The sequence below is a fragment of the Sciurus carolinensis genome, unplaced genomic scaffold (assembly GCF_902686445.1).
Source record: "Sciurus carolinensis unplaced genomic scaffold, mSciCar1.2, whole genome shotgun sequence".
In the NCBI taxonomy this organism is placed as follows: Eukaryota; Metazoa; Chordata; class Mammalia; order Rodentia; family Sciuridae; genus Sciurus; species Sciurus carolinensis.
In genome coordinates this window covers 76,547-208,408 of record NW_025920326.1, presented here as the reverse complement: position 1 = coordinate 208,408, position 131,862 = coordinate 76,547, and the positions used below count along the sequence as shown (strand labels likewise).

General features: G+C 48.4%; 1 pseudogene; it reads right to left on the bottom strand.

Annotated features, from left to right (window-relative positions):
* Positions 1–15,162: 15,162 nt before the first annotated feature.
* LOC124975603 (phosphatidylinositol 3,4,5-trisphosphate-dependent Rac exchanger 1 protein-like) lies at positions 15,163–120,807 on the bottom strand (annotated as a pseudogene).
* Positions 120,808–131,862: the final 11,055 nt, after the last annotated feature.

Genomic DNA, 131,862 nt, shown 5'->3' with positions numbered 1-131,862 from the left:
TAAAAGAACCATTTCAGCATTGTGAGAGATAGCACACGGTTAGTGAACAGTTAAGAGGTATTATTAGAAATGTTAGTTGGTAGAAACATAAAAGGGAGGAAATACACAAGCTGACGTAGGAGGAAAAGCAATATCACAGCTAGGGTCAGCAGAACGAGTTGTTCTACTCTGGGTCTGATTTGTAGTATGATTCCAACGGCAAAGTGCAGAAATTCCTTCTGTTAAAGCAAAGAAAGGCTAGCGATATCCTTGTCACCAAAAACAGCACGACCTGAAAAATCATCAGTAGAATTGACAGGCTTGTAGAGGAATTGGTGAAAAACAAGAAAAGAAAGGATAAAAAATGTGTTAGTTAGAAATGAAAAATATGGCCAGGCTAACAATGGCCCATAGGTTCCGGGTTTGCCTTTCCGTCTAAGTTTTTGTTATTGGAGGAAGGCTCAGACTCGCCATTGCGAGGAGGAGCAGCATCACTTGCATGCTGTAAAACTCTGATTAGCCTTTCTGGAATCCAGACTGGAGTCTGTTGATCCTGTGGGAAAATACAAACAGATCCCTCGGACCCAACGAAGGACTGGATCCGGTCCTTTCCAACAACCTGTCAGGATATCTTTCCATTTTGCCCATACTTGAGGAGTATTATGGGGATTATAATGTCGATCAGCTGCAGAATGGCCGTCCCTATCCAGAGTTAAGAAATTTAGAATGAAAAGAACTAAATTAAGTTTATCTTTAGGAGACTTGTAGGAGGCTCCTATTCCCCCTTTTTGTTTATTTAGAAAATTTTTTAAAGTAAGATGTGCTCTTTCCACAATGCCCTGTCCCTGAGGATTATAGGGGATGCCAGTGACTGATTGGATGTTAAATGTTTGTAAAAACAACCGGAAGCTTTTGGAAGTATAAGCAGGACCATTATCTGTTTTAATAACTTTAGGTATGCCCCAGCCAGCAAATGCTTGTAGGCAGTGTTGAATGACATCTTTTACCTTTTCTCCAGAATGAGCGGAAGCCATAATGACCCCTGAAGCAGTGTCTACTGACACATGTACATACTTAACAGTACCAAATTCAGAAATATGGGTTACATCCATCTGCCAAATATGACCAGGCAGCAGTCCCCTGGGGTTAACTCCAAAGGATTGTACTGGGATTAAAGGAGCACAATGTTGACAATTTTTTACTATTTGTCAAGCCATACATTTAGATATAGGAAATTTTCTGCTCAAAGTAGTGGAATTTACATGAAATTTTTCATGAAAGAGTTTTGCTTGTTCCTCTATGGAAAAAACAAAAATTGATTTGCTGGCCATATCTACCAAGTCATTAGCATTGGCCAAAGGTCCTGGTAAATTAGAATGAGCTCTAATATGTCCTACATAGAATAGATGTTTACGCTGTAGGATAAGGTTTTGTAGCGTAGTAAAATAAGAAGCTACCGTGGACATGGAAGAAATATGGGGTACCGTTTCAAGAACCTGTAAAGCGTTAACGATATATAAGCTATCGGATAGAAGATTGAATAGCTGATTATCTGCTAATTTAAAGGCTACTATTACAGCTGCAAGTTCAGTAACCTGTGCGGAGTTGGGTGGAACTATTATGGTGTGAAGTTGTTTACTGATAAGTACTGCACCTACTCCATTTTTGGAGCCATCAGTAAAAATGGTTACACAGTCTTTAAGAGGCTGGACACTAGTCACTTTTGGAAAAACTATGGGAGTATTTTTACAGAATTGAATCCAGGGATGTTGGGGATAATGGTTATCGAACTGAGCTGAAGTGGAACAATATAATACTGACCAATCATCATCATTATTAATTAGCCATTTAATTTGCTGAGTGGAATAAGGAGTTATAATAATAGACGGATGGATTCCAAAAACAGTAATGCAAGATTCTATTCCCTTGAATATTACCTGAGCAATAGCTTGGGGATATGATTGCAATGTTTTAGCCGGAGAGCTAGGGAGATTTATACTTTGCAGAGGTCCTCCTTGCCAAACTATGCCAAAAGGGGTGTGCTTCTCTGAGATTATGATTAAACTTAATGGTTGAGTAGGATCACAACGATCAACGTAACACTGCTGAAGTCTATTCTCTACTAGTTGTAAGGATATCCTTGCTTCGGGAGTAAGTTTCCTAGGGGAATTCAAGTCAGGATTACCTTTTAATATATCGAATAAAGGTTTTAATTCCCCTGTGGATAATTTTAAATAGGATCTGATCCAGTTAATGTCACCTAAGAGTTTCTGAAAATCAGTTCAAGGTATTCAATTGATCTGTCCTGATGGTCAACCTTGTTGGTCTGACTGTAGTAGCAGTGAGCCTTGTACCCAGATATTCTTGGATCTCCTCTAATTGTAATTTTTCAGGGGCTATCGTTAGTCCTCTCTTTTCTAATGCTTGAGTTATAAATTGTAATGCTTCTAACAAAACTTCTTTTTCTGGATGGCAAATAAGTATGTCATCCATATAATGATAAATCAACAATCTCTTAAACTTTTGTCTAGTAGTTGTTAACGCTTTATCTACTGTATATTTGACATATAGTAGGACTGTTAGCCATACCTTGAGGCAACACGGTCCATTCGAATCTCTGGTCAGGCTGAGTGTGATTAAGAGAGGGCAAAGTAAAAGCAAATCTCCAACAATCATTTTTGTGTAAGGGTATAGAGAAAAAGCAATCTTTTAAATGCAGAATAATAGTAGGCCAATTTTTTGGTAGTGCAGTGACAAGAGGGAGTCCACATTGGATGGGTCCCATAGGGTACATTTGTTCGTTTATGGCTCTTAAATCATGTAATAACCTCCATTTTCCTGATTTTTTTCTTTGTTAAGAATATTGGAGTATTCCAAGGCAGAGGTAGAGTGTTGTAAGTGACCTGCTTGTACCTGCTCTTGTACTAACTTATGAGCTGCCTCTAGCTTCTCTTTTGTTAGGGGCCTACTGTGGAATCCAGCGAGGCTTATCATCTTTCCATATTATAGGGATTGATGGTTTATCAGTGGCCCCTAGGAAAAACCCAATCCATGAGAATCATTTTTTGGTGGAAGTAAAGGCAGTGGTTGGGTAGATCCTTGACTATGTCTTCCTAATCCTTTTTTATCATCATAGTTCATATTTTGTAACATATTTCTTACAGGAGTCCCTTGGTAAGTCTGATCAGTGGTGAGTTTCATATCCATTTGCTGCAGGACGTCTTGTCCCCATAGGCTAATAGGAACATTACAGACATATGGCTGAAATATTCCTGTGTGTCCCTCTGTATCTTTCCACGATAATGAGGAAGCACTTTGGGGCTCTCTGCTACTCCTAAGCCTCTCAAGCTCTGAGCTGCTGTGATCAATGGCCAGTGCTTTGGCCAGACCATTGCGCTAATAATACTTTTGTCTGCTCCCGTATCTAATAAACCTGTAAATTCCATATTTCCCACTTTTAATTTTAGGAGGGGCCTCTGTCCCATATCCATAGTAAGGTTTATTAAAGTGGTTCCTGTTGATCCAAAACCTCCTTGTCTTTTATTTGTATTTTTTACTGGGCCACAAAGAATGTCGACTGGGCAATATAAGCATTTGTGCAATGCGATCCCCTGGAGAGATGACTGTAATTCCTCTTGGTGAAGAGACCAAGGCTTTTATTTGTCCAGTGAAATCAGGATCAATAACCCCTGGGTGTACTATAAGTCCTTTTAGTGTTGAGGAACCTCTACCTAGTAATAGTCCTACACTGTTCTGTGGGATTTTTTCATGCCAATCAGTATCAATCATCTGCACCCCCATATCTGGGGTTAGTATGAGTCTGGAGGTGGCACAGATGTCCAATCCGGCACTTCCTGAGGTGGCTCTGCGCTCCCCTTCTCTGTGGGAGGATACCACCGTCGGGGAACTTGTTGAATTACCCCGTATATTTGTTGCGGGCCCCGGGGAGGGCCCTGTCTCCCATTTTTTTGAAGTTTAGGATTTAACCCTAGGAAATTATCCTCCCTATCTCTAATAGGCTGACAGGCACTATTCCAATGACTTCCTCTTCTGCATCTTGGACATAGCCTAGGTCCGGTTCCCAGGTTATTCTTTGTATAGATGTTCCCACCCCGGGCAAAGGGTGGCCTTTTGTTTGGACAAGTGGCTTTTAGATGTCCCTTCTGTCCGCACACAAAACATGATCCTAAAGTCTCTTTATTAGTTCTTGAAGGGAACCTCCCCTGGGCTTGTGCAAGTGCGCAGACAACAAGGTGGTTTGTCTGTCTATGGCTGCTACAAAAGCACTGCTCTGCACCGAAGTATCATTTACATCTCTACACACTTTTAAGTAGGCGGACAAGTCTTTGTTTCTCTATGGTCTTATGGCCTCCCTACACCACCTGTTAGCTTTTTCGTAAGCCAACTGTTTTACTAGGGGCATGGCTTGCTCTGCATCTCCGAAGATGCGTGATGCTGTTTGAATTAGCCTATCGACAAAATCCGCATAGGGCTCACTATTCCCTTGAGTTACCTTTGACAACTGGCCCTGCAAATCTCCTGCTCCTTGTAATGTTTTCCAGGCCTTGGTTGCAGCCACGGCAATTTGCGCATAGACTGCTGGATGATAATTAAGCTGTGCCTGAAGAGTTTCATAAGGTCCTATGCCCATAAGCATGTCCCTATCGACTTGGGGATTCCCCGCTGCTGCATTTCGGCGGGCGGTATCCGTAGATATTTCTTGCCATGATGTTTTCCATATAAGGTACTGTCCCCCAGACAGAGCGGCCCTAGCAAGATTAGTCCAGTCCTGGGGCACTAAGTTTAATGATGTCAAGGTATCTACTAAGGCTATAGTAAAAGCTGACTGAGGACCATATGTGCTAACTGCTTCTTTTAACTGTTTCACTATTTTAAAGTCTAAGGGTTGGTGGAATCTTTGATTTTGAGCATCCTCAAAAACAGGATATGCTACAGATCCAAGATGACTCCATTCTGAGCGTGATCCAAAACCGGACGCTTCATGAAGGGGTTCCCTATTTATGGGAGGTGCACTAGGCAACACGGGCACCAGAGGGGGCTTTTTATCTAGTCTTAATCTTTGTACTCTTTTTTCCAGTTCCTCTCCTGATAATTTCCCCTTCGATAGTTCCTCATCTGAATTAGTTCCTTTTTCTGAATTTTGAGAAAGATATGAACGTTCCTCTTTTATTTCTTCCAAAACCTGTCTTCCTTCAGCTAAAGGCTCGGTGAGTGAAGGTTTTTTGTTTTTATCTTGCAGACAGGATTTAATAAGAGACCAAATAGCCATAGTGCCTACTGGCAAAGGGTTTTGCCTATCCGCTATACGAAGGTCCTTCCGCAGCTGTTCCCACTGTAGGGTATTCAAAAGGCCCTCATCCAAAAACCAAGGGGAAATCCTTTCCACAGTATCAAGAAGTACTTTAGCTGTTTTTTCCTTTAATGGCGTTCCATGGTTTTTTAATAGCTCCCTGAGGGGTTGCTGCATTCTGAATTTAGACGTTTCAGACCCCATTGTTACTAATTTGAATAGCTTTAATTATGGCAGTTACAAAATCAAACAGTGGCCTAGCTGCCAGGAGCAATGAGATTACTGAAAGGAAAACTATCAAGTGTGCATTAGAATTTTTATAGCGGCTTTTCACTTACTACCTAATTGGACCGCTTCAAACGTGTTTCTACTTTCACTTTAATTAGACCGCGTTCCACGCGTCAGGACCGCCGACGGCGCATCCCGATACCTTTTAACCCACGTTCCACGCGTCAGGACCGCTAATGGCGTATCCCGATACCTTTTGACCCGCGTTCTACGCGTCAGGATCCCGATACCTTTTAACCCACTTTCTACGCGTCAGGACCGCTGATGGCGCGTCCCGATACCTTTCAACAGGACCGCACTCCGTGTGTCCCCAGGACCGCTGATAGCGTATCCTGATACCCTTTAACTTTTTTATAACCGGTTTAACTTGTATACAAAAAAATTTTTTTCAAATATCTTACCTTGTTTTCTTTTATAAGGCCTTCATCTTCCCTTCATGTCCTGGGTTTCGGCACCAGTTATCGCGTTCCCTCTGGCCACAAAGAGAGACACGACAAATGTCTGAAGCTTTGGAAGTTTATTATGCACAGTCCCTCTCCTACACTTCTCTTACTCCCAGCTTCTGCGCACTTCCAGCTTCTCTTCTCTCGGCTTCTTCTTACTCCCAGCTTCCGCGCACTCCCAGCTTCCAGCTCAGCTTCAGCCTTCGCCCCCCTACTCTCCCACCCACCAGGCTTATATACACTTCAACCAATCAGGGGAGAGTACACGAGGTAAACGCAGACAGCTGCAAGCATAGGATAGGTACACACGAGGGGGGCATGCTCTAATCACCTCATTAACTAGCCAATCATTGGAATTCGCTGGTTGTTTACTGTATAGCTGGCCGCTTTTGGCTCAGCGTCAGGCGCCATCTTGACCATGCCCAAGGCTGGGGGTCCCGGAAACCCCGACAATGAATCTTCAGAAAGAGAAATTAAGAAAACTATCACATTCACAATAGCTTCGAAAAAAAATAAAATACTTGGGAACCAATCTCACAAAAGACGTGAAAGACCTGGACAATGAGAACTTACAGAACACTAAAGAAAGAAATTAAAGAAAACCTTAGAAAATGGAAAGATCTCCCATGTTCTTGGATAGGAAGAATTAATATTGTCAAAATGGCTATACTACCTAAAGTGCTATACAGATTCAATGCAATTCCAATTAAAATCACAATGATGTATCTTACAGAAATAGAGCAAGCAATTTTGAAATTCATCTGGAAGAATAAAAAACCCAGAATAGCTAAAGCAATCCTTGGCAGAAAGAGTGAAGCAGGGGGTATCGCAATACCAGATCTTCAATTCTACTACAAAGCAATATTAACAAAAACGGCATGGTATTGGTACCAAAATAGAAAGGTGGATCAATGATCCAGAATAGAGGACATGGACACAAACACAAATAAATACAATTTTCTCATACTAGACAAAGGGGCCAAAAATATGCAATGGAGAAAAGATAGCCTCTTCAACAAATGGTGCTGGGAGAATTGGAAATCCATATGCAACAGAATGAAACTAAACCCATATCTCTCACCATGCACGAAACTAAACTCAAAATGGATTAAGGACCTCAGAATCAGACCAGAGACCTTGCATCTTATAGAAGAAAAAGTAGGTCCAGAGCTTCAACATTTCGGCTTAGGACCAGACTTCCTCAACAGGACACCCATAGCACAAGAAATAAAAGCAAGAATCAATAACTGGGATAGATTCAAACTAAAAAGTTTTCTCTCAGCAAAGGGAACTATCAGCAATGCGAAGAAAGAGCCTACAGAGTGGGAGAAAAGCTTTGCCAATCATACTTCAGATAGAGCACTAATCTCCAGAATCTATAAAGAACTCAAAAACTCTACACCAAGAATGCAAATAATCCAATCGACAAATGGGCTAAGGAAATGAACAGACACTTCACAGAAGAAGATCTACAAGCAATCAACAAACATATGGAAAAATGTTCAACATCTCTAGTAATAAGAGAAATGCAAATCAAAAGCACCCTAAGATTCCATCTCACCCCAATTAGAATAGCGATTATCAAGAATACAAGCAACAACAGGTGTTGGCGAGGATGTGGGGAGAAAGGTACACTCATACATTGCTGGTGGGGCTGCAAATTAGTGCAGCCACTCTGGAAAGCAGTGTGGAGATTCCTCAGAAAGCTTGGAATGGAACCACCATTTGACCCAGCTATCCCACTCCTTGGCCTATACCCAAAGTACTTAAAATCAGCATATTTCAGAGATACAGCCACATCAATGTTCATAGCTGCTCAGTTCACAATAGCCAGATTGTGGAACCAACCTAGGTATCCTTCAATTGATGAATGGATAAAGAAAATGTGGTTTATATATACAATGGAATATTACTCAGCCATAAAGAATAATAAAATGATGGCACTTGCAGGCAAATGGATGAAACTGGAGAATATCATGCTAAGTGAAATAAGCCAATCTCAAAAAACCCAAATAAGAATGATATCGCTAATAAGTGGATGATGACACTTAATGGGGGCTGGGAGGGGTTAGTGTTGTGGTTGGAGTTGGGTTTAGGAAGGGGGGCAGGAATGGAGGAAGGAAGGACTGTATAGAGGGAGGGGAGGCGTGGGAGGGGTGGGGGAGAAGGGAAAAAAATGGCAGAATGAATCAAACAACATTACCCTATGTAAATTTATGATTGCACAAATGGTATGCCTTTACGCCATGTACAGGCAGAGAAACAACATGTATCCCATTTGTTTACAATTAAAAAAAAAAAGTTCTCAGGATATAGCAATTACCTGGTTAATTTGATATGTAAGCAGGATACAGTTTCCCAAAACACAATCCTGTTTCTTTGACTTTCAAGCAAACTGATTTTCTTAAGCATTCATTAGTAGGTTAAAATTTCTTTCATAGGTTGTTTGGAAACCACATCGTTGAGCAAGATTCAAAGATCACGTTAATGTGGTTTGATTCTACACTGTTGTTACCCTACTAAACCCATCTTTTGGCTTATTCTTGATCTAATGTCTAGTTGGGAAAACATTTAACTAAATTTCATATAAAGGACGACTAGTAAAATTGTTGTCCATGAATCCAGAAAAAAAAAAAAAAAACGTTCAGAGTTATTATTGAGATATGATTTGTATTCCCAGTCATTTGACTCATTTTATTTATTTGTTTGTTTATTTTTGACACGACTTGGTTCCTCTTTATTTGATAGTTCCTTTAGGATAATTCCTCCCTTTGCTGATTTGCTTCTTTGTTTTTCATCTCTTCCTCATGAAATATTTTGCTGAGAATGTTCTGTAATGCTGGCTTTCTTTTTGTAAATTCTTTTAGCTTTTGTTTATCATGGAAGGATTTTATTTCATCGTCAAATATGAAGGTAAGTTTTGCTGGGTATAAGATTCTTGGTTGGCATCCATTTTCTTTCAGAGCTTGAAAAATGTTGTTCCAGGTCCTTCTAGCTTTTAAGGTCTGGATTGAAAAATCTGCTGATATCCCTGTTGGTTTCCCCTGAATGTAATTTGGTTCTTTTCTCTCACAGTCTTTAAAATTATGACTTTATTTTGTATGTTAGGTATTTTCATTATAATATGTCTTGGTGTGGGTCTGTTGTAATTTTTTGTATTTGGAGTCCTATAAGCCTCTTGAACTTGATTTTTCATTTCTTTCTTCAGATTTGGGAAATTTTCTGATATTATTTCATTGAATAGATTGTTCATTCCTTTGGTTTGTTTCTCTAAGTCTTCCTCAATTCCAATAATTCTTAAATTTGGCCTTTTCATGATATCCCATAGTTCTTGCAGATTCTCTTCATGATTTCTTAACATCTCTATTTTTTCAACTTTGTTTTCAAGGTTAAATACTTTGTCTTCAATATTTGAGGTTCTGTTTTCCAGGTGTTCTATCCTATTGGTTGTGCTTTCTCTGGAGTTCTTAATTTGGTTTATTGTTTCCTTAATTTCAAGGATTTTTGTTTGTTTTACTTTCAATATCTCTAACTCTTTGTTGATATGATCTTTTGCTTCCTGTATTTGCTCTTTTAACTGTCAATTGTTGTGATCATTCAATGCCTGCATTTGCTCTTTCATTTCATCGTTTGCTTCCCTTATCATGTTAATTATGTACATTCTGAACTCCCATTCTGTCATTTCTTCTGCCATCCTGTCATTGGATTTTATTGATGTAACATCCTGTTTTGTTTGAGGCATTTTCTTCCTTTGTTTTCCCATGTCGTTCAGGTATCTGTGGAATGCTGAGATGTTGCAGATTTACTCTATTGACTTATAATGTCCCTGAAGATTGCTAGTATATCCCCTCTTATTCTTCAGTAAGCTGAAGTGTTGGAGGAAGTTGGTAATGCGGTGCTCCCCTCAGAAGCTGCCTCTCTTGGGGTGGTGGCCTTCAGGTGGGTTATATTCCCTGCTAGTGGGCAGAGGTGCCTCCACTTCTTGACCAATGTTCAAACAAAGGGGAACTAGGCTGCAGGCTGAGGCAAGGCCTGTTTGTGCCTGTGTCTCTGGTTTTACCGTCCTTGTCGGAAAATCTCACCTGGCGGGGAAGACTCACCTGGTGGGTAGGTCTCACTGGTCAGTTCCCTTCCTGGAGGTTCCCCTTGGTCCTCAACTACTGCCTGGGCAAGGCAGCCTTCCCAGGTAACGTTCCCAGGGGCCCAGACCTACCTCCTAGGCCTGGGAGCCCTGCCCTTCGCAGATGAGTCTCCTTAGGCTGCCCCTCCTCAGAGAAGCTGCCCGCAGTCCTGGAACCTTCGCTCCTCCCCTCAGCTTGTCTCTGTGTAGCTCTTCCACCAAGAAACCGCCTAGGTCCCCGGAACGTGCTTTGCACCCAATCACCTGGCTATGCGACCCTTCCTCTGAGCCTCGTACAGATGTTCCGAGCCCCAGCTACCCGCCGCACACCTCTTCCTCCAGGCAGCCACCCCGTGTTCTGTGTGGTTTCTTGGAGACTAAGCAACTCAATGCGCCCCTCCTCCTCCTCAGGGCAGCTCCCCCCTGTTTTTCAGGAAGTTGCTCTGAGTCCAAACAGCTCGCCACCCAGCTCTTCCTCTGGTAGCCACCGGAGCCCCGGTGGGTTGCTCCGAAATCAAGCGTTGTGCTCAGCGGCCTCCTCTGCAAAATTCCCAGCTGTCCATGTTCACTGCTCCAGCAGGGGGGAGGGGTATCTTGCCGCCTGGGCAGGTCAGCCTTCCCAGGCAATGTTCCCAGTGGCCCGGACCTACCTCCTTGGTCTGTAGGCCTCATCCTTCACAGATGAGTGTCCTTAGACTGCCTCTCCTCAGAGAGTCTGCCCGCAGTCCTGGAACCTTCACTCCGCCCCTCAGTTTGTCTCTGCAGCTCTTCCACCAAAAAGCCACCTAGGTCCTGGGACCCTGCTCTGCACCTAATCGCCTGCCTATACGGCCCCTCCTCTGGGCAGCCACTGAAGCCCGGCGGGTTACTCTGAAACCAAGCGCTGTGCTGAGTTGCTTCCTCTGCAAAGTTCCCAGTTATCCATGCTCACTGCTCCAGCTGGGGGAGGGGTGTCTCGCCGGACAACTCTACTTCACAAAGTTCCCTGCGTTCTGGGACTACAGCCCCATCTGGGACACCTCCCCAAAGGGAGAGACCCAGCGGCTTTTAGTTGGTCCCAAGTCTCTCAATATCTCCTCTTTTGAATCCTGAGTCCTGGAGCAACATGAAATGCAGCCGCCCTCTAGTCCACCATCTTGAAATCCCGTGTCCCAGAGATTTTGATACATTGTATCATCATTTTCATTGACCTCTAAGAATTTTTCAATCTCCTACCTGATGTTTTTTGTTATCCATGTTTCATTCAATAGCATATTATTTAGTCTCCAAGTGTTGGAGTAATTTCCTTTTTTTATTTTGTCATTGATTTCTACTCTCAGTCCATTATGATCTGATAGAATACAAGGTAGTATCTCTACTTTTTGCATTTTCTAAGGGCTGCTTTGTGGCATAACACATGGTCTATTTTTAAAAAGGTTCCATGTGCTGCTGAGAAGAAATTGTATCTGCTCATTGATGGATGGAATATTATATATATGTCTATTAAGTCTAGGTTATTGATTGTGTTATTGAGTTCTATGGTTTCTTTGGTTGGATTTTGTTTGGAAGATCTATCTAGTGGTGACAGCAGTGCGTTAAAATCACCCAGAATTATTATGTTATGGTTTATGTGATTCTTGAAATTGAGAAGGATTTGTTTGATGTACAGTGATGCACCATTGTTTGGGGCATAAATATTTACTATCGTTATGTCTTCCTGATTTTGGTTTCCTTAAGCAGTATGAAATGTCCTTCTTTATCCCTTCTGACTAACTTTGGCTTGAAGTCCACTTTATCTTATATAAGGATGGAAACCCCTGCTTTTTTACTGAGTCCATGTGCATGGTAGGTTTTTTCCCATTCTTTCACCTTTAGTCTGTGAATGTCTTTTTCGATGAGATGAGTGTCTTGCAAGCAACATATTGTTGGGTCTTTCTTTTGAATCCATTCTGCCAGTCTATGTTTTTTTATTGATGAGTTTAGGCCATTAACATTCAGGGCTATTATTGAGAATGACTTGTATTCCCAGTCATTTGGCTTATTTTTGGTTTTTAAGTTGGCTTGGTTTCTCCTTTGAGTGGTTTTTCTCTAAGGTAGTTCCTCCCTTTGCTGACCTACATTGTTGTTTTTCATTTCTTCCTCATGGAATATTTTGTTGAGAACATTCTGTAGTGTAGGCTTTCTATTTGTAAATTCTTTTAACTTTTGTTTCTCATGAAAGGATTTTATTTCATCTTCAAATCTGAAGGTTAGTTTTGCTGGGTATAGAATTCTTGTTTGGCAACCATGTTCTTTCAGAGCTTGAAATATGTTGGTCCAGGTTCTTCTAGCTTTTAGAGTCTGGGTTGAGAAATTGGCTGCTATCCATATTGGTCTCCCCCTGTATGTAATCTGATGCTTTTCTCTCACGGCCTTCAAAATCCCATCTTAATTTTGAATGTTAGGCATTTTCATTATAATGTGCCTTGTTGTGGATCTGTTGTGATTCTGTGCATTTGGTGTTGGGTAAGCCTCTTGTATTTGATTTTCCATTTCATTCTTCAGGTTGGGAAATTTTCCGATATTATTTCATTGAATAGGTTGTTCATTACTTTGGTTTGTTTCTCTGTGCCTTCCTCAATCCCAATAATTCTTAAATTTGGTCTTTTCATGATGTCCCATAATTCTTGGAGATTCTGTTCATGATTTCTTACCATCTTCTCTGTTTGGGCAACTTAATTTTCAAGATTAAATATTTTGTGTTCATTGCCTGAGGTTCTGTCTTCCAAGTGGTCTAGTCTTTTGGTGATGCTTTCCATTTAGTTTTTTAGTTGGTTTATTGTCTCCTTCATTTCAAGGATTTCCGTTTTTTTTTTTTGTTTTTTTTTTTTTTTTGTTTTGCTTTGTTTTGAGAATCTCTATCTCTTTGTTGAAATGATCTTTTCCTTCCTGCAGGTGTTCTTTCAGCTTATTGGTATTATCATTCATTGCCTGCATTTGCTCTCTTATCTCATCTTTTGCTTCAAGAATCATCTTAATCATGTATAATCTGAAGTCCTTCTCTGACATTTCTTCTAACATACTGTCATTGGATTCTATTACTATAGAATCTATAGTATTTTCTTCCCTTGTTTTTTCATGTTGTTCATGTATCTTCCCCTCTAGCATTGCAGATCTGGGTTATTGCAGATTTCCCCCTATGGGCTTATAGTGGCCCTATTGGTTTCCAAAACCCTTTCTTGAAGGGGAGATCAATATTAGCTGTGCCCAAATCAGACACTATGAAATCCTAGACCAAATAGCCCCTATGGAGACAATAACAAAATTGTCATAATAAACAAAATGAGTTCAAATATTATCTTCAGTAAAACAAACAGGTTTGCAATAAGGTCTGCAGTTTCTAATGGAGGACAAAGAGGATGCAGAGGGATGTAGAATGTGGCTGTTAATGGGATAAGAAATGAATATACAGAAGTTCTAGAAAATAGAAAGTGTGAGTGTGTAATCAAAAGAAATAGGATGTTAGCATTAAAAAATGGAGAAAGAGACTCTGAGGGAACAGGTAAATAAAGGAAAAGAGAGCAAGAAATGTAAAGAAATAAAAAGTTAATTTTTTTTTAAAAAGGAGGAAAAAGAAAATCTACTGTATAACAGTCATATTCTAATGAAAGCTCCCAGTGTTCAGTAGCCTGATGCATGAGAGGTACCTGACAATGAGCTTCCAGCCTCCAGCAGGCATCGCAGGATGGGATTTCCCCCACCTAATGATCGGAGCTACGGCTTCCAGGATTATCCAAGATGGCCACTCTGGCTTCGAAATGTGTTGGCAAATGGGGAGCTGCAGCTCAGGGGTGGATGTGGTCAGCTGGAGATCCTGGACACGGGATGCAGTTGGTCCAGCAGGGGCCCTGGCAGTGGTGTGTTTGGTGTTGTCGTGGGATCCTGGAGGCCAGGTGCAATCAGTAGGTCTGGGGTCCCGGTGATAGGGTGCAGTCATTTGATCTGGGGGTCCTGGCAGCAGGGAGCAGTCAGTCGATATCAGGGCTCCAGAGGCAGGGAGTGATCAGTCGGGCTGAGGGATCCTGGAGATGGGGTTCAGTCAGTCTGGCCAGGGATCCTACAGGGTCTGGTTGTTGTCTCAAAATGGCGGCAGCCACGTGTAATCAAACCTGCAGGTAATGTAACAGTGAACTTCCAGGCAGCAGCAGGCAGCTGGTTGGCGATCAGTTTGCTGACTGTTGTCGGACGATCGGGAGGTGAACCTTGAGCATTGGGTGATGGATAGGAGTAAGGCAGGCGATGGACAGGTGAGAGGCAGGCAAATGGTGGATGATAGATGCCTGACAGTAAGCAATCTGCTCTCAAAAAAGATGTCGATATGCTGGAAGACTGCAAGTCATCATAGTAGAAAAATGGGTAAACACCAGGGGATCGATAATCAGCAAAAACTGCCTCACCAAGAAACGGATATCCTTTGCTTGAAACTGGCATTACAGAGTGGCAAGGAATGCAGCCTCCCTCTAGTCCACCATCTTGGATCTCCTTTTTTATTTCTTTGAGACAGGGTTTTGCTAAATGACCAAGGCTGACCTCAGATTTGTGACAATCCTGACTCAGCCTCCCAAGTCACTAGGATTACAGGCATGCAGCACCACACACAGCAGGAGATACATTAAAAAAAAAAAGTCGCATCAATAATAAACCAGGTGGCAGATGCACATGGTCTGCAAGCGTGAAGATGGAGCAGACTCTGTGGTGTGTCTGAATGGGGATGTGTGCTCCAGTCCTGTCCCTGTGTTCCCAGTGGGCAGGCCCAGTGTGTTCAGGGACCAGCCCTGGGCCACCAACTGTGCTTTGCAGCATCTACACCTTCAACCACACATTGTTTTATATTTACAATGCTTTAAAAATTAAAAAAAAAAATGAACGACATTATATGATTCTAAGCAAAAGCATCTGTGGCTGGATCTTGCCCACAGGCAGGAATCTGCTGGCCTGGACTAGTCAGGGACACCCAACAAGAGGGTGTGCCCCTGGCATCCAGTCTGCTGCCTCCACAGTGCCTGTAACCTTGGAGGCTGTGCTCCAAGGGGAAATGCTTGGTCTCCTCGAATGCCCTGCCCATCACTGGTCCCTTGAGCAGCACCTTGATGGTGTCTACCTGGAGAGAGAAGCCCTGTGAGCATGGCCTTGTGCTGAGCCCACCCAACCCACTGCCAGGGGGTTGCAAGGACTCAGGGACCCCACCCTGGGACAAGACCTGGTTGAAGAGGTTCTCCAGGCAGCCATGGAGCTTGTCCTTTTTATTCCACAGGATGCCCATGACACAGGGCAGCTCGTCCCCTGACCAGAGAAAGAGCAGTCACTGTTGGTTGTTGCTGCATACCTGCTCCTCCAAACCCACAGGGGATGTGCAGCCTGCCAGGTCCAGGTCCCCGCTGACTCACTGGGCAAATCCTTTGACCTCTCTGAGGCTGTTTCTTCTCCAGAAAACCGGGCAGTAGGCACTAACACCCTATAAGATGGTGAGGTGTCGATATTCCCACTCCACAAATGAGGCTGCTGAGAACAAAGAGCTGAATCACAAACCCACTGGGTCACTGTCCCCTGTTCCAGTAAAGCCAGCTGCCACTGAACCTCCCAGGGGATGGATTTCAGTGGCCTCATCTGTCACAAGACATTAAAATCCAGTGACATATTCCATCTTCCTGAACTTCCTTTTCTTCCGCTAAAGTGACATGTGATAAAGTTAAATTTTACGCAGACTTCCTCTGGTGGGACCCATTGTGACAGTGGAAGGGACTTGCCACCTGGCCCACCCTTGACCTTTTAATCATGGACCGCAAAGTTGTCTGACCTATTTACTCACAAAGTGCATTTTTAAGCCTGTGAACAAGAGTAAAATCAAAAAACACATCGGGCTTTCAGTCAATGCTGCACGCAGAGCATGCCCTCCTTGGTATCACCTGTCTGCCCAACTGCTGGCCTGCCTCCATACATATGCCCACATTCTCCAGGTACCATCGGTGGGTACACCTGGCGGCATGAGGGTTCAAGGCCGAGAGGACTTGGTCTTGGAACCTGCCTGTGCTGCCTGGATTCTGGTTGGCATGTGCATCATTTCTTCAGGTTCCCTCGATTCCCAGGGTCTGAGGGACATCATGGCACCTGCCACGCCCACACTCCGCATGAAGGTGCATCATCATGCATGATCACCTGAGGATCTCTATCTGCTCTGTGTCTGGGATCTTGGTTTCACTCATTAAGTGTCCCAGCACACAGAGCATGACAGGTGCTTGATTAAGTACCTGCTGGAAGGTACTTAATGGAAGATGGAAGGAGACTCCGTGCGACTCAAAGCAACACACTACAAACATGGAAGAAGGTTCAGAAATACCCACTAAGACAATGGCTGGGGGCCCTCCCTGTGCTGGGTGGCCACTCACCAGACCCCATCTCGTCACTGCCCAGGTAGGAGCTGTTGCTTCTCACTCTGGTGTAGGACAGGACTGAGTCCCGGTTGCTGTTGTACTCACTGCATGGGGTGAGAGATAGCTGAGTCACCCTCCATTCCCAACCCTGGTCCTGGACACAGACCACCTTCTGGGGTGTGGTCAAAACCTTGGTCCATGGAAATGACCACCCAGGTGTCCTTCCTGTCTGAGGGTGGGGAAGCGATTTGCAGCCAGCACGGAAATGCAGAAAGAAGAGGGTGAGTTGCCTCCATTCACCTGTCAACACTGCCCAGGGTTACACAGTCACCTGTCACCACTGCTCAGGGTCCCACACTCACTTGTCATCACTTCCCAGAGTCCCACAGTCATCTGTCACCACTGCCCAGGGTCCGACACTCACCTGTCACCACTGCCCAGGTCCCACACTTGCCTGTCACCACTTCCCAGGTCCCACACTCGCCTTTCACCACTGCCCAGTGTCCCACACTCACCTGTCACCACTTCCCAGGTCCCACACTCACCTGTCACCACTGTCCAGGTCCCACACTCACCTGTCACCACTGCCCATTGTCCCACACTTCCCTGTTACCACTGCCCAGGGTCCACACTCATATGTCACCACTGCCCAGGGTCTCACGCTCACCTCTCACCACTGCACAGGTCCCACACTTGCCTCTCACCACTGCCCAAGGTCCCACACTCACCTCTCACTACTGACCAGGGTACCCAGTGCTCCCTGAGTGCCTGGTTTTTCTTAGGAGAAAACCCTGCCCTGATATGACCTTCCCACCCACCTGAGCAAGGAGTTCTGTAATCAAAAGTCACCATTCAACAATAGCATCCCACTGCTGGTTGACAATTAAAGGAAAAGGACACAGAGATGTAAGAAGGAAGACCCAGAGACCTGGAAAAACCCTGGCCCTCGAAGCTTCCAGGATCTGCCACAGAGGCAGCCAGGAGGGACCATCTACAGACCCCAAGGAGCTGGGCACCAGAACTGAGCAGGGCACTCGGGACAGCAAGCATGTTCACTGACTGCATTTTCCTGCGGCTCCAGGTGTGCCCACAGCCTGAGCTGCCTAAGACGCCCCCTAGCAGCAGGCGGAGGTGACTCAGCTCTCATTGGGCTGAGATGAGGAGGTATCTGCACCCGGCACAGGGTCAGCAGGGGACCCAGCTCTAGTCCACTTAACCCACTAACCAAGGCCCCACTGATGTTGTTACAATTACTCTTATCAGCAGCAATACAGCTCACAGCCCTTCATGAGAAAAAGAAAACCACCTTATTTCTTGGATCAAGTAAAACTAAACAGTGCTTACTGCAAAAACCATGGGTTTTTTTTTGTAGTGCTAGGGATTGAACCCAGGGGTGCTCAACCACTGAGCTACACCCCAGCCCTTTCTGTTCATTTTTCCATCTGTCCATCTATCTGTCTACTAATTTTGAGATAGGGCCTCACTAAGTTGACCAGGCTGGTCTTGAACTTGGGATTCCCCTGGCTCGTCCTCCCCAGCTCTGGGATCACAGACATGCGTCCCTGTACCTGGCATAAATCACAGTCTTACAGGAGTCTGAAAGCACACCATACAGTCCATCAGACCCATTCTCTGACACTCCATCAGCACATACAGCTGCACAAGCAGCATCTGTCAGGCCAGGCTGGAAGTGCCAGCCTGGACAGGAAGCTAGGGACCCTCTGGGGTGCTCCTTGGCTTCCAGAGGGTTCAGAGGCTCAACTGTCCTGCTGACTGTCCCATCCTGCCCCAGGCCATGGTGGCCACACCCACCTGTAGGAGTCCTGGTAGCTCATGTTGTCGTGACCCGAGTCCTCCTTGAAGCAGACTTTCTTGATACCCCCATTGTTGCTCCTGTCCATCTCACTATCCTCACTGACCAGTGGGGAGGAAGAGGCCTCCTCAGACAGGGGCAGGTCACAGGCCCTGTCAGGAGTGAGCTCCATGATGGTGGACAGCAGCCTGCAGGGCAAGGGCTCAAGATAAAGACCCAGTCTGTGCTTCACTAGACTCTGACCTTCAACCCCGCACAGGGGAAGCCATCCAGGGTTTTGTGTCCCTCCACTGAAATGCCCACTGAAACTCTGCAGATGCCCAGCTGAACACCTGCTGGTGCCAAGACACAGGCCCATGCCTCCTGGCCAAGCTTGGACTCTGGCTATTCTGGGCATAGGCGAGGGAACTGAACGAGGCCCAGAGAGCAAGGCTTTCAGTCAGCAGGCTGCAGGGCCTCAGGACCACCCCTGGGCTCTGCCACCATGGATGAAAGTCCAGGGGTCAGGTGGCAGGTAGACACATGGCATGGCTAGGTCACAAGGAAGTGTCATTCAAAAGGCAGTTTTAGCCCTAAGGCCACCACTTCCTAATTGAGAGGCCTAAAGCAAATTGTTCAACCTCTGAAACTCAACCTGTAAAATGCGATAATTCACATGTGCCTCCAGGGTTGGGGGAAATGGGAAGAATAGAACATGACATGCGTTAGACAGAATAGCATCCGGTGCCTCATGGGATCCACAAGCCTGGGCTAGACGCCACCCCACCTCTCATGAGGTCAGTGTCACAACTGACTCCACTCTGCAGATGAGGAGACCCAGGGTAAGAGAATTTGCCCAAGGTCGCACAGCCAACAGGTGGTGGGCCAGGAGTAAAGCCCATGCTCAGGCTCCAGAGCCTGTAGCCCAGCCTCCTGCATGGGGAAAAGATCCCACAAAGCGGAGAGAAGGCACACAGGGTGCACAGGCTCTGCAGCTTGAGAGCAAGGCCCCTACACGTCCCCTGCAGTGTCTCCAGCATGCAGGCCTATTCAGCAATGCTTCTCTCCCAGGGGAAATGTGCTGCAAGGGGACACTGTTGAGACAACCTGGGTATCACCACAGGGAGCGCACTTGCTGGGCCCCTGGCAGGTGGAGGCCAGGGATGCTGCCCAAGGCAGCCTCACCACACAGAACCACTCACCCAAAATGCCAACAGACTCAAGGTAGATGTCCTGGCCTAAAGGTGATCATGCACCTCTTACTGTGCAGAACAGAATCAGCTTCTTAGCACCCCTGGGATCCCTTCCCTGTTCAAGTGTCCTTGACTGTTCCAAACTCTGTTAGGTGACATGTCAGAGGCAGATCCCTAGCTCCATCGAGAGGCTGCTTTTGATGGCTTCATCTCCAGGGTCCTAATAGCTAAGGGGCCTGTCTCCTCCCACAAGGGTCACTGTCCTGCATGATGGTTCACCTGCATCTGAGGGGGCACCATTCAACCCTCCTGGGCCCTACCCTGCTGCCAGCAGACTCCAGGCACTCCTTAGATATGGTTGGAGTACTGCATGTGTCTGCAGTATCACAGCAAGGTGGCCTCAGGTACAGCTGTCCACCTTCCTGTGATGTTTGATACCCGAGACTTTCACCATGTGGCCTTGGACCCCTGAGGACCCTGCAGTCTTCACTGCTTGTTGGAGGGTGACCTGACCCCAGGGGCACCTGGCCAAGTCTGCAGACAGTTTGGGTGTCATGGTGGGGTGGGAGCCCAGGCACCTGAGCTTGCAGGCCAGGGCCGCTACAGGCAGCTGGTGTGACAGGACAGCTCCCCTCCAAGGAACCGCGCAGAGGCATGCAGGCCAGGCCGGGCTCACCTGTTAATCTGGGAGATGTACTGCTTTATGTCCTTGAGGGCCATGTCCAGCTTGGTGAAGAGCTACAGGTTGGTGTCCTGAACCTTACAGTCCTCCTGCCCAAGGGCGCCCCTGGTCAGCCCAGAGCTGTCACTAAAAGTCTTCCCTGGAGGGTCCCCATCCACCGCAGTCAGGCATTTCCAGGATGGGATGGCCATGGTGGTGATGCAGTGCTGGGTGTAGGACATGAGGTTCGGGTGGCCTGCAGGAAGAAGGCAGTCCCATGAGGTGGGGACAGGCACTCCCAGGACCCAGGAAAGAGAACTTCCCGAACAGGACTTGGGTTGTTTTGTGGTACCAGGGATGGAACTGAGGGCCTCATGCATACCAGGCAAGTGCTCCACCACTAGGTTGCCTCAGGATTTTATTTTCTAATGTTGGGACAAAGTCTCACCAAGTTGCCAAGGCTGTCTTCAAACTTGGTGATCATTCTGTCTGTAGTCGTAGGCATGTGCCAGAGGGCCTGACCTCCCCTCTTGGAACTTAATCCACTAAATTAGCCCAAGAAGACAGTTTCAGTTTGATACTGATACACCTTTAACCACTGTGGCTTTTTCAGCCTGGAAATGCAGACACGGTGGCTGGTACCCCAGCATCCATACTCTATCATGAGGCACCCTGAAAGTCAGAGGTCCAAACCAGAGATGGGGTCCAGAAAGAGAGCAGTGCCTGGACCCTGATGCTTATGCAGTCACATTCTGGCCCTGTACTGTTGGCCCTCAGACATTGTTCTGGGTGGGTACCATAGTGTGGGTGGAGCATCATCTCTAATAGACACAGGCAAGTACATTGTTCGGGGTCAAGGTCAATGAGAGAGGGCTTGTGCCCAAATCAGATGATGAAGGACCTGCCCACAGAGGGGGTCATCTTGGGGTAGGACACCTCCGTGAGTTTGATGTGGCAGTTGGTGGGGCAGAAGTTCAGACCACACAGCAGGTGGGGCTCCAGGGCAGCCTGTTTGAAGGCAGGGCCGACCCGGCTTTTAAGCTAAGCTGAAAACTGAGAACAGGGCACAGGCTGTGAGCTGCAGCAGGGTCTGGAACACCTCTCAGACACAGTCCAACCTGGCTGTGGCCAGACACCCTGAATCAGACGGTCAGGAGATTACTGTCCTTTCTGGGTCACAGGAAGACCCTGGGGAGGCCAGGAGTGAAGACCTCCCTACTGAGTTGCACCCATTTTTTAAGGTCAGCTGCTGCCCCTGAGCTGCACATGGGCTGCACCTGAGCTGTCCCAAGGGAACAATCTCTCCTGACCCCAGTGCCCCGGGTTCAGCCAGGGCTGCCTTCCCACCCAACAGAGACTGGATGAGGCCAGGCAAGGGGCCAGGGCCAAGCCAGCAAGAGCTCCCTTTGAGTCAATTTCTGATAGGATGGTGCAGCTACTGCAGGCCACCATCTGACTGCTCAAGAGAGAAGCCAACGTGGGGAACAAAACCAAGGGAGGGAGAGCAGCCATACTCTTGCATTACTGTAATGTCTGATTTAAAAGCCTGGATGCAGCCATGCCTGAGGTTCAGCTCTGCACTTTTCAGTGACAGAAACATAAAAATTTTTCATTTGTTTAAGCAAAGTTGGGCTGAAGTGTGATACCTACAACAACAGCACCCCAGGTGAGATCCCACACCTACAAGCTGTGGCAGGGCCCCATGGGGAGCAGGTACCTGCTGGTAGCAGGCGATCCTCTAGCCAATGTTCTCCAGCTTGGTGTTGAAGATATTGTGGAAGGCATAATGGGACATGGTCACAATGGCACTGCTTATGGCCATGAACTGCCTGCAGTGCTGCACGAAATCACTGTCATCTTCAGCAAAGGCCTCTAGGATCTGCAGAGACAGCAGCAGCCACTGAGCACTCGCCAGGCCACGAGGGGCCCAGTGTTCCTCCCACATCACCAGGTTGGGCCTGCTGCCCATGCCACAGACTCAGGCTGAAGGGACAGTCACCCTCCTTGGCCCCACAGACTCCCAGGGCAGGGACGAGGATGAGGCCCAAGTGAGGAAGTGCAGCAGGTGGTGCCCAACATGGGAGAACTGCCCCCGCCCCAGGAACCTTGATGGTAAGGCCAAAGCAGCCATGGGGCTCCATGATCCTCTCCAGCACATGACACCAGATGCCCATGGTGCTCACGTACTCACACACCATCCCAGGTTCCAGATTCATGTTGTCCACCGTCAGGCTGACCACTGGACCATCCTCTTGCAGGCTCAGCTTGGGGCCCAGGGACAGCAGTGGCCAGGCTGCCAGCCAAGGGCAGGTGATGCTGAGGAGAGCACCATACCATGGCTACCCAGGCCCTGCCACCCACACAGCCGGTGGGTGTGTGAACTATCCCCAGCGCTGTCCTCTGCTGCCGGCCACTGTGTGCCCCTGTCCTGGAGGAATCTCCTCTAGAATTGACCCCTGTGAGACATTCTCAGTCTGTGTGACTCAGAAGGGGCCCTGCCTGCACCCTACCCCTGAAGTCCAGTCCCACATGTGGGCAGAACTCTGGTGGATCTGGGTTTCTGCTGAACCTACAAATGGACCTATAGAGGTCTCTGAGAAGAGATCTGAATGAGGACAGGGATGTAAGTGAAGTGGAACTGTGGAATTTTCCAGGCAGTGAGAATAGTAAGTGCAAAGGCCCTGGGGCAGGGACATATTCAGCTGGAGCAGATGTAGCAGAGGGCAAGCAGGAGAGTGCTGGGAGAGGAGGTTGGAGAGCCAGGCTGGAGCCAGCCAAGGTGGGGACATTGATCTCTTCCCTGAGCATGAAGGTGTCATCTGGAGTTCTGCTCTCCTGTTTGGGGGAGACCTAGGAGGAGGAGGTGTGAGCAAGCTACCGCAACCATCATGGTGAAAAGTCATGGCAGTGTAGGGAATTGTTCAGGTGCTGGGGGCAGGAGGAAGTGGGTGGACAAGGGTATTGCTGGGATTGAAGTGGGAGTGTAGGAGAAAGGAAAGGTTAGAGGACTCTGGGTGGGGCCAAGAATCTGAAAGTATGGAGGGGCAGGTCCTAAAGGGAGGCTCCTGTAAGCATCCGGTGGGGAGGCTGAGTGGACAGGCAGGCAGCCTGGACTCAGGCTGAGGTGGCTGCAGAGGCACTGAAGCCTCCCCCGGATCCTGTGAGCACAGTGCAGAGTGAGCAGCACCCAGAGGAGCGGAGGAGACTGTACCAGGAGTACCTGATCCCCCACAGGTCCCCAGGGGGCCGCAGGGGCCTCAGGTCATGACACAGGGCCTTCACAGCAGTGGAGCCACAATGCAGCAAAAGGTATGCAGGGGCTTCCAGGAGCCCAGGCAGGTGAGAACACAGATCCCCGAGCCCAGAAAGCACGTGATCCTCAGCCACCTGGGCTGAGCCCGGAGACTCCCATCCAGAGCGTAGGATGGTGTCACCCTGAGCCTCAGGCTCTGTGGATCTGGGGAGACCCAGAGAATGGGTACAGAACTGCCCATAGGTCGGGCACTGAGGACATACCCCAGTCGCTCCCTGTCACCCCCACCTCCCCTCTACCCAAATCAGGTTGGTCTTCCTCTGGGGCTCCCTTGCAACAGGAGTCCCAGCTGAGGGTCTCCTGGTTGGCTCATGCCTCCTGGACATCCTTGTGGGTGTGGTAGATCTAGTGGAAGAGGCCCTGGGGGAGCTATTGTCAGAGGATGTCCAGGGAGGGGGGATGGGGACCAGCTGCCCAGGGAACAGCTGGGACTCAGGTGTGCCAGGGACACCACCTTGAAGCATCTTCCAGATGCCACCTCAGTCTCCCAGGGCCCCCAGTGTGTACTGTGATGGCCCCATGCATCAGCCTGAGGAGGGGAGCCTTTGGAAAATGCCAAGTCTCCAGTGTCCCCAGGGCCAAGTGACAGCCTAGAGCACAGCAGGTGCCCCAGGAACACCTCAAGATCCAGGGGTCAGTCAATGGAGAAGTTGCCCTCCCACAGCCCCAGCTCCAGCCCCACCAAGGACACATGGGCCATCACCACCACTCTGCCACCATGACAGGGGTGAGGAGGGAGGTCCTGTCCCACCACCTAGGTGCTGGATACCAGGTCATGGGGGGGCCAGGCTCCTCCCGTGCCCAGTGGACAGGGCCCCCAGGGTCTGGGGGGTGGCCACCTCCCCACTGCCCCCAGCATGGCTCCCCTCGCCCAGCCACAGGCTGCTCACCAGTGCCTCTTGGCCACAACTCTGGAATGCCTGGAAGTGCTCCAGGATGCCCAGGGAACCCTTGCTGGCCATGCTGCTGCAGTTGACCTTCAGGATGCACTGGCTGGCACTCAGCCCTGCAGCCACAGCCACAAAGCTTGGGGACAGGAGTGGACAGGGTGTGGTGGGCAAGGTAGGCTACCAGGTGAACTGCACCCACTCCAACTCCCCAGACACCCAGGGTACCTCCCTCCCTGGAGCTGATGGGCCCCTCATGGGCAGCAAGGGAGCTGACACCCCATTCTGCAGAAGAAGTTGCTCAGAGAGAGGGCAGCTAGCCAAGGTCAAACAGCAGGGGCATCCGACTCTGGACCCAGGCTCAAGTCACTAGAGCTTTGTCTCCTTCAAGGTCCTGCATGACCTTGTGGTCCTGGACCAGGGTCAGCCCCATGTGGCAGAGGAAGCAAGGGCTCATGGAGGAACAGAAGCCCCCTAGGTCTCAAGTTCAGAAGGCATAACTCAAGCCAATGCTGCCAGTTGCCAGGTGCACGTCATCCCTCCCATGATTCCCAAGCACCAGCCCTGCCCCTGGGACCTCGGGGTTGATGTGACAAGTAGTCTCTGCCTGGATGGGCGAGTTTACAAGGGCAGCCCAGCTTTGGGTCTGCGTCACACCCTGCTCTCCACCATCCTTCATCCAGCACTACTCAATGTCCTGGGCTCCAGGTCCTCGTCTCCAAGATGGGACATCAACACAACCACTCACAGGGTTCCTGAGGGATCCAGGGAATTGGCACCAGAAAAGGTTCAGCAGCAAGCAGCTCTTGGCAAGGGCTCAGGAAACACAAGCAGCCTTGCTATACTTGACTGGTCCATCCACTGCCAGGCCAGGACCTGGACTGTCCCCAAAAGGCCTGGACCCAGCTGGGTGCTTTCTCAGAAGGGGTGGAAACACAAAGAGGGGGCCAAGGCCACACTGCCAACCCTTTCAATTGTGAGACAGGGTCTCACAAAGCTGCCAAGCTAGCCTTACCTTTGAGATCCTCCTGTCTCAGCCTCCTTAGGGGCTGGGATCACAGGCATGTGCAGTGCCCAACCAACCTTTCCTCCTATGAGTTTGATGGCTCTGAGTGTTTTGTCACAGCAGGTGCAAAGCTGACTGACACCCACTAGCAGTATAGCAGCAGGTCACAAATGCAGCCACCACTCCAGGGAAGGCCTCCCCCTGCACTAGCACCATCGGGGCTGGAGGGCCAACCTGGGCACTATGGGATGCCAGCAGCATTCTGGTCTGCCCCAGATCTAATGGCAATCCTCCCCAGTCCTGCCGGATGTCATGTGGAGAAGGAGGCAAGTCACCCCCAGTGAAGAACCACTGCTTTAAAGGTAAATGACCCCTTCAAAACAACATCAACTTTTCAGGAGATTTCTGTCACAATTTGCACTTTCTTAGTGAACAGATTTTAGAAGCATAACTCTGACCTCAAAAGTGACAATTAATGTTGAAATTTTAAAAGGGGCCTGTGTGTACAATGCTGGCCCAGCACTGCCTGGTTTCCTCTCAAGGCAGAGGGCCCCTGAGACCATAGGAGAAGGCAGTGCAGGGGACAAAGTCCTGGAGTTGGTGACCTGGGGCTGTGTCATGCACCTGTGGGACAAAGATTCATATTTCTGGCTCCTCTCAGCAAGCCCAGTCTGGCAGGAGTGAGCCTAATTCCTGCCTGGGAATATGGAGCTGAAGGGCATCAGCTTCTTCACAGAGGGACATGCACTCTCTGTTGAGCCATCCTCCCTGCTCTGTGCATCCCTCTGGGCTCACTCTGTCCAGGTGTGATCAGTGTCTGCAACCTCTGCTTCAGGAAGGACACAAATGCCATGGCTCACTAGCAAGCTGAACCAGGCAGTAAGGGTCTAGGCCACTTGGAACTGGTATGATGCAGACAGCCTGTCCCTAGGGCTGCTGCCGGTCAGTGGGGTTCCCACTCACCTCTCCTCATGGCATAGACACAGGGTGGAGTGGCTCCCCGGATCAGGAAACACAGGACTGCAGGGTGGTCAGGGACTTTGATGGTCCTGCAGCAGGCACCAGGGACAGGTAAGGCATAATGAAAGCAGCACACTTCCCACAATGCATGGCTACCTGGGGGTCCTGCCTCTGAGGCTTCTGGGAAACTCAGCCCAGGCTTGCCACTCCCACAGGAGGAGAAATGCAGTTGACCGGAGTCCATACCACCAATCCTGGGACTGAGAGTCCCAAAATTCTACCAGACCACCCACACCACTCCACATCCCAGGAGCCCCTGGTGGCCAGACCAGCACCCCACCAGCAGGTACTGACTCACTATGGAGGAGGCAGGGTGAGAAGTGGCCCAGCTCAGCTTGGTGCTCATCCCAGAGAAACACCCAGCAGGGCCCCTAGTGAGGGGCTGGAGAGGCCTGTTGCAGGCACACTGAGGCCTGCTCCCCACCATGGCAGAGAGGGCCATACCTGCCAGGGTGGGTGGTGGGTGTCCTCTGTCCGGGACACTTCTATGCCCCTACCTGTGTACTTTTGTCCCCAGTCCCTGTCCCCCAACTTGACCAGAGGCTCACAAAGGGAGGAACTGTGTCCACACCAACAGGGTCACATTCCCAGGGCCTGAAGACCCCTGGGCACAACCAGAACTCATGTCCCATGGTGGTTGCAAGGACAGGCCCCCCACAGGGCCACCAGCTCCTACCCCACCAGCACCCCAGCACAGCACCTCCTCAGCACACCACGGGTGGGGTACACTCACCATTTGACCTTGGTGGTGCAGGGGGTGGTGGGAGCAGAAGCACTGGTTGAGGAGGGACTCCACCTCAGAGAAGGGTCATAGCAACACCAGGTCCTAGTTGTTGTAGTACATCTTCCTGCCCTCCAGCAGGCCAGCCATTTTGGGGACAACAGGGCAGACGGACATGTGGTTATTAACCATGATTTCCACAGTGAAGGAACCTCCCTGTGTTTGTTAGGACAGGGGCAACCCTGCAGGCCACAGCAGCTCCCCTCTGGAAAGCACTGAAGGCAAAGGTTCTGGACAGCAGCTGCAGAGGGTGGCCTGCCCAGCGGGACCAAGCTTGGCATCAAATGGGGTGGCCACCTGGTGACTGCTTCTCTCATGGTGGGTTCTTGGCATGGCAGGTGCAACCCTACCTCCCACCCAGGAGAAGCTTTGACCTGTAGCTCAGTCCCGACTCCCACCCGGCCCTTCTCCGGCCCTGCCCAGGGCACAGCAAGGAACTTCTCCTGCTCAAGCTGCAGCTATTTGAGTTTTTTATCATCAAAGTTCTTTGAAAAACTATCTCAGAACTTGAGCATTCCCAGTGCCTCTGCACAAAGCCAGCAGAGGGCGCTGGTGGGCCATGCAGGAGCACACTGAGTTAGGCGGTGCACTCCCACTCCTGGGTACCTACAGAAGTCCTGGCCCAGTTTCCCCAAGTGGATGAGAGAGAAGCACTGCCAATGTCTCCAGACCTGCCAAGCTGTCCCCTCCCACCTGCACACAGCCCCTGCCAGCAGCCGGGAGGCCTCACCTCTGCCAACAAGCCCCTCTGGACTGACTTCACCACCATGGCCTTGTTCTTCTGCTCGATGTTGAAGACATAGTCTTCCTCCTGGGGCAGGATCTGAGGGCCCAAACCAGACCTGGTGAGGCACACCACCCTGAACCCATGGCACTGTGATCCTGCCATCTCCTCATGTCCCAGGGCCACCAGGGTGGTGTGCAATGGGGGGTCTGCAAGACAGCAGTCAGACTAGGCCAACTGTACACAGTAGGTGCTCAGTAGATACCTGTAGTGAGGACAACACCCCACTCCCACCAGAGCCTAGTGTATTCATCCAATCTGTCTGTCATCCCTTCCTCCTGCATGCCTAGGGGACAATCTCCTTCCTTCCATGTTACTGCCTCCCCATCCGCTGGCAAACCATAGGTGCTCAATAAATGACTTAATGAATAAAACAGACCCAGAACATAACCATGGATGTGGGAAAGCAGCTCAGAGAGCAGCAGCTCCTCTCCTGCTGGAAGAAGGTCCTGGAGCTCTTTGGGGACAGAGCCTCTGCCCCTCATACATGGCAGGTGCTACACAGGATGGGAGACAGCTACTGGACATTGCAGACTCAACACAGCAGCTGTGCAACTGACAGTCACAGGGGGCCAGACCGTGGCATGGAGGTGTCTGCAGCCCAAATTAAAGCAAAGCAGCTACAGGCCAGGGCAAGGTGTGGGGCCACAGGGCTGTCCTGGAGCAGAGAGCTGGACACCACAGTGGGGGAGTGCACAAGGCAGCAGGCCAGAGTGCCACCACCCAGAGTGAGGAGGGAGATCAAGGTGGCTGGCATTGAGATGGATCTGGGGAGGCAGGGTCTCCCAGGCCACTCTGAGCCTTTGAAGCTCACCCTGTATGAGCCGGGGAGCCCTGAAGGAATCAGGGGAACAGCAGCTGCCACAAAGAAGGCTGTGGGCCTTTTCCCATCAGGAAGACCAGCTCCAACCTGGGCAGGAGTGAGCAACCTGCTGTGAGTCCCTGTCCACCACAAGCTGGGGCCACACATTAGGAGGGGCTGATGTTCACCAGCAGGCGGGCAGAGAACAGGACTGTGGGGCTAGGTGGGCACACTTTCGGCACAGCTGTGAGACCTCCCTGAAGTGCAGAGAGTGACAGCCACTGAACACTGGCAGCATCTGTCAGACCTAAGGCCCTGGGGCACAGGGGAGTGACTTTGGGAGGCTATCCCCAGGCTCAGCACCAGGCTGTGTGTGCAGGGAGGACAGGAGGAGCTGGAAAACCAGGGAGGGTGCTCAGCAGCCCCAGTGTGAGTGAAGAGGACACTTGGCCAATGTGGTGAACTGGCCTCCTAGTCACCTAGAATCCCCAGGAGTGCTGGGAAGGAAGGAGGCTGGCTCAGCCCTGCTCCTACCAGCAGCTACTTGACCAGGATATTCTCCACCAGCATGAAGTCACTGCAAAACTGTTTGTTCTTGTTGATGATCCCCTCCATCTCCTCATCAGCGTGGAAGTGGAAGTCCTGGGACTCATCCTTGAACTTGCGCTTCTTCAGCACTGCAGAACAAGACACACGAGTGACACTCAGATTCCCCGCCCACATGTCAGTTGCACTTGCCAACTGGGCAGTGCTTGGATGGGTTTACCTTGGCCCGAACCCTAACTTCATTAGAATGGAATCACATGCCAACACTAACCTACTAGGATATCTCACATAAGGAACTGGATTTCTGCCTTCTCTTGAAAAATCTGAACCTGCCCCATCTGCTCAATAGAACAAATCAGGGTCACAAAAATAAACCATGTGGGACTAGACAGGGAAAAGCAGGCACCCAGCAAGGGAGAAGAATCACCAGAGGGGACTTCATGTCCAGGGGACTCAGGATGTGATAGGTGGTAAAGGATTGTAGGGAGTACCCTGCAGAACAGACTCTAACTCAGGGGAAAGAATAAACCAGATCCCTACCTCACACCACACACAACAGTGAATTGGGTGGAAGATCTTCTGGTGAGCAGTGAAACTAAAGCTGACCAAGCAAATGCTAGCACCTCAGTGCTAATGCAGGTATCAGAAACAAACCAAGGGGTGGCAACCTGAGGCTCCAGGGCCATGTCTGGCCTATGTCTGTTCTTACAAATAAAGTTTTATTGGAAACAGACTCATCCATCTGTGGACATAAGGTCTGCAACTGGCAGCTCTCAAGTCACAACACCAAAGTTGGATATGTGTGACAGAGGTCATAAGGCACACAGGGCCTAAACTCCCACTATCTGGCCCTTTACAGAAAAAAGTGCTGACCCCTATACCAGGAAGAGCCAGGAAAATGAATAGGCATGACCAGTATGCAGCTTGACCTTTGGCCTGCGGTCCAGCAGGCACCTATGTGCCAGGCATTTGGGGTTGGGGGTGTGTGCTTAGCTCTTCTACTCCTTGGAAAGATAGAAAGATTTGTATCCCTTTAACAGATGGAAAGTCTAATGCCCAGACTAAATAAATCTGCCCAAGGTCAGATAGCCAGCAGGTAGCACTAGGGCCCCACCCAGGCCCCTCCTTTCCCTGTGCTGCTCCCCAGGTCTATCAGTGGGGATGGTGAAACACAGACCAGGGAATCAAGGCTCGGTTAGGTTAGGGTGGCTGCCTAAGGCCAGCAGGCCCCTGTGACAAGAAGAACCAGCTACCTAGACTGGAGACATCTCATCCCTAAAGACAGGGCATCGGGTGGCTGAAAGGAAGACAGAAGTGGTGTCTCCTCCTCTTGGTGCCCAGGACACTCACCAGGACCTTACCTGTCTGGCCACCCCAGCACCTCTTTGGAGAAAACAGACACATAATTGCTACTTTCCAAGAGCTGGGGAGCCAGGTTACAGGGGGCTGGCTGGCTTGGCCTCCACTGTAAACAAGAAGCTATAAGATTCCTGGAGTGCGAGGAAGAGCTTCAGTTCTATGGCCAGCTGACGGGTCTGTGAAACACCCTGGAATTCCTCAGGTCCATGAGCTCAGCCAGGTGAGGCCTAACCTCCACCTCTGCTTGGAGGTCACTGTCCAGGCCTTGTGAGCCGCAGACCTGGTATCGGATCCCTGCTCAGCCCCTTGCTGACCACATGTGTGTCCAGCCTCATTCACATGGAAAAGAGCACATGACTTTCCAGCTGTGAGGATTATGGTGGACCAACCTCTGGATGCCTCCCTGGGACAGCGGAGCTCCATGCCAGAGGAGGCCTCACAAGGCCCCCTCGGTACCCTACCCTGCATTCTGCCAAGGCCACAGTCCTGGGATTTGGCTCTTTTCCCTATTTTAGACTATTTTTTAAGGTTGCAGGAGGGGCAGGGAAACAGGGCCTCACCCTGCAATTTTCCCCCAGGTCCCATGAGGGTTTCAAGACTGCCTGGGCACACCCCTGCGGAATGTCCTCCCAGCAACCTTCCCAGAATAGCTATGGGGGTGAACCCCTAATTACCCTCACCCACAAACAAGAGTCCTGCCCAGCTGGCTGGTGGGAGAGAAGAGCTGGTGGATGGCCCCACAGGGACTAGGGTGGCTTCTGGGAACCAGTGAGCCACGGCAGCAGGAAAGAGTCCTGACCCCACAGAACCATGGCAGGTGGCAAGGTCTCCAGCAGAAAGCTGAGGAAACTGGGGCCAGAGGGTGGGGCCCAGCTTAGGGGGGTAAGCAGAGGCAGCCCAGCCCCACCGCAAGGTGACCTGTCCTGTTCACTGCTGCCACAGCACTTAGCACCGAGCATGGAACATGGTGGGCACCTGCCATAGTATGGAAGTATGCTTGGCTGCAGGGAGAAAGGGTCCCTCAACCCTGGCCACACAGGGAATGGTGCAGGGGGCTGGCTGGCAGTAGGAGCCTCGCTGTCGTGCCAGGAGCAGAAGCTCTGAGTGACAGGCAGGGTGGACAGGGCATGCCGGGGCAAAACTCGAGGAAGGGTTACTGTGGTTCATGAAGCCATTGTTGCACAGGCCCATGCCAAGCAGTGACATGGCAGTCTCTCTGGTGGGGAACAAGAAGGGGACAGTGGCCATCAGGTAAGTTGGTAATTCTGAGCCACAATCCTGCCCAGAATCACCCACCCAACCTCCTCACATGCCACCTCCCTTTAAGTCGCCTTTCACTTGGGGCATTGTCCCTACCACTGAAAACCTGCCAAAATGGCACCATCAGAACCAGGGACATGGGTCCTCTCAGGCTTGCCAGGGAATGACCCACCTCCTCCCAAGGAGCCCTGTCCTCTGCACCATCACCACCACTAAATTATCCAGCATCATTTCTGTTGCTTGCAACCCAAATAACCTCAAAACAGTTGGCAAAGGGAGAGTGTGGAAGGGTAGTAGATGGAACAGCAGGGACAAAGAAGCAGAGTGGGAAGGAGCTCAAAACTGCAGAAGAAACAAGGAGCATCAGGGCCAGCCAGAGAGCAGCCAGACCAAGGTGGCAGGGGCTGGGAACCTGTGCTGAGTCCCAAGTGGTGGGAATGGGGCCTGCAGAGTCCACTCAGCACTGCAAACTGAGAAAGGGGCTGCCAGTGGGGGAGCCTAGACACTGGCTGGAGGGCCCTCCAGCCTCCCCATCCAAACCACCAGCCCAATGAGCAGCAGACTGTTCTGCCGCCCCTCCCTGTCAGCACCTTGAGGGTATGAAGGACATTTTCCCAAGTATAGGGGACACAGTTGCTCTTTCAGAGGTTGCTATGTCAAGCACAGGCCAGACCCTGAGCAGGAACCAGGTCAGCTTTGGCCTCGAGGTTCACTGAGCTGTTGTGGTGCTGACTCAAGAGACAAACTGCTACCCAGGGACTTCAAGTCAGCCAGTAGCTGGACAGTCAGTGAGCTCAGAGCCAGACCAAGGGAGGCACCCAGAGGGGCTGCATCTGGAGCAGACACCCCCACTATGTGGAAGAGCAGGAAGGATAGCTGGGGCAGAGGTGGTGCAGGCCCAGCTCAGCAGCCTGGGAGGCCAAGGCAGCATCTGGAGCCCACCTGGCTTCTGAGATGCTCATGGCCTGGGCCCCCCTCAAAGGACCTGGGGCAGGCAACCAGCAAGTCCCTCACCCCAACAGAGAGGACTCAGTTTAGAGCGGCAGGCCCTGAATTTCTCACCTGGAGAGCAAGCCCACCATGTCTGGTTGGCAGTCACTACTGCTGATGGGGTATATAATTTGTGTTTGGAGAGTAGAGTCTCTCTCTGCTCCCTGATGATGGAAGCTGCTTCCCTCTGCCACACTCCTCCATCATGATTTTCAGCCTCACCTTGAGCCCCGAGGGATGGAGCTTGCCTTCTCTGGAACCATGAGCTCTCAAATAAGTCTTCCTCCATAATTGTACTGGTCAGATTCTTTAGTCAGAGCAGTGAACAAGATGACTAGAGCACATGAACTTGGTGGTATCAGTGAGTGATAATATGGGGAGTGTGGAGGGGGAGGTGATAGAAAGAGGAAGAAGACTCTGAAGAGAAATCAGTAATTTTTCTGTTGACTACTCTGCTTTTGGTAGCAGTCTATTACTTTGTAATCTTTGCTTTGCAATAAACATGCTGCTCATTTGTTACATTTGTACCCTGTTCTTCATTTCTCTGCTGAGTGTACCCTCAGTACCAAAGGCAGAAAGATCCCCTGAGCCCTGGAGTTTGGGGCCAAAATAAATAACACAACACCCCACCCCCACCACCTAAAAGCAGGAGTTGAATGCAGGATTTGGAGGCCACAGTGAAGTCAAAGGTGCCGGACCTCTGGGAAGTGTTTTCACATGGGCTCAGAGACAGAATGGTTGGGTCAAACAAAATGTTTTAATCAGTAACCTCTGGGCTAGGTATATTTTATATGTTGAGTAAATGGCAAACAAAAAAAGTAACCGATTTTATATTGATGAATTAGAATAATAAAATGTGTTGAGCTCATTCCAATTTAATAATGTGAGTACTTGGATGTTTTAACTTCTAAATTCATTGGTGGTTAATGCAACCAAGTGTCTGGGCTTCCCAGGAAGGTTTTCCTTCTGAGTGAGAAATTTACAGATACTAACTCCCCACCTGTTCTTCACTAAGTCAGGATGACTCCAGCAATAGGCTGAGTCAGTGATTGACCTGACCTGCCTCAACTCAATTCTGTCTTTCTGTTTTCCCTTTCCAGTCCTTGAAAACAAGCCTAAAGAAGAAGACCAGAAAAATGTTCTCTTATAAAAGAAAATGAAGAGAAGCAAAAGGCAAATGAATATCCACTCATGAAATTATATTTCCCAGGGGTATTCAAAGTGTAAATCTGTGACCTAAGTAATGTATATCTGCATATATAACATATTTCGGATAGAGATTTTCTCATAGTAAAGAAGAAGATAAGATGGCATTATTATCAATGTGATCCTTCCATATCTTATTTGGGACATTGCTAGTAGTCTTAGCTATATAAGTGACAATAACTTCCCAAAAGGGGAAGAAATAAAAAGAAGAATCAGCTGTTAATAGGGAAGTTTGCCACCCATCACGTCTCCGGGTCGTTCTTGCTGGCGAGAGCGACAAGTGGTGCTGAACCCCGGGAATCTTACGTGCCGCGGAGAGGTGAGTGAGGTGAGCAACGGATCCGTGAAAGTGTGCACCCAGATCTGTCAGTGGACAGGGAAGTTTCCTAGAGACGAGAATATTGTGATTGCGATAAAGTTCCTAGGAACGAGAGGTTAAAGTTTCCTCAAAAAATGGGGAACGAGGTTGCTAGATGTAGAATGGAAGGTCCCTTGAAAGAAATTCTTAAAGCTAACGGCACTTCCTTAAAGACAAACTGCTTGGGCATTTTTAAAGCAGGTAGAGGAGATTTCACCTTGGTTTCTGGAAGAAGGATTGTTAACTATCCCACAGTGGGAACACCCGGGGGAAGATTTAAAGCGCTGTCCGGTAACGCTCCCAGGGACGTTAGCAGTTTGGTCATTAGTCAGAACTTGTTTGCGTTCCCCTCAGGAGGCTTTACAAAAGGCAGTTGCGCAGGGAGAGGAAGTGTTAGAAAAGGTAAAAGAAGAGTCACAAAAGGGCTCTGTTAGCACTCAGTCAGATTCTGATGAGAGCGAAGAGGGACTCTCAGAAATGGAGTTAAATAAAATTAGTGAAGAAACAAAGTGTTCTCAAGCTGGTTCAATTAGTCAACAGGCATTAAGGGAATTGGAGGGCATAGGGCAGCAGCTAGAAGACAAAAAAAAGGCGTTACAAAAAAAGAGTTACTCAAAAGAGTTGAGCTTACAAAAATATGCAGTGGCACAGTGGAAAAAAAAAAAAAAGGAGAAAGTACAAATAAAACCACAAACAGAGCACAAAGAGAAAAATCAGTTTAGGGGAGGGTCCCCCTAGGCAGAGAGCTCAGCAGCTCCATTCCTTAAAAGTAGTAAAAAATAATGTTTTGTGATTTTCTGCATTCAAACCTAACCTGATTTCTCAACCAGGTAAAAAAGGGGTTAAAAAGTAAAGTCCTGGGTGATCCTCCCTCCCCCTGCCACATTGGAATGTGACTACAGCGTCTCAAGGAGAAAAGGGGGGTAACCTAAAGATAAGAAGAAAAGAAGAAAAAAAGTGTCCGTTTTAAATTCCTGGGCCGCTGCATAAAACTGACTTATTCTTCAGGATTCTTGTTTTGTTTTGTTTTTTTTTTCTTTAATGCTGTATTTTTGAGCTCATAATTTTAATCCTACATACCTAGGTTAATGATTTTATTTTTGATCAGTTCTATTTTTTATTCAACTGAAGTTTTTTAAACAGCTGTTTCATTGCAATGAACATTCACCTATAAATTACAAGGCCTTTGATTTTGTGTTACTTGTATGTCGTACTGTCTGGTGTTATGTCTTATCTGCATCAAAACTGAGTGCTCTTAAAATTAAAATTTAAAAATGGATCCAAATACTTTTATTCACGTGATTTAAAAGGGTTCAATTTAAATTGGGTAAACTAATAAAAGTAAAATATTTTTAAAAATAACTTGCAAGTTTCCAGGTGGTCAAACTAATGAAATGTTAATGTTAAACAATGTCTAATATCAATTGCTTCTAGGACTTTTCTTCAGCAGGAAAGAGGCAACGGATCCTGTTCAGGACACTTGTCTGATATCTTGGTTTTTATAAAATAAATAAATTGGAGTTAACATGTATGGGATTACTCAAATGTGTTTGTAGAGACGTCTGGTTAATTTACAAAGTTGAAATGCTAATTGTTAAATAACATCAAGTACTTTTAACTCCTCAAATTCCATGGGGTATCATACTTAAACATTATTGGTGTTTTCATAGGTTGGTAAATAAAAGGGTTTACAATTACTTTATGTCCTCACTAAACTAGAAACAAGGTTACTAAGAGTTATGTCCTAACAAGTGGAATTCTACATATAAAGGGTCCCAAAAGTTTCAACTGTGTTTCAATTAAGGGTACTATAAACAACAAAATATTTAATCTTATTAAAATAGGGTGATTTATCTAAATTCAAAAATTTCATAAGAGTTGCTTCAGAATGTGAACAAAAAGGGGTCGACAGATAAAAAAGAAAAAATAAAAGGTTCTGGGTTTAAAATGTATTTAATAAAAAGAAAAAGAAAATGTTTCTGGATAAAAAAGTCTGTGTGTAACAAAGGGCAAGTTTCAACAAGTCTGTGTGTAACTAAGTTGGTTGTGTGTATGTAAAACAGCTAAAGCTATTTAAGGTTTTTCCTAAGGTGAAATACTAATGTTCTGATATAAGCCAAAGTTTAATCTATATGGTAAAATGACATGGTAAAATGACAAGGATTTCTTAGAAACACCAATTCATTCTTAACTTTGTGTCTCTTAAGTTTTATTAAAAATAGGGGTTTATACAATTATGGTTAAGCAACTGTTAAAAATTTGTACTACGTTATAAAGTCTAAATTTTTCTTTAAAAACTAAAATTGGTAAGAACCAATTCCTCACTAAAATTAAAATAACTCTAACCACAGATGTACCTTATAACCCACAAAAACAAGGTATTGTTGAACATACACATCTCACCCTCAAAAATGTTCTTTATAAACAAAAAGGGGGAATAGAGGAGACCTTCAGGTCCCCTAAAGATAAACTTTCTCTTTGTCTCTTTGTTTGGGGTTTTTTTTAACTCTGGGTAATTAGGGTAACCCGGTGCTTTACTGGAGCTGCGGCTCAGTTTGTGTGTTTCCACGGAATAAACTAACTTACTACCTCTTTTTAGTCTCTTAGGAGGAACAGTTCAACTATGTAACAAAACAACTGCTTCTTTCAATTGTACTTTAGATTTGTGCTAAAATGCTTCTAGTTTCCTGCTGGCAGACTTAATGTGTGTTCCTACCTTCCTACCAGTCCCAGTCTCTGTTACAGATGCAAAATTGCCAGTGTTACTATCAAGAAACAGGAGAGAATTTGACATCACAGCGGCTATGGTCACTACAATAGTGGTTTCTGCAACAGCAGCACTAGCAACTGCCATACCTACAGCAACAGCAGTCAATCACTTGACCGAAAATATAGCTGCAGCCTTACAGACTAAAGAGACCCTAAACCAACATCTAACAGCAGGCATACTCCTTATGAACCAGCGAGTGGACTTACTCCAGGAACAAATGGACATTTTGCAGGAACTGTTAAGCGTAGGATGCATTTATCACCTAAGAGGACTTTGTGTTACACCCATAGCTTATCATAACTTCAGCTATGCAGCAAATTTGTCTAGAATCTTGTCTGTTCAGCTACGTTCCAACTGGTCTTATGAATTTGATAATCTTACAGTTATTCTTAGATCTCAAATTGTTAGCCTTAATGCTACTAGAGTTGATGTAGCTCCAATGTCTGAAGTGCTAAATTGGTTATCCTCCTCTTTCAGTTTTATTAAGCAGTGGGCTGGTATGGGAGCATTATGCATGCTTATGATCATTGCTGTTATCTTCCTCTCACGCACTATCATGCGTGTGCACCAGAGTCAAGCGAGAGATCGTATCATCTTCCATGAGGCCATGGCTGCCCTAGAGGCCGGCAGCTCCCCACAAGTGTGGCTCGCGAGGCTGGACCATTGACCAGACGGGTAAGGTAGTAGGTAACGCCGTACCAACCTAAGACAGGAGCTGTAGCATGCTCTGCAGTTATCCGATGACGGGTAAGGACGGTGGTTGACCACTCCGCCTAAGACAGGCTTGGTCCCGAGCTTTTCTTTTAAAAGAAAAAAGGGGGAACTGTCGGGGTTTCGGCCGGACCCCTGGCCCTAGGTGGAGCCTGGCCAAGATGGCGCCTGGCAAGCTGCCAGTGAGGTTGAAAAACTGCTATTCTGCACGTATACAACTAACTTCACCTTGAGGAAGTCTCAGTAATTGGTCAGGGCCTCTGCATGATTCTTGCGTGATTTTTAGGTGCTTCAAGTTATACCCATATACGTCTATCTTCTCCCCACATATCATGAATATTCTAATTAGATAGAATGCTCAACAAGGAATGTCAGTTACTTCATAGAGGAGACAGAGAACTAGTATGTAAAGGAAATTAACAAAATTATACAAGGCTATGTTCCTTGCACCAAAGCTCAGCCTTTGGAAAAGAATCCACTGAGCCAGGGCTGGCACATGTAAACCCTGCTTCCTGCTGCCATCCCTGGTGTCTCGTGTCTCTGACCAAATATACTACAACAATTTCAATTGGGCTGCTACCCCTCATTGTCCTGTAGCACACCATTTGTTTGAACTCCAAATCACAGCAACCCAAATCTTAACCTAATTATAACAAGCTTCCAGGAGCCCGTCCTTGACACCATGGTGTATTAATGATTTCTTCAATAGGTACACAGACTACATTCAGATCCTTCCTGAGTGCACAGTGCTTGTCTGTCTCTACCCAAGGGTTTTGCATGATCCTTGCACACATTTCTTGCCCAACAGACTTGGACTCCCTTTTAGGGTCAGCTCCAGGTGCCCAAGCCTCACAGCTTCCAAAACACTGCATCATACATTTTTGGACAGTGAAGGTTGACTGATGCGCCCCTCACAGAACAGTGCTCAGTTATGGGCAGAGGCATCCCATTGCCAGGGCCTGCAGGAGGGGAACAGGACTAGTGGAGCATGGCAATGGGAGGGGGATTGACCAGATCAAGCTTCCACCTTCCTGAGGCCCCATTCAGGACCCACATCTCCAGCCCCATGTGGACTGCCCACAGCATGGATTCTTTGCAGTGTTCACAATATACTCTTCATGCTCTGCATGACCTCTTCCCAGGTCTGGCTGGTGCCCACATGTGGAAAGGATGAGCACCATGGGAGGATCCAGGCAGGAGCCTTGGGTGGGGTGTAGGGAGCAGGCCTGGCAGGAGCCCTGGAAAGAAACCTGTGGTGCAGAAAGTCAAACCTTCCTGAGTACAGATGTTGGGCTGCAGCTTGAATAACTGCACCAAGAAAGGTAGGAGCACTTGACAGTGTCTGCTGTAGTCAGGGAGCCCAGCAACCCACTTGCATCTGGTCTCCCTTCACCCAACACCCACTGAGTGCATGATCCAAGAAACATTTTCTTTCCAAATTTAAGGGTTTCGTTCAATCTGCACCCAGCCCTGTCCTCCCACATAGCTGCTGCTACTGTGCAGGAGGAAACTGGAATCCTAAGAGGTCTCTATCCGCCCTGTGGAAACTCTGGAGCCCTTTTAGTTGAGGGACAGATGAGTCATTCTGGCTTCCAGCAGGGGAGAATCTGAGCAAGCCAGATCCACAGCCAAGGAGCACAGGCAGGTTGAGGTCCCTGCCTCTGGTATGGCATGTGCACAACCTCACTTTCAGGAGAGTGTCCTGTGGAATTGGGTCAGGTGGCAGTGAGTAAGATGTTCTGTATGAAAATCCAACACCAGCAAGCTGCCAAAGTGGAAAGCTCCTTCTTTAGTAAGGGTGCTCTGGAGTAAGAGCATTGGTCCAGAAAACATGTCTATCATTCTAGGGGGGCTGGTGTTGGCAGAAGCTGTGTCTCTGCTATGAAAAGGGCACATGCATGTGAAGTTAGGTGGACCTCATCTGGAAGCCCAGGACATCTGCTGAACCAGAGGTCACACCAGGTTTGAGATGAAAGTTCTCAGCAACTTGAGGAGAAGGAAAGAAGAGAAACATGATGACTGGCTGGGGTGGGCCTGTGGATGAGTGCAGGCGAGAGGGGAGGCTCAGGCCCAGGTAGATGGTTGCAAACAGCATTGATCTCGGTGCTTTGCACACAGACCCTGTGGCTAAGGATGCAACAAATGGGGTGTCCAGAAGAAAAATCTATGTGGTTGTGATGTAGGTCTCCTTTATCAGGTAAGCTATTACTGTGCTTCTGTGCAGGTGAACGGGGCTCAGTGCTCTATGCTCTGGGCTCTGAGCTTTGTGAAATGAGCTCTGGTGTCTGGTCACTGTACTCTGTGCTCTGTGCTTTGTCTCTGTTCTGACTGTCTCTGATCTCAGGGCTATGGGCACTGTTCTGTCTCTGTACTCTGGGTCTGAGCTCTGGGCTCTGGGCTCTGGGCTCTGGTCTCTGTGCAATGTGCTCTATGCAGTGTGCTCTGTGGTCTGTTCACTGTGCTCTGTGCTCTGTGTTCAGCTCTTTGGGATTTGTGCTCTGTGCTCTGGCAATGGGCTCTGTCTCCATACTCTGGGTCTGTGCTCTTTGCTCTGTCTCTGTACTCTGGGTCCTGGCTCAGTGCTCTGTGCTCTGCCTTCTTATCTCTGTGTTCTGTTCTCTGTGCTCTGTGCTCTGGCTCTGCACTCTGATCTCTGGTCTCTGGGTCTAGGCCCTGTGCTCTGTACACTATGCTCTGTGCACTGGCTCTGTGCTCTGTGCTCTGTGGTATGTACTGTGTGCCCCAGGATCTGTGCTCTGGGCTTGGGCTGTGGGCTCTGTCTCAATATTCTGGGTCTGGACTCTGTGTTCTGTCTCTGTACTCTGGGTCTTGGCTCTGTGCTCAATGATTTGTGGTCTGTGCTCTGGGCTCTGGGCTCTGTGGTCTTGCTCTGTGGGCTGTACTGTGTGCCCCTGGATCTGTGCTCTGGGATCTGGCTGTAGGCTCTGTATCAATATTCTGGGTCTGGACTTTGTGCTCTGTCTCTGTACTCTGGGTCTTGTATCTGTGCTTTCTACTCTGTACTCTGTGCTCTGTGGTCTGCACTCTGGGCTTTGGGCTCTGTGCTTGGGGCTCTGGCTATGGGCATTGTCTCTGTGGGTCTGGGCTCTTTGCTTTGTGCACTGTGTTTGGCTTTGTGCTCTGCACTTTGCACTCTGAGCTCTATGCTCTGTGCTCTGTGTTCTGCACTCTGCACTCTAGACTCTGGCTCTGTCCTGTGGCAGTTTTTTATGGCTCTGTGTCCTGCACTTTGCACTCTGTGATCTGGCTCTGTGCGCTGTCTCTGTGCTCTGAGCTCTGTGCTCTTGGATCTGGTAACTGTGCTCTGGGTTCTGGGCTCTATCTCTCTACTATGGGTCTGGGCTCTGGGCTCAGGCTCTGGGCTCTGGCTCTGTGCTCTATGCTCTGTGCTCTGCACTCTGCTCTCTGGGCTCTGACACTGGGCTATGTGTCAATACCCTAGGTCTGGACTCTGAACACTATCTTTTTACACTGGGTTCCGGTTCTGTGCTCTGTGCTCTGTGATCTGCACTGTGTACTCTGGTCTCTGGATTTGGGCTTCTGCTCTGTTCTCTGTGCTCTGCGCTCTGTGCTCTCTGCTCTGCCTCTGTGCTCTGCACTATGCTTCTCTGTGCTTTGTTCTCTGTGCTCTCAGTGGTCTGGCTCTGTGCTCTGGTCTCTGGGCTCTTTGCTCTATGCACTGGTCTCTAGTCACTGTGTACTGTGCTCTGTGCTCTGGTCTCTGTGCTTTCTGCTCAGAGCTCTGTGCTCTGGGATCTGGAGCTGAGCTCCTGCTCTGTGCTCTGTGCTATGTGCTCTGGCTCTGTGTTCTGTGCTCTGTACTCTGGCTCTGTGTTCTGTGCACTGTGCTCTGCACTTTGTGCTATGGGCTCTGGCTCAGGACACCTGCCCTGTGCTCTGTGCTCTACACTCTACTCTGCACTCTGGACTCTGTGCTCTGTGCTCGGGGCTCTGTGATGTATGCTCTGTGCTCTGCACTCTGGGCTCTGGTTCTCTGCTCTGTGCTCTCTACTCTAAGCTCTGTGCTCTGTGCTCTTTGCTCTATGCTCTGAACTCTGGCTCTGTGCTCCTGCTCTGCTCTCTCTGCTCTGTATTCTGTGCATTGTGCCCTGGGTTCTGGGTTCTGTGCTCTATGTCTGGACTATGTGATCTGGCTCTGTGATCTCCACTGTCTACTCTGGGCTCTGGATCAGTATTCTGACTCCCTGGTCTGTGTTCTGCGCTCTCCACTCTGTGCTCTGGGCTCTGGGCTTGTGCTCTGGGCTCTGGCTCTGGGCTCTGTCTCAATACTCTGTGTCTGGGCTCTGTGCTCTTTCTCTGTACTCTGGGTCTTGGCCCAGTGGTCTGTGCTCAGTGGTCTGTGCTCTGTGCTCTGTGCTCTGTCTTGGTGCTATGTGGTCTGCACTCTGTGCTCTGTTCTCTGGACACTGGTATCTGCTCTGGTCTCTGATCTCTGTTCTCTGTTCTCTGTGTTCTGTCTCTAATCTATAGTTATGTGCTCTGTGATCTGTGCCCTGTGTTCTGGGATCTGTGCACTAGGCTCTGGCTCTGTGTTCTGCAATTTGCCCTATGAGTTCTGGATCTGGGCTCCTGCTCTGTGCTCTGTATTTTGTTTTCTCAGTTCTGTGCTCTGTGCTCTGGCTATGGGCCCTGGGCTTTGTCTCTGGTTCTGGCTCGAAGCTCTATATTCTATACTCTGCACTCTGCACTCTGGGCTCTGACTCTGGGCTATGGCTCTCTGCTCTGTGCTCTGTGCACTATGCTCTGTGTTCTGGCTCTGTGCTCTATGCTCTATGCTCTGGCTCTGTGCTCTGCACCCTTTGCTCTGGCCTCTGTTATGGGCTCTGGCTCTGTGCTCTGTGCTCTGCGCCCACTGCTCTGTGTGCAGAGTTCTGTGTTCTGAGCTCTGGCTCTAGGCTCTGTCTCAATCCTCTGGGTCTGGACTTGGTGCTCTGTCTCTGTATTCTGGGTCTTGGCTTGGTGCTCTGTGCTCTGTACTCTGCTGTCTAAGGTATGTGCTCTGTGCTCTAGGATCTGGGCTCTGTCTATGTTCTCTGTGCTGTGCATTCTACACTCTGGCTTCTGACTCTGCACTCTGGATTCTGGCTCTGTGCTCTGGGATCTCTGCACTGGCCTCTGACTCTGGGCTTTGTCTTTTGTGTTCTAGGTCTGGGTTCTGTGCTCTGAGCTCTGTGCTCTGTGGTCTGATCTCTGGGCTCTGTGATCTGCAATTTGTGCTATGGGCTCTGACTCTGGGCTCCTGCTCTGTGCTCTGTACTCTGTGTTCTCAGTTCTGTGCTCTGTGCTCTGGCTATGGGCCCTGGCTTTGTCACTGGGTTCTGGCTCTGAGCTCTAGTCTCTGTGCTCTGCTCTATGCACTCTGGGCTCTGGCACTGGGCTATGGCTCTATGCTCTGTGCTCTGTGCTCTGTGCTTTGCACTCTGCGCTCTGGACTCTGTGCTCTGGACTCTGTGATCTATGCTCTGTGCCCTGCACTCTGGGCTCTGGTTTTCTGCTCAGTGCTCTGTACTCTAAGCTCTGTGCTCTGTGCTCTGGCTCTGGGCTCAGGTTCTGTACCCTGTGCACTGTACTCTGGCTCTGTGCTCTGCACTCTGTGCTCTATGCTCTATGCTCTGCACTCTGGGCTCCAGGCTCTGGGATCTGGGCTCTGGGCTCTGTGCTTCATACTCTGACTCTGTCTCTGGGCTCCAGCTTCTGCTCTGTGTGCTCTGTGCTCTGCACATTGTTCCCTGGGTTCTGGTATCTGTGCTCTGTGTCTGGACTATGTGATCTGGTTCTGTGATCTCCACTGTGCACTCTGGTCTCTGGATCAGTGCTCTGGCTCTCTTGTCTGTGCTCTGTGCTCTGCACTCTGCTCTTTGGACTGTGCATCAGTGCTCTGGCTCTGTGCTCTGTACTCTGCACTCTGTTCTCTGTGCTCTGTTCTGTGTGCCCTGGCTCTGTGCTCTGTGTTCTGTACTGTGTGCTCTGGGCTCTGGATCAGTTCTCTGTTCTGTACTCTGTGCTCTTTGCACTGCACTCTGCACTATGGGCTCTGGCTCTGTGCTCTGGCTATTTGTTCTTGCTCTGTGTTCTGTACTATGCTCTCTGGGCTCTAGATCAGTGCTATGACTCTGCACTCTGTACTCTGTGGTCTGCACTCTGTCTTCTGGACTCTGGCTCTGTGTGCTCTGCTCTCTGCTGTGGGATCTGTGCTCTGTGCTCTGGTCTTAGAGCAGGGGCATAGACCCACAGCCCAGTGCACAGAGTGCAGAGAAAACAGCACAGAGCAAAGAGCCAGAACACAGGGCACAGAATCCAGACCCAGATTCAGAGACAGTGCCCAGAGCCAGAGTCCAGAGCACAGAGCACAGAGCCCAGAGCCCAGATCACAGAGCACAGAGTCATAGCACAGAGCCAAGAGTCCAGAGCCCAGAACACAGAATACAGGGAACAGAGCACAGAAAACAGAGCAGAAGCCCAGAGCCAGAGTCCAGAGCACTGAGTGCAGAACACAGAACCAGAAACCAGAGAACAGCGACAGAATTCAGAGACCAGACACAGAGTATTGAGAGAGCCTAGAGTCAGACCCCAGAGCATACAGCCCAGAGCACAGAGCACATGCCATAGCAAAGAGCACAGAGTAGAGAGCACAGAGTGCAGAGCATAGTGACCAGAGCACAGAGAACAGAGCCAGGAGCCCAGACCCAGAGTACAGAGCCAGTATACGGAGACAGAGCACAGACCACAGAGCACAGTGACCAGAGACAAGAGCACAGTGCCCAGTGCCCAGAGCCCAGATCCCAGAGGGCAGAGCACATGGCAGAGAGCACAGAGCCAGAGTAGAGAGCCCAGATCACAGAGCCAGAGCTCAGAACCCAGAGCCCAGATCCCAGAACCCAGAGTACAGAGCACAGAGCCAGAGGCCAGAGCCAAGAGCACAGATTATAGAACACAGAACCCAGAGCCCACAGCACAGAACACAGAGCACAGAGCACAGGCACCACAGCCCAGAAACCAGAGCACCTAGCCCAGAGCCCAGAGACCAGAGACCAGAGCCCAGAGACCAGAGACCAGAGCTCAGAGACAGAGCCAGAGCACAGAAATGAGACACCAGAGACCATGGCACAAGGCACACAGAAGAGAGCACAGTGAGCAGAGCCAGACCCCCAGAGCCAGAGCCCAGAGTGCAGTGTGCAGGGCACAGAGTACAGAGCACAGAGCCAGAGCCCAGAGCAAGGGCCCAGAGCACAGAGACCAGAGCAAGAGCCCAGAGCACTCACTATGCTCTGTGCTCTATGCCTTATCTCTGTTCTCTAGTTCTGGCTCTGAGCTATGGGCTCTGGTCTCTGTTTTCTGCATTCTGAACTCTTGGATGCTATGGGCTCTAGCCACTGTTCTCTGCATTCTGAGCTCTGGGCTCTTGGTTCTGTGCAGTGGGCTCTGTGCTCTGTGCTCTGTGTTTTGTGCTCTGGGCTCTGGGCTCTGTGTTCTGTGATCTGGGCTCTGGGCTCTGGGCTCTGGGTTCTGTGTTCTGTGCTCTTGGCTCTTGGCTCTGTGCTCTGGGCTGTGGTCTCTGTGCTCTATGCTCTGTATTTTTAGATGGTTCTCTGGGCACTATGCTCTGTGCTCTGGTCTCTGTCCATTGTGCTCTGGGATCTGTGCGCTGTGCTCTGTGCTCTGCATTCTGTGCTCTGTGCTATGCACTCTTCTTCGGGCTCTGGCTCTGTGTTCTCAGCTCTGTGTTCTCGGCTCTGGGCACTGGACTCTGGGCACTGTGTTCTGTGCTCTGTTTTCTTTCTCTGTACTCTGGCTATACTCTGGGGCTGTGTTCTGGGCTCTGAGCTCTGTGCTCCATCCTGTGGTCATTGTGCTCTGCTCTCTGTGTTATGCACTCTGTGCTCAGTGCTGTGTGCTCTGTGTTCTCGCTCTTTGCTCTGAGATTTGTGTTCTGGCTCTGGGTCTGGGCATTGGCTGTAGGCTCTGTCTCAATCCTTTGGATCTGGTCTCTGAACTCTCTCACTGTTCTCTGGGTCCTGGATCTGTGCTCTGTTCTCTGTGCTGTTCAATCGGCACTCTGGCCTCTGGCTCTGGGTTCCTGCACTATTCTCTATGCTCTGTGTTCTGTGCTCTGTGATCTATTCTCTGGGCCCACTGCTCTGTGCTCTATCTATGTGATCTGTCCCTGTGTTCTGGTATTTGCCCTCTGCTCTCTGGATCATTTCACTGCTCTGTGCTCTGTGCTCTGTGCTCTGCACTCTACTCTGGGCTCTGGCTCTGTGCTCTCAGCTCTGTGCACTGGAATGTGGAAACTGTGCTGTGTAATCTGGGGACTGGGCACTGTGTTCTGTGCTCTTTTCTCTGTCTCTCTACTCTGAATATGTACTCTGGATTTTAATCTGGGCTCTGTGCTCTGTACTCTGGTCTATGGTCATTGTGCTCTGCTGTGTGTGCTCTGACCTCTGCTCTGTGCTGTGTGCTCTGTGCTCTGGGCATTGGTCCTAGTCTCTGTCTCAATACTCTGGTCTGGGCTCTGAACTCTCTCTCTGTTCTCTGGGTACTGGATCTGTGTTCTGTTCTCTGTGCTCTGCAATTGACACTCTGGCCTCTGACTCTGGGTTCCTGCAGTATTCTCTGTGCTCTGTGTTCTGTGCTCTGCGCTCTATTCTCTGTGCCATACGCTCTGTGCTCTAGCTATGTGTTTTGGCTCTGTGGTCTGGACTTTGCCCTCTGTTCTCTGGATCAGCTCACTGCTTTGTGCTCTGAGCTCTTTGCTCTGCACACTGCACTCTGGACTCTGGCTGTGTTCTCTGACTATTTGTTCTTGCTCTGTGTTCTGCAATCTGTGCTCTGGGGTCTCGATCAGTGCTGTGGCTCTATGCTCTGTGCTCTGTGCTCTGTGCTCTGTGCTCTGGAATCTGGCCAATATGCTCTGGGCTCTGTGTTCTGTCTCTGTACTCTGGCTCTGATTTACAGTTCTGGGCTCTGGGTTCTGTGATCTGGGCCTGGGCTCTGGTTGTTTGTTCTGCACTCTATGCTCTAATCTCTGGTCACTAACCTCTGTGCTCTGTGCCTTCTATCTGTTCTCTAGTTCTGGCTCTAAGCTATGGGTTCTGGATTCTGTTCTACATGTTCTGAGCTCTTGGTTTTTGGCTCTGTGCTCTGGGCTCTGGGATCTGTGCTCTGTGCTCTGTGTTTTGTGCTCTGAGCTTTGAGCTCTGTGATCTATTTTTTGTGCTTTGTGCACTCTTTTCTGTGTTCTGGTCTCTGGTCACTGAGCTCTGTGCTCTGTGCTCTGTGCTCTGTCTCTGTACTCTGGCTCTGGCTCTGAACTCAGGGCTCTGGTCTCTGGTCACATGCTCTGTTCTCTGTGTTCTGTGCTGTGTGCTCTGCACTCTGCACTCTGTGCTCTGGCTATTTGTTCTTGTTTTGTGTTCTGCAGTGAGCTCTGGGCTCTGGATCAGTGCTCTTGCTCTGTTCTCTATGCTCTGTGCTCTTCACTCTGTCTTCTGTGCTCTGACTCTGAGCTCTGTGCTTTCTGTTCTGTGGTCAGTGTGCTCTCTGCTTTGGGCTCTGGTCTCAGAGAAGGAGCCTAGACCCACAGCCAGGTGCACAGAGTGCAGGGAAAACAGCACAGAGCAAAGAGCCAGAACACAGTGCACTGGGCAAAGAGTCCAGACCCAGATTCAGAGACAGTGCCCAGAGCCAGAGTCCAGAGCCCAGAACAGAGATTGCAGAGCACAGAGACAGAGCTCACAACCCAGAGCACAGAGCACAGAGTAGAGAGCACAGAGCACAGAGCCAGAGTCCAGAGCACTGAGTGTAGAACACAGAGCACAGAGCACAAACCCAGGACCCAGAAAACAGAGACAGAGTTCAGAGCCCAGATGCAGAGTATTGAGAGAGAGCCTAGAGTCAGAGCCCAGACCATACAGTGCAGAGAACAGAGCACACAGCACATGCCAGAGCACAGAGCAGAAAGCACAGAGTGCAGAGCATAGTGACCAGAGCACAGAACACAGAGACCTGAGCACAGAGCACAGAACCATGAGCCTAGACCCAGAGTACAGAGACAGAGCAAAGACCCCAGAGCACAGTGACCAGAGACCAGATTACAGATTGCAGTGTCCAGAGTGTAGAGCATGGAGCCCAGAGCACAGAACCAGGGACCAGAGCACAGAAGCACAGAACACACAGCACAGAGCTCATAGCTCAGAGACCATAGATCATAACACAGAGCACAGAGCACAGAGCATAGAGTGCAGAGCACAGAGCACAGAGCACAGGGCACAGAGCTAAACTGTTGGCTCTGACCCTGAGTTCCAGCTCAGTGCTCTGAACTCTGTGCTCTGCACTCTATGCTCTGTGTCTGTACTCTGTCTCTGTTCTCTGTCTCTGGCTCTGAGCTCTGGCCTCTGAGTTCTGTGCTCTGTGTTCTGTGTTCTGTACACTGGGCTATATGCTCCCCACTACGTGCTCTGGGCACTGACTCTAGTCTTGGGCTCTGTACTCTGTGATATTTGCTCTGGGCTCTGGTCACTGTCCTTTTGCTCTATGCTCTGTCCCTGAACTCTTTCTCTGGCTCTGAGTTCTGAGCTCTAAGCTCTGTGTTCCCTCTCTCTACTCTGTTTATGGGCTCTAGGCCCTGGCTATGGGCTATGGCTCTGTGATCTGGTCTCTGTGCTCTAGGCTCTGGGCTCTGCACATTACATACTGGCCTCTGGCTCTCGGCTCCTGCACTGTTCTCTGTACTCTGTGCTCTGAGCTCTGTGTTATGCACTCTGCCCTTTGGATTCTGGATCAGTGCTCTGGCTGTGTTCTCTTCTTCTGTTCTCTGCACTCTGCGCCCTGGGTCCTGTGATCTGGGCTCTTTTCTCCGCACTCTGTGCTCTAATTCTGACTCTGGGCTTTGGCTCTTTGCTCTGTGCTCTTTCCTCTGTGCTCTGGGCTCTGTGCTCTGTCTCTGTACTCTGGCTCTGGCACTGTGCTCTGTGCTCTCTGCTCTGGTCTCAGTGCTCTGCACTCTGTGCTCTCTGCTGTGGGCTGTGTGCTCTGGGATATGGCTCTTGGCTCTATCTCACTACTCTGGGTTTGTGCTCTGAACTGTATCTCTTTTCTTTCTGTCCTGGCCCTGTCCTGTGTGCTCTGTGTTCTACTATGTGCGCTATGGGCTCTGACTCTGGGCTGTGTCTCTGTTCTTTGTGCTCTGTGCTGTGAGCCTGGGATGTGAACTGTGTGTTCTCTCTCTGTACTTTGGGTCTATGCTCTGGGCTATGATCACTGAGATCTGGGCTCTGTGATGTGTGCCATGATCTCTGTTCTCTGGCCTCTGGGCTCATTGATTTGCACAACCAGCTCTGTTATCTGTGCTGTTTGCTCTGGGTTCTGGGCTCTGGGCTTGGTGCTCTGCACTCTGAACTTGGCACAGGCTCTGTGCTCTCTGATCTATTTTCTGTGCTCTGGGCAGTGTGCTCTGTGATCTGGTGTCTGGTTTCTGTGCTCTGGCTCTGTGTTAAGGGCTACGGGTTGGTTGATTCGCAAAATGGGCTCTGTGATCTGTGTTGTGTGCTCTGCACTCTGTGCTCTTGACTCTGGGTCTGTGTTCTCTGATCTGTGCTCTGGGCTCTGGGCACTGTGCTCTGGTCTCTGGGTCAGGGATCTGTGATTTATGCTCTGTTCTCTGGGCACTGTGTTGTGTGCTCTGGTCTCTTGTCACTGTGTTCTAGTCCCTGTGCTCTTTACTCTGTGCTCTGTTCTCTCTACTCTGCTTTCTATGCTCTGGGCTTTGGCTCTAGGATCTGTCTCTAAACTCTGGGTCTGGGCTCTGAACTCTGTCTCTCTTCTCTGGGTCCTGGCTGTGCGCTCTGTGCTCTGTGTTCTGCACTCTGTGCTCTGGAGTCTGACTCGGGACTCTGTCTCGGTTCTCTGTGCTCTGTTCTGTGAGACTGGGATGTGGGCTCTCTGTTCTGTCTCTGTACTCTGCATTTATGCTCGGGATCTGTACATTGGGCTCTGTGCTCTGAGCACAGACAACAGAGCACAGAGCAGAGCACAGAGCATAGAGCTAAGAGCCCAGACCCAGAGTACAGAGTCAGAGTCCAGAGACAGAGTGCAGTACACAGAACATGGAGCACAGGATAAAGAGCACAGAGACCAGAGAACAGAACACAGAGCCAGAGCACAGTGTACAGAGCACTGGACCCAGATCCAGAGTGATAGACTGTGGCCAGAGACAGATCTCAGAGCACAGATCTGAGAGACAGAGCACAGAGCACAGAGCTCAGAGACCAGAGAACTTAGCACAGAGCACAGAGCATAGAGTGCAGAGCACAGAGTACAGAGCAGAGAACATAGACCCAGAGCTCTGGGCTCTGGCCTTGAGCTCTGACTTTGCTCTGCCTTATGTGCTCTGGACTCCAGTCACTATGCTCTGTGCTCTGTGCTCTGTCTCTGTACTCTGGCTCTGTCTCTGAGCTCTGGACTCTGTGCTCTGCACTATGTGCTCTGGGCACTGGATCTGGGCTGGGGTTCTATGCTCTGTACCCTTGCTCTGCGCTCTGGTCACTGTCCTTGTGCTCTTTGCTCTGTCCCTGTTCTCTGGTTCTGGCTCTGTGCTCTGTGCTCTGAGCTCTGTGTTCCCTCTCTATACTCTGTATATGTGCTCTAGACTCTGGCCTTGCACTCTGGCTCTGTGCTCTGGTCTCTGTGCTCTGGGCTCTGGGCCCTGGGCTCTGCACACTACATCCTGGCCTCTGGCTCGGGGCTCCTGCACTGTTCTCTGTACTCTTTGCTCTGTGCTGTGTGCTCTGTGCTCTGTGTTATGCACTGTGTCCTCTGGGATCTGGACCAGAGCTCTGGCTCTGTTCTCTGTCTTCTGTTCTCTGCACTATGTGCCCTGGGCCCTGTGCTCTGGGCTCTACTCCACACTCTGTGCTCTGATTCTATGCTCTCTGATCTGTGCTCTGGTATCTGGGCATTGTGCTCTGTGCTCTGGTCTCTGGTCTCTGTGCTCTGGCTTGTGCTTTCATCTCTGGCTCTGTGCTCTGTGCTCTGGTCACTGTGCTCAGGGCTCTGTGCTATGTGCTCTGTGCTCTGAGATCTGGGCTTGATGATTTGTGCACTGGGCTCTCTGCTCTGTGGTGTGTGCTCTGTGCTCTGTGATCTTGTCTCTGACTTTAGGTTCTATGCTCTATGCTCTATGCTCTGTTCTCTGGGCACTGTGCTATGTGTTCTGGTCTCTGTTCACTGTGCTCTGGTCACTGTACTCTTTACTCTGTGCTCTGTTCTCTGTAATCTGTGTTCTCTGCTCTGGGGTCTAGCTCTAGGATCTATATCTAAACTCTGGGTCTGGGCTCTGAACTCTGTCTCTCTTCTCTGGGTCTTGGCTATGTGCTCTGTGCTCTGTGTTCTTCACTCTATGCTCTGGGGTCTGCCTCCATGCTCAGTCTCTGTTCTTGGTGCTCTGTTCTGTGAGCCTGGTATGTGGGCTCTGTGTTCTGTCTCTGTACTCTGGATCTATGTTCTGGACTCTGTGCACTGGACTCTGAGTTCTGGAATCTGGGATGTGAGTTGTGTGCTATGGTCTCTGATCTCTGAGGTCTGTGCTCTGTGCTCTGTCTTGAAGCTCTGACCAATGGGCTCTCTTCTCTGTACAATGGGCTCTGTGCTCTGTGCTCTGGTGTCAGAGCAGGAGCCCAGAGCCAGAACCCAGAGCAAGAGCCCAGAGTGCAGAGACCAGAGTCAGAGCCCAGAGCACAGAGCACTGACACATAAACCCTGAGCACAGAAAAGGGAACAGGTGCCCAGAGACAGAGCCAAGAACAATGAGTGCAGAGCACAGAGTACAGAGCCATTACCCAGAGAATAGAGATAGACTTCAGAGCCCAGATGCAGAGTACTGAAGGACAGCCTAGAGCCAGAGCCCAGATCATACAACCCGGAGCAGAGAGCACAAAGCACAGATCCAGAGTACAGAACACAGAGCACAGAGCATAGAGCACAGAGTGTAGAGCACAGAGACCAGAGACCAGAGCACAGAGACCAGAACACAGAGAAGAGAGCCAAGAACCCAGACCCAAAGTGCAGAGTCAGAGTACAGAGACAGAGCACAGAGCACGGAACACACAGCACAGAGTACAGAGCACCAAGACCAGAGCACAGAGCACAGAGCCAGAGCACAGTGTGTAGAGCCCTGAGCCCAGACCCAGAGTGAGAGATAGTGCCCAGAGACAGATCCCAGAGCACAGATCCCAGAGAGCAAAGCTCAGAAACACAGCACAGAGCTCATAGCTCAGAGACCAGAGATCATAGTACAGAGCACAGAGCAGAGAGCACAGAGTGTAGAGCACAGAGCACAGAGCCAAAGCTGTTGGCTCTGGTCCTGAGTTCTAGCTATGTGCTCTGCACTCTGTGCTCTGGACTCAGGTCACTGTTCTCTGTGCTCTGTGCTCTGTCTCTGCCTCTGAGCTCTGTGCTCTGTGTTCTGTTCACTGGGCTATGTTTTCCCCACTCTGTGCTCTTTGCTCTGGGCTCTGGTCACTGTCCTTTTGCTCTTTACTCTGTCCCTGTACTCTCATTCTGACTCTGAGTTCTGAGCGCTGACCTCTCCATTCTGTCTCAGTACTTTGTTTATGTGATCTAGGCTCTGGTTCTGTGCTCTGGTCTCTGGTCTCTGGACTCTGGGCTCTGCACACTACATATTGGCCTCTGGCTCTGGGCTCCTGCACTATTCTCTGTACTCTGTGCTCTGTGCTGTGTGCTCTGTGCTCTCTGTTACACAATCTGGGATCTGGGATCTGGATCAGTGCTCTGGCTCTGTTCTCTGTCTTCTGTTCTCTGCACTTGGTGCACTGGGCTCTCTGCCCTGGGCTCTGTCCTCTGCACTCTGTGCTCTACACTCTGATTTTGGTCTCTGGTTCTGTCCTCTGCACTCTGTTCTCTGTGCTCTGTTCTCTGTCCTCTGTGCTCTGTGCTCTGTTCTCTGCACTCCACACTGTGTGCTCTGTGCTCTGTGCTCTTGTCTGTGTGCTTTGGACTCTGCCTCTAGGCTCTGTCTCAATACTCTGGGACTGGGCTCTGAAGTCTGTCTCTCTTCTCTGGATCCTGGCTCTGTACTCTATGCTCTATGCTGTGCACTCAGATTCTGGGCTCTGGCTCTGGGAACCTGCTGTGTTTTCTGGGCTCTGTGCTTTGGGCTCTGAGGTCTGGGCACTGTCTGACTGTGGGCCTGCATTCTGTGCCCTGTGTAATGTGCCCTTGCTCTGGAATCTGTGCTTTTGCTCTGCACTTTGCACTCTGGGCTCTGGCTCTTGGCTCCTGCTCTGAGACCAGAGCATAGAGCCCAGAGCCAAAGGCACAGAGCACAGAGAACAGAGTTCAGAGACCCGAGACTATAGCACACAGCCCACATCTCAGATACCTGAGCACAGAGCCCAGTACACTGAGCCCAGAGCACAGATCCAGAGTACAGAGACAGAACACAGAGCCCACATCCCAGGCTCACAGAAGAGAGCACAGAGAACAGAAAATGAGCTTGGATCCAGAGCTCAGAGCATGGAGTTAAGAACACAGATCACACAACACACAGCCAGAACCCAGAAGAGAGAAAGAGTTCACAGCCCAGAACCAAAGTTTAAGAGAGATCCTAGAGCCAGAGCCCAAAGCAGAGAATGTAGAGTACAGAAAACAGAGCACAGAGTAAGGAGCATAGAGACCAGAGCACAGTGACCACAGACCAGAGCAGAGAACACAGAGTAGGGAGTCCAGAGCACAGAACACATAGTATAGAGCACAGAGTGCAGCACACAGAGACCAGAGCACAGAACACAGAGACCAGAGCACAGAGCAGAAAGACGGGAGTTCGTACCCAGAGTACAGTGCCACACAGAGCTCTGACCCTGAGCTCTGTCTCTGTGCTCTGCACTCTATGTCCTGGACCCTGGTCACTTTGCTCTTTGCTCTGTGCTTTGTCTCTGTTCTCTTGCTGTGACTCTGAGCTCTGAGCTCTGGGCTCTGTGTTCTGTGCTCTGGGTTCTATTCTCTGGGCTCTGTGCTCCACACTCTGTGATCTGGGCCCTGGATCTGTGCTCTGGTCTCTGTGCTCTGTGCTCTGGGCTCTGTATACTACATTCTGGTCTCTGGTTCTGGGCTCCTGCAGTGTTCAATGTACTCTGTGCTCTGTGCTGTGTTCTCTCTGCTTTGTTATGCACTGTTGAGAGCAGGGTGGTATCTGTGCTGCTAACTGTCTCAAGGACAAACAGGACTGCTGGGCCCCTGTGCTTACCAAGGTTGTTAAGAGATATTTGTCCGAGGAATGTGTGGTTGCCTGGAGACCTTATCTGTTAAGGACGGGAGCGGGGCTTAGCCCTGACTCATCCCCTGCATAGTTCACCCCTTCCCTCCTCCCTTCTTCCACTAGGACCATTCAGTTCTGGCAGGACCCAATGAGAATCAAATAGATTGGCCGGACCCAACCAGAGGAGGACTAATGTTTAGCTGTTCAAATGTTATCCAATTAAAAGAACACTGTAAAACTGCTTGCCTTTCACTATAAAAACCCTGCTAATGAGGGCTGGGGGCCTCTCTTAGCGTCACCGGTTCAGGACGCAGAGGACCAGGCTCGAGCTTGCTAATAAATGACTCTTTGTTCCTTGCATTGATCATGGTCTCTGGTGGTCTTTGCAGGGGTCTCGAGCCTTTGGGCACAACAACACTCTGTGCTCTGGGATCTGGATCAGTGCTCTGGCTCTGTTCTCTGTCTTCTATTCTCTGCACTGTGTACTGGGCTCTGTGCTCTGGACTCTGTGCTCTGCACTCTGTGCTCTGTACTCTGTCTCTGTACCTTGGCACTGACTCTGCTGTGTGCTCTTGTCTCTGTGCTCTCTGCTCTGGTCTCTGTGCTCTGTACTCTGTGCTCTGTGCTGTGGGCTTTGTGCTCTGGGCTATGGCTCTAGGCTCTCTCTCAATACTCTGGGTCTGCATTCTTGTTGCTGCCTGCAGCAACAATCCCATGGGAATTTATCGAAGGTGGACTGGGAATGAACTACTTATCTTTATCTGGGCTACTTCCTTCCTTACTTGCTTGTTTGCTAGTTTATAGAGGAAGAGAGGCTTTGCTTAGAAGAGAGATTTTGCTTAGAGGAAGAGAGACTTTGCTTAGAGGAAGAGAGACTTTGCTTAATTTTAGAGGTGCTACTCTTTCAGAGAGGCTATGCTTATCAAAGGTCTACTGCTTCTTATAGGTAGGTCACTTCTTGGAGGTGTGGGGTGCAACATGTGGCATGCGTCCTGCGTCCTGCAACCTGCGATCCCTGCGTTCTGCGATCTGTGATCTGTAACCCGTGACCTAGAGGTGTGTTCTTAGTTCTCTGTTCTGCGATCTTCATTCTGCGATCTGCAACCTAGAGTTGTCTGCTTAGTCCTGCATTCTGCAATCTCCTCCCAGGTGAAGAGAATGTCTTATATACCCTAAGGCAGCCAATCAGCTTAGGATTAAGTAGCACGATTGGAGCATGCACCACGGTACCAATCAAGAAAGAATGAGGAACATCTGTTGACCACTAGCACAAAGGAGACTTTAACTAATTAGGCAAAAGTTCATAAGAGATCACGCCGTATTAACACTAATTATGCGCCACCTCTTGGCTCAATGCCAGCTGCCATCTTAGGGCTACTTAAACATGTCTCTGCATGTTCTGAACTCCATCTCTCTTCTTTCTGTCCTGGCTCTGTGCTGTGTGCTCTGTGTTCTACACCCTGCACTCTGGACTCTTGCTCTGGGCTATGTCTCTTTCTCTGTGCTCTGTGCTGTGAGGCTGGGATGTCAACTATGTGTTCTGTCTCTGTACTCTAGATCTATACTCTAGGCTTGTTCACTGGACTCTGGGATCTGGGTTCTGGGCTCTGGGTTCTGTGATTTTTGCTCTGCACTCTGTGTTCTCAGCTCTGGCTCTGTGTTCTCTGATCTGTGCTCTGGGCTGTGGGCATGGCACTCTGTGTACTTGTCTCAGTTCTCTGTGCTCTGGCTCTGTGCTCTGGGATCTGGGTCTGTGTTCTGTCCTCTTGTCACTGCTCAGGGCTCTGGGCTCTGTGCTCTGTGCTCTGAACTCTGGACTTGATGATTTGTGTACTGTGCTCTATGCTGTGTGCTCTTTATTCTGTGCTCTGTTCTCTGTAATCTGAGTTCTGGGCTCTGGGCTATGGCTCTAGGATATGTCTCTAAACACTGAGTCTGGGCTCTCTACTCTGTCTGTCTTCTCTGAGTCCTGGCTATGTACTCTGTGTTCTGTGTTCTGTACTCCACATTCTGGGCTCTGACTCTGTGCTCTGTCTCTGTTCTCTGTGCTCTGTTCTGCGAGCCTGGGATGTGGGCTCTGTGTTCTGTCTCCATACTTTGGATCTATGCTCTGTGCTCTGTGTGCTGTGAGCTGAGCTCTGGGTTCTGGAATGTGGGCTCTGTGCTATGGTCTCTGGTATCTGTGCTCTGTTCTCAGTCTTGGAACTCTGGACTCTGTGCTCTGTGCTCTGTGCTCTGGGCTCTGTGATCTATGCTTCGGGCTCAGAGCAAGATTCCAGATCCAGAACCCAGAGTGCAGAGAGCAGAGCAAAGAGCACAGAGCCTAGAGCCAGAGAACAGTGCACAAAGTACAGACTCCAGACCCAGAGTCAGAGTCAGTGCCCAGAGCCAGAGCACAGAGCACAGATCACAGAGTACAGAAAACACAGCAGGTGCCCAGAGCCAGAGCACAGAGCACAGATCACAGAGCACAGAAAACACAGCAGGTGCACAGAGCCAGAGCCCAGATCACTGAATGCAGAGCACAGAGAACATAGTAGAGAGCCAGGACCCAGAGAACTGAGACAGACTTCAAAGCCCAGATTCGGAGTATTGAGAGAGTGCCTATAGCCAGAGCACAAAGCACAGAACCCAGAGCACCGAGCACTGAGCACAGAGCCAGAGCACGGACCACAGAGAGTAGACCACAGAGCACAGAGCTAGAGCACAGTGCACAGAGCACTGAGCCCAGACCAAGAGTGAGAGAGAGCACACAGAGACATGTCCCAGAGCATAGATCCTAGAGACCAGAGCTCAGAGATACAGCACAGAGCACAGAGCTCATAGACCAGAGATCATAGCACAGAGCACAGAGCACAGAGCATGGAGTGCAGAGAACATAGCACAGAGCACAGAGAATAGGCCCAGAGCTCTGGGCTCTGACTCTGAGCTCTGATTCTGTGCTCTTCACTCTCTGCCCTCGATTCCTGTCATTGTTCTCTGGGTTCTGTGCTCTGTCTCTGTGTTCTTTTCTCTGGTCTCTGTGCTCCACTCTGTGTCCTCTGGGTACTGGGTAGGGCTCGGACTCTGTGCTCTGCAATCTTTTCTCTAGGTTCTGGTCACTGTCTTCTGCTCTTTGCTCTGTCCCTGTACTCTGGCTCTGGCTCTGAGCTCTGGGCTCTGAGCTCTGTGTTCCATCTCTGTACTCTGTTTATGTGCTCTAGGTTCTGGCTCTGGGCTCGGCTCTGGGGTCTGGACTCTGTGCTCTGGGCTCTGGGCTCTGCATACTACATTGTGGTCTCTGGCTCTGGGCTCCTGCACTGTTCTCTGTACTCTGTGCTCTGTGTGTACTGTGCTCTTTTTTATGCACTCTGGACTCTGTGATATAGATCAATGCTCTGGCTCTGTTCTCTGTCTTCTGTTCTCTGCACTCTGTGCACTGGGCCCTGTGCTCTGGTCTCTGTCTCTGTACTCTTTCTCTGGCTCTGTGCTCTGGTCTCTGTGCTCTCTGCTCTCTTCTATGTGCTCTGGCTCTTTGCTCAGTGCTGTGGGCTCTGTGCTATGGCTCTAGGCTCTCTCTGAATACTCTGGTTCTGGGTTCTGAAATGTATATTGTTCTTTTGGTCCTGTCTATGTGCTGTGTGCTCTGTGTTCTACACCATGTGCTCTGGGCTCTGAGACTGGACTTCCCTCTGTTCACTGTGCTCTATGTTGTGAGCCTGGGATGTGGGCTCTGTGTTCTGTCTATGTACTCTGGATCTATGCTCTGAATTCTGTTCACTGGGCTCTGTGCTTTGTGTTCTGTGTTCTGTAAACTGTTCTCTGTGCTCTGTGTTCTGCACACTTTGCTCTGGGCACTTGCTCTGGGCTCTGGCTCTGTGCTCTGCCCTCTTTCCTCTGGGCTCTGGTCACTGTCTTTGTGCTCTTTGCTCTGTCCCTGTACTCTGGCTCTGGATCTGAAGTCTGGGATCTGAACTCTGTGTTCTGTCTCTTTACTCTGTTTTTGTGGTCTAGGTTCTGGCTCTGGGCTCTGGCTCTGTGCTCTGGTCTCTGTACTCTGGGCTCTGGGTTCTGTACACTACATTCTGGCCTCTGGTTCTGGGCACCTGCACCGTTCTTTGTACTCTGTGCTCTGTGCTATGTGCTCTGTTATGCACTCTGTGCTCTGGGATCTGGATCAGTGTTCTGGTTTTGTTCTCTGTCTTCTGTTCTCTGTACTCTGTGCACTGAGCTCTGTGCTCCATACTCTTTGTTCCACAATCTGTGCACTAGGCTCTGACTTTTGATTCTGGCTCAGTGCTCTACACTCTCTGATCTGTGCTGTGTGCTCTGGTCTCTGTGCTCTCTGCTGTGGTCTCTGTGCTCTGCATTCTGTGCTCTGGGCTGTGGGCTGTGTGCTCTGGCTATGGCTCTAGGTTCTCTCTCAATAAGCTGGTTCAGGGTTGTGAACTGTATCCCTGTTCTCTCCATCCTGGCTCTGTGCTGTGTGCTCTCTCTTCTACACACTGCACTCTGGACCCTGGCTCTGGGCTTCTCTATCTTCTGTGCTTCGTGCTGTCAGCCTGGGATGGGCCTGTGTGTTCTGTCTCTGTACTTTGGATCTATGCTCTGGGCTCTTTTCACTGGACTCTGGGCTCTGTGATCTCTGTCATGATCTCTGTGCTCTGGGCTCTGAACTCATTGATTTGCACAATGGGTTCTGTGCTCTGTGCTGTGTGCTTTGGTCTCTGTTCTCTTGGCTCTGTGCACTGTGCTCTGTGATCTGCACTCTGTGATCTCGGCTCTGGCTCTGTGCTCTCTGATCTGTGCTCTGGGATCTGGGCTCTGTGTACTGTCCTCTGTGCTCTGGTCTCTGGTCTCTGGTGTCTGGTCTCTGTGCTCTGGCTCTGTGCTCTGGGCTGGGTCTTCGCTATGTGCTCTGGTCTCTGTGTTCTGAGCTCAGGGCTTGATAATTTGTGTGCTGGGCTCTGTAGCTCTGTGCCATGTGTTGTATGCTCTGTGCTCTGGTCTCTGGCTCTGGGTTCTGTGCTTTATAGATCTGTTTTCTGTGCCCTGTGCTCTGTACTCTGGTCTCTTGTCACTGTGCTCTTTGCTCTGTGCTCTTTTCTCTATACTCTGTGCCCTGTGCTCTATACTCTGGTCTCTTGTCACTGTGCTCTCTTCTCTGTGTACTTTACTCTGTGCTCTGTTCATTATACTCTGTGTTTTGTTCTCTATACTCTGTGTTCTATGCTGTAAGCTCTGGCTCTAGGATCTGTCTCTAAGCTCTGGGTCTGGACTCTGAACTCTGTCTCTCTACTCTGGGTTCTGGGTGTGTGATCTGTGCTCTATGTTCTGTACTCCACACACTTTGTTCTGGCTCTGGGCTCTGGCTCTGTTCTATGTACTCTATTCTGTGAGCCTGTGATGTAGGCTCTATGTTCTGTGTCTGTACTCTGCATCTATGCGCTGGGCTCTGTGCACTGGGCTCTGTGCTCTGGGCTCTGGGATGTGGAGCTCAGTGCTGTGGTCTATGGTCTCTGAGCTCTGTGCTCTGTGCTCTGTGCTCTGTCTTGGAGCTCTGATCTCTGGGTTTTGTGTTCTGTGCTCTGTGCTCTGGTCTCAGAGCAGGAGCAAAGACCCAGAACCCAGAGTGCAGAGCCCAGAGCCAGAGCACAGTGCACAGAGCACAGAGTCCGGACCCAGAGTCAGAGACAGTGCCCAGAGCCAGAGCCCAGATCACAGAGCACAGAAATCAGAGCAGGTGCCCAGAGCCTGAGCTGAGATTGCTGAGTACAGAGCACAGAGCACAGAGTACAGAACCAGGACCAGAGAGCAGAGAAGGACTTCGGAGCCCAGAAGCAGAGTATTGAGAGAGAGCCTAGAGCCAGAGCCAAGAGCACACAGCCCAGAGCAGAGAGCACAGAGCACAGAGCCAGAACACAGAACACAGAGCCTGAGCACTGAGCACAGAGCACAGAGCATAGAGCACAGAGCACAGAAATCAGAGCACACAGTGCAGGGCAAAGAGACCAGAGCACAGAGCACAGATCCAGAGCCCAGTGCACAGAGCACTGAGGCCAGACCCAGAGTGAGAGATAGTGCCCAGAGACAGAACCCAGAGCAGAGATCCCACAAACCAGAGCTCAGAGACATAGAGGTCAGAGATCAGAAAATATAGCACAGGGCACAGAGCATAAAGCATAGAGCACAGAGCGCAGAGCACAGACCCGGAACTCTGGGCTCTGGCCCCTGCTCTGGCTCTGTGCTATGCTCTCTGTGTTCTGTGCTCTGTTTTCTGTTCTTTTGGCTCTATGCTCCGCACTCTGCTCTCAGCACTGGCTTTGGGTTTGTACTCTGTGCTCTGTGCTCTTTGCTCTGGCTCTGAGCTCTGGGTTCTGAGCTCTTTGTTCTGTCTCTGTACTCTGTTTATGTGGTCTAGGCTCTGGCACTGGGTTCTGGTTCTGTGCTCTGGTCTCTTTTCTCTGGGCTCTATGCTCTACACACTGCATTCTGATCTTGGGCTCTGGCCTGCTGCACTGTTCTCTATACCCTGTTGTCTGTGCTGTGTGCTCTGTGCTCTGTGTTATGCACTCTGGGTTCTGAAATCTGGATAAGTGCTCTGGCTCTGTACTCTGTCTTCTGTTCTCTCCACCCTGTTCACTGGGCTCTGTGTTCTGTCTCTGTACTCTGTCTCTGGACCTGTGCTCTGTGCTCTGGTCTCTGTGCTCTGCACTCTGTGCTCAGTACTGTGGGATGTGTGCTCTCAGCTATGGCTCTAGGCTCTCTCTCAATACTCTGGTAGTGGGTTCTAAAGTGTATATTGTTCTTTTGGTCCTGGTTCTGTGCTGTGTGCTCTGTGTTCTAAACCCTGTGCTCTGGGTTCACACTCTGTGCTGTTTCTCTATTTTCTGTGCTCTGTGATGTGAGTCTGGGATATGGGCTATGTGTTTTGTCTCTGTACTCTGGATGTATATGCTCTGAGCTCTGTTCACTGGACTCTGGGCTCTGGACTCTGGGCTCGTTGATTTGTGCAAAAGGCTCTGTGTTCTATGCTGTGTGCTCTGGCCTCTGTGCTCTGGGCTCTGTGATCTGCTCTGTGCTTTGTCTTGTGAGCCTGGGATGTGGGCTCTGAGTGCTGTCACCGTACTCTGGATCCATGCTCTGGGCTGTGTGCACTGGGCTCTGAGCTCTGGGTTCTGGGATCTGGGCTGTGTGTTCTGGTCTCTGGTCAATAAGCTCTGTGCTTTTTGCTTTGTCTTGAAGCTCTGGTCTCTGGGATCTATGCTCTGTGCTCTGTCTCTGTACTCTGCCTCTGACCCTGACCTCTGGACTCTGGGCTTTGTTATCTGTGCTGTGTTCTCTGACCTCTGGGATCCACACTCTGTGCTTTGGGCACTGACACTGGGCTCTGGCTCTGTGCTCTTGGCTCTTTGCTCTGGACTCTGGTCATTCTCTTTTTGTTCTTTATTCTGACCCTGTACTCTGGCTCTGGCTCTGAGCTCAGGGCTCTGAGCTCTGTGTTCTGTTTCTAAACTCTGTTTATGTGCTCTAGGCTCTGGCTCTGGGCTCTGGCTCTGTGCTCTGATCTCTGTGCTCTGGACTCTGTGCTCTGCACACTTTATTCTGGCCTTTGGCTCTGGGCTGCTGCACTGTTCTTTGTTCTCTGTGCTGTGTGCTCTGTATGCTCTGTGTTCTGTGTTATGCACTCTGCACTCTGGGATCTGGATCAGTGCTCTGGCTTTGTTCTCTGTCTTCTGTTCTCTGCACTCTGGGCTCTGAGCTCTGGCTCTCTGCTCTGTGTTCTGTGCACTGGACACTGTGCTCTGGGCTTGGGCTCTGTCCTGTGGGCTCTGCACTCTAGACTCTGGTCACTGTGCTCTGTGCTCTGTGCTGTGTCACTGTACTCTGGGTCTGGGCTCTCAGCTTTGTTATCTGCCCTCCATGATCTGTGCACTGTGCTCTATTCTCTGTTCTCTGTGTCTGTGCTCTGTGCTTTGTGCTCTGGGCTGTGTGCTCTGGTCTCTAGCTCTAGGCTCTGTCTCAATACTCTGGGTCTGGTCTCTGTTCTCTATCTCTGTTCTCTGGGTCTGTCTCTATGTTCTTTGCTCTGTACCCTATAGTCTGCACTGTGGACTCTGGGTCTGGGCTCCTGCTCTGTATTCTCTGCTCTGTGCTCTGTACTCCCTACTCTGCACTCTGGTCTGGTCTGTGGTCACTGTGCTCTGGTCTCTGTGCTTTTTACTCTGTGCTCTGTTTTCTGTACTCTGCATTCTGTGCTCTGGTCTCTGGCTCTAGGATCTGTCTTTAAACTCTGGGTCTGGGCTTTAAACTCTGTCTCTCTTCTCTGGGTCCTGGGCATGTGATCTGTGCTCTATGTTCTGCACTCCATGCTCTGAGCTATGACTCTGGACTCTGTCTCTGTTCTCTGTGAGCCTGGGATGTGGTCTCTGTGTTCTGTCTCTGTACTCTGGATCTATGTTTTGGGCTAAGTGCTTTGGGCTCTGTACTCCTGGCTCTGAGATATTGACTGTGTACTAAGGTCTATAGTCTCTGAGCACTGTGATCTGTGGTCTGTGCTCTGTCTTGGAGTTGTCTCTAGGCTCTGGGTGCTGTGCTCTGTGCTCTTGGCTCTGGGTTCTGAGCTCTGTGTTCTGTTCTCTGGGCTCTGTGTTTCTGGTCTGTGAACTCTCTGTGTTCTCTGGGTTTGGCTCTGGGCTCTCTCTCTGTTCTTTGTGCTCTGTACTCTGTGCTCTGGGATGTAGGCTCTCTGTTTTGTTACTGTACTCTGGATGTATGCTCTGAGCTATGTGCTCTGTGCTCTGGTCTTTATGCTCTGTACTCATTGTGCTGGGCTCTGGGTTGTGTGCTATGTGCTAAGGTCTGTGGTCTCTGAGCTCTGATCTCTGTGCTATTTGCTCTGCACTCTGTGCAGTGGGCTCTGTGCTCTGTGCTCTGTGCTCAGGGCTCATCACCCTAGGCTCTAGGCACTGTGCTCTGTGTGCTGGTCTCTGGCCACTGTACTCTGTGCTCTGTGCTCTGTCTCTGTATTCTGTCTATATAATCTGGGTCTGGAGTCTTGGCTCTGTGCTCTCTGCTCTGGTCTCTGTGCTGTAAGCTCTGTGCTCTATATTCTGTGCTCTGTGGTCTGTGCTCTGGCTCTGTGCTCTGTGCTCTATGCTCTAGGCTGTGTGCTCTGGCCTCTGGCTCTAGGCTCTCTCTCAATATTCTGCATCTGTGCTCTGGAGTCTGTCTCTCTTCTCTGGGTTCTTGCTCTGTACTCTGTGCTCTGTGCTCTGGACCCCAGTCATTGTGCTCTGTGCTCTGTCTCTGTCTCTGTACTCTGGCTCTGCGTTCTGGGCTCTGGACTCTGGTAACTGTGCTCTGTGTTCTCTGCTGTGTCTCCATATTTTGTTTCTGGGCTCTCAGCTTTGTACCCTGCCCTGTGTGCTCTGTGCTCTGTGCTCTTTGTTTTGCTGTGTTCTCTGTGCTCTGTCCTCTGGACTGTGTGCTCTGGTCTCTGGCTCTAGGGTCTGTCTCAATACTCTGGGTCTGGACCCTGCAATCTGTCTCTGTTCTGTAGGTCTAGCACTGCATTCTGTGCTCTGTGCTCTGTACTTTGAGTTGTGGGCTCTGGGTCTGGGTTCCTGCTCTGTTTTCTCTGCTCTGCACTATGTGCTCTGGTCTCTGTGCTCTTTACTCTGTGCTCTGTTCTCTATACTCTGCTTTCTGTACTCTGGGCTCTGGCTTTAGGATCTGTCTCTAAATTCTGGGTCTGGGCTCTGAATTCTGTCTCTCTTCTCTGAGTCATGGCTGTGTGCTCTGTGCTCTATATTCTGCACTCTGCACTCTGGGCCCCAGCTCTGGACTCTGTCTCTTCTCTATGCTCTGTTCTGTGAGCCTTGGATGTGGAATTTGTGTTCTGTCTCTGTACTCTGGACGTATGCTCTTGGCTGTGTGCACTGGTCTCTGTGATCTGGGCTTTGGGATGTGGGCAGTGTGCTATGGTCTTTGATCTCTGAGCTGTGTGCTTTGTGTTCTGTCTTGAAGCTGGGGTCTCTGTGCTCTGTGCTCTGTGCTCTGTGCTTTTTCTCTGTACTATGGATCTGGCTGTGAGCACTAGGCTCTGGGCTCTGTGCTCTGTGCTTTGTGCTCTGTTCTCTGGGCTCTGTGCTTCGCACTCTGTGCTCTGAGCACTGGCTGTGGGTTGGGGCACTATGCTCTGCATCCTTGCTCTGGGCTCTGGTCACTGTCCTTGTGCTCTTTGCTCTGTCCCTGTTCTCTGGCTCTGGCTCTGAGCTCAGGGCTCTGAGCTCTGTGTTCTGCCTCTGTACTCTGTTTATGTGCTCTGGGCTCTGGCTCTGGGTTCTGGTCTCTGTGCTCTGGGCTCTGGGCTCTGCACACTACATTCTGGCCTCTGGCTCTGGGATCCTGCACTGTTCTCTGTACTCTTTGCTCTGTGCTGTGTGCTCTGTACTCTGTGTTATGCACACTGCGCTGTGGGATCTGGATCAGTGCTCTGGCTCTGTTCCCTATCTTCTGTTCTCTGCAGTCTGTGCTCTGGGCTGTGTCTCTGTTCTCTGTGCTCTATGCTCTGTTTCTGTACTCTGGGTCTGGGCTCTTAGCTTTGTGCCCTCCTCTGTGTGCACGGTGCTCTGCGCTTTGTGCTCTGGCTCTGTTCTCTGTGCTCTGGGCTGTGTGCCCTGGTCTCTGGCTCTAGGCTCTGTCTCAATACTCTGGGTGTGTTCTCTGTGTTCTCTGCTCTGTGCTCTGCACTCTGAACTGTGGGCTCTGGGTCTGGGCTCCTGCTCTGTTTTCTCTGCTCTGTGCTCTGTGCTCTGTGCTCTGGTCTCTGGTCTCTGTGCTCATTACTCTGTGCTCTGTTCTCTGTACTCTGCATTCTGTGCTCTGGGCTCTGGCTCTGGGGTCTGTCTCTAAACTCTGATTCTGGGCTCTGAATTCTGTCTCTTTTCTCTGAGTCCTGGCTGTGTGCTCTATACTTTGTGTTCTGCACTCTGTTCTTTGGGCTCTGTCTCTGTTCTCTGTGCTCCGTTCTGTGAGACTTGGATGTGGGCTCTGTGTTCTGTCTCTGTGTTCTGGATGTATGTTCTGGGCTCAGTGAACTGGGCTCTCTTTCTCCGGACTCTGGGATGGGGGCTGTGTGCTATGATCTCTGGTCTCTGAGCTCTGTGCTCTGTGCTCTGCCTTGGACCTCTGGTCTCTGGTCTTTGTGCTCTGTGTTGTGGGCACTGTGATCTGTCCTCTGGTCTCAGAGTAGCAGCTCAAAGTCAGATCTCAGAGCACAGAGAACAGTGCACATAGCACAGAAAACAGAGCAGGTACCCAGATCCAGATCCCAGAAAACTGAATGGCAGAGCACAGAGCACAGAGTACAGAGCCAGGACCCAGAGAACAGATACATACTTCAGAGCCCAGACACAGTGTATATAGAGAGAACCTAGAGTCAGAGGCCAGATCACACATCCCATTGCAAATAACACAGAGCTCAGAGCACAGACACCAGAGCACAGAGCAGAAAGCTGAGAGTGCATACCCAGAGAACAGTGCCAGAGTACAGAGACAGAGTTCAGAGCACAGATCACAGAGTACAGAGCACAGAGTGCATAGCACAGAAACAGAGCAGAGAGCACAGAGTCAGAGCACTGTGCCCAGACCCAGACTGAGAGACAGTGCCCAGAGACAGACCCCAGAGCCAGATCCCATAAACCAGAGTTCAGAGACAAAGCACAGAGCCCAGAGCTCAGACACCAGAAATCATAGCACAGAGCACAGAGACCAGAGCTCAGAGCACAGACCCAGTGCTCTAGGGTCAGGCACTGAGCTCTGGCTCTGTTCTCTGTGCTCTGTGCTCTGGCTTTGTACTCTGACCCTGGCTCTAAGCTCTGGGCTTTGACCTCTGTCTCTGTGCTCTGTGTTCTGTTCTCAGGGCTCTGTGCTCTGCACTCTGTGCTCTGGGCACTGGCTATGGGCTCAGGCTCTATGCTCTGCACTCTTTGCTCTGGAGTCTGGTCACTGTCCTTGTGCTCTTGGCTCTGTCCCTGTACTCTGGCTCTGGCTCTGAGCTCTGGGTTCTGGACTCTGTGTTGTATCACTGCACTCTGTTTATGTGCTCTGGTTCTGTGCTTTGTGCTCTCTACTCTAAGCTCTGAGCTCTGGCTCTGTGCTGTTTTCTCTATGCTCCATGCTCTATGCTCTATGCTCTATGCTCTCTGCTCTGGCTCTGGGCTCGGTTTCTGTACACTGTGCACTGTGCTCTGTCTGTGCTCTGCTCTCTGTGCTCTATGGTCTGTGTTCTGCAATCTGGGCTCTGGGATCTGTGCTCTGAACTCTGTGCTCTGTACTCTGTCTCTGGATCTGGCTCCCTGATCTCCTCTCTGTGCTCTATGATCTGTGCATTGTGCCCTGGGTTCTGGGCTCTGTGCTCTGTGTTTGGACTTTGTGATCTGACTCTGTGATCTCCACTGTGTGCTCTGGGTTCTGGATCAGTGCTGTGCACTCTGCTCGTTGGGCTGTGGATCAGTGCTTTAGCTCTGTGCTATGTTCTGCACTCTGTACTCTGCGCTCTGTGCTCTGTTCTTGGTGCATTGGCTCTGTGCTCTGTACTGTGTGCTCTGGGCTCTGGATCAGTTCTATGCTCTGTGCTCTGTGCTCTTTGCTCTGCACTCTGCACTCTGGGCTCTGGATCAGTGCTCTGGCTTTGTTCTCTATGCTTTATGCTCTGCACTCTGTCTTATGGGCTCTGACTCTGTGATCTGTGCTCTCTGCTGTGGGCTCTGTGCTGTGGTCACTATGCTCTGTGCTGTGTGCTCTGGTCTCAGAGCAGGAGCCTAGATCCACAGCCCAGTGCACAGAGTGCAGAGAAAACAGCACAGAGCACAGAGCTAGAACACAGTGAACAGAGCACAGAGTCCAGACCCAGATTCAGAGACAGTGACCAGAGCCAGAATCCAGAGCCCAGATCACAGAGCACAGAGAACAGAGCACAGAGTGCATATTATAGAGACTAGAACACAGAGCACAGAAACCATAGCACAGGGCACAGAACCATGAGTCCAGATGCACAGTACAGAGCCAGAATACAGAGACAGAGCACAGGCCACAGAGCACAGAGCCATGAGCCCAGACCCATAGTAGAGAGCCAGAGTACAGAGACACAGAGCACAGTACCCAGAGCCTAGAGCACAGGGCCAGGAGCACAGAGCCAGAGGCCAGAGCACAGAGCACAGATCATAGAACCAGAGCTCAGAGCCCAAAACCCAGAGCCCAGAGCATAGACTACAGAGCACAGAGCACAGAAAACAGAGCAGGAGTCAGTGTTCACAGAGTGCAGAGCACAGAGTGCAGAGCACAGAACCAGGGCCCAGAGAACAGAGACAGAATTCAGGGACTAGACACAGAGTATTGAGAGAGAGCCTAGAGCTAGAGCCCACCACCAGAGCCCAGAGCATAAAGCCCAGAGCACAGAGCACAGCGTGCAGATCATAGAGACCACAGCACAGAGCACAGTGACCAGAGCACAGAGCACAGAGTCATGAGTCAAGATGCAAATTACAGAGCCAGAATACAGAGACAGAGCACAGACCACAGAGCAGAGTAACTAGAGACCAGATCCCAGAGCCTAGAGTGCAGAAAACAGAGCCAGAGCCCAGAGCCAAGAACACAGAGTACAGAGCACCGAGCCCAGAGAACACAGCAAAGAACACAGAGTACAGAGCACATAGCACAGAGCCCAGAGACCAGAGAACAGAGCTCATAGACAGAGCCAGAGCATAGAAATGAGAGACCAGTGATCATAGCACAGGGCACACAGCACAGGGCACAGTGAGCAGAACCAGTTCCCAGAGTCAGAGGCAACAGTGCAGTGTGCAGGGCACAGAGTACAGAGCACAGAGCCAGAGCCCAGAACCAGAGCACAGAGCACAAAGCACTAAGCACAGAGTAGGAGTACAGAGCACAGAGCACAGAGCTCAGAGTGGAGATCATGATTACAGAGCACAGAACCAGAGCCCAGAGCAAGAGCCCAGAGCACAGAACCCAGAGGACAGAGAAGAGAGCACAGAGTAAAGAGCACAGAAACCAGAGACAGAGCACAAACCAGAGCACAGAGCACACAGCTGAGAAGCACAAAGACAGTGTTCTGGGCTCTGAACCTTTTCTCTGGATCTCTCTTTGTACTCTGGCTCAATCTTTGAGCTATGGGCTCTAGGTTCTGTGTTCCTGCCCTGGGCTCTGGCTCTCTGCTCTGCACTCTGTGCTCTAAACTCTGATCACTATGCTCTCTGCTCTATACCTTGACTCTGTTCTGTAATTCTGGCTCTGAGCTATGGGCTCTGGCCTCTGTTTTCTGCATTCTGAGCTCTTGGTTCTTGGTTGTGTGCTTTCGATTCTGGGCTGTGGCCTCTGTGCTCTGTGTTTTGTTCTCTGAGTTCTGGCCTCTGTGCTCTGTACTCTGTGCTCTGGGCACTGAGCTCTGTGCTCTGGTATCTGGTCACTGTGCTCTTTGCTCTGTGCTCTGTCTCTGTACTCTTGATCTGGCTCTGAGTTCTGGGCTCTGGGCTCTGTGCTCTATGTTCTGTGCTCTTGGCTCTTGGCTCTGGGCTTAGGCTGTGGTCTCTGTGCTCTCTGTTCTGTGTTTTGTGCTTAGTCTCTGGGCATTGTGCTCTGAGCTCTGGTCTCTGTTCATTTTGCTCTGTGCTCTGGGCTCTGGGATCTGTGCTCTGTGATCTGCACTCTGTTCTGTCCTCTGCACTCTGGTCTCTGGGCTCTGGCTCTCTGCTCTCAGCTCTGTGTTCTTGGCTCTGGGCACTGTGCGCTGTGCTCTGGGTGCTGGGCACTGTGTTCTGTGCTCTGTTTTCTTTCTCTGTACTCTGGCTATACTCTGGGTCTGTGCTCTGGGCTCTGACCTCTGTGCTCTGATCTGTGGTCATTGTGCTCTGCTTTCTGTACTCTGCACTCTGTGCTCTGTGCTGTGTGCTCTGTGCTCTGATCTGTGCTTTGGGCTCTGTGCTCTGGGCTCTGACTCTAGGCTCTGTCTCAATCCTCTGGCTCTGGCCTCTGAACTCACTCTCTGATCTATGTGTTCTGCAATTGGCACTCTGGCATCTGGCTCTGTGTTCCTGCACTATTCTCTATAATCTGTGTTCTGTGCTCTGTGCTCTATGCTCTGGGCCCTCTGCTCTGTACTCTAACTTTGTGATCTAGTACTGTGTTCTGGACTTTGCCCTCTGTGCTCTGGGTCAGTTCTCTATTCTGTGCTCCATGTTCTGTGCTCTCCACTCTACTCTGGAGTGCTCTGTGCTCTGTGCTTTGCCTATGTGATCTGTCTCTGTGCTCTGTACTGTGTGCTCTGGGCTCTGGACTAGTTCTCTACTCTGCTCTGTGTTTTGTGCTCTGTGCTCTGTGCTCTGGTCACTGTGCTCTGTGTTCTGGTCTCTGGTCATTGTGTTCTGTGCTCTGTTCTCTATCTCTGTACTCTGGCTCTGAGCTCTGGGCTGTGACCTCTGTGCTTTGTGTTCTGTGCTCTTGGCTCTTGGCTCTGTGCTCTATGCTGTGGTCTCAATGCTCTGTGCTCTGTGTTTTGTGCTCTGGACTCTGGGTACTGTGCTCTGAGCTCTGGTCTCTGTTCATTTTGCTCTGTGCTCTGTGCTCTGCACTCTGGGCTCTGGGCTCTGAATCAGTGCTCTTGCTCTGTTCTCTGTGCTCTGTGCTGTGCACTCTGTCTTTTGGGTTCCAGCTGTGTGCTCTGTGCTCTCTGCTCTGGGCTCTGTGCTGTGGTTGGTGTGCTCTCTGCATTGTGCTCTGGTCTTAGAGAAGGAGCCTAGAGCCAGAACCCAGCATGCAAAATTCAGTGCAAAGTGCACAGAGTACAGAGCACAGAGCCAGGACCCAGAGAACAGAGGCAGAGTTCAGAGCCCAGATGCAGAGTATTGAGAGAGAGCCTAGAGTCAGATCCCAGAGTGTACAACCCAGAGCACAGAACACAGAGCACATTGCCAGAGCCCAGAGCACAGAACACACAGCACAGAGCTAATAGCGCAGAGACCAGAGATTATAGCCAAGAGTACAGAGCACAGAGCACATTGCCAGAGTCCAGAGCACAGAACACACAGCACAGAGCTAATAGCGCAGAGACCAGAGATTATAGCAAAGAGTACAGAGCACAGAGCACAGAGCATAGAGCGCCTAACACAGAGCACAGAGCACAGGGCACACAGCCAAAACTGTTGGTTCTGGCCTTGATTTCTTTCTCTGTGCTCTGCACTCTGTGCTCTGGACTCAGGTCACTGTGCTCTGTGCTCTGTCTCTGTTCTCTGTCTCTGACTATGAGCTCAGGCCTCTGTGCTCTGTGCTCTGTGCTCTGTGTTCTGTTCACTGGACTATGTGCTTCCCACTCTGTGCTCTGGGCACTGGCTCTGGACTTGGGCTCTGTGCTCTGTGCTATTTGCTCCAGGCTCTGGTCACTGTCCTTCTGCTCTTTACTCTGTCCCTGTGCTCTTGCTATGGCTCTGAGTTCTGAGCTCTGACATCTGTGTTCTGTCTCTGTAATCTGTTTATATGCTCTAGGCTCTGGCTCTGGGCTATGGCTCTGTGATCTGGTCTCTGTACTCTAGGCTCAGAGTTCTACACACTACATTCTGGCTTCTGTCTCTGGGCTCCTGCACTGTTCTCTGTACTCTGTGCTCTCTGCTCTGTGCTCTGTGCTCTGTGTTTGCACTCCGCTCTCTGGAATCTGGATCAGTGCTCTGGCTCTCTTCTCTATCTTCTGTTCTCTGCACTCTGTGCACTGGGTCCTGTGCTCTGGGTTCTGTGCTCTGCACTCTGTGCTCTAAGTCTGACTCTGGACTCTGACTCCTTGCTCTGTGCTCTGTCCTCTGTGCTCTTTCTCTGTACTCTGGCTCTGGCTCTGTCCTCTGTTCTCTGGTCTCTGTGTTCTCTGCTCTGGTCTCTGTGTTCTGCACTCTGTGCTCCCTGCTGTCGGCTGTGTGCTCTGGGATATGGCTCTTGGCTCTCTCTCAATACACAGGGTCTGTGCTCTGAACTGTACCTCTTTTCTCTCAGTCCTGCCTCTGTAATGTGTGCTCTGTGTTCTACTACCTGTGCTCTGGACTCTGATGCTGGGTTGTGTCTCTGTTCTCTGTGCTCTCTTCTGTGAGCCTGGGATGTGGGATGTATGTTCTGTCTCTGTACTCTGGATCTATTTTCTGGGCTCTGTTCACTAAGATCTAAGCTCTGTGATCTGTGCCATGATCTGTGTTCTCTGGGGTCTGTGATCATTGATTTTCGCAATGGTCTCTGTGCTCTGTGCTGTTTGCTCTGGGCTCTGTGCTCTGAGCTCTGTGCTCTGTGCTCTGAGCTCTGAGCTCTGTGCTCCGTGCTCTGCACTCTGTGCACTTGGCTGTGGCTCTGTGCTCTCCGATCTTTGTTCTGGGCTCTGGGCATTGTGCTCTGTGCTCTGCTCTCTAGTCTCTGTGCTCTCGCTCTGTTCTCTGGGCTCTGTGTTTGTGTTCTCTGTTCTGGTCTCTGTACTTATTGCTCTGGGCGCTGTGCTCTGTGCTATGAGCTCTAGGCATGACAATTTATGCACTGGGCTCTATGCTCTGTGATCTGGTCTCTGGGTCTGGGCTCTGTGCTTTATTCCCTGTTCTCTGGGCACTGTGCTGTGTGCTCTGATATCTTATCACTGTGCTCTGGTCCCTGTCTCTTTACTTTGTGCTCTGTTCTTTGTACTCTGCTTTCTGTGCTCTGGGCTCTGGCTCTAGGATCTGTCTCTAAACAAACACTGGGTCTGGGCCTTGAACTTTGTCTCTTTTCTCTGGGTCCTGGCTGTGTGCTATTTGCTCTGTGTTCTGCACTCTGGCTCTGGGCTCTGTCTCTGTTCTCTGTGCTCTGTTCTGTGAGCCTGGAATGTGGGCTCTGTGTTCTGTCTTTCTACTCTTGATCTATGCTCTGGGAACTGTGCATTGTGCTCTGTGCTCTGGGCTCTGTGATGTGGGCTCTGTGCTATGGTCTCTGGTCTCTGAGCTCTGTGCACTGTGCTCTGTCTTGGGCCTCTGGTCTCTGTTCTCAGTGCTCTGTACTCCGGGTTCTGGGCTCTGTGCTCTTTGCTCTGGTCTCAGAGAAGGAACCCAGAGCCAGAGCCCAGAGCACAGAAAACAGAGCAGGTGCCCAGGTCCAGAGCCAAGAACATTGAGTGCAGAGCACAGAGCACAGAGAACAGTGCCAGAACCCAGAGAACAGGCACAGACTTCAGAGCTCAGACCCAGAGTATTGAGAGAGAGCCTAGAACCAGAGCCCAGAGCACACAGTCTTAGAGAGAGAGCACAGAGCACAGAGCACAGAGCATAGAGCACAGAGTGCAGAACACAGAGACCAGAGCACAGAGCACAGAGCATAGAGAACAGAACCCAGAGCCAGAGCCATGAGCACAGTGTGCAGGGTACAGAGTACAGAGCACACAGCCAGAGGTGAGAGCCAGAGCACAGAACACTGAGCACAGAGTGCAGAACACAGAGCACAGAGCTCAGAGAGGAGAGCAGGAATACAGAGCAAAGAGTCAGATCCCAGAGCAAGAGTCCAGAGCACAGAGTGCACAGCACAGAGCCAGAGCGTAGAGTCCAGAGGACAGAGCACAGAGCACAGAGTTGAGAGCACAAAGACAGACTTCTTGGTTCTGACCTGCTTCTCTGGCTCTGTGCTCTGTGCTCTGTCTCTTTACTCTGGTTCAGGCTTTGAGCTCTGGGCTCTGGGTTCTGTGCTCTGGTCCTGGGCTCTGGCTCTCTGCTCTGCACTCTGTGCTCATGGCTCTGGCTCTGGCTCATGGCTCTGGCTCTAGTCACTATGCTCTGTGCTCCGTGCCTTGTCTCTGTTCTGTAGTTCTGGCTCTGAGCTATGGGCTCTGGCCTCTGTCCTCTGCATTCTGAGCTCTTGGCTCTTGGCTCTTCACACTGTGCTCTGAGTTCTGGGCTCTGTACTGTGTATTTTGTGCTCTGGGCACTATGCTCTGTGCTTTGTGGTCTGTTTCTGTATTCTGGCTCTGGCTCTGAGCTCTGTGTTCTGAGCTCTGTGCTCTGTGTTCTGTGCTTTTGGCTCTTTGCTCTGTGTTCTGAGCTGTGGTCTCTGTGCTCTGTGCTCTGTGTTTTGTGCTTCGGCTCTGGGTACTCTGATCTATGCTCTGGTATCTGTTCATTGTGCTCTGTGCTCTGTTCACTGGTCTCTGTGCACTGTGCTCTACACTCTGTGCTCTGTGATCTGCACTCTGTTCTCTGGGCTCTGGCTGTGTTCTCTGCTCTGTGTTCTGTGCTCTGGGCTCTGTGCTCTGTGCTCTAGTTTGTGGTCATTGTGTTCTGCTCTCTGTACTCTGCACTCTGTGTTCTGTGCTGTGTGCTCTGTGCTCTGGCTCTGTTCTATGGGCTCTATGCTCTGGGCTCTGGGCTCTGGGCTCTGGCTTTAGGCTCTGTCTCAATACTCTGTGTCTAGGCTCTGAACTCTCTCTTTGTTCTCTGGATCCTGGATCTGTGCTCTGAAATCGGCACTCTGGTTTCTGGCTCTGGGTTCCTGCACTATTCCCTGTGCTCTGCATTCTGTGCTCTGTGCTCTATGCTCTGGACTATCTGCTCTATGCTCTAGCTATGGGATCTGGCTCTGTGCTCTGCACTCCATACTCTGGGCTGTGGCTCTGTGTTTTGCCTATGTGATCTGACTCTGTGCTCTGTACTGTGTGCTCTGGAATCTGGATCATTTCTCTGTTCTGTGCTCTGTACTCTTCGCTCTGCATTCTGCACTCTGTGCTCTGGCTCTGTGCTCTGGTTATTTCTTCATGCTCTGTGTTCTGCAATCTGTCTTCTGGTCTATGGCTCTGTGCCCTGTGCTCTCTGCTCTGGGCTCAGTGCTGTGGTCGCTGTGCTCTGTGCTCTGTGGAGGAGGAGGAGCCTAGACCCACAGCCCAGTGTGCAGAGTGCAGAGCAAAGAGCACAGATCACAGAGTGAGAACACAGTGCTCAGTGTACAGAGTCCAGACCCACATTCAGAGACAGTACCAGAGCCAGAGTCCAGAGCCAAGATCCCAGAGCCCAAATTGCAGAGCACAGACCCAGATCTCAGAGTCCAGAGCCTAGAACCCAGACCACAGAGTACAGAGGACAGAGCACAGAAAACAGAGCAGGGGCCCAGACCCATAGCCCAGATTACTGAGTACAGAGCACAGATCCAGAACCCAGAGAACAGAGACAGAGTTCAGAGCCCAGACACAGAGTATTGAGAGCCAGAGCCCAGAACATACAGCCCAGAGCACAGACCAGAGACCAGTGACCAGAGACCAAATCACAGAACCCAGAGCCCAAAGCAGAAAGCACAGAGCCCAGAGGACAGAGCCTAGAACACAGAGACCAGAACTCAGAGACCAGAGATCATAGCACAGAGCACAGAGCAGAGAGTACAGAGCAGAGAGTATAGAGCACAGAGCCAGAGCCTAGAACTAGAGTTCAGAGCACATAGCCAGAGAACAGAGCACAGAATGCAGAGCAAAGAGCCCAGAGCACAAAACCAGACCTCAGAGCACAGAGTAAAAACACAGAGCACAAACCACAGTGCAGGAGCCCAGAGCCAGAGCCAAGAGTGCAGAGTGCAGAGCAAAGAGCACAGAGTACCGAACCAGAGTACAGTGCACAGATCAGAGAGTCCAGACCCAGAGTCAGAGATAGTGCCCAAATTCAGAGCCCAGAGCCTTGAGCCCAAAGCACAGAGCAGAGAGCACAGAGAACAGAGCACAGAAAACAGAGCAAGAGCCCAGAGCCAGATCCCAGAGAGCAGAGTACAAAGCACAGAGAACAAAGCACAGAGCCAGGACCCAGAGTATTGATAGAGAGCTTAGAGCCAGAGCCCAGAACATAAAACAAAGAGCACAGAGCACATAGCACAAAGTACAGAGAACAGTGCGCAGAGCACAGAACACAGTGCACAGAGTGCAGAGCATAGAGACCAGAGCACAGAGCCCAGTACCCAGAGCCTAGAGCACAGAGCTATGAGCCCAGACTTAGAGCCAGAGTACAGAGACAGAGACAGAGACCCCAGAGCAGAGTGACCAGAGACTAAAGCACAGAGCCCAGAGTCAGAATCAGTGCCCAGATCCCAGAGCACAGAGCACAGGGTACAGAGCACAGAGGACAGAAAACTGAGCAAGAGCCCAGAGCCAGAATTCAAAGCACTAAGTGCCGATCACAGATTGCAGAGCAGAGAGTGCAGAGCACAGAGCCAGGACCCAGAGAACAGAGACAGAGTTCAGAGCCCAGAATCAGTGTATTGAGAGAAAGCCTAGAGACAGAGCCCAGAGCATACAGCCCAGAGCACAGAGCACATGGCACATGCCAGAGCACACAGCGCAGAGCATAGAGCACAGAGTGCAGAGCACAGCGACCAGAACACAGAACACAGAACCATGAGCCCAGACCCAGAACAGAGCCAGAGTACAGAGACAGAGCACACACCACAGAGCACAGTGACCAGAGACCAGAGCACAGAGCCCAGCGCCCAGAGCCTGGAACACAGAGGCCATTGCACACAGCCAGAGCCCAGACTGCAGAGCACAGAAAACATAGCAGAGAGCACAGAGCCCAGAGCAGAGAGCACACAGCACAGTGCACAAATCAATGAACCCAGAGCCCAGAACCTAGAACCAGAGGCCAGAGCCCAGAGTGCAGGACACAGAGCCAGAGCCCAGAGTCAAGTGAATACAGTACAGAGCACAGAGCACAGAGACCAGAGAACAGAGTTCAGAGACAGAGCCAGAGCATAGAAATGAGGGACCAGAGACCACAGCACAGAGCATAGAAATGAGGGATCAGAGACCATATCTCTGTGCTATGGTTTGTGCTCAGTCTCTGGCTCAGGCTTTGAGCTCTGGGCTCTGGGTTCTGTGCTCTTGCCCTGGGCTTTGACTCTCTGCTTTGCACTCTGTGCTATAAACTCTGGTCCCTATGCTCCATGCTCTGTGTCTTGTCTGTTCTCTAGTTGTGGCACTGAGCTATGGGCTCTGGCCTCTCTTCAATGCTTTTTTTGCTCTTTGCTCTGTGCTCTTTGCTCTGGTCTCAGAGCAGGAGCCTAGAGCCAGAGCCCAGTGCGAAGAGCACAGAGCAAAGAGCACAGAGCACAGAGCCAGAACACAGTGCACAGAGCACAGAGTCCAGACCCAGATTCAGAGATTGTGCCCAGAGCCAGAGTCCAGAGCCCAAATCCCAGAGCCCAGATTGCAGATCAAAGAGACAGAGCTCAGAGTCAAGAGCCCAGAACCCAGACCAAAGAATACAGAGCACAGAGCACAGAAAACAGAGCAGGGGCCCAGAGCCAGAGTCCAGAGCACTGAGTGCAGAGCACAGAGCACAGAGCAGAGAGCACAGATCCAGGACCCATAGAATAAAGACAGAGTTTAGAGCCCAGATGCAGAGTATTGAGAGTGAGCCTAGAGCCATAACTCAGAGCATACAGCCCAGAGCACAGACCACAGAGCACAGTGACTAGAGACCAGATCACAGAGCCCAGTGCCCAGAGCCTAGAGCACAGACCAAAGAGCACAGGGCCAGAGCACAGAGCACAGAGCACAGAGCACAGAGCACAGGGCAGAGAGCACAGATCCCAGAGCACAGAGCCAGAGCTCAGAGCAGAGAGCCCAGAGCAATGAGAACAGAGTAGAAATCACAGAGCACAGAAAACAGAGCAGGAGCCGAGAGCCAGAATCCAGAACACTGAGTGAAGAGCACAGAGTGCAGAGCAAAGAGCCAGGTCCCAGAGAACAGAGACAGAATTCAGAGCCCAGACCCAGTATATTGAGAGAGAACATAGAGCCAGAGCTCACAGCATACACACAGAGCACACGACACAGACCACACAGTCAGAGTACAGAGTGCAGAGCACAGGGAACAGATCACAGAGTTCAGAGCATACAGACCAAAGCACAGAGAACAGAGCACAGAGCACAGAACCATGAGCCCAGATCCAGGATACAGAGCCAGAGTAGAGAAACAGAGCAAAGACCACAGAACCATGGGCCCAGATCCAGGATACAGAGCCAGAGTAGAGAAACAGAGCAAAGACCACAGAGAAGAGTGACTAGAGAACAGAATAAGAGCCCAGTGTCCTGACCCTAGAGCAGAGAGCCCAGAGCACAGAGCCAGAACCCAGAGCATAGAGCACAGGACACATAGCAAAGAGCACAAAGTCCAGAGCACAGAGTGCAGTGCACAGAGCCAGAGCCCAGAGCCCAGAGGACAGAGAACAGAGCACAGAGTAAAGAACACAGAGACCAGAGAACAGAGCACAAAACAGAGCACAGAGCACAGAGTTGAGAGCACAAAGCCAGAGTTCTGGACTCTGACCCTCTTGTCTGGACCTGTGCTCTGTGTTCTGTGTTCTGGACTCTGGTCAATATGCTCTGGGCTCTGGGCTCTCTCTATATACTCTGACTCAGGATTTTAGCTCTGGGCTCTGGGTTCTTTGCTCTGGCCCTGTGCTCTGGCTCTTTGCTTTGCACTCTGTGGTCTAAACTCTGGTCACTATGCTTGTTGCTCTGTGCTTTGTCTCTGTTCTGTAGTTCTGGCTCTGAGCTATGGGCTCCAGCCTCTGTTCTCTGCATTCTATGCTTTTGGATCTGTGCTCTGTGGTATGTGGTCTGTGGTCTGTGGTCTGTGCTCTGGGCTCTGTGCTCTGTGCTCTGGTATCTGGTCACTGTGCACTGTGCTCTGTGGTCTGTGCTCTGGTCTCAGAGCAGGACCCTAGACCCAGAGCCTAGAGCGTAGAGTGCAGAGCAAAGAGCACAGAGCACAGAGCCAGAACAGTACACAGAGCACAGAGTCCAGACCCAGATTCAGAGACAGTGCCCAGAGGCAGAGTCCAGAGCCCAGAGACCAGAGCCCAGATCACAGAGCACAGAGCCAGTGCTCAGAGCTCAGTGCTCAGAGCACAGAGCACAGGGTACAGAGCACAGAATACAGAGCAGGAGCCCAGATCCAGAGCCCAGAGCACTGTGTGCAGAGCACAGAGCCAGGACCCAAGGAAAAGAGATAGAGTTCAGAGCCCAGACCACAGAATTGAGATATATCCTAGAGCCAGAGCACAGAGCATAGAGCCCAGAGTCCATAGCACAGAGCACTGAGCCAGAGAACAGAGCACAGATCACAGCACACAGAGCACAGAGTGCAAAACACAGAGTGCAGAGCACAGAGCCAGTACCAGGAGAACAGAGAAAGAGTTCAGACCAAGATCCAGAATATTGAGAGAGAGCCTAGAGCCAGAACCCAGAGCGTAGAGCCCAGAGCACAGGGCACAGAGCCCAGAGCCAGAGCCCAGAGCACTGAGCGCAGAGCACAGGGACAGGACTCAGAGAACAGAGACAGAGTTCAGAGCCCAGATGCATAGTATTGAGAAAGAGCCTAGAGCCAGAGCCCAGAGCATACAGCCCAGAGCACAGACCAAAGAGCACAGTGACCAGAGACCAGAGCACTGAACCCAGAGCACAGAGCCAGAGCCCAGAGCACAAGACACAGAATAGAGAGCACAAAGCACAGAAAACAGAGCAGGGGAGCAGAGCCAGATTCCAGAGCACTGAGTGAAGAGCACAGAGTGCAGAGCAAAAAGCCAGGACCCAGAGAACAGATACAGAATTCAGAGCCCAGATGCAGAGTACTGAGAGAGAGCCTAGAGCACAGAGCACATGGCAGAGCACAGAGTGCAGAGCACAGAACACAGAGCCATGAGCCATGAGCCCAGACCCAGAGTACAGAGTCAGAGTACATAGACAGAGCACAGACCACAGAGCACAGTGACCAGAGACCAAAGCACAGAGCCCAGAGCACAGAGCACAGAGAACATAGTAGAGAGCACAAATCCCAGAGCTCAGAGAGCAGAACACAGAGCCAGAGCCCTGAGCCAAGAGCCCAGAGAACAGAGCACATAGCCCTCAGCCAAGAGCACAGAGTACAGAGCACATAGACCAGAGCCCAGAGACCAGAGACCAGAGCTCAAATTCAGAGACAGAGCACAGAAATCAGAGACCAGAGACCACAGTTCAGAACACAGAGCACAGGGCGCAGAAGCAGAGTTCAGAGCCAGAGCCTAGAGTGCAGTGTTCAGGGCACAGAGTACATAGCAGAAAGCCAGAGCCCAGAGCCAGAGCACACAGCACACAGCACAGTGCACAAATCAGAGCCCAGAGCCAAGAGCACAGAGTACATAGCACAGAGCCCAGAGCCCACAGCACATAACACAGAGCACAGAGCACAGAGACCACAGCACAGAGTCCAGTGCACATAGCCCAGAGCACAGAGCACAGATTCAGAGCCCAGAGCCAAGAGCACAGAGTACATAGCCCAGAGCCCAGAGCACACAGCACATAACACAGAGCACAGAGCACAGAGACCACAGTACAGAGCCCAGTGCACATAGCCCAAAGCCCAGAGACCAGACACCAGAGGTCAGAGACAGAGCCAGAGGACAGAAATTAGAGACCAGAGATCATAGCACAGAGCACACAGTGGAGGGCACAGAGTAAAGAGCACAGAGCAAGAGTCCAGAGCCAGAGCGCAGGGCCAGAGCCCAGAGGCCAGAGAACAGAGCACAAACCAGAGCACAGTGAACAGAGATGAGGGCACAAAGCCAGAGCTCTGGACTCTTGCCCTGTTCTCTGGCTCTGGCTTTGAGCTCTGGGCTCTGGGCTCTGGTGTCTGGCAGGGGGTTCTGGCTCTCTGTTCTGTACTCTGGGCTCTAAATTCTTGTCACTATGCCCTGTGCTATGTGCCTTGTCTCTGTACTCTGGGTCTGGGCTCTGGGCTCTGGGCTCTGGCTCTGTGCTCTTGCTCTTTGCTCTGACCTCTGGTCTCTGTGCTCTGGATGTGTGCTCTGAGCTCTGGGCTCTGGTCTCTGTGTTCTGTCTCTCTACCCCTGGTCTGGGCTCTGGGCTCTGAGCTCTGTGGTCTGGGCTCTGTGCTCTGTGCTCTCTGATCTGAGCTCTGGGCTCTGTTCTCTGTTGTGTCTCTGTACTTTGGTCCTGGTCTCTGGGTTCTGTGCTCTCTGCTCTGGTCTCTCTGCACTGTTCTCTGGACTCTGTGCTCTGTGCTCTGTGCTCTGTGCTCTGTGCTTTGTACTCCTTGCTCTGGGCTCTCTGTGTTTTTTCTCTGAAATCTGGGTCTCTGCTCTCGACTCTGGCTCTATTCTCTGCCTCTGTGCTCTGTGCTCTGGTCTCTGTGCTCTGTTGTCTATTCTCTGTGCTCCATGCTCTGTTTTCTGTGCTCTGGCTCTGTGCTCTGTGCTCTCATCTGTTCTCTGTGCCCTGTGCTCTGTGCTCTAGATCTGTGCCCTGTTCTCTGTGGTCTGGCTCTGGGCTCAGGCTTTTTGCTCTATGCTCTGTTCTCTGGCTCTGTGCTGTGTGCTCTCGTCTCTGACCTCTGGCTCTGTGCTCTGGGTTGTGGGTCTGTGCTCTGTGCTCTGAGCTCTGGCTCTGGGCTCTGGGTCCTGGGCTCTGTCTCTGAGGCTGGGTCTGGGTCTTTTTTCTGTGCTCTTTTCTCTGTGCACTGGCTCTGTGCTCTGGGCACTGTGTCTGTGCTCTGTGCTCTGAGCACTTGCTCTGGCCTCTGGGTTCTTGCTCCTCTTTCTCAGCAAGTCCTGTCACTCATTTGGATTTGCTTCCACCTATTCTCTTTTGAATTTCAGGATTTTACCCATGTTGGGTCTTTGCTTTTGCAGTTGAGCAGAGATGGTTTTGATAAATTTCTGATATTGTGGTGCATCCTCTATTGCGAGAGCCATGATTCCATGCTACATATCCCAACTTGATGTTGTTTACATTTAAAGTCATGGGAGTAGGTGGTGTGTTGTAAGGAAAGCTTTTCCTCATAGGTCTTAAAAATCAGCATATGTGTCACCAGCTGTCCCTTGCAAGCTACAGGAGAGTGGCAGGAATTCACAAGGACATTGATGTCCTTGCAAAGGGAATTAGGGACAGTAATGATGGTTGCTTACAGAATGATCTTGCACTGACTACTTCCTGTATTGATACAGTATGCTGAAGCTGAAGAAATGTTCTAGAATTTGGGCATAGACCTTAAACAGTGACCATTTTGTTAGTTTCTCTTCACTGTAGTTGGTTTTCAGCACCCACACCCTTCTGTTTCCATGTCTCCCTAAATGTCCTCACTCTTCCTTTTTGAGTATTCACATTTGAAGTTTCCTAATCATTCTTCTGTCAGCATGATGCATGTTCAAATTTGGTATTATGCCCAGTGAAAATGTGTTTCTCATGCCAACAGCAGGCTCTTGTTTCATCCACTGGCTTGTGATCTGCAACTTTCATGGGCTGGTAATAGGACTCTTGGCAATTTCCCAGAGGGCCTTGAGCCACAGAGGCACTAGTCTGGTCAAAGGAATGAACCCTTCAGTGAACATAGATTGGCCAGATATTTCTGCATCTGAAGGTGAGTTGAAGAGCTTCTGGAAAAATCACAGCAGGAAAATTTCTGAGTGCAGCCTAGTTATACTGGCAGCAGCCAAGATGGTTGACCCTGGCAGGTGGAGTGAGCACAGAACCTCTCTCCTTGCTTGACAGCTCCTGTCAGTCCTCCACACAACATGCTGAGTGAATGACTCCCTCATGACTCTCCACATGAGCCATCCCAGCAGCCACTCACCTCCACATAGAAGACCAATTGCCCAAGTTCCAGCTGTCTTGTGTTATGGCTTTCTGGGAAAGAAGGGGAAACTGACCAGACTGGGTGTGATGTTCAAGGAACACCTGAGCCAGGGAGCTGCACTGCACACTCCTCGGCCCTGAGGTGTCAGCAGGCATCATACCGTGTAGCTGCTAGAACTCTAGACCAGTTTCCTAACTCAGCAAAATTGTGGCTGTGCCCAGACCTGGAGGTGCAGTTTCAGAGGGCAATGCCAGCTGGGACCAGTGCTAAGCTGGGTGACCCACATGCCCTCAGGCAGCCCTCTGTCCCTGCCTGGTCCCCTAGACTTTGTGAGTGCTCACTGCCCACAGCAGGAGCTAGGTAACCAGGCTGTCATAATATCAGGTGCGGCCAGACAAGCACAGCGCCACACAGCAGGCCTGGAGTGTATTGCGAGCTGTCAGAATTCAGTGGGGTCCCTTGTCAGACCAGGACCCAGAGCAATTAACAAACTGCTTGGCTGCGACCCGCACACCCCATAGCTCCTCTTTAACTGGGCAAAGAAGTTAGGATCCCATTTCTTGAAACATGAGGCCCCTGGCCCTCGCTCCCTGCCTCTTTCCTCTTACCATCCCTGCGGAACCAGCGCTTGTTTTGAAACTCGGTCTGAAGCAGCCAGGACCAGAAGCATCTCTGGTTGCCATGGGAACCGTGTTGCCACCTTGCTGTCATGTCGCCCCTCTGTGACCTCAGGCTCTGTCTGCGGTGCAGGCACGAGGTCACAGAAGCTACTTCTCAATATCCAGGTGGCCCAAGGCCCAGAGAAAACCTCTGGGGAGAGAGAAAGTGTGTTCTTCTAATGGAGCCTGGAACCTCCACGCCCTTCACACCTGTCATACCCAAAGCCCAACCCTCCCACTTTGAATAGAGTCACTCTCCCATCATTTGCTCGTGTGGCACAGGAGCACTGGAAATCAAATGAGGCAATTTCAGAGTGCAATGATTTACAATCGAATGATTGAGAGATCACAAAACATTCCTCGGAGCCTGGTGGGCATTGTAGCCCCTGCCCTGATTCAAAACACTGTGAATTTGCTGATCATTTGGTTCAAAACCAGACCTCTTCTCTCAGCACAGTCATCATTGCCTTCCTCAAGGTTGGTTTGTCCGGGTGGCAGTCAGTGTTCATCGGGACAACCAGCTCTCAGCATGTTCTTCTTCCAGAGGTGCCAGGAACCAGGAAGAAGCAAGAATATGGTACAGTTCAGAATGACATCCACTACCTCATGGCTGTGATGTGTCTGGGTATGATGGTGCTGACCATTCTGTGGAGCTTCCACTGAAAGAAGAGGTATGGTTGGCATGTAGCTGTGCTGGTTCCTCCAGGGTGTTGAAGGATTGGATGTACCACCAAGGCCCCAGAGGGGCTGGTGTTGGGTGCAGGAAGCCGCAGTCACAACACCACCAGCAGTATGGCATCAGAGTTTCTTGCTGACTGTGAGCCAGGCTCCAAACTGCACTCCTTCTGTCTCTTCAGTGATGGGTGACTGAGTCCATGCCAGCAGTGGGCACCATGACCATCTCCTCCCATCTGCCTCCTGAACTTGGTCGAATGATACAGTTTGTGAACAGGGACAGTGGACATGTTGGGAAAGTGGTGGCTACTGGACCTGTGTCCCACATATAAGCACCAGGAGGCCTCTGAGAGTCATATAATTAAAGCATGGCAAGGGGAAGAATAAGTAATGTGTGATGTTATCAGAAGGGCATCTTGCACAGGATAGGTGCCAAATAATTTGTCAATGTGATCAGCCATAAATTACCTCTAATGAGTGTTCAATACCTTCATCACCATACATGCATGAGGAACAGAAATGTGTAGTCAGCTGCTGAGGGTCCACATAAGAGATGTGCACAAGGTTCTAACCAGCCATAGAAATCAAAGACTGCTTTTATTCCCAGGGTCACCATTGCTGTGGGGTGCAGTGCATGACTCAGTCCAAGATTGCTGAATCTCAGGGCTTCATCGCTGTATGAAGAAGACATGGATGCCATTAGGGACCAGAGTGGTTTACTTGTGTGCCACCCAACAACTAGTGAAAGCAGGAGACAGGTCCTCAGGAGTTCAGCAGTTCATGGGCTCAGGTGTTACATACCAGTTGGTGCTCTAGATGCTCACAGCCTGCCAAGGCATGGCTCAGCATTCAGCGACCTGAGCACCAGCACAAGTGGCCTTCTCAAAATGTTGGTGAGGGCTGTTTTGTCTTTTTCCCATGGTTCTGGGAGGTGCTGGTTGTGGACAGCTCTTCTTCCTGGTGGACAGTGGGAGGTAGAGAGGCTGTGCAAGAACACCTTCAAGAAAGGATCGGGACAGGTTGGGTCTTTGTTGTGGGACAAGGTGCAATTTAGAAGGGTGGGTATTGTGGGTCTATCCAAGTCTTGGAAGAGTCCTGAACCAGACCCAGACAGGGCAGCTGATCACATGAGCAGGTGCCCGGGCAGAAGGGTAAGGTCATAGGCCAGGAGTTGAGGGGTACTTGGTGCCCTGGAACACATGCAAACCATCTGGAGGAACAGAGTGTGACAATCAGGTAAATGTGTAGAAACAGGCAGTGTTTGCATTTGCTCACCGTCTATCAGGATCTCCCAGAAGGATGAGTGACAGTGGGAGAATGTGGGCAGAGAGCTTGAGAATCCAGGCTCTGTTTTCACTGTGCTGCTGTTGCTGAGGGGTGGTGTGGAGGGGGTCCTGGTATCTAGGTGTGTCCCAGGACTCTAGTTGGCAGGAGAGAATGAAGGTCATGGGCAGATGTGGAAGTTTTTCAGGCAGGTTGATGTGAGATGCCAGAGTGCAATGCTGAGTGTGAACATCCAGTAGCATGCTGCTTTCTTCTCCAGGGTGCACAGGGATTCAGGGCAGTCAGAATTGTGGGTGTGTTATTGGGGTGTGTGAGCAGTGAGCAGAATCTGGATATTGCATCTACCAATCAGTTGGCTCTTTTGTGTGCCACATTTCACTTAAATGAAGGGTCAATCACAGCAGAGTTATAGTCACCAGTCTCAACACTCCTTGTGCAGTGTCAGCAGTTCCAGCTCTGTGCCCCTTGGTCATCTAGTGTGTGATACTGAAAACTCTCAGAATGCATAGAAGAGCAGTTCAGCCAGCACCTGGGCTGCTCCTGGATCAGAGGAAGAAACTCTGTGTCTTTGAAGTCCAGAGCAGTTAGAGCAGCAGTTAGGTGTGAGAAGAGTTCAGGAATGCACAAGGCAGAGAAGCAGTAGGCTGGGAGGTGACTTTGAAATTGATGAGAAGACAACATGTGTGAGCTGTAACCAACAAGGAGTAATCCTGCTTCAACAGGAGTAAGTCACTCAGGGCAGCAGTGGGAGGGGTAGGGAATGTGAGACAGGTTGCAGTGTACAGAAGCTCACAGGCCTCACCCTGTGGAGGCAGTAGTAAGCAGGGAAAATGTCTCAGTAGGCAGGGTGGTGGGGTCAAGTGTGTCCCACAGACCTGGGCTTGAGGAGGGCTCCCAACTTTGGGAAGTATGGTGGGACAGTGTGTGCCTCTCCAGGGAAATGAGGACCCAGTCCTCAGACATGAGGAGTTCTGGTGGGAGGTGCTGGAGGTGAGAGGAGAGGCAAGGGGCCAGGGGCCATGCCTGTCAACAAGGGGAGGCATGGGATATAGAGGACTTCTGCTCAGGGGGCTGAGACCAGGCAAGGGTGGACAGAACACTGCAAAGAAAGTGCATGTGGGGTGGGGGTGAGTCCCTGAAGAGGCCTGTGCTGAGCAGTGCAGTAGGGGTGCCCTCAGAGGAGGTAGGTAGGTGGAGATACAACCCAGAGCATAGCCCATGGGACCTCCTCAATCAGACTCATTGTAATTCTGTATGTCCATTCTTGTGGGAGAGCCTGTCTACAGTTGAGGTGTCTCCTAGGAAGAGGATGATGGATAGGGGTTCAGGGAGATGAGTGTCATCTTCCTCAGAGAGCTGGCTTCTGAGCATGGAGCATGTGGAGGGTCCTGTTCTGTAAACTCCCTCCTCACTATCCTCATCCAGGAACCTACCATCCTTCTCCTTCTGCCCTAAAGGACCCCAGAACCAGACTTTCCCCAGAGAGTTGTGTCAAGGGGTACAGGAATTTGCCTCAGATATGAGCACCCAAACCAGCAAGGCCCAGCAGGTAAGGACAAGAGCCCACAACCGGTGACATACCCAGCATCCATGAAAATTCCTAAATCACCCAAGAAAAGTCCCCAAGCTCTGCAGGGAGCTCTCCCCACAGCCAATCCAGGTGCCCTATTCAACAGACTGCTCCACCAAACAGCTGTCCCTACCTACATTCTCTCCCCACCTCACCCAGTTTGCTCCTTCCACACTGGCTGACCCCATCCTGAGAGGATACCACCACACTCCTTTCTATACTTCCTTTCCTGCCAGGTGTCTTCCTACTCTGCCCAGGTAATCACACCCACCTTTCCTCTCCTGGTTGTCTTATGCTATCATCAGATGTCCCCCAGACCCCTCCAATGGTCTGTTTCTCAGCAATTGGTGTCACATCTTGAACTCTTCCCTCCATGTGTTCATGGGATGTGTTCATTTATGACTTGCCTAATCTGCAGAGGCTCCCAGATCTGAGATGAGTCCTTTGAAACCCAAGACAAGGGTCATTCCAAGAAAGGTAATGACCCTGACCAGGACTATCTGTAGAGCCTTCTCTTCCAGGATCTCAGGATATTCCTGGCCAGTCCTTGATACTCTGGAATTTAGCTGACTGGGTGCAGTGTCAGCTCAGGGGAAGGGCCCATATATGGCTGGGGATAGGGCGAGCTCAGGTGATAAGACCCATGTGTCCTGTCTATGGAGACCCTTCCCTTCCTCCCCAGCACATGCTCCCCACACGCTCCCCACACAGTCCTGTCTCCAGTGCACACAGCATATTGTATGCTATGCTATTCTTGGAGAACTTAGCAGGATTTATACCCCTTTGTTGATGGGCACAAGCTGACCCATCTAGTGTGTACACACCTGGAACCCAGGGCTAGTATTCACAGTTGTGGGGCAGCTGGGTTTGACTTCAGATATAAACTTGAACACTGACAAGGTGTACAACTGATTTGCCAAATACAGGAGGCAGTACCAAATGTCCCTTCTCAAATGTGTCAAACCTGCCTGGGAATTCTGGCCTGGGAGGTCACACCAGAACTCCCCATTGTCAAAAAGAACCCAAATGCCTGGCTTCATGCATGCCTCTGACTGCATGTGTAAACCATGGGTGTGAATGATGGTCCAGAGCCCAGAATCAAGTTGGAAGTTTCCAGAAACCTGGGCACCACAGGAGGTGGAAAAAAAAAAACTCAAAGATTTTTCAGCTCTGTCAGCAGGGCAAGAAATTTATTCTACATGCAGAATGGCACATAGAAATCAAGAGTGAAAGCAAGCACAACAAGAAGGTAGTCTGCTGGTCTATTTATCCCTGACATAAGTGTGCTTGGTTGCAACTCACTGCTTGTGGTGACAGCACAATCTATTGTTTGAAGAGATACTGAGGAAGTGAAGGCTGAGGAAGTGCAGATGTAGAAATGCAGCCATTGTAGAAACAGGGCAGTCAGGAAGTGAGGGGGTAACATGGAGATTCTCTGGTTTGACAGAAAAGACTGATAGACTTGTCCTTTCTCATCTTTCAAGTCTGGAGTTTTGGGAAATGGGGAGTATGCTTTGACAAATATATCTCACTGGGCTGGTAGAGGTGTCAATTTGCTGATAGAAATCACATGTATCTTGAGTAGCCAAGGAAGCACTGGGTCAGAGGGGTTCTGGGGGACCAAGGAAGCACCCGGGTCAGCCCTCACCTCACAGGCAAGGGTTTCAGTCCCTGATGTTGAGGCTGAGTCAGCAGGATGTGGGTGGAGGGTAAAGGCACAGGTGGGAAGAGTGGCTCTGGGACTGTGTCATGGTTTGCTGCCCTTGGCAGAATCTGTGTACTGTCCCATGACTGCCCACTCACATATGGTTCACTTCAGGGCCTTGGTCTTCTCAGTCCACCACAATGTAATTGTCCTCTTCACAGGAAACAGATGATCTGTATGTCTGAGGAGAGAGTGGTTGAGTCAATACACAGTTAGGGAGGGGATGAGCAGGGTGGTCCTGGCCTTAGGAGTCTTCTTCTGAGCATGGGCTTCAACCTGACTCCAAGAACACTGTCTCTAAATTTGATATGATAGACTCTGTGAGTATCCCTGAAGGAGCCCAGGCACTTCCTTGGCTGTTTGGAAGATCCCATGCCACCTCTACCCACATCATCCATCTGGATGAGGTTCAGGATGCAGGATCTGTCTGTGCTCTCTGGCTGTGGAAATAAGCCCAAACCCATCCCTCCAGCACTCATCCTCTGGGAAGATGCATGAGGTGAGGGCCACAGGATCTTTTGTGTGCTCTGTGGAGAGTCCTCAACTTTGAAAGAGAGAGTCCCATCCTACTGTTCTGATTCCCTGGTCTCTTCTCTAGGTGCTGTGCCCAAAATTCTTCCCCACAATGAGTGCTCCTCAGACAACAACTCAGACCAGGAGGCAGGAACCTTGAGATCTAATTTTCACTGGCTCCATAACCCGGAGTTGCCTGGGCTTCAGCATTTATGTGTGAGGCTATGTGGAGGGAGGGACACTGTGTCCTCAAGGGGACACTATCTAAAGCAGGATGAAGTTTCCAAGGTTTTGATGCAGATATAGAAGCTGAATGCTGCCTTCCTTGAAGCTGGATCCCCAGGCACCTTGTGGTGGCCACTGGGGTTGCTCTGCCAGAAATCCAGATCCACACACTCCACATTGCCAGGGCTCTTCTTAGGGATGGGCTCCTGGTGCCACCAGGGAGCCCACAAGGCTCTGCTATCACAAGAAGGAACAGCAGTCAGTGAACACAGTGGTATAAGCACTGTACTTCCACAAGCCCTTCGGTGTGCCTGTGCAGCAGACCATGCTGCTGCTAGTATTGGTCAGAACATGGAGAGTCTGGTTCAGAAAGCTGCCATGACTTGCTCATGGTGGCACAGCTGTGCAGCCATGGCCCCAGTACTATTTCTCTCCTACTCTTTAAGACAAGATAGCAGCAGGTTGTTTTGGGGGATGGTCTGTAGTGTGTCTGTGGCTACTTTAATTTGGCTCCCTGGCCACTCCCACCAGTGGACTGGAGTAAGTGTTCAAACTGCAGCAGTTTTGATGCCTCCCAGAACCCCCTGCAGTGTATGTAGGATTCTCCTGGAGTCCCATGCAATGACCCAGGTGGAACCTTTATTCGGTGACCAGGTACAGGGTAACTGTGCTTGTAAGCCAGTATTTCAGGGAGCACCCATGTTCTACCCATTCCCATTGCAGACTGCAGACTGCTACCTCTGCATCCCTGCTTCCAGCACTACCCTGTGAATGCAGTAATCCTGCCACCTGCACCACAATCAGGAGTCTTTGAGACTTCCTTGGGAAGCATGCCTTTCCCACAGAGAATGACGAAGTTCTGTGCTCAGGAGGGACTTGCAGCCAGCCTCTACCTGAAGGGAGGTGGGAAGTCTGGGCAAAACAAGGGAGCAGAGTCACAGGGATATGGGATTGGGTCCAAGGGAGCTCACAGCATGGGCAAGCACTCCCTCACTGTGTCCCAGGTACAGGCTTGTGGTGCTCTGTGTCAAGGTGAAGCACAGGTCCTGAGAGAAGCTGGAGACCTCAGTGCAGCTTCTGTGGAATAACAAGGAGTCATTTCAGCTGTATGCTCTGACCTGCAGCTGGTGTGAGCTTCAATCCATGCCCAGAGAAATATCTGATCTGGGATGAAACTGTCCCCCTTCACACACCAGCATACCCAGCCTCAGGAGGCCTATGAGCCAACAGCAGCAGCAGTTGTTCATGTGTAACTTTCCTGACCCTCAGGTCAGAAACAGCCCAATCATCTCTCTCTCCCCACAACCCTCCAAACATAATGCTCACATGGGTCTAGGTGACTGGGAGGAAGACTTGCCAAGCATGCTGTCACACAAATTCAGGGCTGCTGGCTTTGCTGGAGTAGGAGCAGGAACTCAGTGACCAGACACAGCAACAGCATACAAGCACAAACACACAGCATGGAGGCCTTCCTGGTGATTCTAGCTTCAGAGGGGAAAACTGAGGCACAGCCTCTAATTTGTTTTCATGTTCCCAAATATATGATATTCCTACTTTATCTATGGTAACCACATAGGTAGGATACAAAATAAGACACACAGTCTAACCACAGGTTATTCTACTCAGGTTTTTGATTTTATAATATACATCAAGAGGCTTCAACTGAAGTGGTCTCTGGTACCACTCCCCACTGATCCTGTCAGGTTGGGTAGTCCATTCTGGAGGAACATGGCTCCAGGCTCTGCATCATGAGTTCCAAACACAGGGACTGAGTTCCTTTTAGCCACACTCAAGTCTCTTTTGGCTGGTGCTGCTCCATCTGTTCCTTCATTGTAACCCTGTCAGTGGGCCTTGGACTACAATGCTGGGTAGTGCAAACCAGGGTGTCAGAGCCCTTCCTCCAGGCCTGTATCAGAGCCAGATCTGACTGCAGTGAATACACACAGTGTCCCAGTTCTGACCCTGGGGCTTTTCTTCCACAAACCTAGGGGCAGGCACTTTCCTATTCACAGATAAGAAACAAGTCTGAGCTTCAATAATTTACCCAGTGACTTAACCCCAAGACAGGATCCATCTGATACTTGACAAAGCAAACACAGCCTGGATATTGTCAAGAGATGGGACAGGGAAAGTGTGCTTACTTTTATGGCCTAGCTTCAGGTGGCAATCGACAGTCGGTGGCTGGATCTTACTTCCTCTGATAAGGTCTTTGTGTGAAAGAAGAGCTGCAGGTGAGCAGCTAGTAGGGACAAAGTCAGGGTTCCCTGGACTCCTGGGATTATGGATAATCTATGCATTCCCACCTGCTCTCTCCAAGGCCAGCAGGATGGAGGGAAGTGTACTCATGGGCATGTACTAATCTTCAGAACCAGCTTCATCCAGATGATGCACATCACTTTCTGCTGCCTAAAGAGAGGACAATGAAGGAAACAACCATCACTGACCACAAGAAAAAAGATGGGGGTGAAAAGATGTATTCAAGTCAAGTGAGCAAAAACTGTTTTGACCACACTGTGACTATGGAGTCTGCAGAGACCAGACAGGAAGGCAATGCAGGAATGGGAAGAGAGGCAGTAGGCTGTTCTCATCTAGATTTCTTGGGATTGAACATCATATGGGGCAAATCTGGTGTAAAATGCTCCTGGTGACTGGGTCCAACCACCTGAGAGGTCTAATGGGCAGGGATAGCCCTGACTGCAGACTGCATGGTCTGATGTGCCTCTAGCATCACCATGCCAGGTCATCCTCTCAGACCTCATTAGGGGAAGTATCATGTGGGCAGTCCTGGGCCTTAAAAATGGTCTAGAGTCATGGTGCATGCTCAGAAGCTTTCAGTGCAGGTCACAATCTACAGTAGAGGTGAACAGCTCAGCTATCTGCTCATCCCTGGGCCTATAGCCAGACATAAAACTGAGATGTTTCTCAGCTGCATTTCATAGTCCTTAGTCCACCAATCTGATTACTGATACCTTGGTAGCCATCAGAGTCTTCCACACAGACCTGGGCTTTTGCATGAGTGCCCATTCTCTCCTACATGATTCAGCACCTGTTTCACTATTCTTCTTCTGGATGAGACTCTGTGGGTGAGCCTGCTGGTGGGAAGACCACTACCTAGCCTTAACCACTCTGTTCACCAACTGAGTCAGGAGGCTTGTGCCTCAGTCTACTTCAACATATTCACTTCATCCAGACTAGGGTCTCTGCATTGACCGAGGTCACTGAAGTGATATAACAGCCCAGGAAGTATCCATTGAGGGAATTACCATCACTGGAGATGTGCTGATAACTCTTGGGGAGTAGCTTTAAACCTTTCCAAAGTGTGTGCAGAGCCAGTCAAAATCCACTCACTTAGTGTAAGCTGTCTCCAAGGCTCCTGGACTCTGTGGAGGGACCAGTACTCTGTGCCCCTTGGGAAATGCTTGCAGGTCCCAGGGAAGAAAGCTGTAACAGATTAAGTCAGACCCACATGGCCCAAGTTGGTCCTGTTTGGACATTCTTCATGTCCTCCACAGTAACTCTGGGTCTTACTAGTCCTCCAGAGAACACAAGACTTGCTCCTCCACCATAGGGTTCCTTCTGTCACAACCTCCCAAACACAGGGAGCTTGGAAATACCCCCAAGGCACAGGCATTGCACTGTGTGGCATCATGACTTCTACCATCTCTCATCCACCTCCCCTTTTACCCTACTGTCCAGTCTACTCAGCATGTCCAGCACAATAGGCAATGTCAGTTTGATGACTTTGCAGTCCCCACAAGCCACAATGAAAATGCTGGCACTGGATTGTATATGTAGGATTTATCTTCCCACCTGGAGGGGAGATCTGGGGGCCAGATGCATGTTTTCAAATGGCTATGTCTTAGTTCTAGGCCAGGGGAATGAGCACAGAGCTCCAAACCAGATGTGTGGACCCTGGTCTCAGTCATCTCTGCCTCTGAGCACACTAAGTTATTCTCCTAACCTTGGGCATCAAATGAAAGAGAGATGAAGCTCTGTTATGGACAAATTCCCAGGATGGATAAAAAAGGCTGTGCAGGTTCTGGGGTGGAGTCCCAATGAGAGAGGTGAAGAATGTTCCTGCATCAAGCAGAAGAGGTGCCCACAGAGCTAGAGTGCACTCAGGGAAAACCAGTGACAGTGGAAGGAAGGAATTCCTCAAATGGAATATCAGACTTCAACAAAAAACAAGCAAGTGTGCCTTAAAAAATACCCTTAAATTCTTATTGTTTTAGCAGTCTGTTAGTACCTCTAGCTTTGCCTGAAATTTGAACAGAGGTAGATTTCCTATGACTTCTTTGCCTTGATTTATACCAAATAAAATCCTAGGATTTGAGGCACATTGAAGCCTCTGACACACTCTACTGTGGTTAACCAGGAAGGTTCAAATCCCTCAGTGAGCAGGGACTTCTCCAGGAACCAGCTGGGATGGCAGAGGTCTGCATTTCATATGTCTGTGACTACAGGGTGTTCAAAGTCTCCCTTGGGCCTGGGTGATGAGGGCCAGCAAACTGAGGGCTCTATGCTACCTCCCTCTCCCCTGGCCTTAGCTGGGGTTAACACTGACCTTGGTGACAGTGGCTGCTGTCCACTGCAGAGAATGGTCTGTGCCAGGGCATAGTGACAGAAAAAGATACTGACCTACCCTTTTTCCTGACCACAGGGTCTTGTGAAGTGTAGCTTTGTGGAGGTGTTTCTACATGACTTGGTTTGTGGGAATGATATGGGGTAGCCTTGGCTTTGTTCCCTGGAGCTGCTGCCACCACAGTGCTTTGCCTTTTATCCATAGTAGATGTCTTGGGAATCTGGAATACTGATAGTGGTGTTTTGTGTGTGCCATGAAGATGTATGGATCATCACTATCTCAGAGACTGTGGGGCTGCCTCTGGTGTGACTCTTGGAGACCATGTGCTGGGAGAAGCTGCAACTGCAATGTCCAAAACCTGAACTGTGCCAGTGTAGCTTAGATGGGATACAGAGGTCTTGGGATTGACCATGAATCCTGCAGACACAGGGACCATAACCCTGGACAATCTTCTGAGCGGTGATGTCACTCCTAAAAAGGAACAAGTTCCTTGCATCTTGAGAGAAGTTATCACTCCTGAAAGAGAAAAAAGGAAAGGGCAGGGCTGCACCAAGGAAGGAAGCTGGGGTTGATGAAGCCCCATGCACTACTGGGGTGGAAAAAGCTAGCTGAGTCTTGGAAGCTCTGAAGTCTACCTGGAATCTGCATTTCCCTGCTGTGATCTTCTCTCAACATGGGATAGAACTACAAACCTATGAATATAAACATGCTGAATGTAGACTGGGATTGTGGCTCAGTTGTGGAGCACTTGTCTAGTATGTATGTTGCAGTGGGTTCAATCCTCATCATCACATAAAAATAAATAAGCAAATAAAATAAAGGTATTGTGTGTGTCTATGTCATAAATAATATGAAAAATAAAAAATTCACCCTGGATATTTCTGCAGAATTGCTATCTGGACACTCAACCAGTGTTTGCCTCGTTTGTCACCAACTTATGTGCCTTTGCTCAGCTGAATCAGTCTTCCCTGCACCCCAGAGGTTGTGTGCATTCCCCACACACTGCCTGCTAGATCATGTGGTCAGTCTTCCATGCATCCCAGCAGGTGTCTGCACAACACTCACATTGCATGCTTTCTCACTGCATATCTCTCTTCTCTGCATCCCAGCAATTTTAACCATGCCTGTCATGCTGTCTGCTTGCTCAGCCTTGTCCATATTCCCTGCACAATAGATGGTTTGCTGAAGTCCCTCTCACTGCCTGCTTCTCACTGTGGGTCTGTCTTCTCTGCACCCCAGCAGGTGTAAACAAGCCCCACACACTGCAGCTTGTTCTCTGTGGATCACTCTTCCCTGTACTCAGCAGGATGCCCTATGCCCCTCACACTGCCTCACTCTGGGTCAGTCATTCCTGCACCCAGTAGGTTTAGACAGGCCCCTCACACTGCTTGCTTGCTCTCTGTGTCAGGCTCCATAGAGGACACACATTGGAAAGCAAATATTGAGAGGACGAAAGCAGCCTGGGATGGTATCAGAGATTAACCAGGATGATCTGCCACTTCTAAGGGTTCACATGAACCAGCTCATGGGCTAGGGTTCTGTAAGCTAGGTGATGATATCTGAACCAAGCCATAGATCTATTATATACCTTGTATTACAGCATATCTATTGAGAGGCACTCAGAGCCAGAAATAACTCTCTGTAAAATAGGAAAATCTGTAGCAATATTTCCTATGTGGGAACCTTATTCAGGCCAGAAAAGGGATTGATCATTTTTTTTTTAAAGTCAAGTGGTAAAGAGTAACAAAGAGGGAGGTTGTGTCAGACTCCAGAGTATCCAGTGACCTCCCCTGTGCAGCACCCACTGGGTCTCTATTGATAAGGTCCACCTGGCTCCCCACCATAATATCTCCTGCTTCACAAGAGTTTTTGTTCTGTGTTGGTTTTTTGGAGAATTGGAGGGTTCAATTCTGATTTTTTCATCCTTTCTGTTAGGATTCTTTACAGGATTTTATTTGGGAAAGAGTCAATATTCACAGTAGCAATTCTCAGTTTTTGAGGTCTCAGGGGTCTTGATGCATTTGAGGAGATCAAATGATGCATACCAAGGGGACAGCTGTTTCTAGGGAGCCACAGCATCTCAGGTCAACCCATGGGCACAAGTGCCTCATGGAAGCTCCTCAGAAATCAGGAGCTCACATGGAGAAGAAACCACCAGTAGGTATAAGGAAGAGAGGCAGATGAGCAGACCAGTTCTGCTTTCTGTCAACATGAACCCTGATGTTTGGAAATTCCATTTCCATCCCCAGGCTTCACAGGCCTCCCTAGATCTGTGCATCCCAACTGTTCCAGGCACCAGATTAACAGATGTGGGTGGTTATATGGTAAGTTTTATGTTGTGTTCTTCACAGATTACTTTTTATAAAAAAGCAAAAGGCATTCAGAAGGAGGAAGAAGAATAATGAAAATGAAGCCCATTTACCATAAGAAAAAAAAATGTTTTCAGGAGGATATAGAATGGCACACTTTACATGCAGAAAATGAACTGTAGTTATGAAATTTAAATTCACTAAAGTCTCTCTCAAATGAAGATCAGAAATCTGGTCATGGTGGCCTTACCTGTAATCACAGTGAACCAGGAGGCTGAGACTAGAATATTGCAAGCTCAATACCATCCACAGCAATATATGAGACAGTCTCAAAATTTGAAAAAGAATGACTGTCCTATGAGCTTTCATGATTCCATGACAGATATAATTCTACATAAGTAGAATCAGAAATTTTTCTCCATATATGTATAATATGTTAAAATACATTCTACTCTCATAAGAACAAATAAATTTCACTAAAAAGGAAGGATTTGGGGTACATCTTAGTGTTAAGCTCACTTGTGATCAATTCCCAATACTAAGGCAATGAAGGTGATATGAAGATACATGAATTACATAGGCAATGTGTCACAGAGGCCTCTCCTTGCAGGAGAAGTTGAAGGAGCCAAGGATAAAGAAAACCATGGGAAGACGCACTAGACAATTTTTAACTTTTCCTTTTCATACATGTTTTAATTCATTAAGTCCATGATTTTAAATCTTGTATCTCAACGAAATCGACACAGGTGCATTACAGACAGACTCTGGAGATATACACCACATATATGTATTTTCCAAATACATATGAAAATATATACATACATATTTTCATATTCTTCAACAATTCACCTCTTACTTTTATCAAAAGAAGAGAACTCTAATAATGCAGTATTTATCTGAAGGTGACCTTAAATTATGTATATGTTGCTCATTTTGTATAGGGGTCCTGTATGCAGAAAATGGGTCATATGGTTTGCTTGTCCTGGGGAGCCAGTCTCTCTGACTTGTAACATTCACACTTCTGGGATCAACCTGTCATTCTCGTCCCCTGCTTCTGCCTGAAGAACCTGGACCTGGCCAGATCATCAAGGCACATATTCTGGAAACTGTCCTCATCTTCCTTCTCCTGAGAATGTCTTTGTTTTCAAATTCAGAAGGGTTCACTCCTAGGACAGAATACTGAGGGTTTCTCCACCTTTTCATTACTTTTGAGAGTGTTTTCCTTTCTCATGTGGAGTGTTGTTAAAAAGGGCTTTAGAGTCAGTATCTGAAAACTCCAGTGCTCTGTGTTGTTTTCAGGTTGGTCTCTGCCAATTCCTTTAAGAACTGGTTTCATCTTGCTTTTTCTCTGTATGTCAAGAAAGTCTGGATTTTCTCTGAATGCTGTGACTGGCATTTTGTGTGAACTCTGGATTGTTACAATACTTTGGAGAATAAACAGTTTTTGTTTTCTTTGGGAAACCATCCTGTCCCTGTCTACCCTGTGTGGCAGTTAATCTGTGTCACAGACTTATCTTTGTGACTTTGTTACTAACCCCAGTGGTTTTTCAGCTCTCAAAGAGCTGCATCAGAGAAAAGCACAACAACATCAATACCAAGACTCTGCAGGCTCATGTTTGAGTGTAAGGGAGGCAGCACCAGGAAACAGGTGCCAGGGCAGCACAAAAAGGAACATCCATGGGGCTGGCAGGGATCTGATTCCGGTTGTTGCTACACACATAGGTGGGTTGTGTTCACTCTGCACTCTTCATGGTTCTCCCTCTGTGACACATGGCTTACCACCTGAAGTCTCCATCACAGAATGTGACAATTACTCATAAAGTAGAGTTAACTATATTTATTGACTCTCCTGCACATGTGCCTGGAATCTGCCCTGCCATCAGGGAAGTATCCTCCCTGGGTCCTGAAGAAGGATATATTGATGCCCTGCCTCAGAGAGTTTGGTTTCCATGATCTTGCTTTTTCTGGCTTTGACTTCCTGGTAACTCAACTGAACACATAGTTTACAAAGATGAGCTAGCTTCCCAACCACCTGAATCCTGGTGTGTTTTTCGAACTTTATAGCCTTGAAGACTCTCTTTCTAACTCCTAACTTACAGGTATATCTGTAAACACTGTAAGACAGAGAGCTTAGACCCAGCAATGCTGCCCAGATGTGCGTAGCTCTAGGTCCTCTGTCACACTTTCCCTGAGGCATAACCTGTTCAAAATTCTATCATTCACCTATCATGTATTCTGGGTTCTGTCTTCCCAGAGCAGTAACAGTAACTTAAAACCCATAATACTAGGCAGAATTTTCAATTTCTCTGAGAGATCATAGAAGTGACTAGAGTGAAGGCCATGCCAGTATTTCCAGTTACTGAAGGGCTGGAGGAGGAAGATCTCAGTTCAAGGCCAACCTAAGAAACTTAATGAGACTCTCTCTCTTATTAAAACAAAAAAGGGCTTGGGGTTAGAAAAGAGCTTGCACATCATCAGCAAGACCTTGGGTTTGATCACTAATGTCTTAGGAAATCAAACTAGGGTAATCCAGGAAGAAGGCAAATTCCAGCTGTAAAGACTAACAGAGGTTTTCAGAGGAAGATGACAAAGAATAACTGGCCACTCCAGCAGGGTCACAGGCATGTCTCAAGGGCAGTGTCTCAGAAGTGACATGGTGCAATATCAACATTGTATTGGGCCTCTGTGCCAGGTGTGATCTGCAGCAAGCTGAACAGTGGTGTCTACAGGTCTCCAGGCAGGTGGGATCTCAGGAGCCCCAGCTGCCTGTGTCAGAAGGAACATCCCACAAGAGCCTGAGATGCATCACATGCACATTAGTTTTGAGGCACAAATTTTAAGAACCTTGTATAGAAATGTGATTTTAAGACCTGGTACTCTCCATTCTTCTGCAACTAGTGGGAGGGGCTGTAGGCTGAGGAGGACAGCAGAAACATGACTGATTTGTCACAGACCCCTTGATGTTCCTTGAAAGCCTTGCATTAGCTGTTCCCATTCTCAAGAAGAGTCTACAGGAGGTCAATGAGTTAACAAAGTGACCAAGATGGCAGACAGTGGCAGAACCTGAATCTGGACCACACTGTGACAGACCAGAAGTCCCACTGACCCACTGCAGAGAACTGGGGAAATGCTTTCTTTCAGTCCTGCAGTTGTCTAGCCAAGGGTCCCTGACTTGCTGGCCTTTTCCTCCTGGACTCAGCTCCTTTCCCTGTGGAGGTTGAGCTGTGGACCATTGGAAGGAAGGTGCCAGGCTGTTCCAGGGAATCAAGCAGCCTTGAGAGAAAAGGTCTCAGCCAGACTCAGTTGTGTGTTCTTTCAATCCAGTTACTCAAGAGACTGAGACAAGACAGCAAATCCCTGGCCAACCTTGGCAACAGTGAGCCCATGTCTCAAAAGAAATTAGTAAAGTGAGACCAATTAGGAGCTGCAGCCCCAGATGTGAAAGTCAGCAACCCAAATCTGAGGCCAAGCTGCAGCAGAGCCTGTTTCAACCTGTCCACTTCTGTCTGTAAAGTGAGACCAAGGTCCAGGGTTTGACTGACTATCAAGATTGTGTCTGAAAACATTCCACACACATCATGAACTGAGCCACCTCATTTATCTTAATCTTTGTATCATAAATTAGATATTTCTAAATTAAGGAGCATTTCTAGTAAGGAGCATGACTTGTGATTTGCTGGCCTTGGGAGCAAAGTGGAACCAACTTGGGCAGAGCCAAGCAGCTCCATGCTGTTGATGGCCAAACAAGGGGAATAAGAACAATATAAGTGTGTGCAGGCTACAGGTACAGTCCTGTGAGAGGCAGGTCACAGTGGAAAACAGATGTCTGCTCCATTCTGAGTCCCTGTTCCAGAGGGTTTATTAAGATGGGATGAGCCCCATGTGGCACTGGGTGCTTCAAGTGTGGCTGATCAAATGAGGCTCTGGATTTTAATTTATTTTATAATATATTTTGTGATTTTATGTTATGTAATTTTATTTTCTGATAAAAGGATTGTGTCCAGGGTTGCTCAAACATAGAGTTATATTCCCAGTCCTTTTTCTATGTTTTATTTTGAGATATTGTCTCACTAAGTTGCTTAAGGACTTCCTAAATTTGCTGAGGCTGGCTTCAAATCCCATCCTTCTACCATAGCATCCAAACACTATGGGAAGACAGATGTGCCATGGTACCTGCATAGACACTGGAATTTAAATTTCACTTAATTTTAATTAATTCCAATCTAAACAGCACATGTGGATAGCAATCAGCACAAGGACTGGCACAACTCTGAAGCAGAAACAAAGTATGACTGGCTCCACAGCACAGGGCCATCAGCCAGGTTTTGTTTCCAGATCTGAAACTCGAGACCCTGTTACCTGTTTTCAATTCTTGACAATGGGAAGTTTCTCTGGAACTGGATAATCACTTGCTACTGCCAAGGAACTGTGAGGGTTACATTTGATCACCTTGTGTAGTGTGCTTACCTGAAGAGAGGTCCTCATTCCCATATTTACAACTGTAAAGCAGGGAAACAGGAGCTCCTGGTCTGCTGTGATCACAGAGCCATGCTAGTCTCATCTTACAGCTCTAAAGCAGGAGCACTGTTGCCCCTGGTTTAGTGTGGTCACAAAACCATGCTTGTCCAATTTTAGACCTCTGAAGAAGGGGCAGAGGAGCCCCTAGTCCAGTGTGGTCATGAAGCCATAAGTGCCCCATCTTATATCTCTAAAGCAGGGGCACAGGAGTCCCTAGCATAATGTGGTTACTGGACCAGGCTTGTCCCAACTCACATCTCTAAGCAAGGGCACAGGAGCCACTGGCCCTCTGTGGTCAATGGGCTGCATTCATCCCTACATTGCACTCTCTACTCCATGGCTCATGCACTGGTCCAATTGGAGGTACTGTTGGATGCATTGTGGCAGTGCTCTGTAGGACCAGGTAGCCTGTAATTCTTCCCCCAAAGGGGCATTTTATGTGAGCTGTGCAGGCTGACTCTTGTGTGACAGGGTAGAGCATCTTTGTTCGTCAAGGTTCTGCTGATGTGAGCAGCTCAGTTCAGCTCTGTATGACCAGGGATCCTGACTGGCTAAGGAAATATTTCTCAGGAAGTCTATGGATAAAAAGTAAGAACACGTGTGAAGGTGGCCTCATCCTAAAGTGGGTTGTCAAAAGAAGGACAGATATTTAACATCATTGTGAGACCCAGAAGCACCTTCCCACCTCACACATCATGACTATCTCTTTGCCCTCCATGAAAACAGGGTGGTTCTCTGGTAATCTAGCTCTTACTACTCTGGAGTAGTCTGAGGAAGTGTGACTCATGTGGTGTGTGGTCAGATCTTGAGCAGGGAGGACCCCCATCCTGATGCCAGCTTTGCTAAATAAACCCCAACAACAAGGCCAAACTATGTATTATGTGCCCGACTGGGTATGTGACCTGCATTTCTCCTGCCTGCCCCAGAAATACCCCAGGGACATGAAAGCACCCTCAAAAACAATCCCAGAAACAAACTGCATATGTGATACCAAATTGGCATATTTATTCTGGTAACTGTTTCCACTTTGTGAGCATCTTCCCTGTATCCCTTTAGGAAAGAGTAATCAGGAAGTTATTTAATGCCATCTGAAGTCAATATTCCAACAGTGTCCTTCCCAGTCTTCTACTGATCCTGTAGGCTTTATCCTGGGTATATTTGTGTGGATTATGTAGGGAACTTGAAGTTTGCAAAAGATATAAATATCCAGGTGTTGCAAGAAGGGTTATAAAGAGAACTGGGTGTGGAGGCACATGTTTTTTTCTCAGCTTTCAGTTGGGAGGAGGCTTAGAGCCCCGATACTCAGGTCAACCTGCATTACACCTGGAGAACACACTACAAAAGCAGAAAAGACAAAATTTTCATAAAGAAAAAAACCCCATCTGCAAAAATCTCTTTTCTGTTGAACAAGTCACAAGAATTTTAACAGTTCCTTATGCATCCTTTAACAAATGAAAAATAGCAGGTTTTGTCTACTGGGAGCCCTGCAGGATTTTTCCCATGGGACTGAGAGATGCAGTATTTCCCCCTCCAATGAACCATCTTTCAGGTATACCAACAGCAGCTCCCAAAATCTCCATGATGCACCCATGAAGCACTGGGTGAAAGTAGAAAGCATTTAATCCAATTCATTTAAGAAATCATAACCTTTGACAAAGACTTGCATCACATCATATGGAAAGTGGTGTGGATTTAGACAAGTTCACCCCAGAAACTGGGGCCATATGGATCCATGACAAGTGAGCCAGGGTCAAGGCAGGACCTGGTGGAAGAGGTCAGGAAAGCTTCCTGTCCAAAGGGTCAGAGGCATGGAAAAAAAAGCCAGGCATCACAACACAAAATCAGACCTGGCTGTGACAGTACTCTACTGTCACCCACCTGTGAGACCTGGAGTCAGTTCTTGTTAGGTCTAAATGTTTTTGTAACTTGTTAGTTGTATTTATACTATGTCTCTGCTTTCAGGGCAGAAACTCAAAGCAGAGCTGATGCTACATCCTTCTGTGGCTGTGGAGGGCTGGTGTGAAGTCAGACATCTCCTCACTGATGACAGGGGTGGAATGTGAGCCAAGTTGTGGGAAGGCTCTTGACTGGTCTGGCAATGGAAAAGTGTTTCCTTGAATGAGTTTTAGGCAATAAAAACCTGAGTGCTTATGCAAACACAGCCAAGTTCAATAGAAAGTTCTTCCCTTCTGCAAAGTTTCAGTGTTCTGCAGGAAAGAAGTACTGTTTCTTTACTAGAAAAACAGAAATTATTAGACAGAGCCATTACTGCAACAGGCTCTTTCATGAGCAGTTTTCAGATGCTGAACCCTTGCTCCCTCGCAGCTCTCAGCTCAACTGGGGACCCTTACTGATGACTAATTTCTGACTCTTTTTTTAAATAATATATTTTCTCAGTTCTCAATGGACCTTAATTTAGTTTAATTTGTTTATTTATATGCAGTGCCGAGGATTGAACCAGGCATCACATATGCCAGTCCAGTGCTACACCACTGAGTCACAACACCAGCCCCTACACTCTGACTCTCATGTGGAGGGTTTTGTAACCACTTTGTACTTTTTATGAAAGCTGCTAACTTAAAACTCACTGGATTTTTCTCTGAAAAGGAAGGCAAACTTCTTTCCTTCTTCAGAAAGACCTCACAGTACTGAAATTCTCACATGCAACTAATGTCCTCCATCTAGAAATGGAACCTCCAAACAGCTAAGAAAACATCTGTCATGAACAACATGTAAAGGATCCAAGGGAACATATTGTTTAGAAGACAAAGAAACTGACTAACTTCTTGATTATTCCAGTAACAATCTTCCTGATCATTCTCTTGCTTAGCCTTTGGTGCCTAAGCCAGTATATCTGGCCTAGTGACAGTCTCCCCAAGATTGCCTGATTGGTGCCTGTCCATACACCATGCTGTCCTCACATCAATTGACCATGGTCACTTACTCAGATCTGCAGAATCACCATCTACAACAGGGTGGAAGACATGCATGTGGAACCAAGGAGCTTCCCACCAGAGAGTGCATGAGGCAAGTTAAAACTCACTTTGAAAAGCTGAGCTACTCTTCACAAAAGGTGAGAGAAAATGGACCCATTATCCTCCCAGGAAGACAAAAATCAGAGTTCCACAGCAGCACTTCACTCCAAGACCAACTGGTCACACACTTTCTAGGATGTGGTGTAACATCAAAACACAGTGCACTCTGTTCAAAAGTTACAGGACCTCAGGACCACAGCAACAAGCACTGGTGTGAGCACAGCCCTTCTGGACCTGTGTGACAGCCCAGGGCACAGCCCATACAGCTGTTCCCAAGTCCAGGGGACCTGAACCTGGTTGGTCCCCCATAACCCAAGGAACTTCTTTTTAAAAAAAAATGAGAAATAATTTGCATGCTGTAAATGCCACCATATCAAAATGCAGATTTCAATTGGTTTTAGTACATTCACACAGCTGTACTAATGTCATCATGAAGTCCAGACTGTCTGACTACACCAAACAGAATTTTGTAATCAAAACCCAAAAGCAGAGGAGAGCTAAAAGTTTAATTTCATTTTGTTACCTATGGCTTTCCATTTTCCCCGGCACTATTGTTAAATCGACTGTCTTTTCTCTAGTTAATGTTTTTGGTGCCTTTGTGTAGTATGCAATAACTGTATTTATGTGGGTGTGTCTCTGTGTGTTCTATCTGTACCACTAGTCTAAGTGCTTGTTTTGGTGCAAATGGAAGGATGTTTTTAGTACTATAACTCTGTAGAAGAATTTTAGGTCTGGTATTGTGATGCCTCCTGCTTCATTTTTCTTGCTAAGGATTGCTTTGGCTATTCAGGGTTTCTTATTTTTTTCAAAAATGAATATAAACTTTTATCTCTAACTCTGCACACACACAAAAAACAGCTCAAAGTAGATCATAAACTTACAGATTAGAACAGAGACCCTGTACCTACTAGAAGAAAATGTAGGCCCAAATCTTCACCACATTGGCCTGGGATCTGACTTCCTTAAAAAGATCTCTAAAGTGCAAGAAGTTAAGTCAATAATCAATTAATGGGATGGACTCAAACTAAAAAGCTTTTTTTCAGCAAAAGAAACAATCATAATATAAAGAGAGTCTACAACCTAGGAGAAAATCTTTACCACATGCACCTCAGATAAAGCATTAATCTTTAGAATAAATCAATCAATAAACATAAAAAAGTGTTCAATATCTGTAGCAAAAAGAGGAATGCAAATCAAAACTACTCTAGGATTTCACCTCATTTCAATCAGAATGGCAATTATCCAGAACACAGGTAGCAATAAATGTTGGTGAGGATATGGGGGAAAAAGTACACTCATACGTTGTTGCTGGGAATGCAAAGTGGTGCAAACATTATGGAAAGCAGTATGGAGATTTCTCAGAAAACTTGGAATGGAACCACAATTTTGTCCAGCTACCCCACTCCTTTGTTTATACCCAAATGATTTAAAATCAGCATACTACACAGATGCAGCCATATCAATGTTTATAGCAGTTCAACTCACAATAATTAAACTATGGAAGCAAGCAAGGTGTCCTTCAATGGATGAATGGAAAAAGAAAATATCAAATACACACACACACAATGGATTATTATTCACTTTTATAGAGAAATAAAATTATGCCCTTTGCCAGTAAATGAATGGAGTTAGAGAATATCATGCAAAACAAAATAAGCCAAACCCAAAAAAACAAAGCCCAAATATTTTCTCTGATATGTGGATGCTAATTCACAATAAGAGGGAAGGGCACTAGGGAAGAATAGAGTTGCTTCATATTAAGTAGAGAGAATTGAAGGGATGAGAAGTGATATGAGGGTAGGAAGGACAGTAGAGTGAATCAGACAATATTACCTCATATACATATATAACTGCATGACTGATGTGATGCTACAATATGTACAACCATAAAAATTATAAATTAAGCTCCATTTATGCATGATTTAATAAAATATATAAATGTAATCTTCTGTGATGTACAACTAATTAGAATAAATAAAAAATTAATAAAAAATATTAGCTCTCTTCTTGACTTGTCTTTTCTGAGGTAGATGTGGAGGAGCTCTGGATTTTTCATGAAAAATAATCACAGAGGATTGAGGACTGGTCTACCTGAAAAGGCTGGATAGAGGAGGACCCAAGAGTTCTCCCCTGAGGATGGTAGAGAGTTGGCATGTGTGAGCTGAGGGAGGGACAAGGTGGCACAATGGTAGATGAAGGAGGAGTCAGGGTGCATAAGATTAGGTCACAGAGCACCTTTTGCTTCATCATGACCCACATTTCTTGGATTCCCATTTGAGCACAGTGAGGGCCTGGGTCCTCCTGACATCTGGCCATGACTGGCACCTGCTTTCCCTACAAAGGACACCCAAGGGTAATCTCAGCCCCCAGAGAATGTTGGTGTCTATATACCTGTGCTCTCTGCCTCCTGCTGGAAGCTGCAGACCTGGCAAACACTCTGCACCCATTTATGCATGTCCTCCTTTGTCTCTGCCACCAGGTAAAATGTGCACACTCTAATCTTGATGAGGAACACAAAGCCACATGGTAGCCACTTCTTGTGAAGGGTCACATTTGTGTCCACCTGCTCACAGAGGCATAGGATGATGATCCCTAAGAGATTCTTGGACTGGTCAGGTTTATAGTATTCCAGGACACCTGGGTCATCATCACACCACTGACTGCTCTGCAGGATGAACATGCATTTCCTCCAGGCCTGAGTCACACGAGAAAGAGTAGAGAAGTTAAGAAATTTACTTATTATTTCAAAGGTATTTGTCCTAAAATTGATTTTCAGATGAGGTTTCCCTATGTTTCACAGGCTGGCCTGGAGCTTTTGATCTTCCTGGCTCAGACATCTGAATGACTGGGGTGATAGTCATGCCCACCATGCTGGGCATTTCAAAATTTCTCACAGGTCACTAAGTGACAGCTGGGGAGTGTAGACCCTGTAGGTTGCTCATGGTACCAAACCTCTCTTATTGTAGAAAAAAACACCAGAGGCTTGATTTTATATAATGGTCATATCCAGCTATGGACCAGTTTTTTATTCCTCTTCACAACAAAACCTCAAGGGTTTTCTCCACTATCAGTCCTTTGAATGCCAATGAGGTTTTCATTACAAGGATGAAGGCCAGAGAAAGGTGGTACAAATTTTTCAGGTGCAAAACTATAAGACCTCTCAAAATTCTCCATCCAGGGGCAACACCCTTCAGAATGAAGAGGTATGGGAGACACTCTCCAGTGAAGGCAAATAGAGAACTTACTGCCAGTAAATCTGCCCTGTGGAAGGGTCAGAGGAAGTATCTGTCCAGAAATGAATGATGAGAGGAGGGTCTAAGTGACATCAGCATAAAGAAAACACCCATTAAACAGAAGCATATGTTGATACAACAGGCTCTACTCTCAAAGCTTGTAACTCTTGTTTGATGACTGAGGTAAAAGCCACAGCCCCATTTTATTTCAGTAAAAAGCTTAGGATCAGGAAATATGGAGCAAGGAAATGCTTGTCAATATCACATCAAGACTTTCTTAGACACAAACAAGGTCACTGTCAATTTGTATTGAAAGACAGAGGAACGGGAACAGCTAAAATAGTATGAAAATGAGAATGAGCTGGTGGAGAATGGTCCACCAGACTTCTGGACTCATCACATGACCACAGTCAGAAAGAACAGTGGGGAGGTGGACAGAAGGAGAGACACAGGGTCAACATATTGGAACAGAACCCCAGGAGGGGGCCAGAGAAGTGGACCAACTGACTCTGCACAAAAGCAAGGAATCAATTCAGTGAAAGAAGGGGAACTTGGTCCACAATGGTGCAGGGACAGCAGGTAATGTAGACTGAAAAAAGGAAATAAACTATGTCTCAAATCTTATACAAAACTTAGAGTGAGTCATGGACCTGCGGGAAAAAACAGCCCTATAAGATGCACATTGTGTTGGTTAGCTCCCCCACACTGTGACCAATACACCTGACAAGGGCATCTCAGAGCAGCCAAGGTTTATTTGACTCATGATATCAAGAGTGCAGTTGGCCAACTTTCCTGCACAAACCTCTGAGAGAATGGGCAGGAAAGTGAAAAGGTGCTCATCTCTGGCAACCAGAAATCAGAGACAGAGAGACAGACAGGCAGTAAGGGACCTTACAGTCCCCAGGCCACACCCTGGAACCCACTTCCCTTAGTCAAACTCGACTTGCTTCTCATTTTCAAAACCTCCCAGAAGTCCCCTCAATACATTAATTTAATTTATATTTTTTATAAAATATAAATTGGATCCACGGCCTTACTCATGCTGTGCAGATACTGTACCACTGAGCTATAACTCAGCCTGCTCCCTTCAAAGTATTAACCCATTATGTGGGTTAACCCACTGATGAGGTTAGAGTCCTTGTAATCTCTTCATCTCTGAACACTGCAGCACAGACACCTCTTTGGGGGATATTGTAGATCCAAACAATACCATTTATTAAAATAAAACTAAACAAAATAAAAAACCCTCAGAATCTAGGGTTAAGGAAAGCATTCCCGGATTCGACAATAAAGTGCAAACTAGAAAATGAAAGATTGAAAAATTGGTAAGCTCCTGCTCAGTGAAAGCCCTGGTTCAGTGGATAAAAATACAAGTAACAGACTGAATAAAAATGCAAGCTGTGTGTGGTGCCGATACCTTTCAACCCAAAAATATGGAGGCTGAGACAGGATTACTTCAGCCTCAATTTGAGGACAGTCTGAGCAACTTAGTAAGGCTCCTTCTTAAAAATAAAAATAAAATAAAAAGAACTGGAGATATATATCTTTTGTAAAGTGCCCCAGTGAACAATATCCAGTATTCATGAACAACAACAACAAAAAATTAACCATACTTTGAGCAAAGGATTACTATCTTGAGTGCATGAGGTGTTCTTAAAACTCAACATAAAACAAAATCAAAGAGTTCTTAAAGAAAACAACAACATATTTGAATGTACTATGCAATCAAGATGTACAATTCTCTTAGCCATAAGCATTCTTGAAATACAAGGGGGCAAATGGTCAAACTAAACGACTGGTACAACCATGGACCTGGATACCACTTAACAAAGAGAAAATCAACTGTTGACACACAATAACTGGACAAGTTCATATAGACCCTAATTGAAATTATCCAAAAGGTAACATACTACCTGAGTCCAACAAAGTGGGACAGGTGAGATGACCAAGTTACAGACATAGAGGACAGGTCAGGACTCTCAGGGATTAAGGGTTTGGCAGGGCTGCAGAGGGGCAGAGGTGAAGAAAGGGAGACAAGAGGGGCTTTCAGCACTGGAGACCTTCTGCATCCTGACTCCGCTGCTGTCAGCACCTGATGAGGCCACAGCAAAGGATTTCAGATCAGGTCACATGGGAATGCTGGGTAAAAGGCATCTGCAACTACCTCAGTATAAAATATTTGCTTCTTTTACAGTGTTCCAGCTTTGGGACAAAACTAGATGGCCCTGATCACAGGGTAAACAATACTAAATTAATGTAAAGTGAATGGTCTAGCATAAAGCTTCACACATGGGAGAGCTCCCATGTGGCTGTCAGAGATGAGCAATGCTCAGCCTCAAGGTGGTGGGGCATTCATAGCCACCGTATTTAGTCTGGTGGGGGTATAACATGGATTATTGAGCAACAGGAGCTCAAATATGGTTTCCACATTTCTCAGCAGACAAGTGACTAGTTGGTGGCACCATTTGCTGAGCAGGAATGGGGTGAAGGGCAGAGGAATGAAGCAGAGAGTAGTTCTGGGTGTGGTGAAATTTGTGTGCCCTGGGAAAAAAATACAGGCATTTATTCTCAGATGGATATGCAGGGCAGGAGTTCAGAAATCAACCCTGGCAGAGAAAGTTAATGCAGTTTCATCCTCATGGTTGGGGTATACAAGTCAGTCTCATCCATGAGGCTTAGAGATGAAAAACAGCAGCATGCAAGGTGCCTTTCTCAAGAGAAGAGACATCAAAAGAAAGAACCAGGTGACAACAGTGGAAAGGTGCTGCTCATTGTCCTTTCATTACAGCTTAAATAAGTAGAACAAAAGAGAATAATCAGCACTGCTGGCCAACAGCAGCTGTGGACACTGAAAGTGACCACATGTGTGGGGGGTGGGAGAAGGCAGTTCCAGTACCTGCTTGATCCTCAGCATGAACTTAAGGTGCATTATGGCCCTGAGCCCTGGAAATTCACCCTTTTCCTCCCAAGTCCTTGATATAAACTTTGAATTTGGTTGAGTTTATAGGGAGACTGGCTGGGGAAAGTCTTTAGAGATAATGCCCCACCCCCAACACTCCCCCAAACCACACCTAATGCCCATGCTCCCTTTGGATTGCCCCAGTTTCTGCACAAACCCACACTCACACAGAGTCACAACTTGTTCTCTGGGGTTGGCTTTCTCAGCCATCCAGAGTGCACCACCCAGCTGCTGTCCATGTGGACTCTTGGCAGGCAGAGTTGGGAGAAGAACTTGGGGACAGAGGCGTGCACACACCTGCATGCACACAAACCTGCAGAGGTTGCCCCCACACCATGACGCTCAGACCTGCAATCCCTCGCTAACAAACCAACACCCACAGACTGCTGTGGAAATAAAGCAGCACTTCTGAAAAGGAGGTTGGACAATAATGAAGGACCCCTGCATAATGAGGGGGGGAAGAGTGAAGGGAGGAGCCACACCACTTCATGGCAGATGGAGATTTCATAGAAAGTAGACAGGTAGGGATCAGGGGACTTCCTGGCTTCATGTCCATTCCCAGAATTTTAACTACCAGCAGGCCAAGGCCTCACTCCAATCAAGAGAGGTTTACTCTTTCTAACCAGTGTGTAAAAGTGAATCCCCATCCCATGCCTGCCTCTAGCAGGAACTTTGGATGGATTCCAGCTCTGCTCCCTTAGATGACTTCCTTCTATATCAAGTGTGTGGCTGGAGAAAATGCCAGAGCTCTAAGGGTGTATCCTGGACCAGGGTTCATCTAAGTTTTACAGAGGTCCAGGATCACAGAATTCTTTTAACTGCTGGATTGGATGGGTTCCAGGAACCCCATAGATACCAAAATCCAGGAATGCTTAAGTCATTCCTAGGAAATGGAATAAAATTTATATATAATGCATGCACACACTTGCACTTTATAAACCATCTGGACATTAAATGGAATACTGAGTAGAACATAAACACTTTGTAACAAGTAAGACAGTAATAATCAAAACATGTTCCTGTTTATTTAGTACAGATGGAATCATTTACGTTTTTTTCAGCTAAGGTTTATTGAATATGAGGATGTGGAAATGCATATATGGAGAACTACCTACCCGCTAAACCCCTGAGAGAAATAAATATCTGAACACTTATTCAAGCAAAATCAGGAGAGCAATTTCAAACTAATGAAAGCAGAATTGACTTCTCTCACTATTCCAGGGCTGGAGCTAAGTCCATGGTTTAAGCACCTGAGAAATCTGCTCAGTTTGGTTACAGCTGAGATGTGTGATGAAGTCAGGTGCACCTAGCCCATCTTTCCCTAGAGCATGATGATTTGCATACCCATAGACATTTTTGCAACTGCAGAAAGCTGGCAGGGTGTTGGGGGTAGGTCACCTTCAGCCAGAGGTTCCTTCTGGTCCTACTCCCTTTTGCAAAATGTCCTGAGTTATTGTTTACAATTCCATGTGGAAGCAGAGAGTCTTGAATGATTAGTATGGCTCCATGTCTTCTGGGCACACTCCTCTGGTTCTCCCACCCCCAGTGTTATTGTGAAAGTAACATCCATCTGCAATGTATTGTAGTCCTGAAAGCTCAGCTAAGAAAGTTCTATTGTAACTAACAGAGAATCCCAGGCAATCACAGCAGCGAGGTGTCAACTGACAAAAAGAGACAAACAAAATTGGCAACCTGCAAATTGACTTTTTACCAAGTTGAGATCTTCTTGTACCTTGCTGCTCTTTTCTGTCTCTAAGTGCTGCCTCATCTTGTACCCCTACTCTTCTGATTTGTGCTTCTGGTTTATGAATTATTATTTTAAACTTGTTCAACTTGTTGAAGTTTCTTCATTTAACAGTGACTTTGGGATCTAACCTAAAAGTTTATTGATTTAAATATAATTATGGTTCAGTGACATAGCTTTGATGTTTATAACCTATTTGCATGGTCAAGAAGTTAGTATTATTTAAAATAAAACTGCTGCTTTTCAGAATGTTTGAAAACCATAATATGGTTTTGGAAAATTTTACCTTTTCAAAATTAGCAATATTTTAGCAAAGAATAGAAAAATCTAACAACAGTCAAATCTTATAAAAATAATCCAAATGTTATGGAGATTAAAAATCTCACTATTACTTTTTACAAATTTTGAATGAAAAATAAACTTAAAAGTGTAATCTAGAGAAAATAATGTTGGAACAAATCTTTAACTTTTAAGAACCAATTACAGAATTTTGGCAAGGTTTATGCCAAATGTCTAACTGATAGCATTCACTTTATGTGATTCATCATATTTCATTTTTTTTTCCTTGGGAGTGGACTCACTGCTGCATGCATGCTAGGTAAACTACCAGTGAGCTATACCTCAGCTCTTAATATCAACTTTTAAAAGATTCTGTGCATTTCAGCTAATGTTTATATATCACTGGAAGTTTCCAGTTTCTTGTTTTAAGTCTTAAGTTATAGCACTTCAAAAAAACTTGTGTTTACTTAGCATATGCAAAAACAATACAAATGAAACAACTTATAAACTCATGAAGCAAAAGCACAAGAAATGGAGATTACAAAGGTGCACTTGAAGAACTTATTTTTAAATCATCTTTAGTACAAATTGCACATAATACGATCATTTGCTTAATGCTCTAATGATTAAAATGTTAGACAAAGTGGTTCAATTAACAGTGTACACACAGTGTTCTTGCTTTTTTCACTTTCTGGAGTTTGTTGCTAGTTTAATTCTGGGAGTGAGTGAGTTGTCACTGAACACAACAGAGACCCCTTTATCCCACTCAGCTCAGAACATGCCTCACAACAGGAACCCCTTTATCCTACTCAGCACAGAACATACCTTACACCTGAGGGCCTATTCTTGCTGGGTAGGAGATAATGTTTGTTCACTTAAAGTGGTTGTCAAACACTGGTCCCTGTAGTCAGAACGCTGTGTCCCTGACTGTGATATCACCTTTGCTGTGCACCCACAGTTGGATTACTAGGCATCTGCAGACCTTCTATTCTTCACCTGTGCAACTGAGAACCATGCTTTGTTGTGATGGTTGAAAGGAGTCAAGGTGGGTTTTGTGGCCTGAACCCTCGGTGGCAAAACTGAGGTGCTTGGTACAGCCTGAGAACTACCCGCTTTGCAAGGTCATTTTTTACAGCCTAGTTGGCAGTGTATTCACTGCCCTGCTTCAACAACACACTGCAGATTTGCTGATAATTTGGTTCAAACCCACATCTAATCCCTCCTCACAGCCTTTACTGCCTAGCCAGGTCTCAACATATTCTTCTTCCAGAATTGCCAGTTGCCAGAAAGAAGCAAGGAGTTGGTGCAGCTTTGGAATGACATCCACTACTGCATCACTGTGAGGAGGCTGATTTTGGAGGTACTAAACAGCCTGCAGAGATTGCCCTGTAGGAAAGGTACTGAAGCCATGTGTTTGTACAGGTTCCAACAGGGTGTTGGAGGGTTGGATATACCACCAAGGGCCCCTGAGGTGCTGGTGGTGGGATAGGAGGTCACAGCCAGGACACCATAGCAGTGTGGCATCAGTGTTTCTTGCTGACTATGAGGCAGGCTCTGCAAGTGCCAGGAGGCATCAGGCCCTGGTGCCAGAGGGAATGGTGTGAGTTGAGGGGTGCCTGGGTGGCCCCCAGAGAGTTGGAACTGGGCAGTAACACAAGGCCACCAGGTTGGCTCTCACCCTGCAGACACAAGACACACAAATCACACCACATACAACAGAAACAACACACAACTCACACCATACACAGCATGAACATGCAAAACTGAGACCATTCACACTACATGTATACAGCATGCAACATGCATACCACACAAATAACATAGCACATACTGTACACAAGAAAAACAGACATCGCACATACTACCCACATACAATATACTACACTCCAAATAAAAAGCACACACACTACACATGTAACATACCATATACAACACAAATAATGCAAACACACCCACCATGCACACTACAACTATGCAACACATCATACACATACTACATGTATATACATGCAATGTACCACAAACACACTATGCACATCACTTATGACAAACAACACAGAAGTCACACCACTCAACTACACCTACACAACATACTGTCTACCAAATATGTAGAACACATGCTACACAAATGACATGACACACACATGCCAAATATGACACAAAAACACATGACACACCATACACACTACACATATGCAGCACACTACATGCATACTATGCACTACACACATACCACATGCATACAGTACACACCAAGCACACTACACATATATATTGTCATTGCCCATGGCAACAATTGCGCAGGTATTTATTGGAGGGGCCTGGAAATAAACTATTTTTCCTATATTCACTAATTTATAGAGGAAGAGAGACTTTGGGAGAAAGATAGGCTTTGCTTAGAGGAAGAGAAACTTTGCTTATCAGGAAGAAAGACTTTGCTTAGAGAGAAAGTTTTAGAGAAAGAGAGGCTTCTACGCTTATCAGACATCTATATCTTCTTAGTTCTGCTGCTTCTTCTTAAAGGTGTGTCCTGCATCCTGTGAATTATGGGTGTGTTTACCTAAGGTGCTTTAGTGATGTGTCGTGTGTACTGTGATCTATGATCTCCAACCTAAAGATGTGTTCTCAGTTCTCTGCTCTATGATCTGCCTTCCGCCGCTGCCCCTACTCGCTGCTTCTATCTGCTTGCCACTTCTTCTTCTTACTTTCTGCTAGTGGCTTCTACTCTGCTTCTTTCTACTAGCTGCTGCTTTCATTTTGTGAGCCTTGAATTGAACAGCCCTGTGCCTTGTTTCTTAAATGATTTGGTAACATCTTGCCCTCAACAGCAGTAACTAATTTGCACTCATTAACCCAATGTTTTCCCTTTCTGTACTTTGGGTAAAAACCTGGGGCATAAAGTGTAACAGATTTTACTATAGTTATCTCTTATCTTTTGTTAGGGCATTGTCTCTTTGCTGCTGTATAACTGTGCATACACTCCAGGATCATATTGATTTTGAGTATCATATTATCCTTCTATTAGCATATCAATATTTCTACCAGGAAACCTTGCTACTATGTTTCTGCAAGCAGTTTCAACAGCTATTTCCTGCCACTGAGCTCTCCAATTAGACATTGTCCTCCAGATAACACTGCTCTGCATACCTGTTTCCAATCAGACTTAACTGCCTCTTTAAAGTTTTTCTAATGGTTGATGGTATCTCTATTTTGGTCCTCAAATATGGGCAGGTTCTACAAATTTTGAAGCTCTTTGTATTAGGTTTAGCTTTCTCCTACCTTTTCCCCTTGTTCTTAAGTTTTCACTACCACTTGGTTATTCCTTTTGGGGTTCTTTGTATTAGATTTAGCTCTCTCCTTTTTCCCTTGTTCTTAAATTTTCTGAGTAATTATTTTCTAGGTTACTATCACTCAATTCTTCCTCACTTTGTTCTCTTTAAGAGTTCTTTTCTGTTGCTATTAGATCCTGTTTATGAAGATCCCCCTATGGCACACTGAGCAGCTTTTCTTCTATAAATCCTGGGCTTATTTCTGCTAGAGTTTGAATATAAGATCATGCAGTGGTTTCCTTATTTTCTAATTCTTCCCCAGAAGTGTTTCTTTCCTCCCCAGAACTTTCCTGTTTTTGGTTACCCCAGCTAACTTCCTTTTTAATCTCTCCCAGCACTTTTCTCCTTCTTGTAATATATTTTTCTCACCTCCTTTTTGAATTATCCTTTCAGACTGATTTCATGATATTTCTGAACCCATCTTTTACTGTAAAAAGGCCACACTAACAGCAGTACAAACACACAAACAATACTAAATACACATACTCTGAAGCTCCTTTATTATCCTCTTTATATTTTATCACCTGGTCAACTATCCTGAGTGCCTAACTGCCTTAGAAAGACAGGGCCTCAGCTTACCTGAGTTCCTAACTGCCCCAGGGACAGGGGTTAACTGCCCTAGAGACAGGGTCTCAGCTTACCTGAGCAACTAACTGCCCCAGAGAGAGAGACAGGGGCTCAGCTTTCCTGGCCTACTATCCTGAGCACCTAACTACCTCAGAGAGAAACAGGGTTGCAGTTTACCTTGCTACTTAGAGCAAGACTCTTGAATTTGACAAATACAAACAACACAAAATACACGCATTTTTGCATTTCACTGTCATGTCCTTTGTGATCTTCAGTTTTCGATTGATCCTATTTCTTTTTACTATCCCTCGCCCTTAAACTGCTCTGGCCAGACACTACTGTGAGGTTCCTACTTTCCCTGCTGTACCTATTACCAGAGGCAGATTTTGAATTTTCCCTTGCCCTATTCCTGCGAGGCTCCTCAGTTTACTTTCCCCACCATTCCAATTTCCTTTTTTCCCTTTCCCCATATGCTCCCCATCCCCACACAGGCTGCCAATCTGATTTCCCTTCTTTCCTTTTCTCTTTCCCCCTATGTGCCACCATTTGTCACCCCCTGCAGCAACAATTGCACAGGTATTTATCGGAGGGGCCTGGAAATAAACTATTTTTCCTATATTCACTAATTTGTAGAGAAAGAGAGACTTTGGGAGAAAGATAGGCTTTGCTTAGAGGAAGAGAAACTTTGCTTATCAGGAAAAGAGAAAGTTTTAGAGAAAGAGAGGCTTCTACACTTATCAGAGATCTATACCTTCTTAGTTCAGCTGCTTCTTCTTAAAGGTGTGTCCTGCATCCTGTGAACTAAGGGTGCATTTACCTAAGGTGCTTTAGTGATGTGTCCCATGTACTGCGATCTGTGATCTGCAACCTAAAGATGTGTTCTCAGTTCTCTGCTCTATGATCTGCCTTCCGCCGCTGCCCCTACTCGCAGCTTCTATCTGCTTGCCACTTCTTCTTCTTCTTTCTGCTAGTGGCTTCTACTCTGCTTCTTTCTGCTAGCTGCTGCTCTTACTGTCTCGCCCCCACCCACTGCCCACTTATATTCCCTCCAGGAGATGGAGGGCAGGGCCACGCCAGTTGCGATCAGGCGAGGAGCCAGCTGCCCCATCACGGCAAGGGTCAAAATGAGCAGGCCCGAGCAGGTGTGCTCAGGAACACCTTTCCACATGTTGTGCACGTGAACTTAACTGAATACGGCCAGTGATAAATCACCTGAGTGCACTTATGTTAATTAACCTCCTCACTGCCAATGTGATCAGGTGCTGTTCTGGCTGGCACAGCCCCAAACAATATATTACACCACATACATACTACACACACAACACACATAGCACATTTGCATAATACATACCATATATGACAAAAACATATGCCATACACACACTAAACACACATCACCATGTATGTACCACACATCATGCACAACACATAGCATATACTACATACACATGATACCCATGCACACATAAGCACACAACACACATACCACAAAATGCACAGAGCATACACATTTTTCACACAACACATTCATGCACATCACACACACCACACACCACAGACATGCTCACTGCACATACTCAGCACACACCCACCCTCACACATACATATAAAGCAACCACAGGCAGCTCTCTCAAGGTGGTGTGCTTTCATCATCAATAAACTGCAGGAGCAGCTGCCTCTGTTCATTTTCCTGTGTCTTCCTTCATGGGCCAGGAGATGAGCTCCATGCTAGAGTTGTGGCTGTGAGCCCTGAAGGCTATTGGGCTGTGACCCTGCATACCAAGCACAGAAGGAGTTCTGGTCCAGCAGGAGGGGTGGCATACTGAGAAATGCACCAGAATATTGTGTGAAGGGTAGGTCAGGGACAGAGACAGGGCTAGGAAAGCAGAGGAGGCTCAGAAAAGGAGGTGAGGGAGAGCCAGGGGGTTGGTGGTGGGGTTCATGGTGGACCAAGCAGGAAAGTCTCCCATTAAACACAGGTGGACTCACTGGCTTGTCCCTTCCCCACCACAGTGTCAGAAAGGTCCCCACAGGAGACAGACATAAATCTCAGTGTAAAGGATTATGAACCATAGAAGGAATAACTGGCTCACCTCCCAACATCCCACCACCCTCGGCAGACCTAACAGTAGAGATCTAAATACCTGAGGAAGTAATTAAAGTTCAGTGCAATCATGGGGTCAGGGCTCTGATGCAGCAGGATTAGGATCTGTTGAAGAAGAGACTCAGAAGCCACATGAGCACACCCAGAGCCGGTGGCCACTTGCAGGCCAAGAGAGGAGGCCTGGGGTCAAAACTGTTTTGCCAGAAGACCCTGGACTTCTCAGCCTCTAGGACTATGGGAAAGCATTTCTGATACTCATGCCACCCAGTCTGTGGCATTTAGTTATAGCAGCCCAAATAGGCTGCTAGACTGGCACATGTCAGTTCTACCCTGAGTCAGAGAGTGTGGGAGGCAAAATGGGAGAGGGGAAGTGAGGGAGGCTGAGATCCAAGTGGAGACTTGAAGCAGGACTTATGTGCTGAAGTTGGCCCTGCAGTGATGCACAAGAGCTGGGCCCTTCTACCACTGCACCTCAAGGTCTGGCCACAGGGGCTAAAGCCATTTCTATATTCTTCCAGTGCTCAAGGACAGCATGAGGAGGGTGAGTCAAGTCTTTATTAACTAAGTGTACAGACCATGTGGGCAAGGGCCAGGCTGTGGGTGGGTGACAGGATCAGGGGAGCCATGTTTGGTATGAGGTAGATAATTCAAAACTCCTATAAAAACTGGGTGGAGGGGAGGGACAATGTAAGGAGACACTGAGTATCAACTGGCCAGGTGTGGCCATGAGATTGCAGCCTTTAGAATTTGACCTCTATCTCTCTTACTGCAGAGACTGGCAGGCCAGGTGAGCCTGCAGCATGTGCCAACAAGTAGAATCAGGAGAGCTCAGGCTAACAGAGAACACCTGTGACTTTCAGAAACCTGTGTTCAGTGGAATGGGGACATTCTGCAGCTGGTGAGGACTGAGAGCCATTGTGTACTTAAAATTTTCCATTCTCATATGATCCACTCACACTAATCTGTGAATATCATCAGGATGTCCTTGCCTATGGTGCTGGGGTGGAAAGTGCCTGCCCCTCTAGTCCAGCTGGGCTTGGGCTCCAGGACTTGGCTGCACAAGTCCTGCATGACAACAGCCTGCATCAGAACGATAGTCCCAGGGTCTGGCAGTGTCATTTGGTTCTCATGAACAACTAGCTCTTTCTCTGAACTTAGGGAGAAAGGAAGACCAACCTGACCCATGTCATCTGTGCATTAGCAGGATGCCAGGGAATCCTGAACTCCGGGTGTTTGCATTCATTGCAGAAAGGGGGACAGGGCCCCAGGCTGCACAGGAACAGGGAAGCCAAAGGAGACTACCACCATCAACCCAGAAAGCCTGAGGCCACTCTGTCCACTCCCCAACATCCTTGTTCTGAGCTTCACTCTCTGTCCTCAAGAAGGGTGGTCACTACAAACTGTGAGTCCCACCCAGCAATTTGTTTCTGTGTGCAATGATGAACAACATCAGTGTTTGTGACACCTGGACACCCTCTGATACCTAACACATATGCTTCTAAAGGAAACAGCATCTCAAGAGATAAGGGCTGTGGAGTCACACTTTGTCCCCTGGAGATGATGTCTTCATAAACCTTCTGGTTTCCTCCCAACTAAAGAACTATTTCCTTCTAGTTCTGATTTCCAGTACTGTCTCACCAGGCTGCCCATGGTGATCTCTCCATGTCCATTGCCCATCTCCCCATCCAAGCTTCTCAAAAGCATTCTTGAAGGCCCAGCCATTGCAGATATTTAAACACAAGCAGAGTGCACAGGACACAGTGGGCACTCAATAAAGTTTGACTGACCAGTGGCTGAGTGGGCAAATATGTGGTTGGATGAATAAGTTAATGAAAAAAATTGCCTCTTTTGCCATGTGAGGAGACAGAAAAAAAGATGCCTTTTGTGTACTAGGAAAGAAGTTATCACCAGACACTAAACTTTCCCTTGCCTTAAACTTGGGCTTTCACCTCCAGAACTGTGAGGAATTAGTTTGTTGTTTATAAGCCACGAGTCTAGGTATGTTGTTGTGGCATCCTGAAAGGAGCAAGATGTTCCTGCTTGGTCTCTTTCTTCCTCCTTGGCTTCCACTTCAAGTCCCCTAAGAATCCCCAGAAGGATCAGACTCCCTATACCAAGCATGTCCTCATGCACCTGTGGCCAAGAGTCTCCTCCTGGACATTAGGGCTGAGCATGCTAGGGATCCAATTGGACCCTTTGGGAACTGGACTCTATTCATGTTCTGCCAAAGACTCCAGATCTGGTGCATCCACAGCCATGGACACCCATCAGCACCATCCCGAGAGTAGCAAAACTTGTAAGTGGACACCTGGAGGTGCCCTGTGCTGCACCAGGTACCTATCCTTTCTCTGTGGCCTCCTTGGTACATCTAGGCTAAAAATGGTATGGGATCATGCCCAAAGCTGAAATTTTGGAGCCATCAGCCTGTTTCTGAGCATTCTTGACTTGTTTTTGCCATTCTGGGGATTTAACCCTGGGATGATCTATCAATAAGCTAAATCCCCACCCCTTTTTATTTTTGATTTTGAGACAAGGTCTACCTAAGTTGTCCAAACTAGACTGGAATCTAGGATCCTTCTGCTCCTACATCCTGAGTATTGGGGACTACAGGCATCCACCACTGCACATGGGTTACTATGCACTGTCAAAGTCATGTCCTGTGATCCATGGTCATTAGCACAATTAACCACAGGCTTTCTGACTGCACCAGGGTCTAGGAACCAGCCTGGTTTTAGTGAAATGGATTTGGGTACACATCTAGAATAAATAGCCAGGAAAGGCATTCATTGGCCACACAGCTAGGGAACTGGTAATTTTTCACTCACACTTCAGAATCTGCATGAAATTCAAATTCTCATTACATGTGGCACATGACACAACCAACATTTTGAACCACGACCCACAGAGTGGGATGGTGGGGAGATGTGATCACATCTTAGTGCCCTGTGAAAGGGAATAAAAAGATGGTCTTCAAAAGCTTTTTCTGTGAAAGGCTGAGAAGAAGCCAACCCTTCTTGGCTTGCTAAAGCTGGCCCTTTCAGTCACACCACTACCACCACCAGATATGTCTGCTGCCCACCACACAGCATGTTGCTGTGCCAACATAAATTCTGAGTCATCCAAACAGATTTAATATCATCACCATGAAGACTTTCTCTTTGCCTTTTCTTGTGAAATTGTCAGAAGGAAGATTCTGACCTACCTAGGACAATATTTTAATCAGTTCATTCCAGAAATAACTATGGGAATTCAGATGTTCCCATACGCCTTAACGCACGGAATTCATGTCATCAAAGTCCACTTGTGTTGCCGCCTGCAGCAATGAGACTGCGGGAAAGAATCGGAGGTGGACTGGGAATGAACAACTTCTTTATTTTTCTCAGTGGTGCTTCTTTGTTTGCCTCCTTCCTTGCCTGCCTCCCCAAGTAGACACCTTGGTGCCAACACCAGTTGTGCCCAGTGTGGCCACTGTGCCAGCCTCGAAGAGCAGGCAGTCGCCATGGCCATGCACCTCCAGCAGCATGCTGCTCTTGCTCGTGGCCTCCAGGCATGCCAGCAGCCGCAGCCCTTTGCTCAGGGCCATGGGCACTGGGGCCACTGCACGCGGGAGCCCAGCCCATCCAGCCTGAGGGCATGCAGCTCGCAAGGGCTCCTCACGTTCCCGCAACTTCCAGGAGTTTCACTTTTTGCTGATGCTCCCGCATGCTCTGTCGTCCATCGCCTCACGCACGAGGTTGCTGGGACCGTGGCGCAAGCGTAGCCAGGGCTGTGTGCACATGTAAGGGCAGAGGAGGAGGCCTCACGCACCAGCCATGCATGCGTGGCCTCCTCCCAAAACAGCTGCAAGCATGTCTCTACATCTCCCCCTTTTTGTTTTAAAAGGTGAAGAAAACTTTAATGGATGCATGATAGCTATCACTACATCTGGATCGACTGTGCCTGTCTTAGGCATCCACAAGTCTTACTGACATTCTTACCCGTCATCAGATTACCAAGAATTTTGATATTATCATCTTGGCTCCTGTCTTAGGTTGATTTGTCAGTCACATGAGACTTACCCATCTTTGACTACCAGCCGTCCACTTGAGACAGCCAAGCCTGAGGAGAAGTTCCACTTTCTAATGTGACAAGTGTGCATCACCTTGGTGTTTATCAATGGCTGAGTGATCATTGACTTGTCTGACGAGTCTTGTCAGCACCCACACTGGAGAGGTTGCATCCTGTGGAAAGATACAAACAGATCCTTGCCCCAGTATTAACACCGGGTCCGGACCCTTCCACATCCCTGTAAGGACATCTTTCCAGCAGGCTAGCAGTTTGTGTTGCTGATGAGGATTCCAATGTCTGTCTCCAGCAGAATAACCCTCTGAATCCATATTTAAAAATTTTAAAGTAAAAAGAGCTATAGCCAATCTATCTCTGGGGGTAACCCAATCTCCCCCTTTGTGTTTTAAAAACATGAGCTTGAGTGTTTGATTAGCACACTCCACTATGCCTTGGTCTTGAGGATTTTAAGGAATTCCAGTTTTATGAGTAATTTGACACTTAAGACAAACTGAGTAAAAGATGATAGTATAAGCAGGGCCATTATCTGTCTTAAGCATTTTAGGAATGCCCATAGCTGCAAAAGCTTGTAAGCAATGAGAGATAAAATCCTTAACCTTTTCCCCAGAATGGAGAGAAGCAAAAATCAATCCTGAACATGTGTCAATGGACACGTGAATAAATTTTAGTTTACCAAAGCTGGGACCATGAGTAACATCCATTTGCCACAAATGATTGGGTAAAAACCCTCTGGGATTGATGCCTACATGTGGAACTGGAGAATGAATAACACAAGATTGGCATCCCTTAACAATAATTCTAGCTTGTTCTTTAGTTATTTTAAATCTATGTTGTAATGTTGTACTGTTAACATGAAATTGAGCATGAAATTGAGCAGCCTGTTCTACTGAAGAAAATATGAAAATAGTTGGAGTTGTAAGATCAGCTTTATGATTACCCTCATGTAGAGGATCAGGCAAATTGGTATGAGCTCTTATATGTCCAACAAACATAGGTTCTTTACATTCCTATAAGAGCTTTTGTGTTTGAGGAAATAACCTAAAATCTGGAGTATAAGGAGGTATATAGGTCCAGCCAATTCTAATTTAGGAATTGCTTGAGCAATATAATTACTGTCTGTAAAAAGATTTATGGGTTTTTCCTTGAATTCTATAAGGGCTAGGACCACAGCTTCCATTTTTACCAATTGAGCAGACTTATGAAATGTAATATGAGTGATAGTATTTTGGCAAGTGACCACTGCAGCAGTACCATTAGAGGATCCATCAGTAAAAACATTTAATGCTCTAGGAATATTTGTTTTTTAACTACCTAAGGAAATATAACAGGATGGTTTAAATGAAAGGATAATAAGGGAGATTTAGGAGTATGATTATCAAAATTTGCAGAAGTAGAGCATTTAGCTACAGCCCAATCATTATCATTGGTGCATAAATACTCAATTTGTTGGGCTGAGTAAGGAGTGATAATAGTAGTAGAATGAATTCCAAATACTCTAATTGCAGATTTAAGTCCTTGAAGAATGAGTTGTGCTACCATGGAAGTATAGGGTTCAATTACATTTTTTGGAGAGACAGACAAATGTATCCACATCAAAGGTCCCTCTTGCCAGAAAACACCAATGGGCATATATTGAGAAGGAATTACTACAAACAGAAGTGGTTTTAAGAAATTAATTCTATCACAGTGGACACACTCAGTAGCCCTTTATACTCTACTTAAAGCTTCTCTAGCTTCATTAGTTAAAGATCTTGGAGAAGATGGATCAGGATCCCCATGAAGTATGTCAAATAAAGGCTTTAATTCTCCTGTGGAGAGGCCCAAAGTTGGCAGAAGCCAATTAATACTCCCCAGTAGTTTTTGGAAATCTTTTAAAGTGGTTAACCAATCTTTACTGAGCTGGATTTTTTGAGGTTTGATGAATGTGTCCATAATTTGAAATCCTAGATACAAGATAGGGGATCTAGTTTGTACTTTTTCTTCTGCTATGATCAACCCATGTTGTTTTAGACTGATAACCATATCCCCAAATATCTCAAGGAAGTTCTGATGATCAGATGAGCTAATAGAATGTCATCCCTGTAATGGAGACAGATGAGTTTTGGATACTTTTTTCTTATGGGTTGTAAAACTTGGAGTACAAAAATCTGACTTATAGTTGGGCTGTTTGCCATACCTTGAGGCAAAGCTTTCCAATGATATCTTTGATCTGGTCCTTCAAGATTAATAGAAGTAACTGTAAAAGTGAATCTGGGATCATCTTCAGGATTTAAAGGAATTCAGAAAAAGCAATCCTTTATGTCAATAGTTATAAGATGAAAACTCTTGGGAATAGCTATAGGGTTAGGAAGTCCAGGCTGAATAGGACCCATAATTTGCATAGTTTTATTAATCTCTCTAAGGTCATGTAAAAGTCTCCATTTCCCTGATTTCCTTTTAATGATAAATATCGGTGAATTCCAGGGGGAAGTGGAAAGCTCTATATGTCCTGCTTCCAATTGTTCTTGTACTAATTGTTGGGCCGCCTGTAGTTTTTCTTTAGATAAGGACCACTGAGGGACCCAAACTGGTCTATTAGAAAACCATGGTATCTTTAAAATATTAATCTCAGTGGCCCCTAAGGAAAATACCCTAACCCTGCCCAAGCCTGATTTTCCCTAGCCTTTATGGGTTCAAGGTTTCCTTGTAAATTTTTGCCTAATCCTTTGCCTGGAACATACCCTTGTTTTTTCATTAACATCCAACCTTTGTCACTAGAGTCTATAGGCTCAGTGGTAAGACATACACCCAATTGCTGTAATACATCCCTTCCCCATAAGGTGACTGGCAAACAGGACAAAACATAAGGCTGAAACATTCCCTGATGTCCTTCATCATCTTCCCATTTTAAAATCTTTGTGCTCTGTTCTGGGCTATTAGAATATCCAAGACCTTTTAAAGTACATGATGCCCACTGTAAAGGCCACTGTTTTGGCCAGTATTGAGAATAATGGAAGTATCAGCCCCTGTATCAAGTAACCCTTCTAATTCAATTCCCTGTACTTTGAGTTTACACATAGGTCTCTTTGAACAATCTTGAACCCAGAAAACCATAGGTCCTGCGCTGGTGGAGCCAAAGCCTCTTTTGTTTCAGCCTTGTGTTAAACATCTAATTGATTCATGAAGACTAGGGAGGAGGAGTAATTGAGTGATTCTGTCACCAGGATTAACAGCAATAATACCACAAGGGGAACTAAGCATTATTTTAATTTCCTCCTGAAAATCAGAATCTATAATTCCAGGGAGTACTTGAAGCCCTGCTGTAGTAGTTGAACTCTGCCCTAAGAGAAGTCCCACTGTGCCAGGTGGTAGGGGTCCTTGGATTTCAGTAGGAACCAATTGAACCCCCATCTCAGGTGTTAATACTATTCAGGCAGTGGAACAGAGGTTCAATCCTGCACTTCTTTGTATTCCTCTGATAAGGGAGTCAACGGGTAGAAAGGATTGTGTCGAGGAACCATCTGAATTCATGATCTGACATTGTTCTCCTCTAAAGCCCCGTACATATGTGGGCCCCGAGGCAAAGGGCCCTGTGCCCCATTTTTTGAATGATTTTGTAACATCTTGTCCTCAACATCAGTAACGGATCTGCACTTGTTAGCCCAATGTTTTCCCCTCCTGCACCCAGGGCACAGACTTGAGGGTTGAATGGCTCCCTGACCCTTGTTAGGGCATTGTATCTTCATGTGGCCTGGTTGTCCACACAGGAAACAATCTTTACGGTGAACTCCTTCAGTTATTTAGAGGAGAGGCACCTCTCATGGCTGCTGCAATTATGATTCCTGTAATCACTGCCTCATTGATATCCTTACAAAGTTTTATATAGATAGAAAGGTCCCTTTTATTTTTTTCAGGGTCTGATAGCCTCTTGGCAAACTTTGTTAGCATTTTCATAAGCTAGCTGGGCAACCAAAGGCATAGCTGTCTCTACCTCTCCAAAAACTCTACTTGCCGTCTGTAGGAGACAATCCACAAATTCTGCATTTGGTTCATTGGGTCCCTGTATAACCTTGGACAGACTGCCTTGGAGATCACTGGTTCCCTGTAAAGTTTTCCAGGTCTTGATTGCCACTGTATATATCTGTGCATACACTCCAGGATTATATTGATTTTGTGTATCTATTGGGGTGTATTGGCCTTCTCCTGTTAGCATATCAACATTTCTACCAGGAAACCCTGCTGCTGCATTTCTGTGAGCAGTTTCAACAGATATTTCTTGCCACTGAGCTGTCCAAATCAGATATTGTCCTCCAGATAACACTGCTCTTCATAACTGTTTCCAAACAGTAGGAGTCAAATTTAAATTACTCAAAGACTCAAGCATACTTATGGTAAATGGTGCCTGAGGCCCATATGTCATAACTGCCTCTTTAAAGTTTTTAATGGCTTTAAAATCTAATGCTTGATGGTATCTCTGTCTATTTTGGTCCTTAAATTTGGGCAGGTCCCACAAATTTTGGGGTTCTTTGTATTCAAGGGTGTCTAAGTGCTTAGAAAGTTCCTGAATGGCCTTGGTCAGAGGATCCTCCCATGGTGGTGCAGAAGGCTGAATAAGATTTAGCTCTCCCCTACCTTTTTCCCTTGTTTTTCTTAAATTATCTGAGTAATTACTTTCTAAGACACTACCACTCAATTCTTCCTCACCTTGTTCTCTTGTTTAAAAGGTTCTCACTCTTGTACTTCTTCTAAGGCTTCCGCACTTTCAGCGACACTTTCCTGGATGCTAGGTTTAGATGAAGTTAAATATTCCCTAATTAATTGACACATAGGAAACGTTCTTTTAGAAAGAGGAGCCCCCTGTTTTTCTGTCGCATTTAATTCCTGTTTATGAAGATCCCCTTGTGGCACCTTGAGAAGCCCTTCCTCTATAAACCTTGGGCTTACTTCTGCTACCTTTTAATACATTTTTTTGATCTTAGTCCTTTGGGTCTTTCAAATTTCCGACCCCATTTCTTCTTACTTTCCCTCACTCTAAACCGCTCTGGTCAGAGACTCCCACGAGGTTCCGCAGTACTTACCCACCATGCCAAAGTCCCCCGTATGGGCCACCACTTGTTGCCACCTGCAGCAACGAGACCACAGGAAAGAATGGGAGGCGGACTGAGAATGAACAACTTCTTTATTTTTCTCAGGGGTGCTTCCCTGCTTGCCTCATTGCTTGCCTCTCTTCCCAGGTAAACACCTTGGGCCCAACAACAGCTCTTCCCAGTGTGGCCACCATGCTGGCCTCGAAGAGCAGGAAGTTGCTGTGGCCACGCACCTCCAGCAGCATGCTGCTCTCTCCCGTGACCTCCAGGCATGCCAGCAGATGCGCAGTCCTTTGCTCAGGGCCATGGGCACCGGGGTCACTGCATGCAAGAGCCTGGCCCATCTGGCCTGAGGGCATGCAGCCCACAAGGGCTCCTTGCACTCCCGCAACATCCAGGAGTTTCACTTTGCACCCATGCTCCTGCGTGCTCTGTCATCCAATGCCTCATGTGCGAGGTTGCTGGGGCCGTGGTGCAAGCGCAGCTGGGGCCTTGTGCACGTGTAAGGGCGGGGGAGGAGGTGTCACCCACCAGCAGGTGGGCGCATCCTCCCGCATGGCCTCCTCCCCAAGCAGCTGCAAGCATGTCTCTACACACTTGGGCACAATGAAAACAGTGGCCTGAGACCCACACACCTGTGTCTGCCTTACCTGTTAACTGGAGTCCCACAGCATGAGGGATAGGAAGGAAGAAACTGAGGCTACGAGGAACCTCCTGAATACATTCCTGGGGCACCCAGGGGTTGTTGAAGTCCTTGCCCAAACAATGACCTTATTTGCTAAAGGTAGTGTTTTCCTGGGCCATGGTCTCTCCACCCCAGCCCTATTGATGTCTGGGTCTGGTACTCTGTGTCTTGGGGTGCTCCTGAGCCAGAGATCAACCTACATGTTGAAGGGGTCTCATCCCTGGTTCCTGGGATAAGCACTCATGGGAGACCTCAAGGGGACTGGGGTGTGAAACAGCACTCTTGCCCTCAACCCCTGATGGTCAGTCCATGTTCTGCCCAAGTTATGACAACCAAAATGTCTGTAGACATTGCCACCTGTCTCCTGGGGGACAAAGTATCAGTTTGAGGTAGATGGGCCTCACCTTTTTAGTCACTGCTCACAGGTGGACACTTCTTCTGGCTCTGGAGTGCACTGCTGTGAAGAAAAATGCAGACCATGCCCAGAGAATGCAGACAGAGCCTGCTGCCTGAGTATGGATGGTGTATGTCCCAGGCGCACTGAAAAACACTTTGTAGGGACTGAGCCATAACCCTATGAAGAAAGACCATCTTCATCTGACTCCACAGCAAGGAAATTAAGGTTTGGCACAGCAAAACCTTCCCCTTCCCCCATGGCAGTAGGCGGTGGTGACTTTGGGCTAACAGCCATGACTGTGGCAGAGTCTCAAGACTTACAGAAGGTGGACCTCTACCAGACCCCTGGGTTGCTGCCTCCTGGAGACAAAAGAAGCCTCCAGGTGCAGTGACAATATTTTGCTGCTCTGCCAGAGATCAACCTACATGTTGAAGGGGTCTCAACCCTGGTTTCTGGGATGAGCACTCATGGGAAACTTCAAGGGGCCTAGAGCTCTGGAACAGACAAGAAAAGGTTCCTTGATGCCCAAGGAGTTTCACATCCAGCATTCTCAGTGCCTCACTTTCCTTCTTCACTTGAGAAAGCCCAGGGTGTGATCAAAGCAAGTCATTTACACGTGGATCTAGATGGAAAGCATTTGACACTGACTCCCAAGAACAAGACACAATGGGGACATCTGATGCTTTGCCCAACAAGGAGGGAATGGAGAGTGTGGAGACCTTACCTCTCTCATGGCCAGTGGTGATTCCAGCAAGCAACACCCAGGCAACCAGGGCAGTTTTTTCTCCCATCTCTGAGGTCCACCCATACCTGGGGTTCCAGAGGTCATCAGTGGCTGAGGTGTTAATAGCTTTCTTGCCACCTTGGGACACTGGTGTTTTTAAAGACCTGGCCACCAAAAAAGATGAACCTACAACAGAAGAATTTCAGACCCTCTGGTCTCTGGATCTCCAGGAGGAAAGAGTTCTTCTGCCAAGGCTCCTCCCACTGGATCTGCACTTGGCACAACTCCTTCCACTTCCTCCATGTCCACCTCTAGGTTATAACAGAAGTCCTGTTCCCTTGGAGATGAACCTTCTCCCTGATGTATCTTCTGCATCCCCTCACCTACATCTCCAGCCTCTGACATTACTCCAGGGAAGGATGTTGCAGCCAAATTCAAAGTAAACTTTGGAATACAGATAACCTGGGATCCATCAGCAAGTCTTATTGTCCCAGACAGGGTGGAAAAGGGAATTTCTAGAAGGAACAGGGATTACCTAGTCACTGGGGCATCCCAAGATGGAGCCTGAACCCTGGAAATGGCAGAACACAGAGATGTTTCAAGGGCCTTGGGCAGCAGAGAGTGTGCTTTGGCCCCATGGGGAGATCAAACTTCCCCTTAAGCAAAAGGCACAGGCTGCTGAAACCAGGTGCTTTCCAGGCTTTACACTCTGTTGTGAGTGATCTGTGCCATTAACACAGAAGTACATAATTATGTCTTTCTGGGATGTCAGAACTTGGTGTGTAACAATAAATTCACATGCTACACCAATTCCCTTGACTTTAATTCACTGAGTACTCAGGGTTCCCAAGGGGTCATGATGCAACAATCACATGTTCTTTTACTCTATTCCAATCTTAATTACTAATAACACTGAAAGCACTTACCACACATCATGCACATCATACAAAGATAGAGATGTCACAAAATGGCTGAGGAAGGGTTAACAGTGGCCACAGAGTTGAAATAGTTTAAAATGAGATCAAAGTGGGAGTAGATACAAATGCAGGTCACTCAGGGGCAAGGAGCAAAGAAGCCCATGTCACAGGGTCAAGGTCAGGGTCCTGATGGCAGACAGCTTCACAAGGATGGGTTAAGCAGGAAATATGAACTAGTTGAAGTCCCACGGCTCCTCAATAGTTCACCTGTGACCTCCCAAATTCATGGTCTCTTGACCTGTGATGTGTACATTGGGGAGTCTGATAAGATGGTGGGTCACTGTGCAACTCTCTGCCACTGTCTCAGGAGCCTCTCTTCATGTTCAGGTGAGGGGGCTGCATGGTTAGGTGGTCTGCAGTGTCTGGTAAGCTCACAGTCCTCATTTCCCAGATGTGGGTCTGATATACCCAAGTGCCCATGTGCATCTCTTAATAAATACACAGGTAGTGATTTTTATGAACATGATTAATTTATCCATGGATTTGTGCCTTTTGCTTGTGCTGCACAGCAGGGGTTGTTCTTTTCTTTCTTATTTCTCAGTGTGTTGTACTCAGGGTTGAACCCATTAGCTTGGCACCTTTCCACTGAGCTGCACCTCAGATCTTTATTTTCTATTTTGAGCAGCAGCTCACTAAGTTGCCCAGACTAGACTAGAACCTGTGATACTTCCACCTCAGCCTCCCATGCGACTGGGATACAGATGTTCACCACTGGACCCTGTTGGGGTCACTTCTCCCAGTCAGTGTTGCATGCCCAGAATCTGGTGATCATCCACGTGTCCAGACAAGGTACCGAGTTATTTTGCTCAGCACTTGCACTCAGAAGGGGGTAGCTCAAGGCACACTGCCCCCACTTTACAAAATGGGGTAGCTTAGAGCTGGGCATGCTGTTGTGCACAGCCTGGAGGGGCTTGGCTGGCACAGTCTGCTCTCCACACCCTCCCGTCATCCTCTGCACCTCAGTCTGGGAGTAAGCAACTGAGTGGTCACCCTGGGCTACAGAGTTGTAAGATAGGAATCTATGATCCCTTGTGGCAGGGGAGAGCAGGAGCCACCAAAGTAGAGTGACACAGGCCACCTCTGTGAGTGGGTGAGGACCCCTACCTACCCCCAGCACTATGCATCTGCCTACTACATACCTGAACTCCTAGGCAAGGGAGCATCCTGCCATGAGTGGGAGGGGCCTCACTACTGAACTTAATAAGTTCAGCAAGTTTGTCCCATCTCTGGCACAGCTAAGCATGTGGACTGTGACTTATACCTGCCTCCTCTCCTCCTCACCTACACTCACTGCTCGGGGAGTTTCTGTTTGCACTTTAACTCTAGAAGCCTCAGAGCAAACACGGATCCATTTTCAAGGTCAGAACATGTACTGGATTATGATTTCCCAACTTCACCATTCCCTTCCCTTATTTTTCCCTTGTCTTGTGTTTTAGCAGAGTGTTCTATTATCCCAGCATTCATGTGGTGTTGTCCTACTATTATGCTGTTTGGACCAAGGTAGGAGTGCACACAACCTGTGTACTTGGGTGTGTCAGGCAAATTGGAGCCAGTGAGGAGGCACTGCCCTGGTCTCAAAACTCAGGCTGTGCAACCTGGGCAGAAAATAGGTTTTCTCCTGCAGGTGGCACAATCTACAGCCCCAGCAACCCCTGGGCTGAGTGTGGGTGAGTCCATGTGCACAGGCATTAACCCTGGCTTTCAAGAGGACACTCCTTGGTACTGGCCCACAGATGGTTTCACCCATGCTGGGGTGGGAAGGGCCCTTCTCTGAGCTCCCACCCGGAAGCCCGGTCTACAGAAGTCTGCAGTTCCTGTGGCTGCATATGGAGGTCAGCCATTCTGATAGTGCTGTTGTGAACAACGTTCACAATGCAGGCTTCTGTGGCCTTGCAGAAGCCAGAAATCTGCTCTTTGCATGACCTCAATGGCAGTCAAGAATCTTCCCTTAGCCAGTTTCACTTTCTGAAGTTTCAGTTACTCCCAGTCCAAAAGTGCAAAATGGACAATTCTAGAAATACATAATTCCTGCTTTAAGTGACTTTTATTACAGAATGTTGTTATAATTATTCTATTTTATTCTCAGTAATTGTTGTTGATCTCTGTGCCTAATTTACAAATTAAACCTTACCATAGTTGTATATGTCTAGGGAAATATAGTAAACATACATAGTATACACACAGGGTTGGGTGCCTCCAGGTCTTGGGGTCTTGGGATGTACCTGGGGTAGAAGACAGGGAACCACTGTAAGTAACTGGTCTATAGTAGACAGAAAATCTGCACAGGAAGTGTTGGTCAGAGGTCTTCTAAGAAAGGGAAAACAGCACTTGTGCCTCCAACCCTCAGCAGAGACAGTGTGAGGGACTGTGATGGGTGGCCCTGGGAATCCAGGAGTCCTGGCAGACCCAGGCCACACATTTCCTGCACTGCTTCTGCCTCCACAGACACCTCGCTGCACACTGCCCACCAACTCCCTCCCCAACACACCACCACCTAAAAATCTAAGAAATATTCAGTCTGCTCGAATGTTATGCCTTTATGCCAGTCATCTACACTAACCACCTGGGTTTTACTTTATGGTGGTTCTCTCTTCAAATATGTTTATTCAGCTGGCCTGTGTATGCAATGTACATCCACATATCCACTTTTGTCATCATGAATGCTGTCTCAATGCGAAGCATACTTTCACAAATGAGGTGTGAATTCACTTTTAGGAAACAAAG